The sequence below is a fragment of the Hibiscus syriacus genome, unplaced genomic scaffold (assembly GCF_006381635.1).
Source record: "Hibiscus syriacus cultivar Baekdansim isolate YM2019G1 unplaced genomic scaffold, ASM638163v2 tig00116970_pilon, whole genome shotgun sequence".
Taxonomy (NCBI): Eukaryota; Viridiplantae; Streptophyta; class Magnoliopsida; order Malvales; family Malvaceae; genus Hibiscus; species Hibiscus syriacus.
The window spans coordinates 1817893-1959845 of NW_024063494.1; the positions used below are offsets into that span (position 1 = coordinate 1817893).

The 141953-nt window shown below is 35.5% G+C and overlaps 6 protein-coding genes and 2 pseudogenes across 8 annotated transcripts; 3 read left to right on the forward strand and 5 right to left on the reverse strand.

Moving 5' to 3' along the window:
- Positions 1-49067: 49067 nt before the first annotated feature.
- On the forward strand, positions 49068-70770 carry LOC120191536 (UPF0481 protein At3g47200-like). Its single transcript, XM_039194475.1, has 3 exons — positions 49068-49073; positions 50065-50067; positions 69348-70770. Exon 3 carries the CDS (start codon positions 69361-69363, stop codon positions 70732-70734), a length of 1374 nt encoding a protein of 457 aa, XP_039050406.1. The 5' UTR covers positions 49068-49073; positions 50065-50067; positions 69348-69360; the 3' UTR covers positions 70735-70770.
- A 66-nt stretch (positions 70771-70836) lies between these two features.
- LOC120191537 (ubiquitin-conjugating enzyme E2 32-like) lies at positions 70837-72803 on the reverse strand. Of its 2 annotated transcripts, XM_039194476.1 has the most exons (5): positions 72647-72803; positions 72332-72463; positions 71979-72063; positions 71562-71725; positions 70837-71479 (listed from the first exon to the last, which is right to left on the reverse strand). In XM_039194476.1, the coding sequence occupies exons 1-5, from the start codon at positions 72755-72757 to the stop codon at positions 70991-70993; spliced, it is 981 nt and encodes a 326-aa protein (XP_039050407.1). In that variant the 5' UTR covers positions 72758-72803; the 3' UTR covers positions 70837-70990. The 2 variants fall into 2 exon arrangements, with proteins under 2 accessions (XP_039050407.1, XP_039050408.1); XM_039194477.1 differs by lacking the exon at positions 72332-72463 and having other exon boundaries at positions 72647-72788.
- Positions 72804-76000: 3197 nt separating this feature from the next.
- LOC120191538 (zinc finger CCHC domain-containing protein 10-like) lies at positions 76001-77691 on the reverse strand. The gene is made up of 2 exons (XM_039194478.1): positions 77622-77691; positions 76001-77003 (listed from the first exon to the last, which is right to left on the reverse strand). Exon 2 carries the CDS (start codon positions 77001-77003, stop codon positions 76227-76229), a length of 777 nt encoding a protein of 258 aa, XP_039050409.1. The 5' UTR covers positions 77622-77691; the 3' UTR covers positions 76001-76226.
- Positions 77692-78528: 837 nt separating this feature from the next.
- Positions 78529-80994, reverse strand: LOC120191539 (outer envelope pore protein 16-2, chloroplastic-like). Of its 2 annotated transcripts, none has more exons than XM_039194479.1 (6): positions 80671-80994; positions 80446-80578; positions 79526-79557; positions 79060-79093; positions 78912-78979; positions 78529-78754 (listed from the first exon to the last, which is right to left on the reverse strand). In XM_039194479.1, the coding sequence occupies exons 1-6, from the start codon at positions 80956-80958 to the stop codon at positions 78611-78613; spliced, it is 699 nt and encodes a 232-aa protein (XP_039050410.1). In that variant the 5' UTR covers positions 80959-80994; the 3' UTR covers positions 78529-78610. The 2 variants fall into 2 exon arrangements, with proteins under 2 accessions (XP_039050410.1, XP_039050411.1); XM_039194480.1 differs by having other exon boundaries at positions 78546-78746.
- Positions 80995-86558: 5564 nt separating this feature from the next.
- Positions 86559-87605, reverse strand: LOC120191616. Its single transcript, XM_039194533.1, has 2 exons — positions 87214-87605; positions 86559-86940 (listed from the first exon to the last, which is right to left on the reverse strand). Exons 1-2 carry the CDS (start codon positions 87603-87605, stop codon positions 86559-86561), a joined length of 774 nt encoding a protein of 257 aa, XP_039050464.1.
- A 5730-nt stretch (positions 87606-93335) lies between these two features.
- Positions 93336-94118, reverse strand: LOC120191617. Its single transcript, XM_039194534.1, has 4 exons — positions 94051-94118; positions 93803-93902; positions 93616-93699; positions 93336-93536 (listed from the first exon to the last, which is right to left on the reverse strand). Exons 1-4 carry the CDS (start codon positions 94101-94103, stop codon positions 93336-93338), a joined length of 438 nt encoding a protein of 145 aa, XP_039050465.1. The 5' UTR covers positions 94104-94118.
- Positions 94119-115082: 20964 nt separating this feature from the next.
- Positions 115083-119890, forward strand: LOC120191469 (annotated as a pseudogene).
- Positions 119891-136462: 16572 nt separating this feature from the next.
- On the forward strand, positions 136463-140703 carry LOC120191529 (annotated as a pseudogene).
- The last annotated feature ends 1250 nt before the right edge of the window (positions 140704-141953 follow it).

The following is a 141953-nucleotide window of genomic DNA, read 5'->3' on the forward strand; positions in this document are numbered from 1 at the left end:
GTGACAGAAGGAATTGTGTTGGGACACAAAATTTCTTTCCAATGAATCGAGGTTGGCAAAGCCAAGGTGGAAGTATTTGATAATCTGCCGCCACCTACCACTTTGAAGGGCATAAAAAGTTTCCTAGGAAATGCATAATTCTACAAGCGTTTAATCAAGGATTTTTCAAAGATTTCAAAGCCTTGATGTATTCTCCTGCAGAAAAATCAATTGTTCGTGTTCAATTAGGAATGTCACAACACATTCACGGACCTAAAGAAAAAACTTTCCTTGGCACCAATTGTTGTTCCACCTGACTAAGACGCCCCATTCAAATTGATGTGTGATGCAAGTGATTACGCAGTAGGGTTAGTGCTAGGGCAAAGAAAAGGTAAAATATTTCATGTCATCTATTATGCTACTTGTACCCTTAATAATGCACAACTTAATTATACCACCATAGAAAAAAGAATTGCTTTTCGTAGTATTTGCTTTTGATATGTTTAAGGCATACCTTATAAGAACTAAGGTCATTGTACATATTGATCACTCTGCCATTAAGTACCTAGTAAATAAAAAGGATGCAAAGGCTAGGCTTATTAGATGGATACTCTTGCTGTAAGAATTCGATCTAGAGGTGAAGGATAAGAAGGTACTGAAAACCAAGTAGTAGATCATTTGTCTATGCTAGAGAACAAAAATATTTTCCATGACATAAAGGATATTTAGGAGTATTTTCTTGATGAGAAAATTTTATTTGCCGCGGTAGTGTCGTGGTATGCTGACATAGTTAACTTTCTTGTTAGTGGTACTATGTCTCCAGATTTATCTAGCCAGGGCTGAAAAAAGTTTAGACATGATGTACGCCACTATTTTTGGGATGAACCACTCTTATTCAAGCAATGTGGTAATCAAATAATCTGGAGGTGTGTCCCCGAAGAAGAACACAAAGAGATTCTTTTTCATTGTCATACATCCTCGTGAGAAGGGCACTTTGGTTGGATGAAGACTACTACAAAATTCCTCTAATCTGGCTTCTACTGGCCCACCTTGTTCAAGGATGCACACAAATTCTATAAGTTATGTGGTTGTTGCCAACGCACTAGGAATATATCGAAGAGAAATAAGATGCCATGGCAAAATATTTTGGAGGTTGAACTCTTTGATGTATGGGGAATCGATTTTATGGGACCCTTCCTGTCATCCTTATGTGATATGTACATACTTTTGCCTATGAAATATGTATCCAAATAGGTCAAGGTCATGGAAATACCTCAAATGACTCTAAGACCGTGTTGAAGTTCTTGCACAAAAATATATTTACGCATTTTAGAGCACCACGAGCAATTATCAGCGATAAATGTACTCACTTTGACAATAAATTAATTGCCAATGTGCTGTAAAGGTACGGGGTGCGCCATAAAATTGCCACGACTTACCATCCCAAGATAATCAGGCAGACTGAGGTTTTCAATCGAGAGATCGTGCAGATCCTTATGAAGGTGGTCAACCCCAAATGAAAAGATTGGTCACCAAAGATCGATGGGCACTGTGGACGTATCGTATATCATTTAAAACACCACTCAGGATGTCTCCATTCAAGTTAGTATATGGGAAGGCATGTCACTTGCCCGTGGAACTAGAACACAAGGCATTCTGGGCTATCAAGAAACTTAATATGGATGTGTAACTTGCTGGATAAAGGTGATTGTTGGAGATAAACGAGATGGACGAATTCAGAGCTCAGGTGTACGAGAATGCTCTTCTTTACAAAGAAAAGACAAAAAAGTGGCATGACAGAAAAATTTTGCCTCGACAATTCTTTCCGGGCCAATAAGTACTCCCAGGCAAGCTAAAGTCCAGATAGTCAGGACCTTTCATAGTACATCAAGTACATAGTCACGGTGCAATTGAAATAAAAAACTTGGATGATGGGAAAAATTTTAAGGTGAATGGTCAAAGATTGAAGGCGTACAATGGAGCACCAATCCTGCGAGATAAATTAGCGTCGCTACTCAACAACGCCCAAGAGTTTGCTCCTCTTCCTTGAACAAATTTTGTTGCCTAGGCAACATAATTTGCATTCTATACATAAATAATTTTTCTTTATATTATTATGCACGAGTGTTTTATTTTTATTTTATTTTAATATTGTCTCTTTTGGTCTTTGTACACATGGCATCATAAGGCTAAAACTCATGCATGGAGGGAAGAAAAACCCTAATAAATTATTTGGGCGACACTTTTGAGAGGAAAAACTCTTTTCCCTTAATTATTTTATTCCTTTTTATCCCATCACAAATCTTTTGCATTAATTACTCTATCTTCCTTTTTCACTTTTTACTTATTTACCCTCAAAAAACTGCCCATTAACCCATTCTTTTCTAAAAAAACAACCTACTTTACTTTTCTCTTTCACCTACTTTCTTCATCATCTTTTTTTTCCTTTTATTTTTCATGTTTCCCCAAAAACCTCAATTATTTCCATCCAAAATCCTTGTTCTATCGATTAAACTTGTCATGGCTTGATCCAAGTCAACCTTTGGTGCTTCCACCACGTCCACCGCTGTAACAAGCTCCAGCGCTTTCAAAGTGCTAAGGCCGAGAACAAATTTAAGGTGTTTTAGAAATGTCGAGTCTACCTTTTGGGGCTGAGGTTATGGACATCATCCGATAACACAACTGAGAGAAATTTGCTAGCCACCCGAAAGTGGTGGGGTCAGTACTTGTCTAGGAGTTCTATGCGCATCTGGGAAACCCTTCCCAGCACTTTGTTTATGTTTGAGGGAAGTTAATCCAGTTCACTCCCTACATCATCAACCACTATTTTAAACTAGAAAAAGTTGAGAACCACCATAAGAAATTCATTACCGGAGCCGACTCTAAAACTTATAATGGTGTGTTGGTAGACTTATATTTTGGCTGGGCAAAACTTGAAGGGCCCTCAACTGGAAGTGTGTAGATCGTCGTGCTCTCAAGCCAATCACGAAGTTGTGGAACCATTTTTTAAAGGGCAAGCTGATGCCCACATCTCACAACACCACTGTATTGTTACAGCGATTATTGCTTCTCCATTCCATCATCTATAGATGATCGATTGATGTGGGTGAAATTATATTCGAACAGATCAATAAGTGCACCAAACGAGCGAAAGGTAACTTACTTTTTCCTAATCTAATTACGACTCTTTTCAGGAAGAAGAAGGTCCCCAAGGATCTATTCGAAGAGTTCATAAAATCCAATGAGGGTATCACCAAGAAGAATGTGCCTAAGCAAATGAATTTTGACGATAATGCTCCGAGTGAGGGATTTGAACGAGGTGCAAAATCCGTAGTCGCTGCAAGAATGTTGATTGTGGTCACCAATACTGAGAAAGAGAGAGTGGCTAAAATGCTTGGAATGCTATATGCAGACCTTCTTCAGTTATGTCAAGGCAAGAGATGCACAATTGAACGCCTTCTTCAAGGAACTGTTACCAGTTACCACTGAAGATCTACCACCTATTCCTGAGAAAATATTGTGCAAGTTAGTACCCACAAGTGGCAGCACATTTTTTGCCTAAGCACAAAACGTTCATCCCGATTCCTCAATCAATTTCACTACCTCACCACACATTCCTCTCCAATCCATGAAGAAGGCCAAGGCCAGACGGATACGTACCTCGGCTCGATCTCTTCCTCTTCAGAGCACACTCAAGAAATTCTATCTGAATTTTTCGAAGCCGAAGATTTTACCCCGACCACAATTTTTATTGAACCAGTTGATGAACAAGCCCCTGAACATCCCCTCGATTTGAACAATGAATTGGTTATTGCAACCGACGCTAGCCAACCCTTACACGCACATGTTGAGACCTCCCTAACCGAGGAGATACCACCACCAGACAACCCTCCCAAGGCCCGGCGTCACCTCAAGTGCTCAGTTGGTCGTATTGTTATGCCATATCCATCATAGCTCTCGTAAGAAGAAACAGGATCTGTCAGCCCTTGTTTTCTTAAAAGACGTCAAATCCAAGTGTCCAGCAGAACTACCCCACCACAATAAGGTACCATTTTACATTTGCATTTGTATCACTGATAACTCCATAAAAATACTCAATTTATAGTATTTTCAATTAAGTTATTGCTCATCTAAACAAAGAATGCATAACATTTTAGTTGCATTTAGGTTATATTTGTTTGTGGTGGATAAGTTTTGCTTTGGTAAAATTTATTTGGTTTGACTGATGCTGCTGAGGAGAAAGGGTCTGTGTGGATTGTGTATGTGCAGGAAATTTACTAAGGAAGAACATTTCTGTCATGACAATGTAATTTGTAAGGGCCAATGGAATAGAGAAGTTAAAGAACGTGAGGAGCAGATTTATCTCACCGAGGCAAGGTTTATCTGGAAAGTCTAAAGTGTATATGATGAAATCGCCTATGTCACATACCAGTTGTACGACTTCCTTCACGTGTAAGCAAGCCCTCAAGATTCTGACAACCGCCAGCCGTCTTTCCTTTTTAGTTTGGATAAGAAAATAAATGGTATTTAGGGAGTCTCCACTTATGCGAAACCCTAGGAGATTCCCCTATATAAATACCCAGTCATAGCTTCCAAGAGAAGGAGAAGAATATAGAAGAGCTTTACTGGAAATATGAGCGAGCAACTGCAGTGCTTCCCCATCTTTTACCAACCGACCTTCCTTGGTGTCCTCTATAACTAGACTGTAGCAGAGTAGCGGTTAGGTCACAAGAAAGGTTGATCGCCAAGACAGGCACGGTGTTGATCAGAATTATCACGATAGAGCTCCCGATTTTGGGAGTCGTTCTTCTTTTGTTCTTAATTTCTTTACATATTTGGGGTTGTATTAAAACGATGATACTTAGATGACTTTATGATAGCACCATGAACTGTCTTACTTGGTGTTAATCTTTGTTTTGCCTAAACAATTATTTTTTACTTTATGAATGATGAATTATGATTCTGCTCATGATTGTTTTGTTTAATGTTTGAATATTTTACCTTGACATTGTAAGAGCTTCGAGAGAGTGCCTGTGGTCTTGGTGAAACATGTCTTGGCAATGTAAGAGGGTCGAGAGATTGCCTTTTGCCTAGATATTGATTCTTAGATTCGAGAGGTTCTAACTTGTCTAGTTTAGAGATAAGGAGCAGGTTTCAATCGACTAAAAGGGATAGACGATAAGTAGGATATACAACGACTATAGTTTATGCTGAGAAGTATTGCTACAATGACAGTTTGACAAACCAAGGGTTGTAGTTAACGCTGAGGAGTATTGTCGTAGCAACCGTCTAATAATACCTATTAATCTTGTAGGGCATCTTAAGTAGGTCATAACAATTCATTCTAGACTTAGAATAATTGCTTGACAAAGCAAAAGATTAGCATGAGTTCTCTGTGATAAGTCTGAATATGCGAGGTTGTTTTGAGTATAGTTGAATCAACGCTTGTCCTTATTTTGTTTATAGTTTGCATATTTATTTTGTCTCGACCAAACTTTTCTGCAATCATATTTTATAGTGTTTTCTTGTTTTATTAATAATAGTTTCTTAGTTGACAAGATAGTAGGAATTAGTTTGTGACAACTAGTTCTGGTTGCAGTGAAGCTTAAAAACTTTCAACCAATCCCAGAGGAGACGATAACTCACTTACCCTATATTACTTGATTCGATTGGGTATACTTGTACATAATTGCTTGCCTTAGCATATACATTTACAAGCGATCAAGTTTTTGGCGTCGTTTCCGAGGATTGGCAACTGACGAAATTTTTATTTTTCGCTACAACAAGTTTTACTTGTCACCTTATATTTACTTAGTTTAACGTATTTTATTATTTTCTTTTATAGGTTTTTATTATTGCATGACCCTAAGATCTACTGGTAACCCATTAGAACCATTCAACCCTAAAATTGAACAATCATTCAAAATAAGATGACGTAATCAACAAACCAGAGAGTATACAAATTACATGTGGCATACAAAGTACATGTGGCAGCATGGGGAGAGAGTTCACGCATAAAATGAAGAGAAACCCTAGGGAAAGAAAAATTTGGGCGGCATATTTAGAGAGGGAAAGTATGTTTTCCTCCGCTTTACGTCCAATCAAATATTAAGCAATCAATACTAAATCTTTTCCCTTCTTGTTTGGACTGAATTTCCCTAAAGAAACCACCCATTAACTTTCTAGAAAAAACCACTCTCAACTTTATCTTCATCATCGTGCCTCACACTCTCTCTCTATTTCAAAAATTTTCCTTCAACATAAGTTTTTCCATCGCCGCTGCTTAACTCACTAAACCAGAAAAGTATCATGGCCAGGTTGAAGAAAAAACCATCCCCAATACCAAGCTTTGAGCATTTCTAGACAGCCGAATCTGAAGCGCGCTTCAAAAACCTCCAAAAATAGCAAGTGTATTTGGAAGTCGGTTTTGTTTTTCCATCCGAGAATGAAGAGCCATTCGGACCGGAGGTAATGGATGTGATTTGAAAGCACAATTGGGAGAAGTTTTCTTGCCACCCCAAAGTCGTAGTACCGACGATGGTCAAAGAGTTTTACGCAAATCTAGAAGACTCATCCCACCACACTGTGTATGTCAGAGGGAAAATCCTTTGATTTTCCCCTTCAGTGTTGAATAGATATTTCAATTTGGGAAAAATAGAGGATCATCATAAAAGATTTGTGGTTGAGGCAAACTAGGAAACTTACAACGGAGTACTCGAAGACCTTTGTTTCGGGTGGGTTAAGTTCGAGGAGAATGCGCCAACAAGGAAAAGGGTCGATCGCCAAGTCCTCAAGCTGGTTGTAAAATTATGGAATCATTTTCTCAAGGGTAAACTTATACCATCATCTCATAACACAATCATGCTCATGAAAAGACTGATGATTTTACAGTCGATCATATACGGGAGAAAGATCAATGTTGGAGAACTCATCTTCGAGAAAATCCATGAATGTGCTAAAAGAAACTGGGGTAATCTCTTATTTCCTAACTTGATCACTGCCTTGTGTAGAAAAAATAAGGTCCCCTAGAAACCCTTTAAGGATTTCATCAAATCCAATGAGGAAAACACCAAAAAGGAAGTACCAAAATTGATGAGTTTTGATGACAACGCCCCGCATGAACGTTTGGAGAGAGGAGCAAAATCTGTTGGCATAGCCAGAATGGAAGCAGGGGTCACGTACACGTGAGAGACGCGTGAGAAGATCAAGCACCTAGAGAATCACATAGAGATCTTCTTTAGGTACGTCAAGGCACGGGACGCACAACTCAACGTATTTTTCAAGGAGTTGCTCTGATCACAAACGATAATCTGTCGTTTTTTCCCAACGTCATTCTTAAGCACACTGCTGGCAGCAGCACATTTTAAGTCTCGACATTTAATGTTCCCCCATAGGTTCCTAAATACATTCTACAACTGGCCACTCATGTCTCACCTATTCCAGAGGAAAGCCACGACGACACAGATGAATTCCTTAGCTCCTCCTCATTCTCCACCTCTGAAAGCACTCAAGAGATTCCACCCAAATTCTTCATCGATGAAGGCTTCACTTCAGCTCTGATGCAACCCGAGCAAGCTCCCTTATAGTCCCCCATCCATCAAAAAATAACAGTCTCTGAAATAGCTCAAAGCCAAGCTCCAGTTCCTGCATAACCAACTCCTACTAAAGAACAACCAACACCAGCACAAGCCCTGAGCACTAAGAGACACATCAAGAGAACGGAAAGTCGTATCCTTTAGTTATCACCCTCAACGATAGCAGTAGTAGATTCAGGATCAGAGAGCCCCCCTCCTAAATGACATTGAACGAGGGCCTCCAGTCAAGCCACACCACTACAGTAAGATGACATTTTAAATTCTTTTATTTTAGCATTTGCATATAGATTCATGTAGTTTAGTTTCTCATACATTGGGGATAATGCATCCCTTAAGTTTGAGGGAGGTATTGTAACATAATTTGTTAAAAAGCAATAAATGGTATTTGGGTGAAAATGTTGGTTGTCATGACATAAGCATGTTAATTTTATTACTTCGAATGGATTAAGGATGCCCAATGATGAATGCATAATTTGATTGCCTAGGCCAGAATTATTGTTCAAGACTATCTTAAGAAGAGAACTAACCCTAGGTTTGATTCCTTGAATATTTACAAACACGATTGTAGGTTATCTATGCTTAAGGTAATCAGTAAAATTTGTAGGAAATAACTTTCTATTTTCTGAGACACCGAAACTATTTTAAGGTTAAGGTTGAACTCCTTAGTATTTAAAACTTGAAGAACAAAAGGAACACTCTTATATGCAATGGCATAATTATAAAACTCCATAAAAAAAACAAAGGGTTTTCGAGGCATATGATTGAATGAAAGTAGTCACATGATGACTCTACCCGACTAGCTTAGGGGTGGAAAGTATGCTCCCTTTCACCTAGAGTGTGGGAAGGTAGGTGTGATGAGCTGACTCCAAAAAAAAAAGGTTGATAAATAACTAGGAGTAGAAACTAAGCCTGACAAATAATTTGATGCCTTGACAAACCAGAAGCACTTACTTTTAAGTTTTCTAATTACTTTAATGCATAGATTGATTAAAATCACACATACACAATAGCAAGGAATCTTGACTATAGAATGTACTTGATTGATATGTCAGTCAAATATGTAGAGGCTAACCTTTTTACTGTGGGCTGAAATCTCAAACCACATGATTTTCTTAACACTGTTTTGCCATGATAATTTTAATTTTTTTTTCTAGCTATTGTACATTGCTTGAGGGCAAGCAATAGCATAAGTTTGCGGGTGTGATAACTCCATAAAAAAACTCAATTTATAGTCTTTTCACTTAAGTTATTGCTCGTCTAAACAAAGTATGCACAATATTTTAGTTGCATTTAGTTGCATTTAGGTTATATTTGTTCGTGGTGTATAAGTTTTTCTTCGATAAAATATATTTGGTTTGATTAATGCTGCTGAGGAGAAAGGGTCTGTGTGGATTGTGTATGTGTAGAAAATTTACTGAGGAAGAACATTTCAGTCGCGACAATGTAATTTGTAAGGGCCAATGGAATAGATAAGTCAAAGAACATAAGGAATAGATTTATCTCGTCGAGGCAAGGTTTATCTAGAAAGTCTGAAGCGGATATAATGAAATTGCCTATGTCACATACCAGCTATATGACTTCCTTCACGTGTAAGCAAGCCCTCAAGATTCTGACAATCGCCAGCCGCCTTTCCTTTTTAGTTTGGACAAGAAAATAACAGGTATTTAGGAAATCTCCACTTATGTGAAACCCTAGGAGATTTCCCTCTATAAATACCCAGCCATAGCCGCCAAGAGAAGTCAAGGAAGATAGAAGAGCTTTACTAGAAGTGTGAACGAGCAACTGCAGTGCTTCCCCACTGTTTATCAATCGACCTTCCTTGGTGTCCTCCATAGCCAGACTGTAGCAGAGCGGTGGTCAGGTCTCGAGAGAGGCTGATCGCTAAGACAGGCGTGGTGTTGATCAGAATTGTCACGACAGAGCCCCCGATTTTAGGAGTCGTTCTTCCTTTATTCTTAATTTCTTTATATATTTAGGGTTGTATTAAAATGATGATACTTGTATTACTTTGTGATATCACCATAAACTGTCTTACTTGGTATTAATATTTTTTTGCCTAAACAATTATTTTCTGCTTTATGAATGATGAATTATGATTCTGCTCATGACTGTTTTGTTAATTGTTTGAATATTTTACCTTGACACTGTAAGAGCTTCGAAAGAGTGCTTGGGGTCTTGGTGAAACATGTCTTGGCAATGTAAGAGTGTCGAGAGATTGCCTTTTGCCTAAATATTAATTCTTAGATTTGAGAGAACTAAGATAGATCTACGTGAACAATGGAATGAATCCCGGATGGTGATGTTCTAACTTGTCTACCTTAGAGATAAGGAGCAGGTTTCAATCAACTAAAAGGGATAGACGCTAAGTAGGATAGACAAAGACTATAGTTTACGCTGAGAGGTATTGCTACAACAATAGTCTAACAAACCAAGGGTTGTAGTTAACGATGAGGAGTATTGCCATAGCAACCATCTAAGAATACTCAGTAATCCTGTCGGCCAGCTTAAGTAGGTCATAACAATTCATTCTGGACTTAGAATAATTGTTTGACAAAGCAAAAGATTAGCATGAGTGCTCTGTGATAAGTCTGAATATGCAAGGTTGTTTTGAGTATATATGAATCAACGCTTGTCCTTATTTTATTTATAGTTTGCATATTTATTTTGTCTTGACCAAACTTTTCTGTAATCATATTTTATAGTGTTTTCTTGTTTTATTAATAATAGTTTCTTAGTTGACAAAATAGTAGGAATTAGTTTGTGACAACTAGTTCTGGTTGTAGTGAAGCTTAAAAACTTTCGACCAATCCCTGAGGAGACGATAAATCACTTACCCTATATTACTTTATTCGATTGTGTATACTTGCACATAATTTCTTGCCTTAACATGTACATTTACAAGCGATCAATCACATTTTATAGTAATTACTTTACCATTTTCATGCATTGAGGACAATGCATCCCTCAAGTTTGGGGGAGATGTTGTGTTTCACACTTAGTTACTTGCATTGATAATGATTGGTAGAAATAATTTTTCTCATGGAATGAGTTATGTTAGGATAGTTTTTTGGAATAAGTTGAGGATTCCCGATGATGAAAGCAAATTTTTATTGCCTAGGCCAGAAGTATTTTACATGATTATTGAATGATAGAACCGACCTTAGGACATGTTAACATAATTGTATGTTTTCTCTGCTTAAGGTACTTAGAAAATTTTAGGAAAGAACTTTTTGCACGATGTGGCATTAAATAATTAAAAATGTTAAGTTGAACTCTTTATTGTTTTGAATTGTGTTGAATTACAAATAAATGCTTTGGGCATAACTATAGAGGGACACTCCTCTATGCAATGGCATGACCAGGAAACTCCCTTAAATAAATGGTTGCCTCGACACATAAGTGAATGAAAGCAGTCATGTGATGACTTTACTTGACTAGCTCGGGGTAAAATGTATGCTCCCTTTCACCTAGAGTGTAGGACAGTAGGTGTGATAAGCTGACTACCCTCGAAGCAATGAAAAAAATAATATTTAAAGTTACATGTTGAATAAATAGGAGTGAAATTGTGCTTAATGAATAATTTGTTGCCTTGGCAAACTATAAGAACTTAATTAGGAGTTTTCTAATTTCGTTAAGCATAGACTAAAAACAATCACGCACACACACTGTCAAAGAGTCCTGATCTAGAGAAGGGTACTTGTCGTACTTGTCATCTTATTCAGTCTAGCATGTTGAGGCCAAACTTATTGTTGAGGGCTGACATTTTAAACCACTTGATTTTCCTAATTTATACTTTCCCGTGACACTTTATTTTTCTACTGCTTATTATCCATTGTTTGAGGACAAGCAATAGCTTAAGTTTTGGGGTGTGATAACTCCGTAAAAAGATTGTGTTTTGTTTCTTTTTACTTAGGTTATTGAGTGTCTAAAATCCATTGATTTATGATCGCTTGGAAATGTGTATGCTAAGGCAAGCAATTCTGTGCAAGTATACACAGTCAAATCAAGTAATAAAGGGTAAGTGAGTTATCATCTCCTCAGGGATTGGTCGGCTCTTTTAAGTTCCACCATAACTAGAACTAGTTGTCACAAGCTAATTCATGAAGACTTTTCAATCTAGAAATCTATTAGTAATAAAATAGAGCAAGAAAATATTATAAAGTATGGGTGTAAACAAGTTTGGTCGAGGAAAAATAAATATGCAAACTATCGAATTAAAATAAACAAGGCAAAGACAAGCGTTGATTCAAATATATTCAAAACAACCTCGCATATTCAGACTTTTCACAGAGCATTCATGCTAATATTTTGTTATGACAAGCAAGTATTCTAAGTCTAGAATGATTTGTTTTGATATGCTTAAGTTTCTCAACAGGATTACTGAGTATTCTTAGACGGTTGTTATGGAAATACTACTCAGCGTTAACTACAACCCTTGGTTTGTCAGACTGTTGTTGTAGTAATTCCTCTCAGCGTGAACTATAATTGTTGTCTATCCTACTCTAGCGTCTATCCCTTTTAGCCGATTGAAACCCTCTCCTTATCTCTAAGGTAGACATGTTAGAACATCACCATCCTAGATCTATTACATTGTTCACGTAGATCTATCTTAATTATCTCGAATCTAAAAATCAATATCTAGACAAGCGACAATCTCTCGAAGCTCTTACATTGTTAAGACGTGTTTCACCTAGACCCCAGGTAATCTTTCAAAGCTATTACAGTGTCAAGGCAAAATATTTAAACAATGAACAAAACAGACATAAGCAAAATCATAATTCATCATTCATAAAACAGAAAATAATTATTTCTGCAAAACAAAGAATAACACCAAGTAAAGAGTTTCATGGTGCTTTCAAAAAGTCAACCAAAGTATCATCGTTTTAATACAACCCCAAGAAAAGTAAAGAAATTAAGAACAATGGAAGAACGACTCCAAAAATTGGGGGATTCTCTGATCAACATCGAGCCTGCCCTGGTGGCCAACCTCTCTCAAGGCCTGACCGCCGCTCTCTTCTACAGTCTGGCTATGGAGGACATCAAGGATGGTCGGGTTGAAAAATAATGGGGAAACAGTGCAGTTGCTCACTCATGCTTCAGTTATAGCTCTTCTTATTTCCTTGACTCTTCTCTTTTTGGTCGCTTTGGATGGATATTTATAGAAGGAAATCTCCTAGGGTTTCGCGGAAGTGAAGATTCCCTATATACCCGTTATTTTCTTGTCCATGCTAAAAAAGGAAAGGCAGCTGGTTGTTATCAGAATCTTGATGGCTTACTTGCACATGAGGGTAGTCATACATCTGGCATGTGCCATAGGTAATTTTTCAAATCCGCTTGAGACTTGCAAGATAAATCTTGCCTTGGTGAGACAAATCTGCTCCTCATTATCTTTATCTTCTCTATTCCACTGGCCCTTGCGAAATACTTTATATCGACTGAAATGTTCTTACTTAGTTAATTTCATGCACATACACAATCCATACAAGCCCTTTCTCCTCGGTATCATCAGTTAAACCAAATAAATTTTGCCTAAGAAAAACTTATCCACCACAAGCAAATATAACCTAAATGCAACTAATATGTTGTGAACACTTTCTTTAGACGAGCAATAACTTAAGTAAAATGACTAAAAATAGAGTCTTTTTATGGAGTTATCACACCCCCAAACTTAAGTTATTACTTGTCCTCAAGTAATGGGAAAATAGCTAAAAAATTAAGATTGTCATGGCAAAGCAGTATTAAGAAAATCATGTGGTTTGAAATTTCATCCCTCAGCAAAAGTTGGCCTCAACATGTTTAACTGTCATATCAGTGAAGTACCTTCCCTAGTCAGGATTCCTTGCTAGTTTGTATGTGTGATTGTAATCAGTCTATGCATTAATGTAATTAGAAAACTTCAAGTAAGTGCTTCTGTTTTATCAAGGCATCAAATTATTTGTCAGGCTCAGTTTCTACTCCTATTTGTTTATCAATTTTTTTGGGAGTCAACCCATCACACCTACCCTCCCACACTCTAGGTGAAAGGAAGCATACCTTCTACCCCAAGCTAGTCAGGTAGAGTCATCCTGTGACTACTTTCATTCACTCATATGCCTTGGCAACCCTTAATTTTTATAGAGTTTTCTGGTTATGCCATTACATAGAGGAGTGTCCTTTTTATTCTTCAAGTTTTCAACATTAAGGAGTTTGACCTTAACCTTAAAATTATTCGATGTCTCAGCAAGCAGAGAGTTCTTTCCTCAAAATTTACTAATCACCTTAAACAGATATAGCCTACAATCGTGTTTATAATTTTTCAAAGAATCAAGTCCAAGGTTGGTTCTCTTCTTTCGACAGTCTTAAAGATAATTTTGGTCTAGGCGATTAGATTGTGCTTTCATCATCGGACATCCCTAATTTATTCCAAACAATAGACTTAATATACTTATATCATGACAACCAAAATTTTTAACTAATTATCCTCAATTGCTTTTTAACAAAGTGTGAGGCAATACCTCCCGCAAACTTGAGGGATGCATTATCCTCAATGCATGAAAAATTAAACTAAATATGACTAAATGAAAATGCAAATGTAAAAAATTATAAAAATACAAACTTACTGTGGTGGGGTAGCTTAACTGGACGTATGCGTCTGTATCATTTTGGAGGAGGGGGACTCTCAGATATCGTATCTTCTGCTGTAATCTATGATGGAGATGGTTGAAGAACATGGCCCACCATTCACTTAATGTGTTACTTAGTACTTGGGGCTCGTGCAGGTGTTTGTTGTTCTTCAGCTTGAGTAGGTTGTGCAGGAACTACCGGAGTCTAGCTTTGATTTGGTTCAGGATCTGGCGTTACATGATGGACGAGAGATTGTTCTGGTGCTTGCTCACATGCGGGTTGAGTGGGGACTGGAGTAAAATCTTCATCAACAAAGAATTCAGGTGGAATCTCCTGAGTGCTTTAAGAGGTATAGAATAAGGAGCCGATAAATTCCTCTATGTCGCTGTGGCCTTCTTCAGGTATGGGCGAGACATGTATAGCTAGTGGAGGAACATCTGTGAGGAATTGTGGTGGAGCATTTTGTGTTGAGGCATTGAATGTACTACCGCCAGCATTGTGTTTTAGGATAACATAGGGGAAGGGCGGCAGGTCTTCATTGGTGATTGGGAGCAGCTCTTTGAAAAGGCATTGAGTTGTGCATCCCTTGCCTTGACATAGCCAAAGAAGATCTACATGTGATTTTCTAGACGCTCAATCTTCTCACATGTTTCTCGTGTATTTGTGACCACTATTGCCATTCTAGCCATTCTAGCCATGGCAACAGATTTAGCTCCTCGTTCCAGACCCTCATGCGGGGCATTGTCATCGAAGCTCATTAGCTCTGACACTTTATTCTTAGTTATTCCCTCCTTTAACTTGATGAAGTCCTCGAATAGTTCTTCGGGGACTTTCTTCTTCCTGCACAGAGCAGTTATCAGGTTAGGAAATAAAAGATTACTTCGATTTCTTCTTACACAATCGTGGATTTTCTCGAAGATATGGCATTAGCTTACCCTTGAGGAAGTGATTCCATAACTTTACCATCTATTTAAGGGCTCGGTGGTCTACCTTCTTTCTTGTCGGTGTATTTCCCTCGAATTTGGCCCATCCGAAATAGAGGTCTTCAAGTACCCCACTGTAAGTTTCTTGATCCACCTCAGCCACGAACTTCTTGTGTTGACCTCCATTTTTCCCAACTTAAAATATCGATTGAGTAATGATGGGGAAAACCGAATGAGTTTTCCTCTCACATAAACGGTGTGTTGGGATGGGTCTTCAAGATGGGTGTAAAATTTATGAAGCATTACTGGTGCTACGGCCTTAGGATGCCGAGCAAATTTCTCCCATTTGTGCTTTTTAACCACACCCATCACTTCTGGATCGAATGATTCTTCATTTTCTGATGGAAAAATGAAACCAACATCCAATTATACTTGCCATTTTTTGAGGTTCTAAAATCGTGCTTCGAATTCAGCCATCTGGAAACTCTCAAATCCTAGTGTTGGGGCTAGATTTTTCTTTGATCATGACATGATACTTGTTGTTACAGGTTTTTTTCCATGGATGCGATGAAGGAGAAATATTGAAGGAAAATTGTTTTAATGAAAGAAATTGTGGGAATGATGGGGAAGATAAAGTGTAAGTTAGTTTTTCTAGAAAGATAATGGGTGGTTTAATCGGGGCAAATTGGTCAAAACATGAGGGAAAAAGATAACTTTCCCTCTTTACAATTACCGCCAAAACATTCTTTGCTCTAGGGTTTCTCTTCCTTTCATGCGTAAGTTCTCACCCCATGCTGCCACGTATACCTTGTATGCTAACAATAAATAAAAAGAATAAAAAAAGTGAAACAGATAACTAGTGCATAAAATAACTTAATTTATTTATATACAGAATTCAGATTTTTGTTGTCGAGGTAACGAAAATTGTTTAGGTAAGTAAAACAAACTCTTCGACATCGTGTGATGTTGATGCTGGTTTATCGCGCATGACTTGTGCTCCTTTGTATTCCTTTAGTCTCTGACCATTCACCTTAAAAATAGATCCATCATCTCGATTCTTGATTTTTATTGCTCCGTTACTATAGACTTAGTGTACGATGAATGGTCCTGACCATCTTGATTTTAGCTTGCCTAGAAATAATTTGAGTCGTGAATTATAGAGCAGCACTTGTTGTCCAGAATAAAGTTGCCTAGGTAAAATTTTTCTATCATGCCATCGTTTTGTTTTTTCTTTGTATAAACAGGAATTTTCATATGCGTGAGCTCTAAATTCTTCCATTTCGTTCAGTTCCAAGAGTCTTCTTTCTCCAGCAAGCTGAGCATCCATGTTAAATTTCTTGATGGCCCAATAAACTTTATGTTAAAGTTCCATAGGCAGGTGGCACTCCTTTAGACCAGTTTGAATGGGGACATTCCTAGCGGTGTCTTAAATGTTGTACGATAGGCCCATAATGCTTCATTTAACTTTGGCGACCAGTCCTTTCGGCTTGGGTTTACCACTTTCTCAAGGATCTATTTGATTTCCCAATTAGAAACTTCAACTTGTCCATTGGTCTGGGGATGATACGCCATGGATATCTGATGCCGCACTCCATATTTTTTCAGTGCCTTGGCATTTAATTTGTTGTCAAATTATGTGCCTTCATCACTGATGATAGCTCCTGGTGTGCCAAAACGTGTGAATATGTTCTTGTGCAAGAATTTTAGCATGTTCTTGGAATTATTCTTAAGTGTTGCGATTGCTTCCACCCATTTGGACATATAGTATACTACCAAGAGAATGTATAGATTGCCAAAAGATGTAGAAACGGGTCCCATTAAATCTTTTCCCCATACGTCAAAAATTTCAACCTCCAGAATGTTTTACCATGGCATCTCATGTCTCTTTGATATGCTCCTGTTTTTTGGCACCTATCACACGACTTTTAGAATTCGTGTACATCTTTTAACAAGGTTGGCCAATAAAAATCAGATTGAAAAATCTTCGTTGTTGTTCTCATTCCACCGAAATGTCCTCCATATGGTGATGAGTGGCAATGAAGCAGAATTTCTTTGTGTTCTTCTTCTGGGACACGTCTTCTGATTATTTGGTCGCCATATTGCTTGAATATTAACGGTTCATCCCATTAATAGTGTCGCACATCATGACTGAACTTTTTTTTGCCTTGGCTAGATAAATATGGAGGTACAATACCACTAACAAGAAAGTTGACTATGTCAGTATACCACGGCACAGTCCTGACAAATAAAATTTTCTCATCAGGGAAATCATCCTAGATGTCTTTCATGTCATGACAACTAATTTTGTTTTCTAGTCTAGACAAGTGATCTGCTACTTGGTTTTCCATAACCTTTCTATCCTTGACCTCTACATCGGACTCTTGTAGTAATAATATTCATCTGATTAGCCTAGGCTTTGTATCTTTTTTATTGATCAAATATTTAATGGCAGAGTGATCCGTATGCACAATTACTTTAGTCCCTATGAGATATGGCCTAAACTTATAGAATGCAAATACTACTGCAAGAAGTTCTTTTTTAGTTGTGGTATAGTTTACTTGTGTATCATTAAGAGTACGACTAGCATATTAGATAACATGAAAAAGATTACTTTTTTGTTACCCTAGTACTACCCCAACTCTATAATCACTAACATCGTACATGAGCTCGAAAGGTTCATTCAAGTATGGTGGAACAATGATTGGTGCTGATGAAAGTTTTTTCTTCAAATCTATAAAAGCATTTAAATAATCATCATTAAATACAAATGGTTGATTTTGTTGAAGCAAAAGACATAAAGGTTTTGAGATTTGAGAAAAATCTTTTATGAACCGCCTGTAGAAGCCTATATGTCCAAGAAAACTGCGCATGTATTTCACGTTGGTGGGGTGGAGGTAGGTTTTCAATTACTTCCACCTTAGCTCTATCAACTTCAATGTCTTGATAAGAAATTTTGTGTCCTAACACTATTCCCTCGGTTACCATAAAATGGTATTTTTTCCCAATTCAGGACTAGGTTAACTTCTTCACATCCTTTCAGTACTTTAGATAAATTATCGAGGCATCTATTGAAATCGTTACCTGAGACGGAAAATTCATCCATAAATATGTCCATGCAATCTTCCACCATGTCCAAAAAATGGCCATCATACATCTCTGAAAGGTTTCTGGAGTGTTACATAGCCCAAACGACATTCGTCTAAATGCATAGGTACCATATGGATATGTGAAAGTAGTATTCTCTTGATCCTCCGGTGCTATGGCTATTTGATTGTATCCTGAATATCCATTAAGGAAGCAGTAAAATATTTTACCTGCTAACCTATCTAGCATTTGGTCAATAAAATAAAGGGGAAAGTGGTAATTCTTTGTGGCTTTATTGAGCTTCCTATAGGCCATGCATATTCGCCACCTCGTGACTGTTCTGGTAGTTAATAGCTCATTATTTTTATTTTTTACCACGGTCACACCACCTTTCTTTGGCACGCACTGCGCCGAACTGACCCAGGAGCTATCGGATATTGGATAAATTACTCCTACATCCAGCCATTTTATGATTTCCTTCATGACTACCTTCTTCATGATCGGATTGAGTCTTCTTTGTGGTTCCACTGAATTACTATGACTGTCTTCTAAGTTGATCTTGCGCATGCATATAGTAGGGTTGATTCCCTTCAAGTCTATCATGGTCCACCCGAGAGCTTTTTTATGATGTGACAAAACATTTAACAAAATATTCTTCTATTCGGAGGTTAGACTTGAATAAATTATCACAGGTAAAGTCTCATTACTACCTAGATAGGTATATTTCAAATGTGATGGCAAAGTTTTAAGTTCCAATGTGGATGCATGATTTAATGATGATTTTGGGATTTTACTTCATCAAAATATAAGGGTTCAAATTTCATACCTGGTCTAGCATGAAGGAAACTAGATTGTTTCTCTTATTCTCCTTCACAATCTGCTTTGGTGTCTTTGGCAAGGAATTTGTTTAGTTTTTTATTCAAATAAATGTTGCCAAGACAATAGTTATCAGAATCCTCTTCTGAAAATTTTTCGCTTGGGCCATGATTGTCATATTCATGCTTCATAGATATCGAATAGTGGCACAAAATGTTGTATTCGTCGATTTGTAAAAATTCATCTTGACCGATAATTGCCTTTTCTTCTTCCTCCATTCAGTCCATGTCTCTAATGCATTGGCCTTCTTATGAATCGTCCACATATCTCATGGAGTTGAAGACATTGATTGTGATGCTTTTCTCTCTTACCCGTATCATGAACTCTCCCTTGTCACAATCTATTAAGATTCATCCAGTGGCAAAAAGGGTCGTCCAAGGATGATGGGTGCATTTTCATCGGCTTCACAGTCTAATATTAGGAAATCAACTGGAAATACGAATTTGTCCACCTTTACAATGACATCTTCTATTCTGCCCTCAGGATGCACATAAGACCGATCAGTTAACTGTAGGATAATTGTGGTTGGGCGAGCGTTATACCTTTCTAATTTTAAAAATATGGATTTTGGTATTAAATTACGCTCGACCCTAGGTTAACAAGAGCTCCTCCTATAAATACGTTACCAATTGAGCATGGTATCACAAAACTGCTATGGTTTTTTTTGTTTTGGTGGGAGTTTTCTTACTGCAGAGCAGAATCCTATTACCGCTAAAACATTTTCTACCATCATTTTCTTTGTGACAATGTCTTTTAGGAACTTAGCATAGGAAGGCATCTGCTCGATGGATTCAAGTAAAGGTACATTAATATACAACTGATATGGAACATCAAAAAATTTCTTGAATTGGATGTCATCATATGTCTCTTCAATCGTTAAGGAAATTGTGGTGGAGGTCTCACGTCATCTGCTATCGCTGCTGAGGAAATGCTAGTCTTGGCCATAAATTTCCCATTATCTGGTTGAAGATTTTTGGAGCCTTCATCCTTTTCTTTCTCTTCGAAAAATCCATCACATTCGACATCTTCAACTTAATCCTCTGGTTGTGTAATTCATTGGCTAGAATTTTTCAGTTGTTTTGCCCCAAACTTGTCATTCTGGTTAATCTGTGCCCCACTCCTTAGTGTAAGTACACTGCACTATTCCTTTCCATGATGTTTAGTGATTTTAGTATCACTAGGAAGACTTCCTTATGGGCGAGAATGTAATGCCATGACGATTTGGCCCACTTGGTTCTCCAATGCTCTCAAGGATGAATTATGGCTTTCAAAAGAGCAGCTTGACTTTACAATAAATTTCCTTGGTTTTTTATTGTTGATGAGTGCTCGTGCATTAGGGTCTTTATTGAAGCCATGAAATCTTTTATCGAGGCCATGAATTCCTGTAGTGAAGCTTCCAAAGAGTTAGAATTAGATTTGGTATTAGAGGAAGAAGTTGTACCTTTAGAGATTTTGCCAGGGCATCTGACGATATTGATTCTGAAAATATTGATGTTTCGAGTTACTCTACTATGGCCTATTATAATTTGTTGCCTGATTGTTATTATTGGTTCATTGGTTTCCCCATAAAAAATTCGGATGTTGTCACCATCCAGGATTGTATGTATTTGAGTATGGATTATTGTTGTTTCGATTGTAGTTGCCCACAAAATTGGTAGACTCTTGGTTTTCTGGACATTCACTCTCATGATGGTTGATATGAAAAATATGTATGCATTACTGGTTGCTTTGACTTCTCTCACCTCATTAGGACGCTGTAAATTTTTGAACATATTAGTTATGGTTGAAATTTGAGCAGCTACTGAATCCTTACCCTCAATTTCATATGCTCCAGATACTTTTCTACTGGTTCCCAGCCTTGTAGTCGGGAATTGATAGTCACTATTTACTATCCTATCGAGGATATCTAAGGCTTCCTCAGGTAATTTTTCAAGTAAAGTACCATTTACTGAGGCATCAAACATCATTCGAGTAGGTGCATTAACTCCATTGTAAAACATCATGACTTGAGTCCAGTCATGAAATCTATGGTTCACACACTCGTGAGGTAGACTTTTATACCTATCCCAACACTCGTACATTGACTCATCATAGCCTTGGCGAAAACTTGCAATATCATTGCGTAGATGTGTATTCATATTGTGTGGATTGTATCAAAGTAGGAAATTCTTGCATAAATTCGCCCAAGATTCCATTGAGGCTGAAGGAACTCCACTGAGCCAATCTCTCGTTCAATCGCGTAGGGAATAAGGGAAAAGTTTAAGCTTAAGTACATCCTCATGAGCCCAAGATTGCATAAATTCCCTCTTTGTTGTTGGAATGAATCGCACACTTCAAGAAAGGCACGGATATGTTATATAGCATCCTCATGAGGTGACCACTAAATTGACCAATGGAGTTTAGCATGTTAAACATCACTGGTTTACTCAAAATGGGTTACTTGTATTTCAGATGCCACGATGCCTGGATTGAGATCATCAAGAATGGGTTCAAGTGATTTTGTATTGCTCGTAGTCTTGTAACTTCTCTCTGAAAATTATTTACTGCTACATCAGGATCTGCCTGATCTCTCATATTGTTGTTGCCTTGAAATTGTAGTCAGTTCATATGCTCTCTAGCTCGTTGATTACGTCGCCTTTGTCTGAATAACTGTTCAATTTCAGGGTCGAATGGCTCTAATGGTTCACCAACAGATCTCAGGGTCATGCAAAGATAAAACCTATAAAAGAAAATAAAAAACGAGTTAAACTAAGTAAATAAAATGTGACAAGAAAATTTTATTATAGCGAAAAATAAAAATTATGTCAGTTGCCAATCCCCCGACAACGGCGCCAAAAACTTGATCGCTTGGAAATGTATATGCTAAGGCAAGCAATTATATGCAAGTATACACAGTCAAATCAAGTAATAAAGGGTAAGTGAGTTATCATCTCCTCAGGGATTGGTCGGCTCTTTTAAGTTCCACCACAACCAAAACTAGTTGTCACAAGCTAATTCCTGAAGTCTTTTCAAACTAGAAAACTATTAGTAATAAAATAAAGCAAGAAAATACTATAAAGTATGGGTGTAAACAACTTTGGTCGAGGCAAACTAAATATGTAAACTATCGAATTAAAATAAACAAGGCAAAGACAAACGTTGATTCAAATATTTTCAAAACAACCTCACATATTCAGACTTTTCACAGAGCATTCATGCTAGTCTTTTGTTATGACAAGAAATTATTCTAAGTCTATAATTATTTTTTATGATATGCTTAAGCAACCCGACAGGATTACTGAGTATTCTTAGACGATTGTTATGGCAATACTACTCAGCGTTAACTATAACCCTTGGTTTGTCAGACTTTTGTTGTAGCAATACCTCTCAGTGTGAACTATAATCATTGTCTATCCTACTCTAGTGTCTATCACTTTTAGTCGATTAAAACCCTCTCTTTATCTCTAAGGTAGACAGGTTAGAACATCACAATCCCAGATCCATTGTATTATTCACGTAGATATATCTTAATTCTCTCGAATCTAAAAATCAATATCTAGACAAACGGTAATCTCTCGAAGCTCTTACATTGCTAAGACGTGTTTCACCTAGACCCCAGGAAATCTCTCGAAGCTCTTACAGTGTCAAGACAAAATATTTAAACAATGAACAAAAAAGACATAAGTAAAATTATAATTCATCATTCTAAAAACAGAAATAATTGTTTCGACAAAATAAAGAATAACACCAATAAAGCAATTCATGGTGTTGTAAAAAAGTCAACCAAAATATCATCGTTTTAATACAACCCCAAACAAAGTAAAGAAATTAAGAACAAAGGAAGAACAACTCCCAAAACCGGGGGCTCTATCGTGACGTCTCTACTCAACACCGCACCTGCCCTGGCGGTCAACCTCTCTTGAGGCCTGACCGTCGCTCTACTACAATCTGGCTATGGAGGACACAAGGAAGGTCAGGTTGAAAAATGGAGAGGAAGCACTGCAGTTGCTCACTCACACTTCAGTTAAAGCTCTTCTTATTTCCTTGCCTCCTCTCTTTTTGGCGGTTGTGGCTGGATATTTATAGAAGGAAATATCCTAGGGTTTTGTGCAAGTAAAGATTCCCTAAATACCTGTTATTTTCTTGTCCATGCTAAAAAAGGAAAGGTGGTTGGTTGTTGTTAGAATCTTGAGGGCTTACTTGAACGTGAGGATAGTGGTACAGCTGGCATGTGACATAAGCAATTCGTCAAATCTGCTTCAGACTTGCAAGATAAATATTGCCTTGGCGAGGTAAATCTGCTCCTCGCTGTTTTTATCTTTTCTATTCCACTGGCCCTTATGAAATACTTTGTCGCAACTGAAATGTTCTTCCTTAGTTAATTTACTGGACATACACGATCCACACAAGCCCTTTCTCCTCGGCAGCATTAGTCAGACCAAATAAATTTTGCCTAAGCAAAACTTATCCGCCACTAGCAAATATAACCTAAATACAACTAATATGTTGTGAATATTTTGTTTAGATGAGCAATAACTTAAGTAAAAAGACTAGAAATAGAGTATTTTTATGGAGTTATCAATTTATCATTTTAGTTGTATTTAGTTGCATTTAGGACATATTTGCATGTGGTGGATAAGTTTTGCCAAGGCAAAGTTTATTTAAATAATCTGATGCTGTTGAGGAGAAAGGTTGTTTGTTGGCTATGATGATATAAGAAATGACTAAGGAATAATTCATTTGCCAAGACAAATTAATTTGCTAGGGCCTATGGAACATAAAAAACTACAGTGAGGAACAAATTTTCTTTCCAATACGACTTTTATCTTGCAAGTCTGACACAGTCCAAGTTGAAACTGTTGACACCACTTGGCCAGCTGTCCAATCGACCTCACATGCAATCATGCCCTCGTCAAGGAATTTGAGACCACTACCAGTTGTCATTTTATTCATGCAAAGGGTATAAAACCGAGGGTATTTAGGGAATTTCCAAAAGCACTAAACCCTATATATTCCCACTATAAATATCCCATTATAACTCTTCTTAAAGGGGAGAAGAATTGAAGAGAGAATATACCCTAAAAAGGAGGCTTGATTTAAGTGGTTATAGTAGTTCACTTTTTCTACCATCCCCACTCGACTGTCCTTGGTGCCTTCCATAGCTGGGCTTCACTAGAGCAGCGGCCAGGCCCTCGATTGAGGCTGGTCACCGGAGCAGTCTTGGTGGTGGTCCAAATGTCACGACAGAGCTCTGTTTTGAGAGTTTTTCTTCCTTTTGTTCTTTATTTCCATATCAATTAAGGTCTTGTACTTAAAGACTAAATTTTGGGATGATATTTACCACACCATAAAGTGTTTTATTTGGTGTTGGATGATACTTTATTTGATTGTTAATGAATGATGAAGTTTGTTTATGCTAAGTGTTTGTTCACAGTTTTAAACTTTTGTCTTGACATTGTAAGAGCTTTTAAGAGATTGTTTCGTGCTACGGAAAAACATTCCTAGACTCTGTAAGAGCTTTTGAGAGATTTCCATTTTTCTAAGAGTTGATACCTAACATCGAGAGAGTTATATTTCATCTACGTGAACAACGGAACTAATCTGGGATAGTGAGGTTCTAATCTACCTTAGAGATAAAAGAGAGTTTCATTCAACTAAAAATGATGAATTCTTAAGTAAGATAGGCTAAAAGTGTAATACCCCAAACATCGGGTCAGTGATTAAATGTAAGAATTTAAAATTTAGTGGTTTAAGTTGAATAAATTAGAAAGTTCAAGGACTAATTTTGAAAATTTTGATTAGGACTTGTTATCAAAGATAAGATATTGGAAGGGTTTTATGGTCTTTTTAAAGGAAAGGAAATTTATATTCCTTTTTAGAGATATAAAACACGTGGAGTAAGGAAAAATCTGGAACTCTGGATCATTTTCTCTTCTTCTTCTTCTTTCCGTAAACCTTCATTTTTTCAAGGTAAGTTGATTTCGAGTTGGTTGTTTCTTCAAATTTTGGTTTGGTTTTGAAGACTTAGGTGATATATTTAAGCTTAAGGAAAACTTTAGGTTGATTAAAACTAAGAGATGAGTGAATTAATGATGAATCTACAAAGTGGGTTTTTAAAGGAATTATTGATATGGTTTAGTATTTGGATTTCTAATGATAAATTTGACTTGTCAAGGACTTAATTAAGGAGTTAGAATGATTAGAAAGGATTTAGAACATGTTTGAATAAATGACATGATTTTTAGTTTTAAGAATTCCATATAGAAATTTGGATGTTATAAGGGGATTATTGGATATAAGTTGATTAGGATAAGTTTTAATGAGTTTGAGGAGTTGAATTGAGCTAAGAGTACGAAGTTTAGAAATTTTTGGGAAAAATTCAAAGTAAACTAAATGAAATCTAGGTAAGGGTATTGGTACTGGAAGAACAGTACCAATACTATAGTGTAAAATCGAAGGAAATAGGTTGAATTTGATGAACAGTATCGGTACTGATTGAATTAGTATCGATACTGAAGTGAGGCATCGATACCAAGAGTAAGGTATCGATACTATTATTAAGTATGAAATTCCAGAATGCCAAAATGGTATCGATACTGTTGGGGGTATCAGTACCATAGAAGAGAAGTACCGGTACTGTAGGAGGGGTAATGGTACTAATGCGTTGGAAATTTAAAGTGATAGTTTTAGTTTCGTCTTTATAAATGTTAATTTGGTTATACGTTAATGTAAAGTGGTATTGATTTTGGATATATTTACGTGTAGATTTGGATTAAAAATGTATCGATCAAAGTGACATACCAAAGTGATTTAGCTAAAGATAAAAAGGATTCGTTTAGAACTTACCTGAGGCAAATGTGAGTGTAACTCATTTATTTTATATTAGATTTGAGGGCGGCTTGCGATAAGCCAACCTCAAAGTTTTCGATCGAAAACCATTTTATTTCTTTTATGCCATATCTTTATAATGATTTATTCAAGTTATATTTCTAAAGCTATGTTTTGATTGTTATATGTACATGATTATGAACATGTGATATATGAATGTGCTTATATGAAAATAATCTATGTGCTCAGCCAAAAGTGATATACGTGAAAATGAACCATATATGAATGTACTTTATGAGAATAAGACACACTTTAAATAGTGAAATGAAAAAATAATAATGATAAAGCTAAAGCTCAAGGTATATATATGAAAATTAGAGGTATAGTTGGCATGCCAAAAGTCGATGGTTTTATGTGGTCTTTGGGGACAAACCTATGTGGTCCTTCGAGACAAATATGTGGCACTTTGGTGCAAATTATGTGAGTAATGGTGACTACATTAGTGCACAACCTCAATTTACTCAAATACCTAGAATTCTTACTAGTATGCATTGGGCTATTAAAAACAAAGTAATATAAACCAAACATTATATAAAGTATACATTCTTGTCATGAATGGTAAATTGAACTTCTTATGAAATGATTTCTTTGAGATGTGTAAGAAAAGCTTTTACCGTGTTTTATTATACTCGTACTAGCCTCACTAAGTCAATGACTTACCATGTGATTGTTTCACACGTAGGTTCGAAGAAAGCAGAGGGTTAGAGCTAGGTGTGGACAGCATACTCTCGCAAAAGATCAAATCAGAACAAATTAAAATGTAGGTTTCTTGTTATTTTATAAATTGTTGGCATGTGTTACAAGTTTTGAAATGTAATACTCTGATATGTTTTGTAATCATACACTTTTATATTTATGTAAATTATCGAACGATGTATTTTAATTTTGAATCTTTGATAGAAATTTTATTACAAGGGTTTCACCATTAAAATACACTTTAGAGTTTCAATTTTATATGCACTTCTCAAGAGTACATGTTTTTAAAAAGTTGATGTGACACCTCGGATTCGTAAGGGTTGGGTACGAGTTAGAGGTGTTACATTTATTGGTATCATAGCTATGATTTAACTGATTTTAAGTTCAAATTAAAGCAATTTTTGTTTTAAAAAGTATACATGTCAACAAAAAGTTAAATCTTTCTCATATGATAAGGTAATTAGTATGATGTCCTTCCTGAAAGAATAGTGATAACTCCGTAAAAAGACTCAATTTCTGGTCTTTTCACTTAAGTTATTGCTTATCTAAACAATGTATACACAACATTTTAATTGTTTTTAGTTGCATTTAGGTTATATTTTCTTGTGGTTGATGAGTTTTGCTTCGGTAAGATTTATTTGGTTTAACTGATGCAGCTGAGTAGAAAGGGTGTGTGTGGATTATGAATGTGCAGGAAACCTACAAAAGAAGAACATTTCAGTCATGACAACGTAATTTGCAAGGGCCATTGGAACAGAGAAGAATGTGAGGAGCATATTTATCTCATCGAGGCAATGTTTATCTGAAGAGTCTAAAGCGGATATGATGAAACCGCCTATGTCACATACCAGCTAGATAACCTGCTTCACGTGCAAGCAACCAATAAATATTCTGACAGCCGTCAGCCGCCTTTTCTTTTTAGACTGGACAAGATAGCAACGGTTATTTAAGGAATCTCCAATCATACGAAACCCTAGGAGATTCCTCCCTATAAATATCTAACTGTAGCTGCCAAAGAAAGGATGCAAGGAAGAAGAGAGAGGAGCTTTGCTAAAGGCGGGAACAACTACAGTGCTTTCTCATTTTTTACCCACCGACCTTCCTTGCTATCCTCCATAACCAGACTGTAGCAGAGCGGTGATCAGGTCTCGAGAGAGGCTGATCACCAAGGCAGGCGCGATGCTGATCAGAATTGTCATGATAGAGCCCCCAGTTTTGGGAGTCATTCTTCCTTTGTTCTTAAAGTCTTTACATGTTTGTGGTTGTATTTAACGTTAAATTTTTTATGACTTTTTGATAGCACCATGACTGCCTTACTTGGTGTTAATCTTTGTTTTGCTTAGATAATTATTTTTTTCTTTATGAATGATGAATTATACTTTTGCTCATAACTGTTTTGTTCATTGTTTTAATTTTTTACCTTGACATTGTAAGAGCATCGAGAGATCGCATGGGGTTTTTGTAAAACATGTCTTGGCAATGTAAGAGCATCGAGAGATCGCCTTTTGTCTAGATAATGATTCTTATATTCGAGAGAATTAAGATAGATCTATGTGAACAATGGAATGGATCCGAGATGGTGATGTTCTAACTTGTCTACCTTTGAGATAAGAAGCGGGTTTCAATCGACTAAAAGAGATAGACACTAGAGTAGGATAGATAACGCCTATAGTTCACGTTGAGAGGTATTACTACAACAATAGTCTGACAAACCAAGGGTTGTAGTTAACGCTGTGTAGTATTGCCATAGCAACCATCTAATAATACTTAGTAATCCTGTCGGGCAGCTTAAGCAAGTCATAATAATTCATTCTAGACTTATAATAATTGTTGTCAATGCAAAAGATTAGCATAGGTGCTCTGTGATTAGTCTGAATATGTGAGGTTGTTTGAATTATATTTAAATCAATATTTGTCTTTGTTTTGTTTTATTTTAATAGTCTGCATATTTATTTTGTCTTGACCAAACTTTTATGCAATCATACATTATAATATTTCCTTGTGTTATTAATATTAGTTTTTTATTTTGACAATATAGTAGGAATTAGTTTGTGACAACTAGTCCTAGTTGTGGTGAAGATAAATTTCTAGACTGATCCCTGAGGAGACGATAACTCACTTACCCTATATTACTTGATTTGTTTATGTATACTTGCATAGAATTGCTTGCCTTAACATATACATTTACAAGCGATCAATTTTTTGGTGCCGTATTCAGGGATTGGCAACTGACGAAATTTTTATTCGCCTTAACAAGTTTTTCTTGTCACCTTATATTTATCTAATCTAATGTAGTTTATTATTTTCTTTTTTAGGTTTTTATTATTACATGACCCTGAGATCTACTGGTAAACCTTTGGAACCATTCGACCCTAAAGTTAAATAATCATTCAAACAAAGACTACATGCCCAAAGAACCAGAGAACATTTAAACCAACTACAACTACAAGGCAACAACATGGGAGATCACGACGATCCCGATTCAACAATTAATCTTCAAGTTGCAAGACCAAGAGCAATACGAGATCATTTGAACCCAATTCTCGATAACCTCAATCCAGACATAGTGGCACCTGAGATACAAGCAACTCATTTTGAGCTTAAATCGGTGATGTTTAATACCCTTAATTCTATTGGCCAATTTGGTGGTACACCCAATGAGGATGCTAGATAGCATATTTTTGTTTTCCATAAAGTTTACGACTCATTTCGACAATAAGGAGTACATGAAGATGTGCTTAAACTAAAATTTTTCCCTTATTCCCTATGCGATAGAGAGAGAGCTTGGCTCAGTGGAGTTCCTTCTGGCTCAATGGAGTCATGGGTAGATTTATACAAGAGTTTCCTACTTCAATATAATTCGCCCAATATGAATACACAGCTTCGTAATGACATTGTAAGTTTTCGCCAAGAAGATGATGAATCAATGTACGAATGTTGTGATAGGTATAAAAGTCTACTTCACAAATGTGTCAACCATGGATTTCATTACTAGAATCAAGTAGTGATGTTTTACAACGGAGTTAATGCACCTACTGGAATGATGTTAGATGCCTTAGCAAATGGCACCTTACTTGACAAATCACCCGAGGAAGCCTTTGATATCCTCGACAGGATAGCAAATAATGATTATCAATTACCAAATACAAGATTAGGAACCGACAAAAAAGCATCTGGAGTATATAAATTAAAGGGTAAGGATTCGGTAGCTACTCAACTTTCAGCCATAACTAATATGTTAAAAAATTTGCAACGCCCTAATGAGGTAAGAAAAGTCAATGTGCCCAATAATGCATGCATATTTTGTCACGGCAACCATCATGAGAGTGAATGTCTGGAAAACCATGACTCAACCAATTTTGTGGGTAATTACAACTGGAGCAATAATAACCCCTATTCAAACACATACAATCCTGGTTGGAGACAACATCCAAACTTTTCATTGAGTAATCAAGGGAACAGTAACAATCAATCAGCAAATTACAGGCCACAGCAGAATAGTTCTGACCATCAACATTTTCAGAATCAGCATCATCAGCAGCCCTGAAAAATAATGAAGGTATAGCTTCATGGCCAATATTAATTCCTTGGAGTAATCATTGCAGGAATTTATGGCCTTGACAAAAGATTTCATGGCCTCAATAAAGACCTTGATGCACGAGCATTATGTAACAATTAAAAATCAAGGGAAATTACTACAAAGCCAAGCCACACTTTTACAAAGCCATAGTTCATCTCTAAGAGCATTGGAGAATCAAGTGGGAAAAATTGCTACGGCATTACATTCTCGCCCACAAGGAAATCTCCCTAGTGATACGGAGATCACTAAACATCATGCAAAGGAGCAATGCGGTGTACTTACACTAAGGAGTGGAACACATGTCAACCAAAATGACAAGTATGGGGGAGAACATCTAAACAGTCCTCGCCATGGCAAAACACAACCAGATGATCAAGCTAAAAATGAGGAACAAGATGAAAAGCCTGAAGAGAAGGTAAATGATGGAGGCTCAGAAAAACATCATCCAGATAATGAGAAATTCATAGCCAATGCCATAGATTCCTCAATACCAACAGCAGATAATGTGAGACCTCCACCACCATTCCCTGAATAATTGAAGAAGAATAATGATGACATTCAGTTCAAGAAATTTGTTGATGTTCTGTTCCAGTTGTATATCAATGTGCCCTTACTTGAAGCCATCGAGCAAATGTCTTCCTATGTCAAGTTTCTCAAGGATATCGTTACGAAGAAGAGGAATGTAGAACGTGTTACTACGACAACATAAATATGTTCTACAATAAGCAAACTCCCACCAAAACAAAAAGACCCTGGAAGCTTTATAATCCATGCTCAATTGGTAATGACTTTGTAGGACGAGCTCTTGTTGATTTGGGATCAAGTGTAAACTTCATACCAAAGTTCATATTTATGAAACTATGAGGGTATGACGCTTGACCAACCACAGTGATCATACAGCTAGTCGATCGGTCTTATGTGCGGCCCGAGGGAAGAATAGAAGACGTCATAGTAAAGGTGGAAATATTCGTATTTCCAGAAGATTTCCTCATCTTGGACTGTGAAGTTGATGAAAATGCACCTATCATTCTGGGATGACCCTTTTTAGCCACTAGAAGAATCCTAATAGATTGTGAAAAGAGAGAATTCACAATACGAGTAGGAGAGCAAAGTGTCACCATCAATGTATTCAATTCCATGAAATATATGGACGACTCAGAGGAATGCCAATGCATTAGAAAAATAGAGGAAAAGGCAATCCTTGGACACGGTGAATCTCTAAGACTATACGAATACAGTGCTTTGTACCATAACCCTACAACTGAGATGTACGAACAAGAAAACTTTGGCCCAAGCGAGTTATTTTCATAAGACGATTTTGGGAATTATGGCCCTGACAACAGAAATCTGAATAAAGCACACAATGGGTGTTCCAAAAATGACACCAATACAGGATACGAAGGAAAGAAAAAGGAACAATCGAGGCTTCTTCATAATAAATCAGGTATGAAATTTGAACCATTAGATTATGATGAAGTTAATTCTCCATAATCATCTTTACAACATGCAACGAAATTGGAGCTTAAAACTTTTCCATCACATTTGAAGTATGCATACCTAGGAATTAATGAAACTTTACCGGTAATAATCTCAGGCAATCTAACCTCCGGACAGGAGAATAGTTTGTTGAATGTTTTGTCACAACACAAAAAGGCTCTAGGATGGACAATGGCAGACTTGAAGGGAATTATCCCTGCCATATGCATGCATAAGATCAATTTAGAAGATAGTCATAGTACTTCGGTAGAATTCCAAAGAAGGCTCAATCCAATCATGAAGAAGGTAGTCATGAAGGAAATTATAAAATGGCTGGATGCGGGAGTGATTTATCATATATCTGATAGTTCATGGGTCAGTCTGGTGCAGTGTGTGCCAAATAAGGGTGGTGTGATTGTGGTTAAAAGCGAACATGACGAGCTCCTCACCACTAGAACAATCATGGGTTGGTGCATATGTATGGATTATAGGAAGCTTAATAAAGCAACAAAGAAAGACCATTTTCCCTTACCTTTTATCGACCAAATGCTAGATACGTTAGCGGGAAAAGCATTTTATTGCTTCCTCGATGGATACTCCAGATATAATCAAATAGTCATAGCACCTGATGATCAAGAGAAAACTACTTTCACATGCCCATATGGTACCTATACATTTAGATGAATACTGTTTGGGCTGTGTAACACTCCAGCTACCTTCCAAAGATACATGATGGTAATCTTTTCAGATATGATAGAAGAATGTATGAAAATATTTATGGATGACTTCTCCGTCTCAGGTGACGATTTCAACCGATGTCTCGATAATTTATCCAAGGTACTAAACGATGTGAAGAAGCCAACCTAGTATGAAATTAGGAGAAATACCATTTTATGGTAACCGACGGAATAGTATTGGGTTACAAAATTTCATGTCAATGCATCGAAGTCGATAAAGACAAGGTGGAAGTAATTGCAAACCTTTCCCCACCCACCAATGTGAGAGGTGTACGCAGCTTCCTTGGACATGCAGGCTTCTACAGGTGGTTCATAAAATATTTTTCTTAAATCTCTAAACCCTTGTGCCTTTTACTTCAGCAAAATCATCCATTTGAATTTACTAATGATTGTTTGATTGTCTTTACAGATTTGAAGAAGAAACTTTCGGTAGCACCAATTGTTATCCTACCAGACTAGAACGAACATTTTGATCTCATGTGCGATGCTAGTGACTATGCAGTCGGAGCAGTGCTAGGGAAACGAAGAAGTAAAATCTTTCATGTTATCTACTATGAGAGTCGTACTCTTAATGATGCACAAGTAAACTATACCACCACTGAAAAATAACTCTTAGCAGTAGTATTTGCATTTGATATGTGTAGGCCATATCTAATAGGAACTAGGGTAATTGTGCATACAGATCATTCTGCCATTAAATATTTGATCAATAAAAAAGATGCAAAGCCTAGGTTAATTAGACGGATATTATTACTACAAGAGTTCGATTTAGAGATCAAACACAGGAAAGGTACGGAAAATCAAGTAGCATACCATTTGTATAGACTAGATAAAAAATCTGATTGCCTTGACATAATAGAAATTCAAGAAGATTTCCCTAAAGATAAAATATTATTTATCATGGTTGAGTTGTGGTATGCTGACATAGTTAACTTTCTTATTAGTGGTATTGTCCCTCCTGATTTATCTAGCTAGGGCCGAAAGAAGTTTTGACATGATGTGCAACATTATTACTGGGATGAAATGTTTTTATTCAAGCAATGTGGAGACCAAATAATCCGAAGATGCATTCCAGAAGAAGAGCAGAAAGAAATTCTACTTCAATGTCACTCGTCACCGTATGGAGGGCATTTTGGTGGAATGAGAACAGCAGTGAAAGTAATTCAGTCTGGATTCTATTGGCCAAATTGTATAAGGATGCGTATGAATTCTATAAGTCGTGTGATATATGCCAACGAACAGGGAACATATCAAAACGACATGAGATGTCATGGTAAAATATTCTGGAGGTTGAACTTTTCGACGTATGGGGAATCGACTTCATGGGACCCTTTCCCGCATCCTTTGGAGATTTGTATATCCTCTTAGCAGTGGATTATGTATCCAAGTGGTTTGAAGTCGTTGCAACACCTAAGAATGATTGCAAGACAGTGTTGAAATTCTTGCACAAAAATATATTCACACATTTTGGAACACCACGAGCCATAATTATTGATGAGGGAACACATTTTGACAACAAATTAATTACCAAGGCATTGAAATTATATGGAGTACGACATAGGATCGCTATGGCATACCACCCTCAGACTAATGGACAAGCCAAAGTGTCTAACTGGGAAATCAAACAAATCCTTGAAAAGGTGGTCAACCTAAGTTGAAAGGACTGGTCGCCAAAGCTAGATAAAGCACTATGGGCTTATCGCACGAGATTTAAGACACCATTGGGAATGTCCCCGTTCAAACTGGTTTACAGAAAAGAATGCCATCTACCTATGGAACTTGAACATAAAGCTTACTAGGCCATCAAAAAGTTAAACATAGATGCTCAGCTTGCTGGAGAAAGAAGACTCTTGGAGCTAAACAAGATGGATGAATTCAGAGCACACGCATACGAGAATGCCCAGCTATACAAAGAGAAAACAAAACGATGGCATGACAGAAAAATATTGCCTAGGAAATTTTATTCTAGACAACAAGTATTGCTCTACAATTCATGTCTTAAGTTATTCCCAGGCAAGCTAAAATCACGATGGTCAGTACCGTTCATCGTGCATCAAGTTCATAACAATGGGGAAATAGAAATCAAGAACCATGATTATGGTTCCATCGTCAAGGTGAACGAGCAGAGGCTAAATGAGTATAAAGGAGCCCCATTCAAGCACGACAAACTGACATCAATGGAACATGATACCCAAGAGTTTTCCTTACTTGCTTGAACAAAAATCCATTGCCTAGGCAACAAAAATTTGAATTCTATACATAAATAAATTAATTTATTTTATGCTTTCATTATCTGTTTTGTTTTATTTTCTTTTCTTTATTTAATGTAGGCATGCAGAGTACACATGGTAGCGTGGGGAGATAGCTCACGCATGAAAAGAAAGGAAACCATGGGGAAAGAGGTTTAGGCGACAGAATTAAAGAGGGAAAGCAATCTTTTTCCCAACTTTACGTCTAATAAAATATCACACATTTAATGCCAAATATTTTCCCCTCGTGTAAGGACCAATTTACCCCTAAACCATCCATTACTTTCCAGAAAAAAAAAACCACCCAACTCATTCTTCTTCATCGTGCCTCCTTTCTCTCTACCAACTAAGAAAACATTATTTTCTTTCAACAAAATCTTCCACATCACCGCCGCCAACTTCACTGCACATAAAAAAGTTTCATGACCAGTTCAAAGTAAAACCCAGCCCTAACACCGAGCTTCGAACATTTTCAAACAGCCGAAGCCGAAGCACACTTCAAAATCCTCCAAAAATGACAACTGTATTTGAAAGATGGGTTCGTCTTTCCAACAGAGGATGAAGAGCCATTTTGACTGGAGGTCATGGATGTGATCAAAAAGCACAACTGGGAGAAGTTTGCTCGCCACCCCAAAGACGCAGCACCAGTAATGGCCAAGGATTCTACGCCCATCTTGAAGAGTCGTCCAACCACACGGTGTACGTCCGAGGGAAGCTCCTTTGATTCTCCCCTTCAGCACTCAACAGATACTTCAAGTTGGGGAAAGTGGAGGAGCATCATAAGAAATTTATGGTTGAGGCAGACCAGGAAACATGCAGTGGAGTTCTTGAAGATTTTTGCTTCGGATGGGCCAAGTTCGAAGGGAATACTCTAACGAGGAAGAGAGTCGATCACCGAGCCCTTAAGCCCTTCGTAAAAATGTGGAACCATTTTCTCAAGGGTAAACTTATGCCAACATCTCAGAACACAACTGTTCTCGTGAAAAGATTAATGTTTTTACACTCGATAATATACGGAAGGAAGATCGATGTTGGAGAACTCATCTTCGAACAAATCCATGAGAGCTCCAAAAGGAACCGTGGTAATATTTTGTTTCCTAACTTGATAACTGCTCTGTGCAGAAAAAATAAGGTACTCGAGGAGCCCTTTGAGGATTTCATTAAATCCAAGGAGGGTATTCCAAGGAAAAAGCACACGAGCTGATAAGTTTCGATGACAACGCCCCGCATGAAGGTCTGGAGAGGGGAGCAAAATCTGTTGTCGCGGCCAGAATGGCAGCAGTGGTCACGTATACGCGAGAAATGCGTGAGAAGATAAGCCGCTTATAGGATCACATGGAGATCTTCTTCGAGTACGTCAAGGCAAAGGACGCACAACTCAACGTCTTTCTCAAGGAGTTGCTCCCGATCATAACCGACAATCTACCATCATTCTCCAGCGTCATTCTTAAATATAATTCTAGCGACAGCACATTTAATGCCTCAACATCGAATGTCCCCCCAGAAGTACCCACAGATATGCCACCACTAGCCACCCATGTCTTACCTGTACCAGAGGAAGGCCATGACGACACTGAAGAGTTCCTCAGCTCCCCATCCTTCTCAACCTCCGAGAGCAGTCAAGAGACCCCACCTAACTTCTTCTCCAATGAAGATTTCACCCCATCCCCGAACCAACCCGAGCGAGGTCCCATACAGTCCCCTTTCCATCAAGCAATGCCAGTCCATGAAGCAGATTAAAGTCTAGCTCCAGTTCCTGCACAACCGACTCTTACTACCGAGCAACCAACTCCAGCACGAGCCTCGACCAGCAAGAAGTGAATCAATCAAACGGCAAGCTTTATCCTTCAGCCATCACCCTCAATGATAGCAACAGTAGACTCGGGATCATAGAGTCCCTCTCCTCCCAAACGATACCGAACGAGGGCATCCAGTCAAGCCACCCCACCATAGTAAGTTTACATTTTAGTTTTTTTTTTGTATTTGCATTTAGATTCATGAAGATTTAGTTCTCATGCATTGAGGACAATGCATCCCTCAAGTTTAGGGGAGGTATTGTTCTATATTTTTCCATACTTTGTTAAAAAAAAAATTGATGCTATTTGGTTGAAAATTTTGGTTATCATGAAATAAGCATGTTAGGTTTATTGTTTGGAATGGATTAGGGATGCCCGATGATGAATGCAAAATTTGATTGCCTAGGACAGAATTATTTTTAAGACTATTCAAGTAAAAGAACCAACCCTAGGCCTGATTCTTTAAAATTTATAAACACGATTGTAGGTTGTCCCTGCTTAAGGTAATCTGTGAAATTTTTAGGAAAGAACTTTCTACTTACTGAGACTTTAAAAATATTTTAAGGGTAAGGTGGAACTCCCTAGTGTTTAAAACTTGAAAAATAAAAGGGACACACCTCTATGCAAATGCATAAATAGAAAAACTCCATAAGAAATTAAGAGTTACCGAGGCATATGAGTGAATGAAAGTAGTCACAGGATGACTCTTCCCGACTAGCTTGGGGTGGAAGGTATGCTCCCTTTCACCTAGAGTGTGGGACGGTAGGTGTGATGAGTTGACTCCCCAATGAAAAAAAAAAGAGAAAAAAAAAGAAAAAAAAGTTGATAAATAACTAGGAGTATAAACTAAGCGTGACAAATAATTTGATGCATTGACAAACCAGAAGCACTTACTTTAAGTTTTCTAATTACCTTTATGCATAGACTGATTCCAATCACGCACACACAATAGCAAGGAATCCTGACTAGGGAATGGACTTGACTGATATGATTGTTGAACATCTTGAGGCCAACTATTTTTGCTGATGGTTGAAATCGCAAACCATATGATTTTCTTAACAATGCTTTGCCATGACAATTTTAATTTTGTTCTAGCTATTGTACATTGCTTGAGGACAAGTAATAGTTTAAGTTTAGGGTATGATAACTCCGTAAAAAACTCAATTTTTGGTATTTTCACTTAAGTTATTTCTCGTCTAAACAAAGTATGCACAGCATTTTAATTGCATTTAGTTGCATTTAAGTTATATTTGCTTATGGTTGATAAGTTTTGCTTCGACAAGATTTATTTGGTTTAACTGATGCTGCTGAGGAGAAAGGATGTGTGTGGATTGTGAATATGTAGGAAACCTACAGAGGAAGAACATTTCAGTCGCCACAATGTAATTTGCAAGGGCCAATGGAATAGATAAGAATGTGAGGAGCAGATTTATCTTTCCAAGGCAAGGTTTATCTGAAGAGTCTGAAGCAGATATAACGAAACCGCCTATGTCACATGCCAGCTGGATGACCTTCTTCACGTGCAAGCAAGCCTTAAATATTCTGATAGCTGACAGCCGCCTTTCTTTTTTAGGTTGGACAAGATAGAAACGGTTATTTAAGGAATCTTCAATCATGAGAAACCCTAGGAGATTACTCCCTATAAATATTCAGTCGTAGCTGCCAAAGAAAATAGGCAAGAAAGAAGAGAGAAGAGCTTTACTGAAGGCGGGAGCAAGCAACTGTAGTGCTTTCTCATCGTTTACCCACCGACCTTCCTTGGTGTCCTCCATAACCAGACTATAGTAGAGTGGTGATCAGGTCTCGAGAGAGGCTAATCACCAAGGCAGGCATGGCGCTGATCAGAATTGTCACAACAGAGCCCTCGATTTTGGGAGTCATTCTTCCTTTGTTCTTAAAGTCTTTACATGTTTGGGGTTGTATTAAATGTTGAATCTTGGATGACTTTTTGATAGCACCATGATTGTTTTACTTGGTGTTAATCTTTGTTTTGCTTAGACAATTATTTTCTGCTTTATGAATGATGAATTACGCTTTTGCTCAAGATTGTTTTGTTCATTGTTTGAATATTTTACCTTGACACTGTAAGAGCATCGAGAGATCACCTGTGGTTTTTGTAAAACATGTCTTGGCAATGTAAGAGCATCGAGAGATCGCCTTTTGTCTAGATAGTGATTCTTAGATTCTAGATCTATGTGAACAATGGAATGGATTCGGGATGGTGATGTTCTAACTTGTCTACCTTAGAGATAAGGAGAGAGTTTTAATCAACTAAAAGGGATAAACACTAGAGTAGGATAGAAAATGCCTATAGTTCACGCTAAGAGGTATTGCTACAACAATAGTCTGACAAACCAAGGGTTTTAGTTAACGCTGAGTATTTCCATAGCAACCGTCTATGAATACTTAGTAATCATGTCGGACAGCTTAAGCAAGTCATAATAATTCATTCTAGACTTAGAATAATTGTTGTCAATGCAAAAGATTAGCATAAGTGCTCTGTGATAGGTCTGAATATGTGAGGTTTTTTGAATTATATTTAAATCAACATTTGTATTTGTTTTGTTTTGTTTTAGTAGTATGCATATTTATTTTGTCTAGACCAAACTTTTCTGCAATCATACATTATAATATTTCCTTGTGTTATTAATATTAGTTTTTTGAGTTTGACAAGATAGTATGAATTAGTTTGTGACGTCTAGTTCTAGTTATGGTGAAGATAAATTTCTAGACCAATCCCTGATGAGACGATAACCCACCTACCCTATATTACATGATTCAATTGTGTATACTTACACAAAATTGCTTGCCTTAGCATATATATTTACAAGCGATCAAATAACAATTTGATCTTAATAGATGTCAGACTATGAAGGCTCCTGAAGTGAGGCGGGAGATAGAAATGAGGGTAGCAGTAATTCAACTGCCCCAAGTAGGCAAAGTGAAGAACAGGCGCCTCAGGGAGTGTTTGTACAAGATCAAGGGAACTTTTTCAAGATGTTGGATATGATCCTAACGCGTTTACAACCGTCTGTTACCTTAGCTTCTAAGATGAATGTGGCTAAAGAGATAAGAAATTTAGAAGCACCTGAATTTAGAGGAGAAGCTGAAGAAGGTCCCATTGTTGTTGATCTATGGCTAAATGACACTAAGATTATGCTAGATAGTCTCCATTGTTCTTAAATAGAGAAGATGGATGGGGTAGTTTCATTATTGAGAGGACAAGCAAGAATATGGTGTACTAATGTGACATGGTTGTTCTTTCTGAAAGAGTTTAAGAACAAGTACATCGGTGAACAGCTCCTTCGTCAGATGAAACAAGAATTTATGAGTTTGAAGCAAGGGAATCGCACTGTGTATGAGTACGAGTGCGAGTTCAACAAGCTGAGCAGATTTACAGCAGAGTTGGTCCCTACAGAGAAAGACTCCTTTGATTGGTTTGTTAAGGGTTTGTTCCCTCGATTGAAAGAGTTGTTGTTAGCATTGAACCTTTCTTCATTCTAAGAGGTAGTGAAACGAGCCAAAGCCTTGGAGCGAGCTCAAAATGAGAGATTTGTGGAGAAAAAGACCCAGTGGAATAAAATAGCTGGTGCCTCGTCAAGTGCATTACAATCGAAGAAAAATCAAGTTTGAATTTTCAACCTCATACTAGATCAGAGTCAGCTGCATCCTCAGGTAGAGGATTCAATCCTGGAAAAGCTAGACAGACTCAATCAGTGGAATTGAGATTGAAAAAGTCAAATCAATGTCAGTATATTGGTAAAAAACATAGTGGCATATATCGAAGAGTCTCTGGAGCATGTTTTAAGTGTGGTGAGATAGGACATTTTATTCAGGAGTACCCAATGATGATCGGAGAGCATGCAAAAACCAAGAGATCCGCTACTACACCTTTGAGAGGTAAAGGACGAGGTCAATGAAGGAATCAGTATAAGTCGACCACTCAACCTGAAGTGCGCTCTACTACTCGAGTGTATAACCTTAAGACTAGTGATGATCCTGAAATCATTACAGGTACTTTTCAGTTAGCTGGTAAACATGTTTTAGTTTTTATTGATCCGGGATCAAATTACTCTTACGTTAGTAGTAAACTGGTGAATGATTTGAGAATTCAGTTAGAACCTATTAGTAGTGTTGTGATTGTGACTAACCCATTAGGGCATAGTGTTCGGGTGAAAAATTTTGCTATGGTGTCTTATAAGGATTCAGAGAATTGAATTCCCTGCTAATCTAATAAAATTACCCTTTAACGAGTTCGATGTTATCTTGGGAATGGATTAGCTATATCATTATCATGTCAATGTTGATTGTCGACTAAAGCGAGTTGTTTTGAAAAGTCTCAATGGATCAAAACTCAGTGTGGTTAATGAGAGACTCAATCCCTTAGCTAATGTGATATCGGTAGTGTCAAGCTTTTATCACCAATGTGATCGATATTTGAACCAAGAAGAGAAGATTAGAAGACATTTTGACTGTCCGAGAGTTCCCAGAAGTATTTCCTGAGAAATTACAAGGATTACCTCCAGGATCAGTACCGATTTCGATGGCCCCTTACCGAATGTCCCCGAAAGAACTGAGTGAGCTAAAGACTCAGTTCCAAGAGCTTTTGGATAAAGGATTCATCAAACCCAGTGTATCACCTTGGGGTGTACCATTACTATTTGTAAACAAGAAAAATGGTTTGATGCATCTCTGCATTGATTATTGACAGCTCAATAAGGTGACCATAAATAATAAGTATCCTCTTCCAAGAATCGATGATTTTTTATCAGTTAAAGGGAGCTTCGGTATTTTCTAAGATCGATTTGCGTTATGGTTATCACCAGATGAAGATTAAAGATAAAGATATTTCAAAGACAGCTTTAGGAGGAGGTATGGTCATTATGAATTCGTAGTTATGCCATTTGGGTTAACTAATGCACCTATCGGGTTTATGGATCTTATGAATAGAGTGTTTCAGCCCTATCTCGATCAGTTTGTAGTCATCTTCATTGATGATATCTTGGTGTATTCAAAGACATATGAGGAGCATGACGCTCATTTGCATATGATTCTTCAAACACTACGAGACAAGAGACTTTATGCTAAACTGTCTAAGTGTGAGTTTTGGCTATTAGAAGTAACGTTTCTTAGACATGTGGTTTCTGCATGAGGGTTTCGGGTGGATCCTCATAAGGTAAAAGCTATATTAGATTGGGAAATTCCAAAGAATGTGTCAGAAGTTAGGAGTTTCCTAGGTCTTGCAGGTTATTATCGAAGGTTCGTTAAGAACTTCTCGATGGTAGTTTTCCCTTTGACCAAGTTGTTAAGAAAAGATGTGCCATTTGCTTGGACCCCTGAATGTCAAAATAGTTTTAAAGCATTGAAGAAAACTTTGACAGAAGCTCTAGTATTGGTCCAACCAAAATCTGGCAAGGATTATGTGGTTTTCAGTGACGTATCCCATAATGGCTTGAGATGTGTATTGATCCAAGAAGGTAAAGTGGTGGCATATGCATCGAGCCAATTGAAACCATACAAGAGAAAATATCCAATGCATGACTTGGAGTTGGCTGCAGTAGTGCTTGTTCTGAAGATATAGTGTCACTACTTATATGGTGAGTGTTACTACATCTACACGGATCATAAGTATTTGATTACTCAAAAAAAGCTAAACTTAAGACAGTGAAGATGGATTGAACTTCTCAAGGATTATGATGTGGTAATTGATTTCCACCCTGGGAAAGCAAATGTGGTAGCTAATGCTATGATTTGGAAGACGTTCTCAGCTTTGCGAGCCTTAGATGCGAGATTTTCATTAAGTGGAGATGGTATATTACTTGCGGAGTTAAAGATTAAGTTGGTGTTACTGGATTAAATTAAAGATGTACAAGATAAAGATGATAAGTATTTGAAAAGAATAGAGCAAGTGAAAATGAGGAAAATAAGGAATTTGTAGTAAAGCTCGATGGTAATTTGTATTATCGTGGAAGGCTTGTTATTCCAGATGATGAGGAGTTGAAAAATGACTTGTTTTCATAAGCTCATCATAGTCCATTGACTATGCACCCAGGCGAAAGCAAGATGTACATGGATCTTAAAAGTCGTTATTGGTGGCCAGAAATGAAAAGAATGATCACGGAATTTGTGTCTAAGTGTTTGACGTGTCAGCAGGTTAAAGCTGAACATCATGTTCCTTCGGGATTGCTACAACCAATCTCCATTCCTCAGTGAAAATGGGAAAATGTTATAATGGATTTTGTAACGGGGTTACCCTTAACTCTGAATAAAAGAGACTCAATATTGGTGATAGTTGATCGATTGACCAAGTCAGCACATTTCATTCCTGTCCGAGTTTATTTCTCTGTGGACAAGTATGTTGAATTGTACATCAAAAAGATTGTTTAACTTCATGATGTGCCTGCTTTGATAGTATCCGACCGAGATCCACGATTCACTTCAAGATTTTGGAAGACTTTACATGGAGCTTTAGGGACTCGATTGAACTTTAGTACAGCCTTTCACCCTCAAACAGATGGACAGTCTGAGTGAACTATCTAAATCCTGAAAGATATACTAAGGGCATGTGTTATCGAGTTCAAAGGATGTAACATCCAATTTCCCGTATACATTTTCGTAAACGAGTCTTAAATGTCACATCACTTTTTAAACTTTCCACTATTGAAAAACCAGTAAAAAAAATTTTTGTTCCAATCATAAAATAGTTTAATTTAATAAACTAAAACATTCATTTAATTAATATGTAAACATATCTTAAAGGTTCAAACATCTTTAATTTTTACATCATCATATGTCAAAATACTTTTCAGAGTATATTCCTAGGTCTATTACATACCAACTAAATACATCAAAAGTAGACATGGTTGTCATACAGTTACTGATAAGGCGACCCTTGATTTGTGATGTCAGATGCACTCTTTACTTTGCTCGTACTAATACCTACGCATGAAATCAACACACGCTAAGTAATCACTTAGTTAGGCATAATAACAATGAGGTCAATGTTCTTTTAAAACATACATATACCATAACTATTGTTCGTGTGTTGTGAGTACTATAAAATATACACAAATAATGTGCAAGTATACACAATCGCTCAAGTAATATAATGATGAGTGAGTATCGTCTCCACAGGGATTGGGTGAAATTACGAAAGTCTAACCAAAGCAACGCACTAAATTATCTAAGTATAGTTAGTCTTGATATATATATAAATGTCACGGTAATGGAAATGTGTATGCTGGTGGATGCGGATTGATGGTGTGATGGTGTAGCAAATGGAAATGCAGTGGCAATGATGGATGTTTAATATTGAGTATGGTGAAATGTCAAGGCAATGAAAAATGGTAAAGACATTAAATAAAAAGATAAATAAATAAAATAAGAAGAAAATAATCCTCACGTGACAAGCTTCCAATGAAATGAATGGTAAGGATTGGTCTAAGGTTGCTAAACTTATTTCTCAAGTATATTTAAGCTATCTTGTCTTTACTTACTCGACAGGGCTTTCCTAAGGTGTTCAAAAGAACCTAACAGAATAGGATGCCAAGGCATCTGCTCTCACTCAACGATGTTGGACAGCCTACCCTATTGATAAAGACACCCTTTTTAGTCGTTGAAATCCTAACCTAGTCTCTTCCGAGATCTAAGGGATTAAGTTATAATATTCCTATGCCGGTTCAAAGCCCCTTGAAATTACCATAACCCATTGCTTATGAGGATCTTATCTTGTGTTTCTTCCGAATACTTACAAGTATTTTTAGTTTAGGATTCTTCCGAATACCTAACCTTCATCTAAGAGATGGACATTTCCATGCCTCTTACAAGCCTAGATGGTGAAGCATTCATAAGCAAAGCAAATAAAGAACCAAAATAAACTTAAATATACCATTAAAAATAAAGTTTAAACAACCATTAAATCAACCACCACCAAATAAGTTAGTTCATGGTGGGGTTCGAAATATCCAAACACAAAGTCATGAAAATATTCGTTCCAACAACCCAAAAAAATAATATAAAAATAGCAGCAAAAAAATGAAGCGAGAAGAAGCCTTCGACGCGTCACCGGAGGTCTCCTCTCGGCCACCACGAACCACCTAGCTCGCTAGCTCCTTTCGGCGCCTAGCTTGCCACTCCTTGGAGCTTTATCAATGGAGGAATATCCCAAGGAAGAAGAAAGGAAAAGAGAAAATAAAAATGTGATTTTTCTGCTCTATGCGTGTGCTCTCTGTCCGTGTATCTCTCTCTCCCATGAGGTGTCATATATAATAAAAAATATCTAGGGGTAATGATGAGTTTGTTGGGTGCAAAATACCCCTCATACCCCTAGAATCACATGTTGTGCATGAACCTTATCCTCCAAGTGGCAGTGGTCCATTGGCAGCTCTGGCAGGCGGTTACAGCAGTCCTTCACGTGCAGAGACAGCTGTCCTGATACAAAAATATCTTTTTGTCTTTTTCTACGCCGAAAATGCCAAGGCATTTCAATCTGCTTTAGCAACGTGTGATGCCGCGGCATTACTTCCCAAAGAATCCTTTTTCTTGCTATTCTCTGCACACCATAGACAAACTGCACCTTTCCCTCAAACAGCACCATTAAGAAATAAAATAGCATAACCACCACAAATGCAACTATATACAACTACATGATCCTAAAATGACTAAAATGAGCTTTTAAACAAACAATAACTTAAGTGAAAAAAGCTTTAAAAGTAGCCTTTTTAGGAAGTTAACACACCCCCAAACTTAAGCTATTGCTTGTCCTCAAGCAATGGATAGCAGTTACATAAGCATAATGTCATGGCAAAGTTCGATAGTAAGACAGTAGGACAAAATTGAATTTCAACCCTCAGAACGATATGCTTCAACATGCTAGACTTATCAAGAATTCAAGTACTTTTCCCTAGGTCAAAATCCTTTGTGGTAGTGTGTGTGCGTGATTGTATCCAATCTATACTTAGCGAATTTAGACAATTTCTAATCAAGTCCCCTAGTTTTTTATCAAGGCGTTTACTTATCATTAAGCACATTTTTACTCCCTTTTCTTTGATTTTTTTTTTATGCTGTTACGAAGGGAGTCAGCTCATCACACCTACTCTCCCACACTCTAGATGAAAGGGAGCATACCTTCCATCCCCGAGCTAGTTAAGTAGAGTCATCCCGTGACTTCTTTCATTCACTCATATGCACAAGGCTTCCATTTATTAAATAAAGTTCCAGGAAATGCCACGGCAAAGAGGAGTGTCCCTCTACAGCTATGCTTAAGCATTTATTCACAGTTTCATTTCTAAGGGAGTTTGTTTTTGATTTTTCTTTTAAACACCATACTATATTTCAATGCCAAGACTAATTAAAGTTCCTTCATAAAAATTTCCTAAATTTTCTAAGTATAGAAAACATACAAATCGTGTAAATATTTTTCACAAAGCATCAAGCCCTAAAGTGAGTTCTATCATTCTCAACAGTCATTTACATTCAGATTCTAGCCTAACAAAATTATCATCATTGGGTATCCTCAAAACATTTCATCTAACTGTCTTACCATTTACTGATGCCATGGCATAATACTATGCTAATGCTATCATGCATATGACCTACCAAGAACAATACCTCCCCCAAACTTAAGGGAAGCATTGTCATCAATGCTTTAAAGAGAACTAAACTAACTATAAACTATATGTTATGCAATAAAATGCAACTAAATGAAAATGGATGCAAGAGAGGGTACCTCAATGTTTACGTGGTGGTGGTGCTTTGGAGGTGCTAGCAGCTCCTCATCGGGTGCGCTTTCGGATAGGTGCTGGGATGGACTCGGAAGAAGTGGAGTAATAGTGCGTAATGCGTCCAGCCGTGGTCTTAGTGCAGCGACCACTACGTTGTGCATGAGAAGGATTGGGTGCTGGGATGGGGCTGGGTGTTTTTTCGACAGGGACAGTGGATAGATATTCAGGAGTTTCGGAACGGTGTGTATCAGGAGTAGGATCATCAGCAGGAGGATCAGGTGCATCGTGCTCAGGCTCTGGAGATGCCTCGGCATTGAATGCCGGTAGAATTTCGTCTGGGAATCCAGGAAAATTCCGTTATCCGTGGGGAATGATTTCTTGAAAGAATGATTCCACCACAACATCTCTATGCTTCACATATCCAAAGAAGTTACGGATGTCACCGTGTAAAGCATGCATTTGAGCTTGAGTCTGCATCACAGCTTCCTCGAGAGCAAGTAACCTTGTCTCGGCATTCGATTCTGTAGCACCTACAGATTGCTCATGAACAGGGTCGTTAGACTTGGGATTTTCAATTCCCAACAACAGTGGAAGTCTAGCCCTAGTGATGCCCGATAATCCAGGTAAAATTTCATCAAAAGCATTTTCCTCAACCTTTTTCTTACGACATAAAGCGGTAATTAAATTAGGAAACACCAAAGCACTTGCCTTTTTACCCAAACAGTCGTGAACTTGCTGAACAATGATACGACCCATATCGATCAGACGGGATACCATTATAGAATGTAAAAGCAATAAGCGTGAAAGTGATACCGTAGTGTTGTGGGAGGTGGGCATGAGTTTATGCTTGAGGAAGTGATTCCATAATTTGGCACGCGGGTGAAGACGTTCCCGGTTGACCGAGTATCAGCTCGTCTGGCGACCATTCCACTCAGTGTTTTCGAAACAAAGGTCCTCCAAGACCCCATCGTATGTGTTGTTATCGGCTTCCTCTTCGAACGTGGCATGGTTATCCACAACATCCTGCAAATGAAAATAACGATTAATAGCAGTGGATGTAAAACGGATTTGCTTACCTCGAACGAAGATGGAGTGTTGATTGGGCTTGGAAATATTCGCATAGAACTCCTTAACTAATGAGGCGTTCACCGAACCAGGATGACAGGCAAACTTCTGCCACTTGAGTGGCGTCACGATGTCCATAACTTCGGGTCCAAAACCACCATCGGTTTCCTCGGTAAAATTAAATCCTAACTCAAAAAAGAGTTTTCGGTTCTTAAAGTTTTGGAACCGAGCCTTAGCCTCATCGTTCTCAAACTATTGCCAAGCGGTCGTGTCGGTTGGAGCCGGTCTTGAGCGCACCATTGTCAGTGTTTTTGAAGTAAGAAAAATGAAAAAGGAAGAAGCTTTTGAAAGCTTTAAAAAACTTGGATGTATTTCGGCTATGGAGAGAATAAGGGAAGAATATGAGTAAAAGAGAGAGAAAAAGTAAAAGTTAACATGAAAAAGAAAAAATGAATAAAGAAAGAGAAAAGAAAAAGTTAAAAATTTTTGGAGGGAAAAGGGGGTGATAAGACGGTTAAGAGAGAAATTAGTGGGTGGGGGTTGTGCGTGTATGGGGAAGGAAAAACTGCCAAAAAGCAATGATGATGATGGGACAAAAACTGTGGAAAGAGAAAAGTAAATGTCAGAAATTAAATTAAATAAAAAGAAACAAATCAAAAGAATATCTCTCCAATTAATGCTTTGTCCTTTCCTCCCTTTGGTAACCGTTCCTTGTACGGTTTACAGCAATGTGGTCCCTACAAATCAGATCAAAAATTAATTACAAAATAAAATAAAATAAAACTAAAGAAAAAAAAACTTTAATGTTAAATTTTATTTATGTACAGACACAAATTCAATGCCGAGGCATCGAATTTTGGTTCTCCTCTGAGCACGCTTCAGTATCGTGCAGCCGTAACACGTCCTTATTGTGCGGTGGTGGAATTCCATTGTAGGCTTTCAGACGCTGGCCATTGACCTTGAAGATCTTCCCATTGTCTATTCTCTTGATGTCAACAGCTCCATGGGGATAGACATAATGCACCTCAAATGGCCCTGACCATCGAGATTTTAGCTACCCAGGAAAGAGTTTAAGTCTGGAGTTGTAAAGCAAGACTTGTTGCCCCACATGAAAATGCCGTGGCATCAGTTTTTGGTCATGCCACTTCTTGGTTTTCTCCTTGTATATCCGAGCATTCTCATATGCTTGTGCTCTAAACTCTTCCATTTCATTAAGTTCTAATAATCTCTGCTCCCCAGCTAGTTGAGCATCGAAATTCAATCGCTTGATAGCCCAATAAGCTTTATGTTCAAGCTCAACCGGGAGATGACAAGCTTTACCATACACTAACTTGAAGGGTGACATCCCCAAAGGAGTTTTGAATGTTGTTCTGTACGCCCAAAGTTCTTCATCCAACTTTGGCGACCAATCCTTTCGCTTTGGGTTCACCACTTTCTCTAAAATCTGCTTGATCTCTCGATTAGATATCTCAGCTTGGCCATTTGTCTGCGGATGATATGTCGTGGCAATCTTGTGTCGAACTCCATATCTCAGCAATGCCTTGGCAATCAACTTGTTATCAAAATGGGTTCCTTCATCACTGATGATAGCACGAGGTACTCCAAACCGAGTGAAAATATACTTGTGCAAAAACTTGAGTACGGTCTTGGAGTCATTCCTTGATGTTGCTATTGCTTCCACCTACTTTGACACATAATCCACAGCAAGCGATATATATAATTTTCCTTCAGAAGATGGGAATGGTCCCATGAAGTCGATGCCCCACACATCAAACAGCTCTATCTCCAAAATATTTTGCAGCGGCATCTCATGTCGTTTGGAGATGTTTCCAGTCCGTTGGCATCGATCACATCCTTTGTAAAATGCTTGGGCATCTCTAAACAAAGTTGGCCAGTAAAAGCCTGATTGCAGGACCTTAGCAGCAGTCCTTGCTCCACCAAAATGGCCTCCACTTGGGGCCGAATGACAATGGTACAAATATCACTTGCTCCTCTTCAGGTACACATCGTCTAATGAGCTGATCGGCACAATGTTTTGAACAGATATGGCTCATCCCAAAAATAGTGCCTTGCATCGTGCTTGAACTTCTTTTTAGCCTGACTATTCAAATCAAAAGGCACAATTCCACTAACAAGAAAATTAACAAGGTCAGCGTACCACGGGATTGCCGCAGCATATAAAATTTTCTCATCAGGAAATTCCTCTTGGATATCTACAGTGTCATGGCATTCAGAATTGTTCTCTAGCCTAGATAAGTGATCAGCAACTTGATTTTCAGTTCCTTTTCTATCTACCACCTCTAAGTCAAATTCTTGCAAAAGTAAGATCCACCTAATAAGTCTAGGCTTGGCATCCTTTTTGTTCACTAAGTATTTTATAGCCGAATGATCAGTGTGAACAATAACTTTAGTGCCTATTAGGTAAGGTCTAAATTTATCAAAAGCAAATACTACGGCAAGTAATTCTTTCTCAGTGGTGGTGTAGTTCAATTGTGCTTCATTTAAAGTGCGGCTAGAGTAATAAATAACATGAAAGATTTCACCTCGGCGTTGCCCCAAAACAGCTCCTACGGCATAATCGCTTGCTTCACACATCAGCTCAAATGGTGATGTCCAGTTGGGAGGGACTACAATGGGTGCCGAGATCAGTTGTCGTTTCAGCTCAGTAAATACGCCGAGGCATAATTCGTCAAACACAAAGGGTTGGTTTTATTGAAGCAATGTGCACAAGGGCTTAGAAATCTTGGAGAAGTCTTTGATAAATCTTCTATAAAATCCAGCATGTCCAAGAAAACTTCTTATTCCCTTGACCGAAGTTGGTGGTGGCAATTTTTCAATCACTTCAATTTTCGCCTTGTCTACCTCAATACCCTTGTGTGAAATTTTGTGGCCTAATACAATGCCTTCAGTAACCATGAAGTGACATTTTTCCCAGTTTAAGACCAACTCAGCCTCCTCGTATCTCTTGAGAACTTTTGCTAAATTGCCGAGGCATCGTTCAAAGTCATCCCCACAAACAGAAAAGACATCCATGAAGATCTCTAGAAAATCCTCAACCATATCTGAAAATATAGCTTGCATACAGCGCTGAAACGTTGTCGGGGCATTACAGAGTCCAAAAGGCATCCTCCTAAAGGCAAAAGTGCCATAGGGACAAGTAAATGTAGTCTTCTCCTGGTCCTCTGGTGCGATGGCAATTTGATTGTACCCCGAGTACCCATCCAAAAAGCAATAGAATGCTTTACCGGCCAATCGATCCAACATTTGGTCGATGAAAGGTAGAGGAAAGTGGTCCTTCTTCGTAGCTTTGTTGAGTTTTCTATAGTCCATACATATCCTCCATCTGGTCACAGTGCGAGTGGGTAATAGCTCATTATCCTCATTCGTAACCACCATCGTGCCTCCTTTCTTCGGAATGCATTGGACAGGGCTCACCCATGAGCTATTGGAGATAGGGTAGATCACTCCAGCATCAAGCCATTTCAGAATTTCTTTCATCACCACTTGCTTCATAACAGGGTTGAGTCTTCTTTGTGGTTCAATTGAATTGCCGTGGTAATCTTCTAGCAGAATCTTGTGCATGCAGATTGTGGGACTAACGCCTTTCAAATCAGCCATAGTCCAACCAATTACTTTCTTATGCTGCATCAAAACACTTAACAAACTTTGCTTTTTGGTTAGTAGTAAGGTTAGCGGAAATAATCACCGGTAAAGTCTCATCGCTACCTAAGTAAACATATTTAAGATGCCCTGGCAAAGTCTTAAGCTCTAGATTGGGTGCATGCAATAATGAAGGCTTATGAGAAATGAATTCATCAAAATTCAGAGGTTCAAAATTCATACCTGATCTAACTTGTACTAAGCTAGATTGCTCCTCCAAAATTGGAAAGTCGTCGGACTCCACTAAGCTTTCATCATCCACCCAATATTCATTTTCTGCTAGCTGAATGAAGTTGTTCTGGCAAAGATGTTCAGTCTCTTCTTCAATCACTGAGTTTAATTCAGAAATGCCTTGGCATTCTTCAGTGTCATCAACATATTTGAGCGTTCTAAAAACATTGACAGTCACACACTGATCAGTCACTCTCATGGTGAGTTCACCTTTTTCACAGTCTATCAAGATACGTCCAGTGGCTAGGAAAGGTCTTCCCAGAATGATTGGGTGCCTTGGCATCAACTTCGCAGTCCAGAATTAAGAAATCGACTGGAAACACAAACTTGTCCACCCTTACTATGACATCCTCGACTCTCCCTTCAGGTTTAACATGGGATTTGTCGGCAAGTTGTAAAATAACTGAGGTGGGTCTTGCATCTCCTATGCCAAGCTTCAAGAATATCGATTTTGGCATTAAGTTGACACTTGAACCAAGATCACATAAAGCCTTTCCAAAGAAATTAGCTCCAATTGAACAAGGAATAATGAAGCTGCCCGGATCATTTCTCTTTGGCGGCAACTTACTCAATGAAGAACAAAATTATGTTGCCGTGGCAACAGTCTCTACTTTCCTCTTCTTGGTACAGATGTCCTTCAGAAATTTGGCATACATCGGCATCTGTTCAACAGCTTCCAAGAGAGGTATATTGATATGGAGCTGATCAAGAATGTCTACGAACTTCTTGAACTGAACTTCATCATTGTGCTTCTTCAATCTTTGTGGGAAGGGTGGGGGAGGTCTAGCTTCCTTAGCTGTAGGAATAGAATTTTCTTTTGCCTTGGCATCAGAATCTGGTACCTTGGCAGAATCCTCCTCCTTGTCCTTCTCAGAAACTCTATCATCTTGTAATTCAGCTTCAGTAGTGGGATTAGAATCATCATGATGTGGCCCACTATCCTTGACTTGTCGATTGATTTGTGTTCCACTCCTAAGAGTTAACACATTGCAGTGCTCTTTTCCAGGTCCTTTAGTGACTTCAGTATTGCTTGGAAAACGTCGTCCTTGCTGACGCTCTTGCAATGCCGTAGCAATCTGACCAACTTGACCTTCCAAAGCTCTCAGAGACGAGCTATGGCTTTGAAGTAAGGCGCCTTGACTATAAAGTAAAGCTCCTTGATTCTTAATTGAAGTAGAATGGTCTTGTTGCATTGTCTTCGTAGTAGATATGAATTCTTGAATTGTAGCTTCTAAGGAACTTATGCTCGCTGAAGATGAAGCTCCTTTGTTAGCATTATGCCATGGCATAGCATTTTGGTAACTTTGAGGCTCATTGTGATTCTGCTGCCTAGTAGGATGATTAGCATTGTGGGCTCCTTGATTTCCCCATGAGAAATTGGGATGCTGACGCTATCCAGCATTATAAGTGTTTGAGTAAGGATTGTTGCTGCCTCGATTGTAATTACCAACAAAGTTGATGGACTCATGGTTGGTTGGGCATTCACTCTCGTGATGATTGTCTTGACACAACAGACATGCCAGATTATTTGTTTTCACTTCCTTCACATCAGTGGAACATTGTAAGTTCTTTAACATATTAGTAATAGCGGAGAGTTGAGCGGACACCGAATCTTTGGCTTCTAACTCGAATGCTCCAGGTGCTCTTCTCCCACTCCCAAGTCTTGAGGAAGGAAATTGATAATCATTGTTAGCAATTCTGTCCAAGATAGCAAACGCCTCCGTAGGTGATTTGTCCAGCAATGTCCCATTTGCCGAGGCATCCAGTAACATCCTCGTGGGTGCATTGACTCCATTATAGAACATGACTACTTGAGTCCAATCATGAATACCATGATTTGAACACTTTCGAAGCAAACTCTTGTAATGATCCCAACACTCATACATGGATTCGTCGTCGCCTTGGTGAAAAGATGATATTTCATTCCTTAGCTGCGTATTCATGTTTAATGGGCTGTACCTCAATAAGAAACTCTTACAAAGATCGGCCCATGATTCTATCGAACCGGCTGGTACACCACTCAACCAAACTCTTGCTCGGTCATGCAATGAATATGGAAAAAGCTTTAATTTCAGAAAATCCTCATGCACTCCTTCTTGGTGGAAAGAATCACAAACTTCCAGAAAATTACGAATGTGATGCCTGGCATCTTCAGTTGGCATACCCCCAAACTGCCCAATGAAATTCAACATGTTGAACATGACTGGTTTCAGCTCGAAATATGCAGCTTGAATTTCGGGTGCCACAATCCCAGGATTCAGATCATCCAGCATCGATTTAAATGATCGAATAACACGAGGTCTGATAGCAGGTTCAGCATTGTTTAATGTCGCGGCATTCTGATTTCCGTCATCTTGACCAATGCCTTGGTTTCCAATCTGATACATATTTCCTTGAGCACGTCTTCTTCTTCTAAAGAGTCTTTCAATCTCAGGTTCTATCATTCCAAAGGCTCTTCAGAATTTCTTCTAGGCATACTAAATAAACCTGAAAATAAAACAAAAAATCAAGTAAACTATACAAAAAATAAAAATGCAAAACAGAATAAAATGCTCTGGATAAACTAAATAACTTCAGGCTACCAATCCCCGGCAACGGCGCCAAAAACTTGTTCGCGTGTTGTGAGTACTATAAAATATACGCAAATAATGTGCAAGTATACACAATCGCTCAAGTAATGATGAGTATCGTCTCCACAGGGATTGGGTGAAATTACGAAAGTCTAACCAAAGCAACGCACTAAATTATCTAAGTATAGTTAGTCTTGATATATACAAATGTCACGGTCATGGAAATGTCTATGCTGGTGGATGCGGATTGATTGTGTGATGGTGTAGCAAATGGAAATGTAGTGACAATGATGGATGTTTAATATTGAGTATGGTGAAATGTCAAGGCAATGAAAAATGGTAAAGACAGTAAATAAAAAGATAAATAAATAAAATAAGAAGAAAATAATCCTCACGTGACAAGCTTCCAATGAAATGAATGGTAAGGATTGGTCTAGGGTTGCTAACTTATTTCTCAAGTATATTAAGCTATCTTGTCTTTACTTACTCGACAGGCTTTCCTAAGGTGTTCAAAAGAACCTAACAGAATAGGATGCCAAGGCATCTGCTCTCACTCACGATGTTTAAAATAAGAAGAAAATAATCCTCACGTGACAAGCTTCCAATGAAATGAATGGTAAGGATTGGTCTAGGGTTGCTAAACTTATTTCTCAAGTATATTTAAGCTATCTTGTCTTTACTTACTCGACAGGGCTTTCCTAAGGTGTTCAAAAGAACCTAACAGAATAGGATGCCAAGGCATCTGCTCTCACTCAACGATGTTGGACAGCCTACCCTATTGATAAAGACACCCTTTTTAGTCGTTGAAATCCTAACCTAGTCTCTTCCGAGATCTAAGGGATTAAGTTATAATATTCCTATGCCGGTTCAAAGCCCCTTGAAAATACCATAACCCATTGCTTATAAGGATCTTATCTTGTGTTTATTCCGAATACTTACAAGTATTTTTAGTTTAGGATTCTTCCGAATACCTAACCTTCATCTAAGAGATGGACATTTCCATGCCTCTTACAAGCCTAGATGGTGAAGCATTCATAAGCAAAGCAAATAAAGAACCAAAATAAACTTAAATATACCATTAAAAATAAAGTTTAAACAACCATTAAATCAACCACCACCAAATAAGTTAGTTCATGGTGGGGTTCGAAATATCCAAACACAAAGTCATGAAAATATTCGTTCCAACAACCCAAAAAAATAATATAAAAATAGCAGCAAAAAGGGAAGCGAGAAGAAGCCTTCGACGCGCCACCGGAGGTCTCCTCTCGGCCACCACGAACCACCTAGCTCGCTAGCTACTTTCGTCGCCTAGCTTGACACTCCTTGGAGATTTATCAATGGAGGAATATCCCAAGGAAGAAGAAAGGAAAAGAGAAAATAAAAATGTGATTTTTCTGCTCTATGCGTGTGCTCTCTGTCCGTGTATCTCTCTCTGAGGTGTCATATAATAAAACAATATCTAGGGGTAATGATGATTTTGTTGGGTGCAAAATACCCCTCATACCCCTAGAATCACATGTTATGCATGAACCTTATCCTCCAAGTGGCAGTGGTCCATTGGCAGCTCTGGCAGGCGGTTACAGCAGTCCTTCACGTGCAGAGACAGTTGTCCAGTGCCAGCTGTCCTGATGCAGAAATATCTTTTTGTCTTTTTCTGCGCCAGAAATACCAAGGCATTTCAATCTGCTTTAGCAACGTGTGATGCCGCGGCATTACTTCCCAAAGAATCCTTTTTCTTGCTATTCCCTGCACACCATAGACAAACTGCACCTTTCCCTCAAACAGCACCATTAAGAAATAAAATAGCACAACCACCACAAATGCAACTATATGCAACTACATGATCCTAAAATGACTAAAATGAGCTTTTAAACAAACAATAACTTAAGTGAAAAAGGCTTTAAAAGTAGCCTTTTTAGGAAGTTAACATATCAAAATATAAATTGATATTTCAACTCATTATAAATTCAGTGGTTTTCATACACGTAGTGTCGATACGGTAATTCACAAACTCATTATGAATTACATATGGTGCAATCACAGTGCCAATACGGAAATTCATAAACTAATTATGAATTCTTTAGGTTGCACACATAGTGCCAATACGAAAATTCATAAACTTATTATGAATTTCTTAAGTTGCACACACAATGCCAATACGAAAATTCATAAACTAATTTTGAATTTCTTAGGTTGCACATATAGCCTTGTATGCCTCAATAGGATGCCTTACTGATGTCTGACTAATTGGTAACTTTATCTTTGCCCTTTTTCTTGCTAGACTCAGGAGCTTGATTTTGATCTACACAAACATCCATAATTGCACATACAATACAAATGTTAGTATACTTTCTAACATTTATACTTCTAATAATACTCAAAAGTACTATTATTTCCAAATTCTATTAAATTCCATCCTATCTTAACATTTCAGGTTGACTGGTACCGGTACCCCTCTTATGGTATCGATACTTCTATACTATTGTATTGATATTTCTATACTATGGTACTGATACTCCCTTTCAGTATTGATACCATTTCTGTATTCTGGAATCCATGGTATCGATACTTTTCTCTTAGTATCGATACCCACATCAGTATCGATACTAATTGCATTAGTATCGATATTGTTCATTGTATTTCTTCAAATTTAACCCTATAGTATCGGTACTATTCTTTCAGTACCGATACCCTTACCCAGATTTTCCATTTTTCAGCTTGATTTTTATCTTGATTTCATTTAAATCTTTTACTTTCACCTCCAACAATACCATTAAACTCACCATTACTTATCACAACTAACATTCCTATATTTAACTTCTTATAACACCCAAATTCTCTAAAGAACACACTAAACCAAGAATCATACTACTTTTTTATAAAGTGTTTTTAATCACATCCAAGGCTTCTATTCTCTTATTTACTTATTTGCAAGTCAAATATACTTGTAAACATCAATAAAAACTCATATTTCAACAATTCACTCAAAAGCCCATTTTCTTCAATCTCAAATAAAACATTTGTTTTTTAGTTTTAATCCTCTTTAACCCTTCTTTAAGCTTACACGTCACTTAAGGTTTCAAGAAAAAATTAGAAACGAAAGGAAAAACTAGCTAAATGAAGCCTTACCTTTGGCAATGGAGGAGAGCACGGGCAACGGGGGGAAAGAAGAGAATAAGAGAAGATAACTTAGTTGACTTTTTCAACTTTCCCCTTTTTCCCTCTCTTAAATAGCCTAATTAAAATGAATTTTAAATCTATTTCTCTCTAAAGGACCGAAATGTCCTTTTATTCTTCCATTCTTACTAATTAATTTTAAACCCAATTTCCTAATTCATTTTTGTTACTTTACCATTTATTCAAATTAAATATTCCAAATTTTAAATCCTTTCATTATGGTCATCAACCTGATATTTGGGGTATTACAAAGGATCTTGGTAGAAGTATTTGCCCCTTGTAGAATTTGCCTACAACAGTTATCATTCGAGCATTAAGATGGCTCCCTATGAAGCTTTATACGGGAGAAAGTGTTATACATCACTAAATTGGTACAAGATTAAGGATAGGGACGTTCTTGGTCCTGACTTGATCAAGGAGGTAGAAGAGAAAGTTCAAGTGATTCAGCATAATCTCAAAGTGGCAGCCGATAGACAGAAGTCATGTGTTGATTTAAAGAGAAAAGAGATTAAGTTTGAAGTTGGAGATAAAGTATTTTTTTGAAAGTTTCTCCTTGGAAGAAAGTGTTACATTTTGGCTGGAAAGGAAAACTTAGCCCTAGATTCATTGGCCTATACGAGATTGTTAAAAGAGTTGGACCGATGGCATATCGGTTAGTATTACCACTAGAGATGGAAAAGATCCACAATGTCTTTCATATGTCTATGCTTCGGATATATCGATCTGATCCTTCGCACATTATAACACCAGATAAAATAGAAGTTCAATCTGACCTGACCTACGAGGAAGAGCCAGTATAGATTTTAGCATATGAAATCAAGCAGGTAAGGAACAAGATGATTCCATTAGTTAAAGTTCTCTAGAGAAATCATAAGGTAGAAGAAGATATGTGGGAGTGTGAAGAAGACATGAGACAACAATATCCCCACCTATTTGTGCAGTGAAAATTTGAGGACGAATTTTTTAAGGGGGAGAATTGTAATACCCCAAACATAGAGTCAATAACGAAAATGTAAGAATTTAAAATTTAATGGTTTAATGGTTTAAGTTGAATAAATTGGAAAGTTCAATAACTAATTTTAAAAATTTTGATTAGGACTTGTTATCAAATATGAGATATTGGAAGGGCATTATGGTCTTTTTAAAGGAAAGGAATTTTATATTCCCTTTTTAGAGATATAAAACACGTGGAGTAAGGAAAAATCTAGAACTCTGGGTTATTTTTTATTCTTCTTCCTCTTGTCGTGAACCTTTATTTTTCCAAGGTAAGTTGATTTCGAGTTAGTTGTTTCTTCAAATTTTGGTTTGGTTTTGAAGACTTAGGTGATATATAAGCTTAAGGAAAGTTTTAGGTTGATTAAAACTAAGAGATGAGTGAATTAATAAGGGAATTGTTGATATGGTTTAGCATTTGGATTTCTAATGATAAATTTGACTTGTCAAGGATTTAATTAAGGAGTTAGAATGATTAGAAAGGATTTAGAACATGTTTGAATAAATGACATGATTTTTAGTTTTAAGAATTCCATAGAGAATTTTAGATGTTATAAGGGGATTATTGGATATAAGTTGATTAGGATAGGTGTTAATGAGTTTGAGGAGTTGAATGGAGAAAAGAGCAAGAAGTTTAGACAAATTTGGGGAAAATTCAAAGTGAACTAAATGAAATTTGGGCAAGGGTATCGGTACTGGAAGAATAATACTGATACTATAGTGTAAAATTTAAGGAAATAGATTGAATTTGATGAACAGTGTCAGTACTGATTGAATTAGTAACGATACTGAAGTGGGGCATCGATACAAAGAGTAAGGTATCGATACCATTATTAAGTATGAAATTCCAGAATGCCAAAATGGTATCGATACTGTTGGGGTATCGGTACCATAGAAGAAAAGTATTGGTACTGTAGGAGGGGTATCAATACTAATGCGTTGGAAATTTAAAGTGAGAGTTTTAGTTTCTTCTTTGTAAATGCTAATTTGGTTATACGTTAATGTAAAGTGGTATTGATTTTGGATATATTTACGTGTAGATTTGGATCAGAAGTGTATCGATCAAAGTGGCATACCAAATTGATTTAGCGAAAGATAAAAGGGATTCGTTTAGAACTTACATGAGGCAAATGTGAATGCAACTCATTTGTTTTATATTAGATTTGAGGACGGCTTGCCATAAGTCAACCTCATAGTTTTCGATCGAAAACTGTTTTATTTCTTTTATGTCATATCTTTATAATGCTTTATTCAAGTTATATTTCTAAAGCTATGTTTTGATTGTTATATGTACATGATTATGAACATGTGATATATGAATTTGCTTATACGAAAATGTTCTATATGAAAATAATCTATGTGCTCAATCAAAAGTGATTTACGTGAAAGTGAACCATGTGTGAATGTACTTTATGAGAATAAGACACACTTTAAATAGTGAAATGAAAAAAATAATAATAAAGCTAAAGCCCAAGGTATATATATGAGAATTAGAGGTATAGTTGACATGCCAAAAGTCGAGGGTTCTATTGTGTCCTTCAGGAAAAACTATGTGGTCCTTCGGGATAAACCTATATGGTCCTTCAGGATAAATATGTAGCACTTCGGTGCAAATTATGTGAGCAGTGGTGATTGCATTAGTGTACAACCTCAATGTACTCAAATACCTATAATTCTCACTAGTATGCATTGGGCTATTAAAAACAAAGTAATATAAACCAAACACTATATAAAGTATAAATTCTTGTCATGAATGGTAAATTGAACTTCTTATGAAATGATTTCTTTGAGATGAGTAAGAAAAGTTTTTACCATGTTTATTATACTCGTACTTGCCTCACTAAGTCAACGACTTAGTGTGTGATTGTTTAACACGTAGGTTCGAAGAAAGCTGAGGGTTAAAGCCAGGCGTGGACAACATACTCCCGCAAAAGATTATATCAGAACAAATTAAATTGTAGGTTTCTTGTTATTTTATAAATTGTTGGTATGTATTACAAGTTTTGAAATGTAATGCTCTAATCTATTTTGTAATCATACACTTTTATATTTATGTAAATTATCAAATGATGTATTTTCATTTTTAATTTTTAATAGAAATTTTATTATAAGGGTTTCAGTACTAAAATACAATTTAGAGTTTAAATTTTATATGCACTTCTCAAGAGTAAATGTTTTGAAAAGTTGATGTGACACCTCGAATTTGTATCCGGGTCAGGTACGGGTTAGGGGTGTTACAAAAAGCTACAGTTTACGCTGAAGGGTATTGTAATAGCAACAGTTTGATAAACCAAGGGTTGTAGTTCATGTTGAGTGGTATTGCCGTAGCAAAAGTTCTAGGAACACTCTTGTAAATCCTGTCGGGCAGCATAAGCATAGCAAACTAAATCATCCTAGATATAGAATAATATCTCACCATAGCAAAGCCAACCTAAGTGCTCCGTTAGAAGTCTGATTGTGTGAGGTTTTTCAGAATATATTACACTCAATATTTTTATTTGCTTTGACAACTTTTATTTGTTTACCTTTGCATATCTTTATTGCCTCGACCAAACTTTTCTGCTCACTTCACTTTATAATCTTTCTCGCCTTGACAATATTTTTCCATTTGTTCATATCATTTGTTATTGCTTGTTTTTCTTTTTAGACAAGAATCTTAGGACTAATTATTGACACTTAGTTCTAGTTGTAGCAAACATCAAAAAAATTCATCAATCCCTGTGGAGACGATAACTCACTCACTATTATATTACATACATTGATTGTGTATACTTGCACAGATTTGCGTGTCACAACACACACTTTTACACGCGATCAAAGAGAAATCTAAATTTAAAAAGTAAATTCAAAGATAAAGTAAACTAGACTAGGACTAAAGTACTATAAATCTAAGCCTAAGGGCTTAATCTAAAACCTAAATAAGCTATCAAGGACTAAATTACAAGGAAGAAAAATTAACAAAAAAAATGAAAGCAATTAAAATATATAAAAGGACTAAATTAAAATAAATCAGAATATAAAGTCAAAACAGTAGGAAATTAAAACTGGAAATTAATGGACTAAAATTTAAACATCAATAATTTAAAATAGAAATTAAAATAATAGAAAATTAAAAGGGAAAATGTAAATAATAGAAATTAACCAATCGAATAAAATTAAAAGATTGGTGGTTATATTTTAATATTTTACCCAGACCATAAATAATGCGAGTCATACCCCATGGTGGGTCGTCGCGAGATCGTAAATTAATTCGAACAAATTTTAGAAATTAAAGGTTAGTAAATTAGCGGTTTAAAGTTAGAATTTTACCTGGACCATAATAATGCGGATCATACCCCAGGCGGATCACCACAATGTCGTATTAAATGTTTAATATCAATATTTTAATATCATGAACCAAAATAAAATTAAAAATAAAAACAACGGCTACTTTTAAACAAACAGAATATCACAAATGGTGACTAAATTGAAAACAAACAAAAAAAGAATGTCAAATATAAAATAAATAAAAAGAACGAGACATTGGTGACCAAAATGGAAAAATGCACCTAAACTAAAGGGACATGTGTTCAAATATCCCCTAAACTATGGGTATAAAGCCCAATATTTTTTTGTTTTAACTCATTTCATAACCCTAATTCCAAAAAAAATCTCCCAATTTCTCTCCACTCTCCCCTCCGGCCACCACCTTAGACGGCCGAACACAACTAAACCGCCTTCAAACCAAATCGAAACGTTCGCCCTCTTCTCTAACTAGACCCATGTCTCGACCGAGAACCCAAAGGTCACTGCATTAAGGTAAACGTTTCTCCTCTTTTTACTCTGTTTCCGATTTTCAAACGACTGAGGAACAAAGAATGTTGAAAAAATACCTTTTGAAAAGTTTTTGTTTAAAGGGAAATCCCCCACTTTTACACTATTTTTTTTTAGAGAAAAATAAAATCCGAGAGCCCCTACAATCTTTTTTTCATGGGTTTTATATTAACCCATTTTTACAAAATTACAGTAGGCTGAAAATTGCAATTCTGATTTGTGTTGTTTGTTTTCTTGCATGTGCTTATGATCTGGTGCTAACTAGGGATGGCAAAAAATTCTGAACCCAACGGGGAAAACTGAAAACCGAATTAAACGGGGACGGGAAAATCTATTTATGCTAAACGGGGACGGGGACGGGTTTAGTTATCCCCGCCCCGATTACCCGGCCCGATACCCGGCCCAATAAATATTAAAAATAATTATTATATATATATATATATAATATTAATAAATTTAATTTAAATTAAAAATATATATATAATATTTATATATTTAATTTAAATATATATACTCGGCCCGATACCCGTTTAAATAACCGTTTATGCTAAACGGGAATACCCGTTTCCCCGCGATTTTCTCCGATTACCTGATGGGGATCTCCGTTTAAATCCCCGCAGTTTTTTAAGTGGGTACGGATTTTTTAAATGGGAATGAGGACAGAGGAACTAATACCCGGCCCGAACCCGACCCGAACCCGGCCCGTTGCCATCCCACTGCTAACGGGAACAATCGTGGCACGAGGAACCACCAGTTGTGTTGTTGTAGACATGGGACCATTGATGGGCTCCTTGTTATTGCTTGACGTGGAGGGAGGGACCACAAGGTGGCGGCACCAGCTTCACTTTCTTTGGCATTTAGGGTTAGCTCTAACCTTAAGTTATAAGTTGGGTCAAGCTTGTTGTTGGGCTAAAGTAATGGGTTGTGATGGATTTTGTGTAATGGGTATGGAAATTTGAGTTTTTTTTTTTTTTTTAAAGAATTGAGTTTCATTTGAATAATTTAGGTATGTAAGGTAAATTGATATTTGGACATTGGATTTTAATATTTTTTGGTTTTTTTTTTTTTTTGAAAAAGGATATAATTTAATTTAGGCTCAAATTTTTGGACTTTGGGTTTTAATAATAAATGTTACAATTTGGGCTTTAAATTCTCAAAATGAACAGATGGTTACTAAGGCTTAAAACCCATCATATGTTCAACATTCCTCAAAGCTCCCACTAATTAAATGCAAAAATTCCATGAGCTATTTTCATTTTCACTGCTAGTGCCGCTTGAATTAATTCGACATCAACACATAAACAACTTCAACTGGGCTTTGATCGCATTCAATCCAAATTGAATTGTTCAGATGAAATTAGATATTACAGAACGTTATTTAAATGATTTTACACTATATCAAACTAAATCAACTAATAAATTTACATGTACGTGACCACATTCAGATAATAATTCTATTATAAATCGCGTAATTGATGCTGATAAAAATGATACAGCATACTTATCGCATAAGTAATAAAGTGGGAGCCTTATTAAGACTTCAGATGTTGAACCCACAGAGAACAAAATTGTTTACAAATGAATTAGTAAAAATAACTTATTGTTGAAATAGCATGTTGTCGAAACAAAGATTTGAAGATATAATGCAATAAGAGAAAGATATGGTCATGCTACAACATTGTGTACAACACAGAGTTGGATATCAATTGGAGTAAGATGATAAAAGGGATTATTTGTCAAATCCATGTATTTAAATTTACTACAATGTATTTAACATTGATTACCATTAACGGATTAGAATGAATTAGCGTTAACTAAAGCAAACAATCAACTTAGTAATTATGCTAAACGCTTGGCAGCATATATCTCAACATGTATTTGCTTCTCACAATACCAAGGCCACAAAACTAGCATGCATATCATTAAGTTTATCTCTAAACAAATAAACAACATACTTAAACAATGAAATCTCTTTCACCATTTATAAGTGCAAAACACAATGTAGCAAATTGAAGAGATCTCTTGCTGACTGCCAATGCTACTCGACAAAGACTGTTCCTTAGATGCTTCAGCACTCCCCAACTAAGTAGCTTAAGTAGTCATGGAAAAAGGACAAGAAGTTTATATAGAGAAAAGAGAGTATGAAAATTTGATCTAGAAATAAGCCAAGGATGGTCTTATTTATAGGTAAGAAAGGTCAAATCCTCTCCTATGAAGGTTTTCCACGTTGCAGCAGCTGATAGGAGAGGATTACAATTGTATCCCATTCCAAAATGTTCTGCCCAACACGGTGAATCATCAATTGTTGTAGCATCCGCTCCAACGCTGCAACATTTTACACCTTTTTCAGCAGAAAACTAGAAATTAGCCCAAGTTAACCAAACTCTTAATAATGCAAAAAATACATGTAATTAAGACTAATCTAATCCTAAAATGCTTTTAAACATACTCAATTTCAAGCTAAATCTATGTATAAAGTGCTAAAATGATAACTCTTTTGGAGAGTTATCAATAAATAGTTATTTAAGCCTAATCTATCCAAACCCTTTTACACAATTATAGTCTTGTTTATGTACAAATTCAAAAAATAACAAATATGTCACTCAAGGATTAAAAGAACAAATCACTCAAATCAGTCTCTTAACAAATAAATATGTAAACTCTAAGTAAGATATAATGTTAAAAATCATCCTTAACGTTTATATGAATAATCATTATTTTTTTTAAATATGTTAGCTTTCAACATTTATGTTTTTATCAAAATAATTTATTGTTAAATAAAAATCATTAACAATTATTTAATTAAAGGTTTCATCTTTAAAATAGTCATTTTCACAAAAAATAAAACATTAAGGATTAAAAAGCTTCAAAAAGATAAAAAAAATTTGATGATTTAATCGAATGTTAAGAATGAATTTGACGTTATACGCTTTAAATTCTCTCTCAATATTCGAAATACTCCACAATAAAAAAAACAGTATTATGGGAGATTTTGTTTGCTCGTTTTAGAGGACCAAAATGCAATTCTTGCTAAATACAATTACTTGTACAGTACTTTACCTATAAAATAAAGACCGTTTGCAGGCATGCCCTAGTCCATTACACTAAGCCTTTTATTAACGTAGGGCTTCATGTTATCTAAGCCCATACCGAGTTTCTCACGATGGAATCAACAATGGTATATTAAGTTGGGGTGAGCCTTCAACTTAAGTCAAATTATTCGAGTTGATAAGTTTTATTTTATAACTAAAAGTTGATTTGAAATTTTTTAAGTCAAGTCAAGTTTAGAAAATTCGAATCGAGTTGAGTTGAATCGAATTTTTTAGTTTCTGTTTAAATTTATTTATAAACATTTATAATATGATGATATTATTTGATTCAAATTTAAATGATTTTTTATAACCATATATAATACATATATATTTGTTCATATTTTTTTATATGTGGTATACATATATCATACAGAGTCGAGGGACTCGACTTAATCTTGAAAATTAATCTACTAATTACTAAAAATTTTGAGTTATTCAAGTTATACTTTACAACTCGATTTGAACTATAAATTTTTTCGAATCGAGTTTATGAAACTACAACTCGAAGTAAATTCGAGTCGAACTTTTTTGAATCGAGCCAAAAGAATTAATTTTTTTAGTCGAATCGAGTTTTGCCCACCCTTAATATTAACAGTCACATTTAAGAAATTATAAAATTTTAATAAGAATAAAATTATAAAATTTTAGAGATATAAAATTAGATCACAAAGAAATTAAATTATATAATAATATGAGAATTTAAAATTTCTAAAAGATAGAATTGTACTTTATAATTTTGATATTATACTAAATAAATGAATTTATATTCATAATTTTCACGTAAAATCATAATGTTTCACCTGTCGGAAAAGTCGGAAGGATGCAGGTGTTTTTTTCGAAAAATTACCGATGATCGATATATTTATCGATCTAACATCGGTCATATTATATTTCCTGATCTAACACCTATAGCAGTAAAGCGCGCCCCCTGCCTTGAGCTATATGTTGATTTGGCGCCACGTGGGGTATGCGCGCCCCCTGTACCGCGCTATACGGTGACATGGGTTACACGTGTGTATAGCGCGCCCCCTGATCCGCGCTATACGCCACGTAGGGGTATAGCGCGGATCAGGGGCCGCGCAATACGCCACGTACCAGAATTATATTTAACGCGGTCTTTGGTCCGCGCTATACCTGGGTATGAATTATATTTAGCGCGGACCCTGGTCCGCGCTATACCTTTATCTGAATAATTACATATAGCGCGGTGCAGGTACCTCGCCTTATATTGTTATAAATACCCTCCTCCAACGAGTAATAATTCAGGCAATCTTCTTATATTTGATTTAGAAGTTCGTGTAATTTTTCGTTATAAGGTAATTTTGTTATAATTTTTTAATTATACTTATTGTTTATTATCATTATTTGAAAAAAAATATTATACTAATTATTTTCAATTAATTTTTATATTTGTAAAATTGAAAAGTGGGAGCATACGTCGAAATAGTTTTGCGGTGCAGGTAATAATATAATATTATATTATTTAAATTATTTACGTTGATGTGTAAAAAATTTATTGTATTATATTTTCGTTCATATATAATTTATTTAATCAGGTTTGTTTCAGTTATTTTTTTGCAGATATAATATTGTCGCACTTTTAAACTCAAATAATAGCGCGACTTTCAGCTATTGTTTATTATGATGGTGAAATTCGAGAAGATGAAACCGGCGTTGTTTTCGTATCAAATGAGCGTGTTAAAATATCATTCAAGAGAAACATAACTCTTGAGGAGCTGATAACGAAGATTTCGAGGAAGATTCATGTTGGAAGTAGTAGAAGAATTTCGTCGTTGCAGTACAGATTTCCAACATCATTGTTGTCATTAACTTATACAGCGTTCGAACTTTGGAACAATGAAGATGTTCAAATGATGGTTGAAGCTCAAAGTAATTATTCAGACGCCATTATTGAGATGTATGCACATTTTGTTCAAGTGCGTGTTGTTCGGGGTCAATCATTAAGCTCCCACTATGAGCTGGCTGAACAAGTTGATCAAGTTGACAGCCCGACTACAGTAATGTGTAATGATTTTAATGCCACAATGGGAGACATTCATCCGCAATTCAGGTAGGATCACCGCCCTCACATCATCAGTAGAATATGTCACCCATTCAAACTAAAACAAATAGTATATAATTTTTATCAAAATAATAATCTAATTATATAACTATAATCTTAAATCGATTTTTAAACATTAAAATTCATACATGTATGTCAACCTTCTGATCGATTGGCACCCTATTTTTTTCTAAATCATCAGGTTCTCCTGTGATTTTTCCTATCAGAAGACCACCTATTCAAGGAAAAAAATTTATTATACGATGTATAAAATTATTAATATACAAAATCAGATTTATAATTACCTCAGAAGTAGTGGAAATACGAATGTGTTCTTCACAACGGGACATAAAAAGGGCAATCGATACCATGCCTAAGACTGCAGCAGTAGGAGACATCCGCCGATAGCATTACGCCTTTAGTCAGTGGCTCCACACATCTTCCTGTACAGCAAAGCCAAAACTGCCGAGCCCTAACTGAATGATCCGACGAGACGAAAGTTGCTAAGATGTCGCAACCACATGCAGTGAACGAGGTTGCGCGATTTGTCCGGCATCAGCAACCCTCCTATCAACTACAATATGCATGGCCGTGCATACATCTTAACCTCATCCTCAGAGGCGTCTGCGCTCAACTCCTGAAAATTGACATCTAACCAATTTAACGGTATCCTACCTCCGATAAAACTTTCCGGGACACGTCCTAGATTTTCCCGGCACAAAGTAGTCTAAGAACCGGAAGCTATCCTTGATATCACATCTCCATCCACCGGAAGCTCCAGTGCATAGAAACATCCAAGCGTGATCGTGCACTCTCCGCACGGAAGATGGAATGTGTGGGTCTCCGGCCTCCACCGCTCTACTAAGGCAGAAATAAGGTCTGGTTCTATCTTACAGTGACCCTGATATCTACCTATATAATCAAATCCAGCCTCTACTAAATACGACAAGACACGGCTAGGTATCACTAACTTAAGATTCCTAATAAAATGATCTAATATACGGTCTTTCTCCTAAAAATAAATAATTACAAAAATTAATTCTTAATCTAATAATCATGCATTAAATAAATCAACTAATTATTACTAATAATTTAAATTAAATTAAAATGTTAAAATGTTACCGTATCAGCAAAGTGTCGAGATATATGATTTCCATCCAAGCGAAGTAAATTGTCTTCCATTATATATCTGTAAAAAAACTATATTAGTAAAATATTAAATAAAGTAAAATACTTAAATAAATTAAATACATAATATTAAAAATATTATAAAATATATCTTAAACAGAGAGAGTATTTGAGAGAAATTGAGAAAATTTGAGAGAATTTGGTGTGATAAAAGTGATTGATGATGGGGTATTTATAGGGAGGATTGGGGTGTGAACGGGTGGGTAATTAAAGGTATAGCGCGTCCCCTGTACCGCGCTATACCCCACGTGTCAGATAACCAGTATAGCCTGGCCACTGATCTGCGCTATACCCCTACGTGGCGTATAGCGCGGATTAGAGGGTGCTATACCCCATGTGGCGTCAAATCAACATATAGCGCGAGACAGGGGGTGCGCTTTACTACTACAGGTATTAGATCGGGAAATATAATCTGACCGGTGTTAGATCGGTAAATATACGATCAGTGATTTTTCGGGAAAAACGCCAAGGATGCATGAATTTAAGCTTAAGCAATTAGTTCAGTTTTTGTTTCCTTTTAAAAGCTGTAATAAGGAAGGCTGCATCTTCTTTGTATAGGAGTTTCCAGTCATCCCCAAACTATGATCATTATCTCAAATTGGTCCTTAAACTTTTAAATATTCTAATTTAATCTTAAATTATGAATCTTATTCTAAATTAGTCCTTAAACATTTAAATGTTCTAATTTATCCCAAACTATGACTCTCATTCTAAATTGGTCCTCAAACTTTTGAATGTTCAATTTCATCTCCAAATTCATCCAAATATGTAATTAGTTTAAAATATAGTTCAACCTAAATTTTATTTTTTTCAAATATATAATAAAATAACTTGGCCTAACAATTTTATTAAAAATGGATGATATTATATATATATATAATTTGGGATGAAATTGAAATGTACAAAAAGTTTGGGGACCAATTTATAATGAAAATCATATTTTGGGGATGAAACTGAAATGTTCAAAAGTTTAGAGACCAATTTAGAATATGAGTCATAACTGAAGGACGTGTGATATATATATATATTTGATATTTTTTATATTTTAAATATAAATAAAACATAACTACATTTAAATATATATATATCAATAATAATTTGAATTTTGGTATTTAGCAATCTTCCCAAGTCATCTTGGATTCGTTGAAGATGTGCCATTCTCTTCAGGTAAAACTAAGCTGACTTCTTTAGGTTTTCTCCTGCATTTTTTCTATTTTCAAATTGGATAGTTTTCTTTCTTTCTTTCTTTTTTTAATTTATATGTACATTTGTATATCATAACTTGTAATAAAATCTTGATTTGCTTGTTTAAGCTTGTTGTTACAGATGTCTACATCGGCGTCGGAACCGAAAGTCATCGCACGGCATGTCGCGATCGAAATCCCGCGACAGTCATATGATTATCTCGTGATTCCCCTCAAAGAAAAGATGGAAACCATGACAACCGCAAGCTGCACTTGTAGAGTCGACGAGAAATATCTCGAGTCCAATGGAAGACATTTCCTCCCCCAGAAGATCTCCATCGGTCTTTTCCATCATGGACGGAACGATTTGAAACACATGGAAGAACATAAATGGCGGTATCTGTATTCGCTCCTGAATCGGAGACCTCATCTCGAGGCTACATTGGACAAGTGTGTCAAGACCTTAAGAGAGCTAGAGCATAAGGCGAGGCTGTGCTATGAATGTCATGAAAAGATCGAGGTTTCGACTGATCGATTCGACAAAATTATGTTAGCCGATGCCGGTTTCTTGATCGAACTCTTCCTGAAGTATGTGGTAAAGGGTTTGAAACGCCGTGGCGATTACGTGTTCAACACATCAGGGTTGTTGTACGATTTGAGGTGTGACATGATGTTGCTGGAAAATCAGATCCCTTACTTCATCCTTCAACAAATGTTCGAAATCGTTCCGGTTCCAGACCATTGCAAATTGTCCTTGACCGAACTCGCATTTCGGTTCTTTAGGGATATGATCCCGGGAGATCACAGGCTTCATTTGACCAAATTTGGACAAGAAGGGAACCATTTACTCGATTTAATCCGACATTGTTTCCTCCCGACGATCCCGAGGATCAAAGTGAAAGACGAAGAAGTTAGAGGTTTGCCTTACAAGGCAGATAAGCTCAAAGCTGCTGGAGTTAAACTCAAGAAGGCATCAACAGAAGATTTACTAGACATAAAATTTGTCAAAGGAGTGCTCGAAATTCCGCCTGTTGAAGTCCACCAATATACTGAAACCCTACTCCAGAACCTCATCGCCTTCAAACAATCCAAGTCCGGAACCACTAAACACATTTCATCTTATGTTCTTTTCATGAAAACACTTCTCGAAGACGAAAAGGGCGTGAAATTGATTAAAAGAAAGCAGATTCTTACGAACTACGATGTGTCCGAAAATAAACAAGTTGGGACATTGTTTCATAGGCTTTGGGAAGAGATGAAAGTGATGGAGAATGTAAATGATGAGTTCTACTATGATGGGCTTTGTGAACAAGTGAAGGAGTACAAAAGGAGCAGTTGGCAGCCTCGGTTGAAGATGACATCACCGATCCGGCCCGGATATCTCCAAGAACCTCCGCCGTTGTCTCGTATTATGATTGTCGTTGTGGTTTTGTTCGGCATCCTTGTTCTTGTTGGTGCTCTGTTCTCTATAATCTCCTTTTTTCGACACAAGTTGAAAGGCGAAAAACGAACATGAGTGTGGTTTGATCCATTGGTTTTGTTTGAATCAATAGGAACACTGCAACATTTTTCAATTCAAATAAACAAAGTCTTTTGGAAAGAATTACGTTCATGAATGAATTATAAAATATACTTTTTATTAAATTGAAAAACATATAAGTGTATTAATCCTGCTTACATAAATTAATTACAAAAGCTCAATATACTTCAAATTGATCCCATCCTAATTTAAAAACAAACATATATTTTGATAGATTTCTCTGTTGGTGGAACTATGAACCACCCATGAAAACAGCACCATGACCACCCGATTTGATGAACCTCTTAAACAAAAGAACCAAAATTGCGATAGTAAGTCCGACAGCAGCCCATGTAAACAAGCGGTCAGCGACAGCAGATTGTTGAACCCTCATCTTTGGCCTTTGCAGTGGCTGGTTTCTTGGTGCCCCTGCAGGAATCTCTCTCACAACTCTTGTGTATGCGGGAAAGGGATAAGCGTTGCCAGGATCCACAGGTTGTTCTTCTACAACCCCGCCACCTACTTCTTCATTTGGGTGTTCAATCCCAGCATCCACGGGTTGTTCTTCGACAACCCTGTCACTTGCTTCTTGATTCGGGTGCTCGGCCTCAGCATCGACGGTAACAGAATCTTGCTGATGGGCCTTGGCTTCTCCTTCCCTTTCGATAGGGTGTTCATCTGAGGAAAGTGAAGGACTATGTTGAGGAACATGGGGAGTCTTGCTTAGCATATATTCATGTATCTGTAACATGAAAAAACTTCATTAGTAGAGGATCAAAATCATAGTATCAAGGTGTGTAATCAGTAACTTAAGCAAAACATACCTCATCAATAAGTTTCTGGCGTTCTGGATTCCCGAATTTAGGTGCTGCATCACGAGACTTGATGGCTAGGGCGAGCCGCTCTTCTTTTGTATATTCTAGAGAACCTAAAGCACCATTCGGGCTGGTGGGCATGAATGCAATCAGTGCCACTAGAGCAGTCCTCACTATCAACACCAACAACCAAATTAGCCAGGTTTTATCTGTACCGGATTCGGACACCCCATATCCGACTACTCTCACAAACGTCAAAGTAACATAGCTTAAAAAAGATATGAAACAGTACAAATATGTTAACACGTCAAATGGCAGTGGAATCAACAATACAACATATGAAAAGTTTTTCATTTTCCCGATCCAGGATAACAATTTATTTCAAAATTCGGATTGTGTTTTCCTTAGAGATCAAAAGGTACTCACCACTCCAAGATGGTTGCCAATGCTCCGGATGGTGATTTGATATGCTCAAGCAAATCTTAGTTTGGGTTTCGAATCGTCCATTTGGCTGAAAAATATGAGCAGATAAAAGAGCTTCTTAGAACATCAAATTAGACAATTTACCAAACAAATGAAATATTTACACCATGTTGTTTGGACTCTTCATTTTTCTTTAAGTACTCGTGTCTGACAGGTAAATTACCAAGATATAACCTCCAAGAATCCTCCAAATACATAAAAAAGTCTTAACTATGCTATACAATACTCAGATACATGCATATATATATATAAAAGCAAGCCTATACATGTGTGTGTGTGTAAAAGCAAGCCCTTACAGTAAGCAACGTAAAAGAAGGTGGCTTAAATGGATACTCAGCAGGCAATTGGATCCTTCCATGATAAATCCCTCCTTCAAATTCAGAATCCCTCGGACCCCTAATTGCGAATTGCCATTCAAATATATTCTCCTGAAAAGGAAAAAAAAAAACCAAATTCATCATCACAATCCTCAATACGCCTCTCAATTTCACAACACATCAAACATTTTTCCTAAAATTTTCAAATCAATCCCTGTCCCATTCAAAAATCCAAACCATCAACCTGGGAAAATTGTATAAAAAAATAACATAAAATTTTGATATTTGTTTTACCTCGAGAGGTAGGCTCATGAAATCATCAGACGGATTGGATTGCATCTCCTTAACCTCTTGTAAGATCCTCTTCACCGCCGGATTCTTGAGGTTATACTTGTCTTCATCCATATAACCACCGATCGTAAAAACGCCACCAGAGCCGCCGCCGCTACCACCACCTTATGTAAATACGTTGTTATCTTTGTCGAGTGTTTATATAAAAAGAGGAATCGAATTTGAGAAAGAACAAACGAAGCAGAAGAATTTAAGAGTTCGGGTTTTGAAATTTAGCGGTATACTTGACACGTCATTGGCTCAAGATTTGAACACGTGGCTGTTTTTCATTGGAAGAGAGATAATAGCTTCTGTTGTTACTTGAAGTGTGTGATTTTCGTATATTTAATTATCATAAATATAATATTATTTTTATAAATTAACAATTTATCTTATTTAATTAAAATAATTATGATTCACTAGATTGACACTAACAAAAATAATACGTTAATATATTATTAAATTTTATATAATAATAAAAATAATTTCATTAGATAAAGTCATAAAAATATTGAAATAGATTTTATATTGGTCTTAAATTAAATTTGTTATTTTATATTAATCACTATTTAATTAATTAAAATTATATAAAAATTAAAATTAAGTTTTTAGCATTATAAATAGATGTATTAACATTATATCATTCAAATAATATAAAAATATTAAAGAATTAACTTTCAATATTAGTCGACAAATATCATATCTATCATGAAAGAGATTCTATTTTCATTATTACTTTATATGTTAGGTTTTAATTATTTAAAATTTAACAATATTATTATTATTATTATTTTACATTTAATAATATTTTATATTTTTGAGTATTTTTTAATGAGATTCTAAGTTTACTTCAAGTATTTATATATTTTTATTAATAATATTTTATTTAAGTAAAAGAAAACATTAATGTGAATAGAAATTAATTTTAAAATAAAATGTAAATATCAAAAAATAAGGTCTTATATAAGATTATATAAAAAGATGTAATGGACAATTATTAAAATGATTTAGTAATTTTTAAATAATTTTAAATTATTGTACAAGTTTCCTGTCAATACTATACAAGACCCCTTTTAAAAAAAACAATTTCAATTTATCATTATAATTTATTTTTTTAATATAAATTTATTTGCGATAATCATTTGATGTTAATATATATATGTGTGTGTGAGATAGGGAGAAAGATACAAATTGTTTTTTTTTAATTTTAACATTTATTTTCTAATAAACTTAATACAAAAATAAGGGTTTAAATTATACTTCAAATTAATTTTTGGTGCTTAAAGAATTTTTTATTTAAAATAGGTGTTCAATATTTTCTATGTTACACTTTTAGGTGTATACCATTATACTTTTTGATTTTTTTATTTTTTAAATAAAAAAATTATATTAAAAAAGACTTTTTTTTTAAAAACCCAACACTCCGTGTCATCACCTCTCCCTCTCATCCCCCACCTCTGATGCTGAAGAGTTACCATTGGCTGAATTTTATTCGGAGCATAGCGAAGAACCCAATGGTGGCGGCCGTGTAACACACTAACAACTGAAACCGTTGAAATCATCGAAAAAACATCAAAGGAAAACCTAAAAATTCGACGATCCTTCATGCAGTTTCCAAGATGATTGACACAATTTTGCGGTGAGTAGAGGATTGATTTTTGGTCGCGACGGCGAGATGATTATAATAGTATCAACAATGACGATCATGAACTGATGGTGAAAATTTTTGGGGTTTTTTATAAAGAAAATTATAATATTAAGTGTTTTTTAAATAAAAAAGCGAAAAATATTTATATACATAACACTCGTAAGATAACAACCAAATTCAAAGACGGTTACTAAAGGTTTTCATGATTGGTTAAATGTACTCTTAAGTCTAAACAGTCAGTTAACCATTATAACGGTTATTAAATTTTGTTAACCCTAACCTAACCATTAAGAAATGATTAATCGCTAATGGTTAATAACAATTAACGGTTCAGTTATAGGGTAACATATGCCTATTACAATATTTTTCAAACATAACAAAACTTAAAATTTTATAAAATTTACGATGATAGAAACATGTATATTTGTAAAAAAATCTTATTTATTTGTAAATGTATTTTATTTTGTAGAAATATATATATTACGAGGTATATTCGTTTTTACAGTTTAAAATCTTATGTGTATATTTATATTTTATAATTTAAAATCATGTATTTATTCTATATATGTTTGATTTAATATGCTCCTATATAAGATAAACATGATAATTAAAAAACAAGAGGAATTGTTTTGATTTTGTTTCTAATTCTATTCTTTAAAAAATATAACTAATTAATTATAATATATTAACTTTTAACCAATAATTAACCATTTATCAAAATTTATTAACCGTAACTGTAACTGTTATCTAATATTTAGTGGTTCGATTAATTAACCTATAAAATATTGTGGTTACATCGGTTAACGGTAATGGATTAATTTGAACACCCCTAACGGTTACAATCCATGCACCTAAAAGTGCAATATTGGAAATGTTAACATCTATTTTTAACGAAAAATTATGTAAACACCAAAAATCAATTCAAGGTATAGTTTAGACACTTATTTTTATATTAAGTCTTTCTAATATTGTAATTATCTTTTGGATAAACTACATATTTAGTGCCTACACTATCAAATTTTATCCATTTTAGTACCTTAACTTTTAATTTTTTTTCAAAATCATATCTAGAGTTTAATTTTTGTTTCATTTTTAGTACCAAAATTAAAGTGTTACAAAAATTGAAAATTTAGGTACTAAAACACGTTTAGTACCTAAACCATACTTAAATTTTGAAGAAAAAAAAGGAAAACTAAGGTACTAAAACGGACAAAAACTAATTAAAATTTTAACAATGGAAACTAAAATGAAACAAAAAATAAATTTTAAGTATAATTTTAAAAAAATTGAAAATTTAAGTAGTAAAACAAAAACCCTTATCTTTTAATGTTTTATATATTTTAATTTATAAATATCTCGCATATTGAATTAAAATTAAATAAAATAATCTTATTTAGTGGTAGCTGGAAGAACTAAACATTTATCAATGACCACTTTCTGCAATTGAAAAACTCTTGGAAGAATCAAACACTTTTTAGAATAATCTAGTCTAGCCCTTGTTTTCCCGTCGGATTGCCCCCTGATGCTCCGGCGGTCCAAATCCTTCATTCCCTCGTTTCATGGATCTGTCCTCCACCTTCGTTGTCGATTTCTATCGGTGTGTATCTCTCCGACATGAATACAATAAAATCATGAATGCAAATAAATTGGTTTATATGCAATGATAGTCGGAAACTCGAAAAACCCGGTGCACATATTCAAGCTACAATCTTTTCATGAAAGGAATCAACGAACAACTCCGCTAATTCACAACTACTAGGAACTATTGTCATTTATAAGCATCACAAGTAAATGGAAAAGGAATTATAACATCTACCAAACTTATTTCAGAGGGCTTGATTACCGGCATGTAGAGTCCGACATTGAACAGGCAAGATGTGTACTGAAATCTCTTCTTCATCGCCTTTTACCATGCCTTCGGCTCTTCCTCCGATGGCTCTTATCATCGAAATCAGAATCTGAACGGGAGTCTGAATCAGAAGACTCGGAAGATGAACTGTACCTTCTACGCCTCACCTTCTTCTTCTGCTTCCTCCTCCTCTGCCTCTTCCTCTCTTCCTCAGACTCGGATGATGAACTGTCATCTGTGCTACTATCTGCTGAGGAAGAATCCGATCCCGTAACAGACGAGGCACCGCTATCAGTCTCAAAAACTGAAGCCTCACTATCAGAACCGGACCCAGAATCTCTTCGATGCTTCCTCTTGCTTTTCTTAGATCTACTCCCTTCATTTTCATCCTTGACGTCTGAGTTGTCCAAATCATAAGAGATCGAAAGCTTCATCCTCAGTTTCGGGTTCTTAAGCTGCTGCGTACGTGAGGGCCGTGAAATGTAGACTCGTTCGTTCTTGCATTCATACGACCAATGCCCAGCTTGGAAACACTTTTGGCACTGTGAAGCGCCCATCGTAGTAGTCATCGTCATCTTGTCTTTCCTTTCACCAATTCGCACCGCCTTTTCGGTACTCATCAAATACATCTGCCGCTTCGCTTCCCTTTTCTCCTGCCATCTGCTCGGCCCCTCTTCCTTTTGCCCATAGGCATTGACATTTCGGGCTGCAGCTGCCGCCGCCCTTTCAGCTTGAGCACGACTAAGACCCTTTGCGGCAGTCAAGGCTGCAGCTTTGATTCTGTCAGCCGCTGCCTGGGTTTTTTCTTCTTTCTTACTCGACATCTTTTCGAATACACAATAACAAAAATAAAACTAGGTTAGACAAACATATAGATTATTCAACCTAAATCTCCAGCACCCTGCATTCAAATTCCCAGTTTCTTCATTCTAAAACATATATTTTTTAATTAAATTACTCGAAAGAAATCCAATTTACAAAAAAAATTCACTATGCTTTTACACAGAATAGATAGCCAATCTTGAAGAAAATACAATTCAGTTCAATTCAATCCAAATCCTTCCTTCTAAAACAAGTAGTACTAAACAAATCAATACAAAAACCCTATTTTTATCATAATCACAATATTTAACAATGAAACGAAAAATAAAAATTTCGCTAACAACGAAATCAAACAGATCAAGATATATAATTAGGGCATAAAAATTAATTTTACCGAATCTATCAATTAACAACCAAGAAATCATAAGAAAAGCTGATTTTTCTCTTCAGAACAACGAAATGTAAACACCAAAAGGAGGGATTAGAGTTTCAGAACAGCAGCAAACCCCAACCCCAAAACACGATGATTGAAAAAATTTCTACGTTCATAGTCTATTAAACCCTAAATTGAACATATTTTGGGGAGAAATTCATATATCAAGAAGGGAATCAACGCTTACCAGTAGTACTTCGCGTGGGAGAAGATGCAAATAAAAAAAGAGAGAAATTTTATAATTTGGCTATTTATTTTTTACTCTCACCATAAATATATACGAGAGGTGGGCATTTCGTCTTTTTCTCTTGTAATTTGGATTTGGTAAACTATATTTTAGACAGATTATAATAAATAGATCATATTTCCAAATAAAATTTTTATTTAATTATTTAATTAAATATTGTTACAAACACATTATTTTACCAAAATTAAATTTTATGTAATATGATATAATAATAATTTTAATTTTAAAATCTTGTATAAAAAACTATAAATTTATCTTTTAAAATTTAAAATTTTTGTCAATTTAATATTTATTCTTATCTTATATTACTTATTCTTTGTCCTATAAATATTATGTTATTTTTTATTAATTAAAATTATTTTACTATCTCATATGGTATTACTTTTTATCAAAAAAAATATTATATTTATTATTATATATGAGATATTAGATAAAAGATGGACAAAGTCTTTTTTAGGAAATTTATTTTTTATTATAAGTTTAAGATATCCTCTTTTATGTTTTTCCAACCATATAATTGATTAATATTTTTGTAAGTAAATTTCAAATTTTATTCAATCCGATAAATTCACTTGATTTAATAAATATCACAAAAAGGAAACCAATAGTTTTTTAAATAAAAAAATATTAAATTAATTAAATTATTTTTTTAACAATTTTTATCTAGAGTAACGAAGAAGGGGAATTACATGCCACAAATTTAAATGTCACAAAATTGGAAATATAGTTTATCCTTTAAATTTCTTATATATTTTTGCTTTTAAATATTTTTGTTTTGTAAAATTAGAAAATAAATATATTAAAAATCATATTAGGAAAATAAGAAAAGCACTAAACAATTACATGCCACAAAATTGGTCTTTCTGTCTTAAGCTGCGAAAACAAGACAGTCAGTTTCATATTATACCGTCTTATTAAGACGGAGGGTTTCAAAATATTCCGGTCAGGAGATTCGCCGCTGTGGAGATGGCGGCTCCAGTGATGGCACATTGCAACAGCTGCTCATGGGAACCATTCTCGCATGTGAGTGCCACTGTCATCCCCGTAAGTGCCTCCGCAACGGCACTGTTTTTGTGCACCAAAAATCGATATCCAACATCATACAATTCGATCGGTGTTTCGGCGATTTGTTGACCAAATGAAATCGATTTTTCGGTTCAAGTCTATGATCCAGGCTGAAGCCAGGATACAGAAATGTATCTTGGTTAACAAGAAAGAAGTCAAACTTACCCAATCGTGCGTGCCTCGAGCCTCTTGTAGGCCATACGTAATACCGGAATATAAGCCGGCAGCCAGCCCTGTATAAGATCAATTAATGCTTCATGATTATGTCAAACGGAGCAACCGACTACCGGACTGTCAAGAAGGAAAAACTTACCCCATTCTAGAGATTCTTTCCCAGTGCTCTTCACCTGTTGTATACAATTGTTACAAGTAACAAAGTCGTCAATCAATACATACACACACAATAGTAGAATGAAACATGTATTTGGTTACGGGCATGAACATAAAACTGCACCCGGAAGAGAATGTGAAGGTATTATACTCCAAAAGGGGTATTCGATCGTATTCGGCTATGAACATGATGAGTAGTAAAATATATGAGAAAGAGAAAAAGCATACTCAATCATGTTCGAATATGAACACGAGTAGTGAAGTAGAGTGATCCGTTGAATGCTTGAAAAAGGGTATACTCGTACCGGACACATACTTGTACGTAAAACTTGAGTGGAATCGAGTAAACAATACAGAGAATAAAGACCGATGCTATGATTTAGAGCAAAACATATAGATGATTTTAGAGAGGCATGCAGCATATGACACCAGGGGAATGAAGAGCATACCATTGCTTCGAGGGATTTCTTATTGGTTTCACCTGCAATCAACATATATATAAGCAATAATAATTGAAACTTTCACTAGAAATTGAAATAGCAATCGACGGTGACTGAGCCAAAGTTATGGCGGGAAGGGTCATGCCCCCCAAAATTTTATGTTTAATTATTTTTAGATAACTGTTAATTTTAAATTACTCAAACAGTCTTCTAATCTCTAAGTCCAATTGCTTTGTTAGGTCCTCTTAGATTTGAGAATAGACAAATTAAATCTTGAATTTCCAATTTTGGAGGTCAATTTTGCTTTTTAGATCCTAAACTAGATGTAGTTAAACTCTAACTCTCACCATCTTTCTTTACATTATGTCCCTATCTAGGGAGGGAGAGATAAAGAGTCGACGGATACTCCTTGAAAATTTAAAATTATCATATATTTTTTTTAATGTATTTTCTATTAAAAATATATTTTCACCTTAAATTTTATAATTTTGGTTTATCCCCTTAACATAAACATCTATTGGTCACTATATTATATTGTATCCAGGAACGAAGATACATGCACAGTTAGATAGACTTTTACCCCTCCTAAATTTTTCTATATAACAATATTTCAAGTACCTGTCAATTTAAACTTAAATAAAATTATATTATTGTCCCTCTCTTTTTTTTTGGAATTAAATACTCTCTTTTATAATAAATACTTATTATTTTAAAATTAGATAATTTGCTCCTCTTAATATCTGATTCTCCTAACTTCGTCCTTGTCCCTATTAATAACAAAACCGAATATGTCTAATCAGAACATGACACATTAATTTTAAATTTCAAATTAATTTTAATAAATAGACTATAATCCTCCTATTATTATTATTCCGATTAAACAAATAGATAAAAGAAATGATCATGAGCGAGTAAGCATTTGATGATACCTCTTAGATGAGGGAAGGGATGCTTCTTATCGTTCTTAGCACCAGAAGCATCGAGATCAGAGGAAGTAGTTGACCAATTTCCTTCAAGAGTTAGACGACAACCCTCTCTGGCAACAGCCTTGATTGCACCAATCTGCAAACTCAAATCAACCCACCAACAACAAACATCATACTTTTCATTGGGGCTTTTCTTCAAACAAAAAGAAGACATAAACAAACACGTACGCTTGCAGCTTTGAGAAAGCTGTCAGCAACGCGGTTGAGGAGAGGGTGACCGAGATCGCAGAATCCGCCATTGTCGAAGCTACGCAGTTCGTCAAGCAAAGACCTTGTCTCCAAGTTGCCGCCCATTGCTTTGGTCTGATAATAACAATAAGAAGTTGGTAAAGGCTGATGAGTAAAGAAGGAAGTAGAGGGGTAGGGTTTGAGGGAGGAGAACAGAAGAGGTAGAAGAACACGTGTTGGTAAGAGCTTCCATGTCTGGTGCATGTATCCTGATTCGTGGCATTCCATGCTTCTATGTTTTCACCACCTATTATCAGTGGCGGATGAGGATCATGTACATATTCACCTTAAAATTTAATTTTTTTTATTTAATAATTTTTTTATTAAAAATATTTATCTTGAAATTTTATTATATCTATTCTGTATAAAAAAATTATGTTATTAATATATGCATGTTCATCTAAATATTATTTCTAAATTTATCACTAACTATTATAGTTGATTAAAGATGAGGATTTAATTCATTTTTTAATACAACTAGACAAAGTTAAACAGATATTTCGATTAGATGCGAATGGAATTAAACTTTAAAATATAATTATTCAATTATTGTTTTAGTTGAATGAACTAATCTGATTTAATATTATTGTAAAATATTAAACAGACAAGATTTAAAATTAAATTGTTTTAAATTAAAACTAAAATATATAAATACATAAATTTTAAAATTATTATTATATCAAATTATATCGAATGTTTTTTCAATGAAAAAAGGGGCAAATTTCACTCCTCAATTCTATCAGTTTTTTTCATCAAAGAGCATTTTTTAAGAATAGATTTAAAGAAACAAAACAAAATATTTGAGAAAACGGGGAATGTTTTTACAAATGCAGCTTTCAAGGGCAGCTCACAGCATCCGAAACTGCATTGCAGAACTTACTTGGCCGTGGAATGATATTGAGTACATTTCTTCTAGCCTTCCGGTGGCAGCACTATACACGATCGTCCCCCCTGACAATTTCTCACTTCCTCCGAATCCGTGTCCACTTTGGTAGTCCCCAAAGGACTGCTTTAGTCAACAAACACATCCTTGAGTCGAATAAAACAAACAAGTTGAACAAGTCTCCTTGCCACCACTCATGATCCATTTACGGCCATTTAGGTGACGATTTTGGCGGTATCAACGAGGAGTCCTCTCCACTTATTTGCCTATTTTCTGAGGGGATAAGCAGGCGATCTGAACAGTTTCTAGGAGGATCTTTATCTTTATGGTTGTCCTCTTCTGAACTATTGTCATCAGAATCTCCTGGACTGCTCAATTCCTTCTCTAAATGATTTTCCTCACCTGAGCCTTCGTTTACCTCAGCTGATCGGGTAGATAAATGCACAACATTTGCAGTTTTCTTACCAGACAACACAGCTTGGCTTAATGTTGGGAATTAAACGAGTAATTTTCTTATGATCAGATTAGTGAGAATGTGAAATAAAAGCGCAAAAATAATTCCTGAAATTGATAATGGAGTTCGGCCAATTATGCCCACATCTCCAGATTGCTGCAGATCTTTTACTAAAGATAGAAAATTTACAGGTGTTTACAAAACACTCACAACTCACAAGAAAACTCTCTAAACTCTTTAGTATTGGGAGAAAGCAATGATTTTGAAGCTAAATGGGTTAGGGTATTTATAGTTGAAGCTTAAGGACTAATCTTGTAAATACTCTAAAGTGCATGAACTAAAGTTGAAATTTTCCATGCCAAAAAAATCAACAAAATCAACCATAAAATTCGATGCCCCCTTTGTTGAAAACCATTCGACGATGCCCCCTTTTGACTTTCACTTTCAACAATCTCCTACTTGAAAACTGATTTTAATCTTTCTTCACACCTCGATCAATGCAACAACATTTCTGGTCTTGTTACTCCAGCATGCCAACTGAAGCTGAACACAACTTCAGTTTTCCCGTAGTCACCGTCTTTGTTAACATGTCTGCCGGATTTTGACTGATCTTTTCAAGTTTCAAAATCCCATCTTCCAAAAGAGATTGGATAAAATGATATCGCAATTGTATGTGCTTCGTCCTGGAATGAAAAGACGGATTCTTCGCTAGATGGATAGCACTTTGACTGTCGCAATACAAGACAATGTTTTCTTGTTTCTTGCCTAACTCTTCCAAGAAACTTTGGAGTCAGACCTTCTCCTTGTTGGCTTCCGTAACAGCGATATATTCTACTTCAGTTGTGGAGAGAGCAAATATCTTCTTTAGTTGAGAAACCCAACTCACTGTAGTACCTCCTAAAGTATAGACATACCCTGTAGTGCTTTTTTTGATGTCAACGTCTACATAGCCTGTCAATATTATATTTCCACCTTTGAAATAAAGTATTTTGTTTGTGGTACCCCGCAGATATCTGAGGATCCATTTGACTACTTCACAATGTACCTTGCCCGGATTATTCATGTACCTACTAACAACTCCCACTGCTTGAGCAATATCTGGTCTAGTACAAACCATGACATACATCAGACTTCTAATTGTTGAGGCATATGATACCTTCACCATGTGTGCACGTTCTTCCTCCGTCTTTGGTGACTGTTCTTTGGAGAGTCTAAAATGAACACCTAAAGGTGTACTTACTGGTTTAGCATCTTGCATGTTAAACTTGGAGAGTACTTTGTTGATGTACTCAGTCTGTGATAACATCAAAGTCCCTGACTTTGTGTCTCTCTTCATTCTCATCCCAATAATCTGCTTTGCAACGCCCAAATCTTTCATTGCAAACTGCTTCAACAATTTTTTCTTCAAGTTTATAATCTCTTGCATGTCTGAGCCTACAACGAGCATGTCATCAACGCACAACAATAAAATAATGAAGTTGTTGTCGAACTTCTTGATATAGCAACAATGATCTGCTTGGCATCTGGTAAAACCACTACTACCCATGAAGCTATCAAACTTCTTGTACCACTGTCTAGGAGCTTGTTTTAAACCATGCAAGCTCTTCTTCAACCTGCATACCAGGTTTTTCTTGTCTGCCTCTATGAAGCCTTCTGCCTGCCTCATATAGATTTCTTCCTCCAAATCACCATGAAGGAAAGTTGTCTTTACATCTAACTGCTCAAGATGTTGATTCTCTGCAGCTACAATTTTCAACACCAATATGATTGTAGACAGCTTCACGACTGGAGAGAAAATTTCATTGTAGTCAATACCTTCTTTTGCTGAAAACCTTTGACAACCAATCTTGCTTTGTAGAGTTTTCTCCCATCGTGCTCTTCTTTGATCCTGTAAACCCACTTGTTTTGGAGCGCTTTCTTGTCTAGTGGTAATTCAGCTAATTCTCACGTCTGATTTGACATAAGCGAGTCCATCTCATCTTTCATAGAAGACTCTCACTTGACTGAATCCTCCACCTGTATTGCTTCATCATAGCACTCTGGTTCACCATTGTCAGTCAGCAACAAGTAGTACAAAGAGGGCAAATAACGCTGGGTTGGTTTAGGAATTCTAGAGGAGCGTCTCAGTTCTGGTGTGTCTGGTTCTTCTTGAACTTCTTCAGGACTGATCTGAACATCATATCCAGAAATATACTCAAACTCAACAAATTCCTTTGTTTCAGCTTTGGTATTGGAGCTACTTGATTCTATGGTTGACCTGTCTTTTTACATTACATTCTCATTGAAAATGGCATCTCTGTTTTTGATGATCTTCCGATTTTCATAGTCCAAAACCAGTAACCGAACTCATCACCACCATAACCAACAAAGACACATTTGTTGGATTTGGCATCAAGTTTACTTCTTTCAGCAGAAGTTATGTATACATAAGAAATACAACTAAACACTCTTAAGTGTGAAAGGTTTATTTCTTTCTTGCTCCAAAATTCCTCTGGTATTCCACCATCCAAGGGAACTGAGGGCCTACGGTTGATCAAGTAAGCTTCAGTGTTGATAGCTTCAGCCCATAGCAATTTGGGCAAGCCGACAAGTATCCTCATATTTTTGGCATATTCATTCAGAGTTTTTTTCATGCGCTCTGCTACGTCATTCTGTTTACTGCCATGGGAACTGTTGTCTCTATCTTGTTCCCATTGTTTGCGCAGAAATCTCTGAATCTACTATTTCTGTACTCTCCTCTATTATCAAACCTCAACCGCTTGACTTTCAAACCAGTCTCATTTTCCACCATGGCCTTCCATTTTCTGAAGGTATCAAAGACTTCTGATTTCTTCTTCAGAAAATAAACCCACACTTTCCTTGTAGAATCATCGATGAAGGTGACATAATATAGTGAGCCTGCAAGAGATGGAACTGGAGATGGTCTCAATACATCAGTATGAACCAACTCTAACTTTTCAGCCTTGGTGTCTTGTCAATCTTTACAAAACTGACTTTCTTTTGTTTGTCAAATATGCAATCCTCACATAGTTCGACATCTATATTCTTTAGATCCGACAGCTTCCCTTTTGAAAAAAAGTGTCTTCATCCCTTTTTCGCTCATAGGGCCAACCCTTTGGTGCCATAGGTTTGATTTTCCATCAACATCTGCTACTGTAATGATATTCTAAGTTTGAGGTTACATAGAGAGTGTCAGTCTTCTTACCACGAGCAATGACGAGTGCTCCTTTGGTAATCTTCCATTCACAACCTAAAAAGGTTGTACTCTATCCTTCTCCATCAAGTTGTCCTACTGAAATGAAATTTCTTTTGAGACCAGGAATATGTCTCACTTATTTCAGTTTCCAAGTGGTCTGGTTTGGCAACTTTAATCGGATGTCTCATTTTCCGACGATCTTCAAGGTTTCATCATCAGCTAGATGAACCTTCCCAAAGTCACCACTGACATAGTTCTCCATGATTTCTTGGCATGGGGTGGAGTGGAAAAATGCCCCTGAATCTAAGATCCATGATTCAATCGGACTGTTGACGCTTAGAATTATGGGAGCTTAAAAACCATTAACTTCATACTTTAAGAGATAGAGAGAGAAGATGAGGGAGAAAAGCATTATGAGTAAACATGTCCAATGTTTTTGAAAAGAAAAAAGGCTCAAAACTACAGCAAGCAACAAAAATAAACCGAAACAGAATGCAATCAAGAGAACTCGATAATTCATTATAACATTGAGGATTATGGGAAGAGTAGAAAGCTCCACAGCTGGCAACTCCCTCAACTCGCTATTTACTGCGTGAAATATCTCATCTGCAGTAATCATATATGAGACAAACATTATGTCATTATCCATGATTGTATTTCAAAATTGCTCAAATGGTAAATTTAATAAGAAAATCTAATATAAAATTCACATAGATGTCTGGGGAAAAAACAATTTTCTGTGAATCAGAGGTTGAAGACGCAAGTAACTCAAGAAATAAAGCACATTTAATTCATGTCTTCCTACTTCTAAGGCAGAAGTCAAATAAATTATTAGATTAACCAAAATAACTGCTAATAAATTTAAAGTTAGTTTTTGCCTGGAATTGAAGTCTCTTTTGGGGGGAAAACCAGTAAGAAAGTTAAACCATTTATAAGGATGCAATGTTTGATTAAATTAAGGAGTAAGAATTAATAATTAATTTCAATCAGATTTCAAAAGTACTTACTGTTTTTTTATAGGAATAGTAGGTCTCATTAAAAACCTCCTTCTTAGTAGTCCTTTACCATGAGGTTAGAACCGACTAGCGAAAGGAGGAAAAGAGTACCAGAATATATTGATTATAAATAAATTACATAAGAATTAAACCACTCCTTGTATATACATAAAATTAACCACACTCTAATAACCCCCTTGGAATAAAACATCCGAACTCAGTACAACAAAGTGAACCATTATCCAATCCCCTCCTTTGCAAGCAAATCTGCCTCGCAATTGCAGCTTCTCGGAATCCACCTCACAATGACCTCATTCTCAAAACAGTAGCCGCAATATCCTTAACAACGTTTAAAAGAAAAGGTGGAACCGACTCCTGATAATTCAACCAATCCACGGCTAACTTGCAATCACTTTCAATAATGAGCCTTCCCTTCATTACCCATTCTGATGACACAAAGATGTCTAATCCTCTTTTGATAGCTTTCAACTCTACTAAAATGATAGGAGTAGGACCTATTTTTTCTGAAAATGAAAAAAGCTTAATCCGATTCCTATCTCTTAGAATTCCCCCAATTCCAACTAACATCCCAACACTACTCACAGCACCATCCATGTTAAACTTAAAAACATCGACTGGAGGAGGACTCCAGCTAACCACAGGCTGTTCAAATCCATAGAAGCTAAAATTTTATCAACCAATGAAGGATCCCCAATTAAAGAATCCACTTGAATAGAGAGTAGAGGATACTTAGCTAGGAACCATTTCGCTAACCATACCCTAACTGTGAAAAACAGTAAGGATGTCCATCTTACCTCTTTCAAAAATAATTTCATTTCTCGTCTTCCAAATTGACCAAAAAACAGCCCCCGGAATAAACTTCTACATATCTGAATAAGGCCTCAAAACAGACTATGAATTTAGAAGTGAAGAAGGATCAGTAGGTAAGGCTAACCTGAAACCCCAATAGCTTATAATTATATTCCATAACACCCATGAAAACTGGCAGGAAATAAACAGGTGCTGAACTGATTCTTCAGCTTGATTGCAAAAGGGGCATTGAATGTCCTCCCCTATAGGAATTCCCATTTTCTTCAATTCCACTCTAATCGCTAATTTATTGAGTGATACTTGCCAAAGGAAAACCTCTACTCTAGGAGGAACCAGTCCCTGCCAAACACATTTACTCCAAATGAAAGGATCCTCATCAACTGAGGAGATTGATGTCGTGCAAGCTTTTACAGAATACAACCCCTCACCCACGCCATCCCAAAGCAAACAATCCTCCAAATATTCATTTAATTTGATATCATTGAGCTTACCCAATAATCCAACCAGTTGAACCATTTCTCAATCACATAGGTTCCTCCTAGTCTTAAAATTCCACTCCCATCCATTCGAATCAAAGCTACCAAAATCAGCAACCTTACCCCCCTTGGTTTGATGAAAGAGCAAAAATCCTAGGAAAAAGAACTTTCAAAGGAAAATCCCCCAGCCATGTATCATCCCAGAAGGAAATCAATTTGCCATTCCCAACTTGTAGCCTCGCATGAGATCTAATGCATCCTCCAATGAAATCATCCTTCGTGTAGCTCACAATACCTCTCCAAATCCAAGAGTCCTTGTGAGAAAGGAATTTATTTACATCCATAGAAATACAACTAACATTATGTTTAGAGCATAATAAATTCTTCCACAAGGATTCTTTCTCATTTGCAAACTTCCAAACCCACTTTCCCAACAAAGCTCTATTAGTAAGCTTCAAGTCAGCAACTCCTAGGTCACCTGCTCTTTTTGGTTTACAGATCTTATTCCAACTCACCCAATGCATTTTTCTTCTTCTCTTCCCCTCCACCCCCATAAAAAGTTCTCCATCAAAGAGTTCAATTTTTGACAAATCTTAGATGGAATCTTGAAAATGGAAAGATAAAATATAGGTAAGGAGGATAATACCGACTTTATAAGCACCAATCTACCGACCATAAACAAAGAGGAAGCTTTCCATCCGCCAATTTCTTATCGAAGTTGACGATGACCAGCTCCTACAATTTCTCACAATTTTTTTAGCCCCTAACGGAAGGCCTAAATAAACCGTCAGAAAGAAACCAATAGAGCAGCTAATGTCCTTAGCCCAATTACCAATGATGTCCTCCTCCACATTAATACCATAAAGTTTGCTTTTAACTAAATTAAGATGAAGCCCCGTCATAAAACTAAAAATCGTCAACACTCGTCTAACATTTTTAATTTGAGTGATGGAGGCTCGACAAAAAAAATTAAGTCGTCAACAAACTGAAGATGAGTCTAATTGAAACAGTTTTGACTCTTTCCAAAAGAAAATCCTTAGAATAAGCCCGAATCCACATCTTTAGCTAACATCATATGAAGAAGTTCACCAACCACGTTAAACAAAATAGGAGAAAGACTACATTCTTGTCGCAAACCTTTTGCAATATGAAACTCTTTTATAGGAGACTATTCAATAAAACAGATATTGAGGTTGTGGAAATACACTGATCAATCCAAGAACACCACTTTTCTTCGAAGCCCATCTCCTTCATAAGCCTTAACAAAATCTGTCAATCCACAGTGTCATATGCTCTGCTAAAATCCACTTTAAAAACAACCCCCTACAGTCCTTGTTTCCTCCAGTAATCGATGCTTCATTGGCTAAACAAGCACAATCCAACAATTGCCTCCCCGGAATGAAAACAAACTGTGTAGGGCTAACAATATCTTTAACACAAGATATAAGTCTTTTTGAAAGAACTTTAGAGAGAATCTTATACAAGCTGCCCACTAGACTAATAGGTCTATAATCTTCAATACTCTCAGGATTACCTTTCTTTAGAATCAAGGTAATAAAAGCGTGATTAACCCCATGAACCCACTACTTTCCATTGTAGAAATCTGAAGAAAATAAACTCGATAATCTTCACCTTTAAAAACTTCCAGTACTTTTGTAAAAACCCATGGTGAAACCATCCGACCCAGGAGCTTTTGCACTTTCAGAAGATGAAATTGCTTGCCACACTTCTTGCTCTGTAAACACCTCCTCTAGAAAATCACTTTGAGCTTGAGATAACTGTTTAAAATCAAAATTCAGGCCCTCAACTTCCAGTGTTGTTTTTTCATTGTAGGCATTCTTGAAAAAATTAAACACACTGTCTTTTATCTGTTCTGGATCCGAGATTAATATGCCTTTAAAATTGATAGAATAAATAGTGTTGATTATGTTCCTTTTCATAGCAATAAGGTGAAAAAAACCTTGTATTCCTGTCACCATCTTTATTCCACCTATTTCTGGATTTTTGAAACCAAATCTTCTCCTCGATCCTTAGTAGCCTCCATAATTCCATTTTAAATTCAGTCAATTGATCCCGTTCCCATGCAAACAAATTTTCACCTTGACACTTTAAGTCCAAACTGTTAATTTTAATTTCCAGCAACGAAATGGACTCTGCCAGCCCTAAATGGCTACTTCCAGACCAGTTCTTGATTTTATTTTTAGCTTTTTGCAGTATTCTGAAGATTCCACCACTATTTTTCTTCCTTTTATCTACTACCAGAGATTCTACAACTAAGTCATCGAAACCTTGTTCTTCTAAAAGAAAGTTAAAGAACCTAAAAGGTTTAGGGCCCTAATTTGTAGACTTATCCTCCAACAAAACTGGATTATGATCTAAAATAGATTTTGGTAAAAGAAACTGCGAAATGTTAGGGAAATTCTTAAAGAATCTTGCACAAATTAGAAACTGGTCTAGTCTCACCCATGTTGAATATTCTATATTGTTGCACCAAGTGAAAGAACCTCCTAACACAGGCAAGTTAATAAGTTTGGCATGTTGCACAAAATACTGAAAATATCGATAGTATGCCAATTTTGTGATTTCCCAATCTTTTCTTCTGGATCAAGATACGCGTTGAAATCTCCCCCTAAACAAACTGGTAAATTTATAGCACTAACATAGTTTAGAAACTCCTCATAAAAATCCTCCTTCTCAGCTTCAACTGGAGGCCCATAAACATTAATAACTACAAACTCCATCGGACCATTCTTAAATTTTTCCCACTAATTCCAAAAACCTACTATGAACATCTGATCTGTGACTTGAACCACATTCTCATTCCACAAATAAATCAAACCCCCCGATGAACCCTGTGCTAGAGAGACCTGCACCCCCTTTAACAAGTTACCCCATATTCTTCTTAAAATCGACCCATGGCATCGTTCCAACTTGGATTCTTGAATGAACAGAAAAAATTGGTTTCAACTTCTTGACAAGCCTTGCTACAGCTACACACTTTTCACTCCTCCCGAGACCCCTAATGTTCCACGAAATAATACTTAATTTATTCATAAACAAGAAATACCCCCTACACACAACATATACAGTCCAACCATCATCCTCCCCTTACTACATCTGACTCTTTTTCAAGACTTAATAATTTTTCAATAAAAGCCTCATTCCCTTCCTTAAATGAAATTCCTAACATCTCACAGACTTCTCATGTATCCAATGCTTCCTTCATCAATTATGAAAAAGAGGATGATGAAATAGTCGAATTATTAACCAGTTCAAGAGCTTCAAAAATTAAGACTCTCCTCTTCCTTATGTTTTCATTTCCTTTCCCTGAAGCAGTCACATTAGTTGCTTCCACACTCTCGACGATATCACTACTAATGACAGGGACCATAGATGTATTCTGGAAATCGACAGAATAATTGAAGTCCTTATCTTATCCACTTCCAATAATAGTTCTAGAAAATTGATAACTTCTTCTAAAATCATAAATGTTCTGCTTAATCCTCGTAGTAGCCAGTGGGCGAAAGTCATCATCTTCAATAGCAGAACACAACCATATTCTTCTATCTCTTGACCTCCTATAGACTCGAGCAAAGCGTCCTCTTCCCCTTCTACCATCAGGGGCACTTCTAATAGACAAACATGTAGAACCATGAAGTCCCTGATTCAACCGCTTTAAAAATTTTGCTTCACTGTTATCCGCTTGCATCAGAGTTCCTTCTACTAGCTTACCAAGAACAATGCCGTCATCTTCCTGACCCCCTTCTATTTCTTCTTCTAATGGTAAATTCTTTCTTCTGCAATAAATTCAGACAGATTCTGAACCTTATTTTGATTTACTGACCTGGCCCAATTCAACTTCACAGCAGGGCCAGCTGGGATAATTTTAGTAACAGGAGAATAAGACTCCCAATTAGAATCAAAATGGGTCGGAAGACTCTGGTCCACAGCCTCTCGCAGCCCAAGGCCTGCATAATCCCCACTGGGATTTAATTCAAATTCAAATTTGTCTGACACCCCATTAGTATTGGGCAAAGAGTCAGACTTCTTTTTCAGATACTGTTCCCCACCTTCTTCTGACATCCCCCTATATTGACTATTCTGAAGCCACGTGTCAACCTTTGACCAGAATCCTTCTGCTGAGTTCTCACTATTGTCTTCTTCCTTCTCTGTGTTTCCACCATCTTCCCCCTTTGACACATCGTCACTGCAGCTGCCATATGAACAATTCTGCCTCATGACTTCTAAAGCTTCAGAGATAGATTTAGAGCTGGATCCCACATTAATTTTATCTTTAAACGATCTTCCATAAGATCCTACAATAACATATTCTTGTACATCAAAAGGGCTTGCAACCCTTAACAACAATCTGGCCGAAGAGAGGTCATCTCTATTTCTTGTTTCCTCCATTATACTAACAACCTTTCCCCAATTACCTCCAAGCTTCTCCAGAAAAGGTACGCTCTAACTAAGAAGCGGTAAACCAACCAACTCGACCAAGCAATAGGCCAAAGGGACTCCATCTTCACTCAACAAAGGATCTACCCAATCAAACCAGCAGTGGAATTTCTCTCTAAGACTTGACCACACCTTTAAAAACTCTTCATTTGTATTGAACATAATAATACTGGCATTCCTAACATATCCCCACCTTATTATCTTAACCTGAAAACCCTCCTTTGCCAAAGCTCTCACCAGGGTTTCAAATAGCGTTTTCGGTCGCGTCGCGTTTATCGCGTTTGCGGGTATAGCGGATGCCATCGCGGTCACTGTGGATGTCGCGGTCGTGATTTTTTTAAAATTTCACACAACTTATCCTAAAACATAATAATTATAATTATAATTATAAGAAAACATTTTTAATGAATTTTAGAATGCTTCAATTTCAATAAAATTTGAAATTTGTATATACATAAAGTTTTTTTTAAATAATGTATTATTGAAATTGAATTACTATTTAATTACATTAGTTTAACATGATAATAAAATGTAATGAAATATGAAAAATGAATGTTGAAATGTTGAATGGAATTTGAATAAACTTAAAGAACAAAAAATAACTAAATTAAATAGAATTAAAATAAAAGTATAAAATTTAAATTGTAGAAATTTAGATTACTGAAATTAGGATTAAATTAAAAAAATTAAAGTTTACATTCTAAAATTAGGATTAAATTATAAATTTTAAAAGGTGGGAGGATGACAAATTAATATATCCCTTGAAAATATATTTTATAATTTATTAAAAAAAGTGAAATGGGAGTGGGACGGCCCACTTTATATTTTCCTTGAATTGAAAAACAGTTCATGTATTTCAATTAAAAAAAAGAAAGAAAATTCAGAAGCTTTGCCTTTATCCTCTCCAACTCCCGTCTCCCAACTCTCAAAAACTCCTTCGAGCGTAGATCATATTCAACAGTGGTGGTCAACGTGCGATGATAAACACAGTTTTTTTAAGTTTTTTTGCGGTAACGGTAGAATAATGCTATTAACGTCCTGTTATCGACGTTATACACCGTTACCCGTTAAATTGCGGGCACGACGGACTGTTATCGATGTGAATCCGTTACCCACCGTTAAAATCGTCAATATCGGTTTCAGACAACGGCACAACCGCAAAATAACGGCCGCTATAACGTTTGCGTTCCGCTGTTTGAAACCCTGGCTCTCACCACCATATCAGGCTGTAAGGGATCTTTAATAGCCCCTGTTAAGGAGTTTTTCGCCCAGCAAAAATCTTCTGATAGGATGTGCATATCCCATACATTTCTCACTCCATTTGCTTTCTTCTGGCCTCCCTATTCACCATTCGTTGTTGATCCAAACTCCTACTGTTAGCCACACTCACAACCTCCTTGTACGTTCTGCCATCTCTCAAACTTAGTGATTTCTCCAAATCAGCCTGTTCTCTACCATTAGCCTCACTATCTGGCTTAAATGCATATTTCTTTGCAATTTGCAAATATGGTCCCTGCAATAGAATGCAAACACTCAACAAGGAATAAACCAAAAATCATGATACAATCCATAAACAATTAAGTAATACTTACCATAAGTAAGAGCATCCCGTATTCTCTTGAAACTAAGTGCCAATTCTGTAGAATATTCCGAGTCTCTCCATGATATGATTGTATCTGAAGATAAATGCATATATAATTCAACCAAACTGAAATATTCAAAAATGACAATGATCCAGTTAAGAGCAGCATGTTTGCTATCATCAAAGCCAGAAAATACCCTCTTGCTTTCTGTAAATGTCATCAGGGCTGATGCGGTGTAAAAGCAAAGTCTCATTGTCTTCTTCATCAAAAACAAATAAAGTAGGTTCTTTTGATCTCTGAATTATAGCATATATGCATTCATTTAAAAGCAAGAACACATTGTCATAAAAATAGGTTATTTTCAAAAATAAATCCAGTAAATCCAGACTGGAAGAACAAAACTATAGAAACGATGAAAAAGAAAGAAAAAGATTTTAACCAAACCTCCGAATAATCAACAGTGACGTGGCCAGTTCCTTGATCATCCCATTTACCATCCTCACTCAAACGATAGACCTTCACTCGCTGAATTCATATATAAACAACGTGAGCAAGATATGGTGTTAGTCGACCCACACAATGACAATATCATTAAAATAATGCAGTCACATTAACATGAAGATAGACCTTGAGCAGTTATTCGTCCGTTGTCAAACTGACAACAAATAATAACTTATATGACCCCTCCCCCGTGACTCCGTCTTAAGCAAATTTCCCAGGTAATTATTTTCCTACCATAACATTTGGATATCTGTATGCTTCTGCTTGAACACATGATGTTTCTATCGATGATGCAACTGTTTTTGCATTCAAGATTAGGTATGCAACTGTTTTTGCATTAAGATTAGGTAAGTCACCCACGGAACAACACGCTCATCATAACTCAGAAATCTCTAGCAACTGTAATTTAGATCGTACTTCCAATACCTCTTTGGGAATATGTGCAAGGTATGTAAACAACAACTATTTGAAGTAAAATAAGAAAGGTTCGCTAAATATACCTTATCCATTGCTTGACAAATAAAACACACACTTGTCCACATTCTGAACATATATATTAAACACTAGAATCGCAAAAAGACTACCATGAAAAAGCACAAATATGCTAACTTAAAACCAAATTCTCTAATTGCCCAATAACAGAATTGGCTGGTATCCCACTTAAAGCCAAATTCGCTTCACCAAACACTTCAAAGTTCAAGCCAAAACCAAAGTCATATTTAACAAATAACACTTCGGGACAAGAGTAAAAAGAAAAGGAAATGAAAGGAACCTCAAACTACGAAGCCAAAAATAAAGTTATATTAATTGAAAGAAAGCAGCTTCACTTACTCTGCAAAGAATACCTAGCTTATCTTTGGAAGTGAACTAAAAAAAAGGCCGATCATATGGCTCCAAACAAAGCTTCTATAAAATGGTGAGAGATTGAGCTGACCTGCATTGAATTGGAGTTCCCTTGAGATTTTTCTTGAGCACCCATTGCAGCTTTCTCTCGCTCTCTGATTCCAAAAACTTATCGAATCCGATATAACCACGAGAGTAGAAGTTGAAAGGGAAAAAAAACTAAAAAACGAAGTTAAAATTGAGAGATTGGGGAAACCCAAAAGAAAATACTTATAATTTAACGTAAGATTGGTCACATTTGTTTAAATGTTACATTTTTTATTAAATTCAAAAAATATAATAATTTGTTATTTTATTTTTATTTAATTAAGATATTATTATTATTATTTATATTTATATTTAATTAAGATACGATTACTTATTTATTAACTTTTAAATATTTAATTGTTAAAATTCTAACTGTCATTAATGAAGAAAATGAAAAAATTAAATAAAAATAATCACGTCTTAATTAAATAAAAATAATTAAATATTATATTTTCCAAATTTAATAAAAAATATACAAAATAAAAATAAAAATGATCAATCATGTAATTGATCGAGCAATTAATATTCTATTAATATAGGCTAAGCTTCCGTTCTATGCTATATTCACGCGCTTTATTTCCTCCATCAAATCAAAAACGCATTAAAGATTCCTTCAAAACGTGTTTTAGAATACCCAATCATTAGTCAACACATCTAAAGTAGCACAAATAATTTAAGTAAATTATACTTACAACTACCTAACTATTATCTCTTTTCATTTTAATTATTAATCTTTTAATTTTATATAGTACAACATTTTTTTATATATATTATTGTTGTTAATAACATCAAAGAAATGTTTAAATGTTACTGAAAGAACCCTAAGAGTCAAAGTAAAAATAGAAGTATCTTAATCAGTAGATCAAATCACATATTTTTAATATAGGTAACAATATCTTTTTATATTCTTAAGTTTTGTTAATAAAGGTAATAATTGCATCAAAAAGATTCAACACAAATAACTTGGTGTTTAACTTGTGTCCGACCTGAATCCAAGATAAGAATTCAATACAAATTACATGATGTTTTATTTTGGGATAAATCATTTTATTACCTAAAAGAATCAGAAAAAAACTGCTACAATCAACCGAAATAACAATCAACCAGAGTACAAAACTCAAACTCTAAATTTTCTCCCTACAGCCAAAACATAGACAAAACATCCTTTTTAAGCAATATCCATTTATTACAAAGAGTAACATAAACACTATCAATTCTATTAATATTTTTACCTCTCAATTTAATGCAAACTATTTCCTTTATAGCACTTATCATAGCAGCAGCATCTCTAGAGTAGTCCCTAAAAAATTTTGCAATTCCGCTCCTACCACAAAGTGTAAATATGAGCACACCATGCATGCTTCAAAATAGTGGTGAGCAAAGACTTACATTTCCAAGTGCCATTGTCCATGCAATCTCAACCTCCCAAAGCAATAGTCTTCTCGCAAACCACAAAGTTTCAACACATCCTCCCAATTTGCATTAGCTTAAGGGCATTCAAGGAGCAAGTGATCCCTTGTCTCCAGAGCACCATTACATAGAATACAATTGCCTTCAATATTTAACCCCATATGTTATAGCATGTCTCTTGTGGGAAGTCTGTCCAATAAAGTCATCATTATACTTAGGGATGTGAAAAAGAAATCAAATCAGTTTCTGCCAAGGAACTTTAGCACCCTTCACCCGAATCTCATCCCAAATCTCACCTGCCTTCAAAGCACCACACATAAAATAAGAAAGTCTTAGACTTCAATTTAAGGATACATCTTAAGCACCAACTAGCATTAACTCTAACCTCATAAGCCAAAAGTCTATATCCTTCAACAATAACTCTTGAGCCAAACAACCCATAATGAGCTCTCACCTGCAAGGATATTTCTGATTAGTTGCATCATAACGCCATATTCCAAGTTTTAATATCCTTGACACCTCAATTACATGATGTTTGACCCGCACTCTATCCCTCCAGTTTTTTATTTATTATAATGCACCCTTTTCTTATTTGATTGTTATTTTAACCTTATTAATTTTTTATTTCATTCAATTTAGTCCTATTACATAGATTAGTTCACACTTGGTAGAAATAAGTTATTTTTTAAATGATTTAGTCGTTATATGTAAATTATTTATTTATTAAGTTATTTTTGGGTATTATTCATATTTATTATTTATAATTGTTAATCATTAATCATATATGTTATTACTAATATCTTATTTTGTGTTTATTAAAAAATAAAATAATGTGTATGGGGAGATGGCATGGAATCTCAGTATGAGGAATATAATAGTAAAGACGGATAATAAGGAGACCTTCAAGCTACTAATGCAAGGCAAGTCAATGGAGAAAATATCTCCAATGGTGCCACATTTTGTTAATTTAATTCAATGAAATTGGTAGTCACGATATGATAATATACGGAGGGCTCAAAATGCAGTTGCAGATGGTTGGTTGAAGATGACGTGGTCTCTCCCCTCTGGTTTTCACACGTTCCCGAAGCTGCCTGAACAAGTGGGCGCTTTATTAGAAAATGATCAGACCGATTGAAGTTGCTAATTCAGTCACTGAGCATTAAAAAAACGTTTTGGTGTCTAAATATTTTTTTTTGTTAAAACTAGATGTTTAACGGTTTTCAGTTATATTTTTAAGTTTCAACGTTATATTTTTTAATTTTTTAAAATTTTAATAATAAAAATAATATTTTAATTTTCAAAAAAATTATTTATAAAAAAACTCAAAATTTTAATGAAATTATAAAAAATTATAAAAAAACTAAAATATCTCATTTTAATCCATCACCGACCACCATCGTCACCGAACACTAGGGTTTTGATCAAAATTGCATGGTGATTAGAATGGTGGTGGCGGTCTGATTTATGAACGCCAGGATCAATCAAAATCGACGTAAAACAACGATGATGACTTAAAATTCGACGAACCTTTGAACGTTTCTCTATGAAAACGGTGATAGTTTAAAACAAAAGGCCAACATGAGTTTGATAGAGGGTTGACATCTATCGAAATGTTTCTCTGCCCGACGACGGAGAGTGCAAATAGTAAATCTCAAGGGGTGTAACAAGTCTCGAAAAAGTAAGTGTTTATTCTCCTGAATCAGAAGAAACACCAAGTTGCAGAGTCGCCACCAACATGAGTTTGATCGTCACCGCTGTCCGCCACCGCCGGTCACCACCCACGGTGGCCAGAAATTACCAATTTACACCAAAATATAGATAAGAACCCCTCTACCCAAATCCAGCCTCTAATCTTCCTAAAAGCCTTTAGATTGTCCTAGATCTAAAAAATACCGAAGGCTTTACCTTCGATTTCACGGTGGTTCTGACGATGTTGAAGCTTCAGCGGTTGGGTAAACTTCTCAGACTCTTCTTTTACTTTTTTCGCCGCTATTTTGTGTGTGTGTTTGGATGCTTTTTGCTCTTGTTTCTTGTCTTGTCCTCTTGCAGGTTAGGGCTATTTATAGTCCTCGATCGCTGTTCATAATGATGGCTATATTCGGTGAGTTTCCGGTGACTCACCCTAGAGTGATGTGTTGTGCGGTTCTCGTTGATCTTCTGGAGCCTTCGGGAGAGATATGGAGAGGCAGTGAGGGCGTGGAATCGTCTGGTTGGAGCAGCTAGAGGCGGTGGCCGGAATAGGCCCTAGGGTGGTAATGATACCCTAGGGTTCCTGCTGGTTACACTGGTGACCATTGGATTTTCTCTGATCGAACGGTGGAGAGCTTTGGCAGCTGGAGCATCTAGTGGAAACCTTAGCTGCTGATGGGTCTTCTCGCGGGCCTGCTGAAATTGGGCCTAAATCAATTGTAAACCAAATCTGATCCTAACCTAAGTTGGGTTATAATCAGACTACAACTGAGCTTGTATCTTGGGCCTATGTGCATTGCTTTGTAACCGAGCCTTCGAGCTTTGTAAATAATAATATATATATATATATATATATATATATATATATATATATATATATATATATATATATATATATCACACTCGGACGAAAACTACTGTCGACAGCTGCCCCTCTTTGCTTATTTTTGTGTAAACAGAATAAAGCAAAGATAAAAAGACAAAAAGTTTTCGTCGAGTGAACTTCTTGCTTTGCTGGGAATTCATTCCACTATTCTTTCGTGGAGAGCGAATTTCAATCTAATCTTGCTCCTGCTTCACTACTCTTTAGTGAATGCTGAGGATGACTTGCAAATGATTTACTTCACTACTCTTCTGTAAAGGCTGAATTTACATGACTTGAACAGAATCTGTTTCACTACTCTTTCGTGAAAACTGAGAATGATTGATTTGATAGGAATCTAATTTCACTACTCTTCCGTGAAGGTCAAACTCGCAATTAGATTACTTCACTATTTTTCATGAAGGTTTCATACTTTGCTGAAAAATTCATTCCACTACTCTTCCGTGAAGATTTCATTTGACTTGAATCAACACCCTTGAGCATGTCATGATTATGCAAATGCAAACATAATTATTAATATATATATTCGGGGGGAAACTAGTTAGTAAGAAAGAATCATATCCTAGCCTCATTTTTTCTAGTTGCCTAACCGCATGATTTCTAGTTCACATGCATTTGTTCAGATATAAAATAATACTAAATAAATAAAAGACTCAACATGCTTTTCCTTGTGTGCCAACCTTTCAAGATTCATTTGGGTTAGGTTCCATCTAGATTCAAGTTCTAGGTTTACTATATGCTGAGTTATGGCTCTAAGGTAAAAAAGGTCATCAAATTGTCCTTTGTTGGTGCCCTATTGGACTGCCAAGCCCTCAATCTTGGTTCATTACAGACTTACGAATCAAGTTCAATTCGAAGGAACACACTTCCTTATGTCCATACGAAGGTGAAAACCACACAGGAACATAAGGTGTGAGCTCAAAGAATGATCTCCTATCCCATACGAGGTGAAAACCATACGAGGGAGTAGTTTCTCATTCACTTAGACAAGATAAGAGCGGAGTTTTAGCTCATGTCATGAATGCAGTGCACAATGGGTGAGGAAAAACATAAAAAGAAATAAAACAATATATACCCTATATTATTCTATTCTAATGGCACAAAATTAAATATGTACACATAAAAAAAATAAAAAGTTAGTAAAATAATAAAAATAATTAAAACAAATTTATTATTTACTGCAAAGACAAATAATTAATAAATTGGTGGCTAGACTCTCTTTTAAAATCCCCAGTAGAGTCGCCAAGCTGTCGAAACATCTCTCTGCCCGGCGATAGAGAGTGCAAATAGTACACCTCAAGGGGTGTAACTAGTCTCGAAAAAGTAAGTGTTTATTCTCCCTGAATCAGATAAAATGCCAAGTTGTAGAGTCGCCGCCAATCTTTTAATTCGGTGAGATTGGTCACCAAAATATCATATTATTCTAATAATATTCTTAAGAATAATATTAAAATAATACCACTCGGGTCTACTTACCAGAAAAATGAGTTCGGGAGTCGGTTACACATGGGGAAGGATTAGCACCCCCATAACTCTCAAAATTGGTACCGATATTTATTAATTAGTGTATTTGCAATAAATTATAAATTTGTATTCTAAATTTGAATTTAAAAATATCTTAATATAAATAATTACTAAATAATATTAATCTTATTATAATATAAAACATTATATTATATTGATTAAATTATAAATTATTTATGATTAATCCTAAAGTATAAATACTAGTAATAATTAATCATATAATAATAATTAATGATTAAAACATAAAATTGTAATATTATTAACCTAATTCGAAACAATATTAAAATTATGTATTAATAATGTTATTTACCCTATATATATATATATATATATAATGCGAGACTATAATATAAATTATTAAATTTTTAAGACTAAATATGTAATTTTACATATAATATATATGTATATACAATCAAGGACTAAAATATAAATATATAAAATACGAAAACCAAATTAAAGCACGTGAAACCGATTTCGGGACCAAATCGTAAAGCTTACAGAACCAGAGGGACCACACGTGTAGTTTGCCCATGCAAAAATTACAAAGATACCCTCCCCTAAAACGACATCGTACGAGAGAGGGTATAAATGCCTAAAAATCGACCCTAAGGCCTTTATCTTTCTCATTTCTCTCTTTTCCCTCTCTCTCTAAAAAGAGAGCAGGGTGAGATGCTCTGACATCTCTCTAAAAGCCATCGTCGGAGGGAGGCCAGTTGCCGATCGACAGCCGATTGATGTCGCTATCCGTCACCGTCGGCCACCACCCACGGTGGCCGAAAATTACCAATTTACACCAAAATGTATATCAGAACCCCCTCTACCCAAATTCGGCCTCTAATCTTCCTAAAAGCCTTTAGATTGTCCTAGATATAAAAAATATCGAAGGCTTTACCTTCGATTTCACGGTGGTTCTGACGATGTTTAAGCTTCGGCGGTTGGGTAAGCTTTCCAGACTCTTCTTTTTACTTTTTTCGTCGCTGTTGTTGTGTGTGTTTGGATGCTTGCTGCTCTTGTTTATTGTCTTGCCTTCTTGTAGGTTAGGGTTATTTATAGTCCTCGATCTCCATTCATAATGATGGCTCTATCCGGTGAGTCACCGGACCTACGGTGGTGACTCACCCTAGAGTGATGTGTTGTGCGGTTCTCGTTGATCTTCTGGAGCCTTCGGGAGAGATCTAGAGAGGCGGTGAGGGCGTGGAATCGTCTAGTTGGAGTGTAACGCCCCCAACCCGTACCCGACTCGGATACGAGTCCGAGGTGCCACATTACCTTTTTAAAACACCTTTCTTACAAAATAACAAACATTTGAACTTATATTAAGAAAATACGATAATATATATATAGGTTTATACAAAGTTTACAAAATACTCAGAGCATACACAACTTAACATTCTATTACATGCCAACATTATTTACATAACAAAATGGCATACTATTAAGTTCCTTCTGATCTGATAGTTGCAGGAGTAATGTTGTTCAGCTGCTTAACCTCGATCGTCTACTTTATCAGATCCTACGTATGAAACACTCATACGCTAAGTCATCGACTTAGTGAGGCAATACAATAATAACAATAAAATATAACGAAAATGCCAAAATGAGATGGATTGCAATGATAATATATATGTAAACAATGCAATAATCATAACCATGTTTCTTACACATAGACTTATCAAATTCACATTCATAAGTTCACATTATTAAGTTCACTAGCCCATGATACCATACTGAGAACCTAAGGTATGTGAGTACTGTGAGGTTGTGCACTATGCTGTCACCACAGCTCGTATAATTGCACCGAAGTGCCACGTATAATTGTACTAGAGTGCCGCGTCGAATTGCACCGTAGTGCCATATAATAATGTCCATAAGGACCACATAGAATTCCTTAAGAATCATATACATATACTAGGGATCAAGTATGTGTCTCACAAGACTTCACACATGTTCCAAAGAATATATATATATATATCCCGAAGGACCACGTAGACCCTCTACCCTTGGCATGCCAACTATACCTATAGTTCTCATCTACATAACATGGGCTTTACAGTTCACATAGTTGTATCACGTAGACATATTATTTTCATACCTTTATCACATAGACATATCATTTCCATACCTTTATCACATAACTCATATAACTTTTCCTGCATGTTCATGTCACATAATGCATATGGTATAAACTCATATCATGTTTCATAATATGGAATGTAATCATGTATCAAAATATTAAATCTAGACTTATCACAAGTCTAGAACTGATTATAATACTATATTCATGTTATGCATATGCACTCACCTAGATCTCTTTGTCTTTCCTTCGATCGATCCTACTTGTCGATTGTTCCAGAACTCGTTTAGGCTCGATATATACATAGTAATTCATTGATACTTATCAATATACTAATTAGTATATTCCAAACTATCATTTCTTAGGCTAAAAGAAAAGTCATTTTCATCTTTTAATAGAGGTATGCATCGATGCACTACACCATGTATCGATGCATCCCTTAACGGGTGCATCGATGCACTATCTATGCATCGGTGCATAAATCCCATTTGATGTTTGTATTTAATAGGGTGCATCGATGCACTACTTGTGCATCGATACACTAATGACATTCGATGTTTTTATTTTAAATGAGTGCATCGATATACCTTGAACGATTTCTGGGATTTATCCTTGATGCATTGGTGCACATTGAATGTGCATCGATGCACATAGCCTAGAAATGTCATTTTAGCCTGAAAATCTCTTCATAATCCTCTCAACACTTTATAATTCACCTCTTTTTACATCCTTAACTCTTATACACTTACTTAAACTAATTAATACACATTTAATACCTCATAAACTTAAAAATTCAATCTTCCATATAGAATTCAAGAATCTCACTCAATTTCCAACATGTTCTAATTTTAATTCTAACACTTCCTATTCCTTAATTAGCTTGATGACAAGTCAAATCCCACTTCTAATTCTTATTATGAACTCTATTCCAATATTTCACTTTTCTACTTCCTTTCTTTAATCCTTCCTAACTCCATCACCTTTTGATTTTAAGATAACCTAAGCTTTCCTTAAGCTTAGTTATCATCTAATGATCAATAAGAAACCTTAAATTCATCAAGAATTTGAATAACAAGAAAACTCACCTTTAACTTTGTCTTCACGGTGAAGAAGAAGAAAGAAGAAGAAGAGAAATCTGGAAACTTTGGTCTTTCTCACTAGCTTCCACGTGGTTATAAATATCATCAACTAAAATTTAATTATTTTCATTGTCAAAAAACTCATTTGCCCCTTTAATTCCACCTTCTTTGCTAATTGATCCTACACCAAACATTTCAATCAATTCTTTAAACTTTTCAATTTATCTAATTTGGTCACTGAATTTTTTTAATCTCACAATTTAATCACTAAGCCGGTATGGAGGATGTTACATGGAGCAACTGGAGGCGGTGGCCGGAATAGGCCCTAGGGTGGCAATGATACCCTAGGGTTCCTGCTGGTTACACTAGTTGTAATACCCCTAACCCGTACCCGACCCGGATACGAGTCTGAGGTGTCACATTGACGTTTCAAAACATTTACTTGTACAAAATAATGAATAATTTTAAACATTTTGTACATACAACTGAATAATTTACATAAATTATCTCAAAACAGTTTATAAAACTTATTAGCGCATAAACGGTTTAAAGCTTTAGTTACATGCCAACACTATTTAATATAAGAAAGAGAACCTACTATAAAATATCTTCTGATCTGATCTCGAATAAAGCTATGCTATCTCAGATGTTTATCCTTGCTCTTCCGACTTCTTTGATCCTACGTGTGAAACAATCACACGCTAAGTCTTTGACTTAGGGAGGCATATAAATAATATAATATAAACTATAAAACATTTCATATAACAAATCATATGCATTACATACAGGTTATTTATACTATCTATTTTATTAACTCATGTATTAGCCCATATATACTTTGATATCTTTTGTAGGCCCATGAAAATTACTGAGAACTCAAGGTATGTGAGTAATATGAGGTTGTGCACACATATGTTGTCACCATAACTCATATAAACCATGTCCCGAAGGACCTATCATCCCGAAAGATGTCATCTGTGACCCGAATGACCTATCATCACGAAGGATGTAATCTGTGTCCCGAAGAACCTATCATATGTCTCGTAGGACATATGTAACCCTCGAATCTTGGCATGCTAACTATACCACTAGCTCTCATATCACATAACATGGACTTTATCACTTATAGCTGTTCAACTCACTTGTATCATATAAACATGTGATTTCATAACTTATTATTATTGCTCTTATGATATATTATTTCTTTTCTTCTGTCACATACCATATGTATGTGTAAACATCTATCTCATATCATATAACATGTATCACATATAATAACATATACTCATGCACACATAATAATCACATTGATCACCAATCAAATAATATTTTAGGAGTCACTTCTTACCATAGTAACTTCATCACTGGCTCATCGCAAGCCAATGTTTGTTCGATAATATAAGTACAAATTAAATTGCACTCACCTTGACACTTTATATATCCAAAAGATGTTTTTCACTATAATCCACAACAACCCTTTTATATTTGACTTGTCTTAGTCACAAATCTATCACGATCTATACAAATAACAATTTCATAACAATACATATGTTAGTATTGTACTAACATAAACACTTCTCCAAAACAAATCCATAATATACTTGAAACACGTTTTCTATCAAAATACTTAAACTTAATAATTTCTTTTCATATTGGCACTAACTTTTCCAATTTATATAAAATGGTCATTCACCATTCTATCACTTAAATTCTTAATACCAAAATTCCAGCATTGAAATTATTACCATTCAAATGCTTTTACAAAAGTATAATTACATTTAAGTACCCCAACTATATGAATGTTGTACTTAAATCATCAATCTTTTCAAACTTCCAAAATAGTCATATTTCACATCTAAACACTCATTTCAATTTCAAAACAACATTTTCCAGTGCAGTACATCAACTATTAAACAATCATACAACTATTTCCAACTTTTTCCAAAATTACAAATTGGTATCTCAACTTTTTGAAAATTACAAAATGATCCCTAAATTTTTCTAAAGCTTTTAAAATACTTTCTACATCATTTCCAGACCTTATATAATTTTCCATATTTTTTTCTCATCCTTTAAGACCAAAGCCTAATGATTTAAAGATCAAAAACTAGGTTTTCCATGATTTTGCTCGATTTTGATTCGATTCAAGCATGAAATCAACTTTCAATCAACCTTATAACATCTTTACAATCAAATTTCTAATCAACTCTCATCAGAACACAAAGTTCTCCAACTTATAATTTGGCCAAATTTTGAAGAATTAATTCTAGGAAGATTGAACATGTTATAACCATAAATCAAGCTTGAATATGAATCTACAACCTCAAAAACATCAAGATTCATCATCAATTTCATTAATCCTATCATAAACATAAACCCTTAGATTTGGGATCTTTGAAATCCATTAAGATTAGAAAGAAATATTAGTACCAAATGATAGCGTTTTTCGCGTAAATCACTCTAGTTCACGACATAACTCAAATTCCAAAGAAATTAACTCAAAAATTGAAAAGAAATATTTTTCCTTACCTTGGAAGAGTTCACGTGAAGACGCTGGAGAAGATGATGAAGCTTTGATAATTCATCATCTTATTTTAATATTTAATGAATTAAAAATTCATTAAATACTAAATTACTAATTTACCCTTGAAATTAAAATATCCATACTAATTTACCCTTAATAAACTTGATATTTACATTAATACCAAGCTACAATAACCTTATCATATTCCAATAGTCAAAGATGGGAAAAATATTTTGCCACTTTACCATTTTGCCCTTGCAATTTTCAAAAATTACAATTCAGTCACTTTAATCAAACAATCCAAATTAACCATGGAAATAAAACCTTAAATATTATTTTCCAACATTTAAAAATGTGAAAATAATATATTTATTTTCTAATTTTCGTGACCCATTTGTAACTTTTTAAAATTACATTTTAGTCCCTAAACTTTTCAAAGTTTATACTTTGGTCACCAAACTTTACCAAATTTACAACATGATACCTCACTAAATCCATTTATGGAATAAAATTGTTTTTGGTAAAATTTCCACTTAATTCCTTAAACTTTTTCCAACTTTTCTAAATTACACACAAAGTTTCAAAATCTTACAATTTGATCACTAACCTGATTTTTGGGATGTTACAAATCTTCTCCCCTTAAGAAAATTCGTCCTCGAATTTTCACTGCAAAAAGAAATGGGGGTATTTGACTCCTCATGTCCTCTTCACGTTACCATGTTGCTTCCTCTACCTTGTGATTCCTCCATAATACTTTAACAAATGGAATAGCCTTATTCTTTAGTTGTTTCATCTCGTGAGCTAATATTTGGACCAGTTATTCCTCATAAGTCAAGTCAGGCTGAACTTCTGTCTCTTCTGGTACAACAACATGAGAAGGATCATATATATATCTTCGAAGCATCGAAACATGGAAAACGTCATGGATCTTCTCCATTTCAGGTGGTAAAGCTAATTGGTATGCCACTGGTCCCACTTTTTTAACAACCTCATAAGGTATAATAAACCGGGGACTAAGTTTTCCTTTCCGACCAAAACGTAGCACTTTATTCCAATGAGAAACTTTCAGGAATACTTTATCTCTAACTTGAAATTCAATTTCTTTTCTTTTTAGATCATCATACGATTTTTGTCTATCAGAGGCCACTTTGAGATTATGTTGAATCTCCCGAACTTTCTCTTCTACATCTTGAATCAAATCCGGACCAACAACACTCCGATCTTTGAGTTCATACCAGTTTAGTGGAGTACGACATTTCTTACGTATAAAGCCTCATATGGAGCCATCCTAATGCTGGACTGATAGCTATTATTGTAAGAGAATTCCGCAAGTGGCAAATATTTCTCCCAAGATCCTTTGAACTCAATTACACATGCTCTCAGCATATCTTCAAAAATTTGAATAGTTCTCTCAGACTGTCTATCTGTCTGAGGATGAAAGGTTGTACTGAAATTCAATCGAGTTACTAGCGCTCCATATAAAGATTTCCAAAATCTCGATGTAAATCGAGGATCTCTGTCAGAAACTATCGAAATATGAATACCATGCAATCGAACAATATCTCTAATATATAGTTCATTATACTTTCCCTTAGAAAAATCAGCTCGAACAGGAATGAAATATGCTGACTTGGCCAATCGATCAACTATCACCCAAATTGAATCTCTTTTATTTGGAGTTAGAGGTAACCCCGTCACAAAGTCCATCGTCATATTCTCTCATTTCCACTGAGGAATAGAGATTGGTTGCAACAATCCTGAAGGAACTTGATGTTCAGCTTTAACTTGCTGACACGTCAAACATTTGGATACAAATTCCGTAACGTCTCTTTTCATTACCGTCCACCAATATCGACTCTTGAGATCTATATACATATTGTTCCCACCTGGATGCATAGTCAACGGACTACAATGGGCTTCCGTTAACAAATCCTTTTTCAATTCCTCATTCTCAAGAATCACAAGTCTCCCTTTATAATACAAATTTCCATCAGGCTTAACCTCAACATCTTTACTTTCTTTACTTTTTACTTGCTCCATTTTCTTCGAACATTTTTCATCTTTGCCCTACAACTCTTTGATTTGATCCATCAACATGGACTTAATCTTTAATTCTGCACATAGAGCTCCATCTCCCTTCAATGACAATTTTGCATCTAAAGCTCTTAAAGTTGCAAACGTTTTCCAACTTAAAGCATCCGCTACCAAGTTTACTTTTCCAGGGTGAAAATCAATTACCATATCATAGTCTTTTAAAAACTCTACCCATCTCCTTTGTCTTAAGTTAAAAATCTTTCTGGGTCATCAAATACTTCAAGCTCTTATGATCGGTATATAAATAGCAACGTTCGCCATATAAGTAGTGACGCCAAATCTTTAGAGCAAACACTGCTGCAGCTAACTCTAGATTGTGTGTTGGATAGTTCTTCTCATGTGGTTTCAACTGTCTCGACGCATAAGCCACCACCTTGCCCTCTTGCATCAACACACATCCCAAACCATTATGAGACGCGTCGCTATAAACCACGTAGTTCTTGCCAGATTCAGGTTGAACCAATACTGGAGCTTCTGTCAAAATTTTCTTCAACGTTTCGAAACTTTCTTGACATTCAAAAGTCCAAACAAATGCCACATCTTTCCTCATCAAATTAGTCAAAGGTAAAGATATCATTGAAAAGTTATTAACAAATCTTCGATAATAACCCGCAAAACCCAGAAAACTCCGCACTTCAGACACATTCTTTGGAATTTCCCATTCTAGAATGGCTTTTATCTTTTGGGGATCAACTCCAATTCCCTATACAGAAATCACATGCCCAAGAAATGCTACTTCATTTAACCAAAAATCTTATTTAGACAATTTGGCATATAGCTTCTTATCTCTTAGAGTTTGCAAAACCACCTCAAATGTGCATTATGTTCTTCATTGGACTTTGAATACACCAATATATCATCAATGAAAACGACTACGAACTGATCCAAATAAGGTTGAAATATTCTATTCATCAGATCCATAAATGCAGCAGGTGTATTCGTTACCCCAAATGGCATAACAACGAACTCATAATGGTCATACCTCGTTCTAAATACGGTCTTTAGAATATCTTTCTCCGAAACCTTCAATTGATGATAACCAGAGCGCAAATCGATCTTAGAAAAGACCGAAGCTCCCTTTAACTGATCAAACAAATATCAATTCTAGGGAGAGGATACTTGTTCTTGATAGTCACCTTATTGAGCTACCTATAATCAATGCAGAGACTCATGAAACCATCTTTTTTCTTAACAAATAACACTAGAGCTCCCCAAGGTGATACACTTGGTCTGATGAATCCTTTATCAACCAATTCATGTAACTGAATCTTTAACTCTTGCAACTCTTTTGGAGCCATTCTGTATGGTGCCATTGCAATAGGTGTTATTCCAAGCATTATCTCAATCTGAAATTCCACCTCTCTATCTGGAGGTAGACCTGGCAACTCTGCAGAAAAACATCTGGAAACTCTCTGACTATGGGAATTTCTTCAATCTCTTTCTCATTGGTTCTAATATCCAACACATTAGCAATGAAACCCTGACATCCCTGCAATAATAATTTCTTTGATGACATCACTGATATTACGTTTGCCAATGGATTTCATCTTTCACTGAACACTATAACATCTACTCTATCGGGACTGATTAATGTTACCCTCTTCAGTCTACAATCAACATTAGCATAATAGCAATATAGCCAATCCATTCCCAATATCACTTCGAATTCGTCAAAGGGTAATTCCATCAGATTAACAGGGAATTCGATTCCTTGAATCTTTATGGGACACCCTTGTCATAATCTATTTACCCGAGCACTGTGCCCTAATGGATTTGTTACTATCACATCATTACTAGTGGCTTCTAATTGAATTCTCAGTTCTCTCACCAATTTACTACAAATATATGAATATATGGACCCCGGATCAATCAATATCATAACACATTTATCATATAGTAGAAAGGTACCTGCAATTATCTCAGGATCATCACGTTCTTCATTGGTCTTGAGGTTATACACCCGAGCAACAGAGCGTACTTCTTGTTGAGTAGAAGATTCAGGCTGACTTCTTCCTCTACATCTACCCCTTCCTCTCTTAGACATCGAAACAGATCGCTTCGACTGTGAAGGCTCTACAGACCTCACTGGACAATCTCTCATAAAATGTCTCGTTTCCCCACATCGAAAACAAGCTCGACTCTTACTCTACATATACCACTATGATATCTTCCACAAGTCTGACGTTGTCTCACTTGACCCGATTTTCTCTTCCAACACCAGACCCTACTGATTGAGTTTTTCTAGCTCTCATTTGATTTGATCCTCTAGCGGAAGATGTCATTGATTCAGACCTCACCTAAGAACAAAAACCAAAATCTCTACCTCTCTTTGGTTGTGTAAAACTTGATGAAGCCCCAGTTCTTTTAGACAGTTGGGCTCTCTGATCCCCAAACCTTTCATTCTGAACTCTTTCTAGAGCTTTAGCACGATTGACAATCTCTTGGAACAAGGACAAATTCAGCACAATCAACATTTCTTTCAACCTCGGGCGCAAGCCTTCAACAAACCATTCACAAGTATCTTTTTCTGTTGGAATAAGCTCAGCAACAAAATGACTCAACTTATTAAACTCACACTCATATTCATATACGGTATGATTCAACTGCTTCAGACTCATAAACTCTTGCTTCACTTGCCTTATAAACTGATCTCCAATATACTTGTGCTTAAACTCTTCTAAAAACAAGGACTATGTCACTTGATCACTGGTCATCCTCAAGGTAACATTTGTCCACCAGATTCTTGCTTGTCCACGAAGCAAAGAGACCACTCCATCTAACTTCTCCACATCAAACAGTGGAGTCCATCTAACATAATCTTCACATCATTAAGCCAAAGGTCCGCAGCAACAGGATCTTCCTCGGCTTCACCTTTGAATTCAGGAGCTCCTAGTCCTTTCAATTCTTTCGTAATATTTATTCTTTGAGTTGAGGAAACATGAGGTTGAAAACGCATCAGGACAACGTCCAACGTCCTAAATAACACATCTTGATCTTTTGCAGCCACTCCCGGAGTTGTCTGTTCTTCATCTTACCTGGACAGGGCCGGTAAATTGCTACTTCCCTCATGTCTATCATCTCCCGCTTCACTTGGGGAACTCTCATGATCAGACATCTAACAAAACATAACCATAAAACTCTATTAGAAGACAACATACTTATTACTCTTATCATATCAAAAAAAAATTTCTATTGGCATGTAAACTTTTTAAAACATTTCTGACTTCATTTTATGCCTAGAATCGACTAAACCATAGCTCTGATGCCATTAAATGTAATACCCCCAACCCGTACCCGACCCGGATACGAGTTTGATGTGTCACATTGACGTTTCAATACATTTACTTGTACAAAATAGTGAATAATTTTAAACATTTTGTACATACAACTGAATAATTTACATAAATTATCTCAAAACGGTTTATAAAACTTATTAGCGCATAAACGGTTTAAAGCTTTAGTTACATGCCAACACTATTTAATATAAAAAAGAGAACCTACTATAAAATATCTTCTGATCTGATCTCGAATAAAGCTATGCTGTCTCATATGTTTATCCTTGCTCTTCCGACTTCTTTGATCCTACGTGTGAAACAATCACATGCTAAGTCTTTGACTTAGGGAGGCATATAAATAATATAATATAAACTATAAAACATTTCATATAACAAAGCATATGCATTACATACAGGTTATTTATACTATCTATTTTATTAACTCATGTATTAGCCCATATATACTTTTGATATATTTTGTAGGCCCATGAACATTACTGAGAACTCAAGGTATGTGAGTACTATGAGGTTGTGTACACATATGTTGTCACCACAGCTCGTATAAACCATGTCCCGAAGGACCTATCATCCCGAAAGATGTAATTGTGTCCCGAAGAACCTATCATATGTCTCGTAGGACATATGTAACCCTCGACTCTTGGCATGCTAACTATACCACTAGCTCTCATATCACATAACATGGGCATTATCACTTATAGCAGTTCAACTCACTTGTATCATATAAACATGTAATTTCATAACTTATTATTATTGCTCTTATGATCACATATTTATTTTCTTTTGTCACATACCACATGTATGTGTAAACATCTATCTCATATCATATAACATGTATCACATATAATAACATATACTCATGCACACATAATAATCACATCGATCACCAATCAAATAATATTTTAGGAGTCAATTCTTACTATAGTAACTCCATCACTGGCTCATCGCAAGCCAATGTTTGTTCGATAATATAAGTACAAATTAAATTGCACTCACCTTGACACTTTATATATCAAAAGATGTTCTTCACTATAATCCACAACAACCCTTTTATATTTGACTTGTCTTAGTCACAAATCTATCACGGTCTGTACAAATCACAATTTCATAACAATGCATATGTTAGTATTGTACTAACATAAACACTTCTCCAAAACAAATCCATAATATACTTGAAACACGTTTTCTATCAAAATACTTAACACTTAATAATTCCTTTTAATATTGGCACTAACTTTTCCAATTTATATAAAATGGTCATTCACCATTCTATCACTTAGATTCTTAATACCAAAATTCCAGCATTGAAATTATTACCATTCAAATGCTTTTACAAAAGTATAATTACATTTAAGTACCCCAACTATGTGAATGTTGTACTTAAATCATCAATCTTTTCAAACTTCCAAAATAGTCATATTTCACATCTAAACACTCATTTCAATTTCAAAACAACATTTTCTAGTGTAGTACATCATCTATTAAACAATTATACAACTATTTCCAACTTTTTCCAAAATTACAAATTGGTCTCTCAACTTTTTGAAAATTACAAAATGATCCCTGAATTTTCTAAAGCTTGTAAAATACTTTCTACATCATTTCCAGACCTTATATAATTTTTCCATAATTTTTCTCATCCTTTAAGACCAAAGCCTAATGATTTAAAGATCAAAAACTAGGTTTTCCATGATTTTGCTCAATTTTGATTCGATTCAAGCATGAAATCAACTTTCAATCAACCTTATAACATCTTTACAATCAGATTTCTAATCAACTCTCATCAGATCACAAAGTTCTCCAACTTATAATTTGGCCAAATTTTGAAGAATTAATTCTAGGAAGATTGAACATGTTATAACCATAAATCAAGCTTGAATATGAATCTACAACCTCAAAATCATCAAGATTCATCATCAATTTCATGAATCCTATCATGAACATAAACCCTTAGATTTGGGATCTTTGAAATCCATTAAGATTAGAAAGAAATATTAGTACCAAATGATAGCGTTTTTCGCGTAGATCACTCTAGTTTACGACATAACTCGAATTCCAAAGAAATTAACTCAAAAATTGAAAAGAAATATTTTTCCTTACCTTGGAAGAGTTCACGTGAAGATGCTGGAGAAGATGATGAAGCTTTGATAATTCATCATCTTATTTTAATATTTAATGAATTAAAAATTCATTAAATACTGAATTACTAATTTACCCTTGAAATTAAAATATCCATACTAATTTACCCTTAATAAACTTGATATTTACATTATACCAAGCTACAGTAACCTTATCATATTCCAATAGTCAAAGATGGACAAAATATTTTCCCACTTTACCATTTTGCCCTTGTAATTTCCAAAATTTACAATTCAGTCACTTTAATCAAACAATCCAAATTAACCATGGAATTAAAACCTTAAATATTATTTTCCAACATTTAAAAATGTGAAAATAATATATTTATTTTCTAATTTTCGTGACCCATTTGTAACTTTTTAAAATTACATTTTTAGTCTTTGAACTTTTCAAAGTTTATACTTTGATCACCAAACTTTACCAAATTTACAACATGATACCTCACTAAATCCATTTATGGAATAAAATTGTTTTTGGTAAAATTTCCACTTAATTCCTTAAACTTTTTCCAACTTTTCTAAATTACACGCAAAGTTTCAAAATCTTGCAATTTGATCACTAACCTGATTTTTGGGATGTTTTTGATCGAACGATGGAGAGCTTCTGGCGGCTGGAGTATCTGGTGGAAACCCTAGCTGCTAATGGGTCTTCTCGCGGTCCTACTGGAATTGGGACAATTGTAAACCAAATATGTTCCTAACCCAAGTTGGGATGTAACCGGGCCTACAACTGAGCTTGTATCTTGGGCCTATGTGTCTTGCTTTGTAATCGGGCCTTCGGGCTTTGTAAATAATAATATTAATAATATATAATATTATTATTATATATATAATAACGTATATAAAATAAACATCACTCGAACAAAAACTATTGTCGGCAACGTCAATGTTGATGAAGGTGGCGATGACAGTCATGGTTGGGTAGGTCGACGACTATAGAAAGAGAAGAGGAGAAAAGAAGGGAGAAGATGAGTGGACACAAGATAAGTTGTTTTTTTAATAATAAAAAATATTTTTATTTTTTAAATAAATTTTAAAAATTACACGTGTCACTTAACTACCATTATAATTTAAACACTTAAAAAAATTCCGATGAAAAATTAAAATACCTATTTTTAATTAAAAAAATCTTTTAAACATTAAAACGTTCTTTTAAGCATACTTTAATCACATAAAAAAATTACTAAATGCTTTTGACAGCTTTAAGCCTAGGGGGAGAAAAAGAAAAGGAAATGGTTGTTTACCAGCCCTGACTTTGATAACTCCGCCTCCTTATTCCACTCCTAACGGACTTATCAAAGCAAAACACATTTCTCACTGTCTCTATATCTCCTCAGGTCTCTCTCTCCCTTTCTTTCTCATTTTCCTCGCTGCCAAACATCCGAAAATATTGAAAATGCATTCCATTTGCTCTCAAGCTACCACAGTTCCTAGATCAAGTTTCGCCTTCGATTCTCATTCTCCTGCTTTACCTATCTCCAAGCCGATCAATCTCCGTTTCTGCGGACTCAGAAAGGAAGCCTTCGGGTTCTCCGGTTTGACTCACTCGTGTTCCAGCCGAGTTCGGTTCACGAGCCGCGGACATTCCAAGAGAATCTCTGCTTCAGCTGAAAACAACGGAACTCCTCCGAAATCTTTTGATTATGATTTGATTATCATCGGCGCTGGCGTCGGTGGCCATGGAGCTGCGTTGCATGCCGTTGAGAAGGTGCTTCGATTTTGATCCTTGTTTTTTTTTTCTCCCACTTAATTTTGATGTTATTTACCATTTTAGTTGAAACTCGCTAAGCTCCTTTCTCATTGTCCTTTTTTCGTTGTTTTCTAGAAGTTCTTAAGAAATGCATTTGACTTCCTAGATGATTATTGATAATCAAACTCATTTGAGCTCGACTTGCTTATTATATTTTATGTAAAGTAGTTTACAATTACTAATAATTGGCTTACTAGCTTTATGTGAAGATCAACGATGCAGTTGATCTTGATTCTTACTAGCAATTTTTACCGTTCGTGCTTTCAATTCTTACTAATCATTGGCTTCCCAGCTTTCAGTTAGTAATCAAACTCATTTTGGCGATTTTTACTAGCAATTAATACTTGCCTGGAGACCGATTTCATTTGAATGTGAATACTAAATATTGTGGAGTAATTTACCGTTCGTGCTCCATGTGTTGATTTATTAATTTTTCTGCTTTGTTATTTGCAGGGTTTGAAAACTGCTATTATCGAAGGAGATGTGGTGGGAGGAACGTGTGTGAACAGAGGTTGTGTTCCTTCGAAAGCTCTCCTGGCTGTGAGTGGTAAGATGCGTGAACTTCAGAGTGAGCATCACATGAAGGCTTTGGGTTTGCAGGTAATAGGATTAATTGTTATGGTTGGTTATTTGAGAACTTAAGCTATGGTTCACAACGTCAGTTATAAAATGAATCAGCATTTGCATTTTAACTTCGTTTCTAATTTCATTATGTGTTCATGGTGTGAGTGTATGACTAATATGTATTTCTGCTGCCGACCAACAAGCCATAATATGATGAACTGTGGTTTCTGGACCATTTTTTACATTCTATAATAACCTCTTATCATTTCCTTTTCTGTTGTTCTTTATGTTACACATGGTAGGTTTCTGCTGCTGGATATGACAGACAGGGAGTTGCAGACCATGCAAATAACCTTGCTTCGAAAATTCGAAGCAATTTGACTAACTCAATGAAGGCACTGGGAGTAGACATATTGACTGGTGTCGGTACTATTGTGGTAAAGCCTAATATATATCCTGTAACAAAGTGTATCTTTTCAGCTTTCTATATTCTCAAATATCCTTACATTTTTTATGTGCACACAGGGTCCTCAAAAGGTGAAATATGGGAAGGTTGGTTTTCCTGATAACATAGTAACTGCAAAAGATATTATCATTGCCACTGGCTCCGTCCCTTTTGTTCCCAAGGGCATTGAGGTCGATGGTATGATATTGTTTTCTTTTTCTTTAATCTGTCGTTGTGGTCTTACATTTTAATTAAATGTTTGGTCAAGAGTAATCTGTGTGTTTAAGACTGCACTGGCACTTGATAGCGTTTTGCTAGCCACGATACTTTTATTTTTTGCCTTCATCTCCTTTTACCCTTTTCTCTCTTGCTGGGGCAATTTGCATGAGATTTATGGATGGTCATATGTTATGTAACAAGGACATATACATCAGATTAATCATGTAAAATGTGGATATAAAGTTAGGATAGCACTTCCTAGCTGTTCGAGAGCAGTCAAATCAATGGAAATTTGCATCACGTGATCTAGTTTGAAAAAAAACAAAATCTCATCCTTCTTTTATATATATTTATGGGAATGTACCACATAGATTGATCTTATTAAGCAAACAACTGGGAGTTAACAACCAGCCCGAGAATAACTTTTGGAGTTTACCATTTATAGGAGGATGCAAGTCACATTGCTGTAATCTTCTGTTTTATTATTATTCTAGAGTGTTTTCTAATCAAGTAATAACTTGCAGGGAAGACTGTTATTACTAGTGACCATGCCCTGAAATTGGAGTCTGTTCCTGATTGGATTGCGATTGTAGGAAGTGGCTATATTGGTCTTGAATTCAGTGATGTATACACTGCACTTGGCAGTGAGGTGAGATCTTGTTCTTTTGGTTTTTGTTTTTCAAATATATGTGTGTGTTTTAATGAAATGAATGTAGAAATCTTGCTTTGAGGATTAAAGAACTGCAAATTTACCTTATGCTTCATATTATAACTATAAGTTTCTACACCATCTGTTTCACCTGAAATCTATATGTACTTCAGAGTTCAGACCAAGGTTATATTGAAGTTGTGCTTCTCTACTCTAGGATTAATCTATGCTATCATTTAAGCTGCAAAGCTGAAAGGATCTCTGCTCTTTGGGTGATTGCCATTGTGGACAAAATAACCGTGAACCAGTTTAGACCATAGAAAGCGTGTCCATATATGGATATAATATTATCTTCAATCCATCCCGTGCATGAATAAATTACTACAAGGACAGAAATCAGTCACCGAATTTGCTATCTGCTGATTACAGTAGTTACTGGCTTTTTTATGTTTTATCCTAATTCCTAAGTTAGAACACAAGTGAACATCCTTAATATTTTTATTCCTAGGCAACAAAGTTCATATAACAGGTTTATGCAGGTCACATTTATTGAAGCTCTAGATCAGCTTATGCCTGGATTTGATCCTGAGATTGGTAAGCTGGCCCAAAGGGTGCTGATCAACCCTAGGAAAATTGATTATCATACAGGAGTGTTTGCAACGAAGGTAATCTATTGTTTAGATTTGTTTGCACTTTGCATGGCTGCATGATAAATTTGTTATCAAGTTTCCTTGGTTTTATTTATAGATCACCCCTGCAAAGGATGGGAAACCAGTGACTATTGAGCTTATTGATGCCAAGACTAAGGAACCCAAAGACACCTTGGAGGTATGTATGTGTGTTATGTTCTTTTTTATGGAAATTCTCGGAATCTGCCTACTCTGTTTTAGTAATTATGACGGCATATTTCCTTTGTGGACAATGCCATCATGTACAAATATTGCTGGCTTAATCTTCTCCTGTGTTGCTTTTCTATTTGTGAGTGGCCACTCAGCTTGGCCTTGGTCAGTGGTCAAGTAACTTTTTCTTTTCTTCTTCTGCTTCAGGTAGATGCAGCCTTAATTGCAACCGGAAGGGAATTGACGCAAGTGGAAATCTGGTTAGCTGTAAACTGTGTTCTGGCTATATATTTTCCCACGACTTTCAAGATTCAACCAGCAATGATCTTATGTTTGAATTTTAGGTTCCTCACTTGTATTGCATCGGTGATGCAAACGGGAAAATGATGCTTGCTCATGCAGCAAGTGCACAAGGAATTTCAGGTAAGTTCCAACTACTTCATTCTTAGCTAATTCATAATCGATATTTCCATTTAGATCCATCTCATCTTTGTCTTAAAACTATCTTAATGCAGTGGTTGAACAAGTGACCGGAAGAGATCACGTGCTTAATCACCTTAGCATCCCAGCTGCCTGCTTCACTCACCCCGAAATAAGTATGGTAGGATTAACAGAGGTGATCATCAAACACTCTTGTTTTGGATTTATTATCAAGTTAAAATTGCTGGATAAATGTGTCACGCAGCCTATAAATTTTGACAATGCTTTTAATTTCACAGCCCCAAGCAAGGGAGAAAGCCGAGAAGGAAGGATTTGAAGTAAGTGTTGCCAAAACAAGTTTCAAGGCTAACACGAAGGCACTGGCAGAGAATGAAGGGGAGGGACTTGCTAAGGTTATTTCTCGTCGCACTTGTCTCGATCAATAAACACTAGGATATTAGAGAATGAAAATGACTTGTTTTCTTTTTGTCCATGAGGTTCTCCGTCTACGGTAGAAAAGTGAAACCCTTAAATGATTACTATCGAAACACTTACAATCTCCCATATGGTGCTTAACTTCATAAACTATAGTCCTAAGGGGTTTAGATTTACGAAGAACTGGTTTCCCCGCATCCTTCTGTTTTCATTTTTTATTTTATCTTTTAAACATCATATTGTCATCAGTTTCTAAGTTAAACCTATGTTATCTCCATGCAGTTGATATACAGACCCGACAACGGGGAGATACTCGGGGTTCATATATTTGGCTTGCATGCAGCAGACCTCATCCACGAGGCATCAAATGCCATAGCTTTAGGGACATGTATCCAGGTCCGTCTTCCGTGTCAAAACCAAATCATTTATGATCCACATTTCTTCCTCGAACTCTGTTTATTAACTAGATTCGATCATGCAGGACATAAAATTTGCCGTCCACGCACATCCAACACTTTCCGAAGTTCTCGACGAACTATTTAAATCAGCCAAAGTGAGTTTCCGATTTCCATTGCCATTTTAAGATCATGTTCTCAAACTTATGGCAAATTCTCTTTTCCCCTTCTAAACCAGGTTAAAGCCGCTGCATCGAATCATAGTCCAGTATGTGAACCGGTTACAGTCTAAATCCTTATCGACATTTTAAGATTAAAAAAGAGAAAAAAAGGTATATATTATATATTTTTTAAGAACTCTGCTTGTATTATGGACTGTCAAGAAACATCTTGGATGAATTTACGTATAAATTAATGATCGTCATGCCTGAAGCCTTTCACAATTTAGTGTCGTTTTCAAAAGCAAATGTGGATATAGCTGTGCTGATAAGTTTTTGTTTTCATCCTAGTCAGGGTTCAGTACTTTTTATTTAGGGTAAAGTAAACTAAAGCTCATTGAACTATGCTCAAATGATCGATTTGATTATTAAATTTTCTAAAATTATAAAATAGTATTATTATATGTTTTGAACTGTTATAAAACAGTCATTACAATGAATATTAAATCGTAAAAGTTTGATAAATTTAATTATCATTTTGTAATATTCTAATTTAATGATTATCTTGTAACTGTTTAAGAAATTTAATGATAAATTTATGTTACATTGTTTTTCTGTTCCTTCACGAAGGAGACCAAAAGAAAAGCTTAGGGACCAATTTAACACAAAAACGATTACTAATTTGATCTAAATTGCTAAGTTCAGAGTATGATTTGTGTTTTGTCTCCGCATTCCCCGTTTCGATCTTCAGAAATAATGTTAACTCGTTCTAAATTCGTCTCAAAATTTATGATGTAAATCTGATCTTATATCGATCTAATTTAAACTAGAGGTGTGCAAAAAGATCATTGATCTATTGATTCGATCCGAAAATTTGGATTTCCGATCTGTTTGTTTATTTTCAAATAATTCAGATTGGATATCTGAAAAATTTTGGATAATCAGATTGGATGCTGATCAGATCAATTTCAGATTATTCAAAAATCCCAAAAAAATTGGCTTTTAAAATTTAAATACCCATTAGTCCAATAAATGAGTAACACACTAACTCATTAAAGCTCTAACCCAATAAAAATTAAGATATTTAATTATTTATTGTGTGTGAGTAATTAAATATATATATATATATAATATGGTAGAGGTATCGAATAAGTTACATTAAGTCATAAAATTAAAATTTAAAATTATCTTTTTTCAAATTAAATTTTATATTCGGATCCGTTATCCGGATATTCGATCTGATATCCGATTTTTTCGGATCAGATACAATTAGTATTTTAGATATCTTAATTTTTTAGATATCCGAATTTTCAGATCGGATCAGATCTAATATCCAAATTTATAGACCCCTAATCTAAACAGAAATTTTAAATAATTTTATCAAATAAAAAACTCATTAGATTTATATATTTTACTCATTCCTAGCAAAAATGCTTTTGGGTCGCTCTGGAGCAAATGTACATGTAATAATTATATATAGTATAGATAATCAAGTTTCTAATTTTGGGTTTATAGTATGTCCCACACGAGATATATTGAGACTGGCATTAAAAGCTCCTTGGAACAGGGTTAACGAACTTTCCTATTGGCCTCTTGTTACCCAGAAGTACGAGCCGACTAAGATTACAAAAGGAATGTTAGATCAGAATAATTGATTCAATTAAAAATCAGTAATATATGTAGACATTATTTTCGTTCGAATAAATTCAATTTCTTATTTAATTTTAAGATTCGGTTCAAAATTATATCAGACTATCAAATTTATCAAACAATTCAAATAAAACTCGGATCTAACCAATTAAGTCAATAACTTTTAAATTAAATTGGAAACAACGTAAGATAGGGTTTTGGTGGAAATTAAGTCGACAAGAAGAGGGTACCATTTCTGTACGTCACTTAATTGTAAATTTAAGTGGATGAATGTTCCATCTAAATTCTACAAGTTTCCAAACTAGTGTTTAAATTTTATATTGGTCTTTAAATTTCAAAATATTTCAATTTTATCCTTAAATCGCTAATTTATATCAATAATGTCAATTCGTTGGTCTAATCGTAGATTCAGATGTTAAATATAAGTTGGGATCGTATATGAAATCGTAGATTCAGATGTTAAATATAAGTTGGGATCGTATATGAAACTTATCTAATATACGTGAAACAATTTACACCGCATGAATGTTTTGGATCTGACGTGGTTTAAATATGCAAACTGTTCATGTAATTGGTACATACATGTCTACAATTCGATCCACGTGTTTTAAATATGCTCGTCGTATTTTAACACCTAAACTAATGGCTAGACCGATGAAAGAAACAATTTGATGCAAATCGATGCTTTGAGAGCTCAATTAGAACATACTGAAACCGGGGGATCCATTTATAATTTGAGTCATAGTTTAATGACTTCTAATGCAATTAAAATTTGTACAAAATTTTCAAGAGCAGTTGGAGACCCAATTTTGAACTAATTTTTCCAACATTGGGTGTCGTTTTAAAACCCAATTATTCAAACCCCACAATATCCATTTAAGTGTCAATTTTATAGATGCTTTTGGATATTTGTTTTATTCAGATTTAGATCAGGGATCTAATCGATTAACTTTTAGTTCGATTAGCATCACTGTAACCATGCACTTGTAATAGGGACAGACTCGGGATAAAACTTTAGGGGTTAATTTAAATAGGAATAAAACTAGTTAGGATTAAATTTGATTAATTATTAAATTGAAAGGGACCTAAAAAGTATTTCAACTGGAAAAAAAAGTAGGTCAAGGTTTAATTTGTCTAGACTCAAAATTAAGTGGAGCCTAAAGAGAAATTGTACCAAAGATGATTGGCTAGGATCATTTATAACAGCCGACAGCTCGATAAAAGTAATAACTATTTTGTAATCATTCGATAAATTTAATGACCATTTTATAATTTTTTAAAGCTAAATGACCAAAACAATCATTTTATCATAATTCAATGATCTCTTGTATATTTTACCCAAAACTTATTTAAAATATATGTTTCTTATATGATAATTTATTAAACTAGATGTGTCTTGATCGTAACATTTGCGAATGGTTATAAAATTGGGTTTGCCCTTGCCACTACAATATTTGATCTAGATTAATCGATCAATAGATCGAATACCGGTGGTTATAAAGAAAATAGATGTGTCTTGAAGTCTTGGTGATTGGTTTTGTTTTAAAATCTTACGGCAATAACATTAGGAATATTTGTACATGAACTAAGATTTCAAATTCAATTTTGATTAATACAATGAATATGAACTTTCTTACAACTTTAAAGTTCAACAAATTCTACAAACATGCACAAATGTAAATGTTTGGTTATAATTTTCAAATTTGGTGGGGTTTTATGCAAGTTTTCTTGTAGAAATTGCCCCATTGTCTCACATATTCAACAATCCAAAAGGTCACTAGTGTTTAACAAAATATATGTATGACTAGGGATGGTAACAAAATTTGGTGGGGTTTTATGCAAGTTTTCTTGTAGAAATTGCCCCATTGTCTCACATATTCAACAATCCAAAAGGTCACTAGTGTTTAACAAAATATATGTATGACTAAGGATGATAACAAGTCGGATTAGTTACATTTTTTTACGACTCGAGAATTATACCTTTCATGTAATATTTGATTGGGGTTTAGGGAAGTTTTATTGACCTAGGGTAAAAGCTTGACTCGACTTGAATATAAAAATTTATATTTTTATTCATTAAAATAAGAATTCAATTGAAAAATATAAATGGTTGAGTGTTATAGATATTATCCTTAATATATATAAAGTGTAATTTTACTATTATTTTTAAGTTAGGTCACGTATTTTTCACCCCATACCGACTCGATCTCATCATTAAAAAAATCAAATTTGATCCGAGCTCAAATTCAAAAGAAGAAGGAAAAAAACTAAACCGTATACGGTCGAATTAGAATTTATTAAATTTGGGTCAATTTTATATCACTTAATAGATTCATATATATTCGAATTTCAACATCTGTAATCTAAATCGATGATGTTGATAGAAAGTCATGTCTGTTATATTCAACTGTGAAGGGATCATCCCTCATGACTAAATGGTACAATACCTTTTTAACCCCTACAATTTAATCATTTTAAGCCCTTTGTTGATTGAATTTTTTCACTCTGGTCCCTATCCAATATCAATCGAGAAAATAACCTCAGTGACCAAAATGCCTTATAATATACGATTTTAACCAACTTTTTTTGGATTTGCCAAAATGACCAACTAAATCGCAATGCGATCGATAATTCGCAACGCGATCTCCGGTATCGCAAATCAGTTTCCAGATTCTCAACGCGATTCTGACTATCGCATTGCGATTTTCCAAATTCACGTTGCGCTTTTCCGACTATCGCAATACGAATATGTAAATCGCAATGCGAATATGTAAATCGCAATGCGATTCTGACTATCGCAACGAGATTCTGACTATCGCAACGCGATTCTGACTGTCGCAACACTGAATTTTAAATTCGCAATAGGTTTTAGTTTCACAACACAAATGTTTTGGGTATATAACTACGCAGCAGAAGCAACTCATAACCTAAATCCCTAAATCGCAACTCATTCAATCTCTATCTATCACTCTCTCCGGCGACATCCGTTCCTATATCCAACGACATCATTCCCCATCCGGCAACAGGTTTTAGTTTCGCAGCTCGTTTGTTTAGTAAATTAATTTACAATAATGAAATCATCTAATGTTGATCATGTTTGGATAGATTTGTGTTTTGGAGGGTCATAGGAGAATGTTCATGGTGTTTTACAATATATGCTTTTACCCATGAATCTTCAACTAAAACTATCATTAAAAAAGTTAACTTATGAAACTCTAATGTTACGTGTTGCAAATAAATTGAATTTAGAGCCCTTAAGTGGATTTAGGCTATCTTATCAGAGAAATGTAAAGTTTATTTGTTAACCGACAATGAAGATGTTGAACGATTCATTGCTTACATTAGTGTTTTGCAAGATGATGTTACATTTTATGTTGTTGAACCTAGAAGTAGTGAAGTTGGGTCAGTAGCGGGTAGTAATCAACTAAGTTTTTCAACCCCAGTTTATGGTGCTCAAAATTTAATGGTTCCACCACAATTTCAGCACCAAGCAAATTTTGTTTCACCACATTTCCAATACCAAACACAATCTCAAAACCCACAACCTTTCCATAATCCAAATCCCAATCAACTTTCAGCACCAAATTCTGATTTTCGTATTAACCAGTTAGACGATGATGAGCCAACAGAAAAAATTGTGAGTACTAGTCGATATTCGAAATTTGATCTTGGTCAATACCCGGACTTTGATCTTGGTCAATACTCAGATTTTGATGATGTTTCAGAAGAAGAAACAGACCTTGCGTGTAATGATTTTGATATTGGTCAATACCCGAATTTTGATGATGAAACAGCCGCTGCCGAGGAAGATGTTGTTGATGATAATGAGGAGGAAGTTACGACTGTGAATGAACATGTTGAACATCCATTTTGTAATTAATATAACCCTGAAGAAGAAAAAGAAGAAGAAGAAATCCCCGAAGAAAAGTCCCCAAAGAAAATGCCACGGGAGTATAACTGGAATATGCCAGAATTACTTCAGATACCGGAAGAAGAGTTGGTAAAAATAGCAGTTGATTGTTACACAAAAATTATTCGTATCAAGAAAGATGATTGTTTTGATACAAAGGATGACTTGAAGATAGCTTTGTATATGAAATGTGTGGAAGATGTCTATCAACTAAAAGTTAACAAATCAAACAAAGATCGTTTCGAAACAAGGTGTATGATTGAAAAAAATTGTACGTGGCGTATGATTGCAAAGAGGATAAAAGATTTCAAAATGTTTCAAGTTAGGACTTTTATTGATAAACATACATGTTCAAGAACCCAAGTTTTTCCTCACCATAGACAGGCAAACAAAAAGGTGTTGGGTGGTTTTCTGGCTGAGTTAATGTTTTTTAATGGCAGGGTATATCGGGGACATGAAATTATGACTGACATGAATGCTCGGTTCAAGATTAGTATCTCATATTCTCAAGCTTGGAGAGCCAAATCTTATGCCTTGGAATTGTTGAGGGGGTCACCAGAAGCATCGTTTGCCCAACTTTCAGCTTATTGTCACAATTTAAAGCTGAAAAATCTTGGTTCGGTAACTCATATCAAAACAGATAGAGATGGACGCTTTGAGTTGCTGTTTATCGTCATTGGTGCTGCGGTTAGTAAATCAATATAATTTTGTTGACTCATTTTTGTTAGTTACATGCATTTCACATTTAAATGATTATATTTCTTGTGTATATGATTTTGTAGATTTGTTCGTTTATTACTTGCATGTGCCCAGTTATTATAGTTGACGGAGCACATTTAAAAGGTCGATACCTTGGAGTAAACTTATTAGCAGTAGCCATGGATGCTAACAATGGGATATTTCCAATAGCTTACGGGGTTGGCAAATCTGAAACCTCTGATTCATGGACATGGTTTATGGGGCATCTTAGGGATTGCATAGGTCCTATTAGCAATCTGACAATCATATCCGATAGGGAAAACTCAATTGACAACGCTGTTAGAAGGTGTTTCCAGATGATTTCATGGACTTTGTGGTGTTCATTATATAGAAATCTAAAATCAAGGTCTGCTGGTATAAAAAATCACAAATGGACATACTGGAAGGCTGTAAAAGCTTATTGGGAAGTGGATTTTAATAAGCATATAAATTGTTTAAGACGTGTTTTGCCTGAGTGTGCTCAAACACTAGAAGATGTCGAGTTTGAAAGATGGTCAAGAGTACATCAACTTGGAGCAAGATATGGTTTCATAACGTCTAATAGTGCAGAATCAATCAACGCTCTAAGTCGTCATTCCCGAAAATTACCCATTACTATGTTAATGGAGTTTTTTCGAGCCTCTATTCAACAGTGGTACTACAAGAAAAGAAACCATGCAGGTATTATTTCTTTAAATTCGTAACTTATCATATATTTTACTAAGTATTATTTATTTAAATTTACAGGAACATTGGAACATCGTGTTACACCATGGACTGAGAAAAAGATAACGAAACGTGTTGTGAAGTCAACGTCATGGAGAGTTGAACCATGTTCAAACACTTTGTTTGAAGTACTGAATAATAACTTAAATGGGCTTGTCGATCTAAATGCAAAGACGTGTAGTTGTATGAAAAGGAAAACATCTGGTTATCCGTGTGGGAATGTTATAAAAGTTGCTCTTCATCTAAACCAAGATGATTCAAGCACATACGCTATGGATTTCTACACTACAGAAGTATATCGACAGACTTATGCCGAGATTATCTACCCTATTCCACATCCTTCTGAGTAGGACATAACAGATGACTTACAAACAGTTTTGCCACCAGCCATGGACAGAAGGCTACCTGGCCGACCAAAAAGTCACGATCGTATACCGTCTAAGGGTGAAGAGAAGAAGAGATCGACATGTAGTCGGTGCAAGGAAAGTGGTCATACAGGTTGACATGTGGATCACCAGTGCCATCACAATCATCTTTTCCTCTACCAAACTATGGATCCTCATCAAAATCTAAAGCTCATATGATGTCAAGAAAAAGGCAATCAAAATCGCAATCAAAATCACAACCGGCTTCACCTTTTGGGACTATTAACTTAAGTGATTTTTAAATGCAAACGTTGTATTATGTGTAAACTTTTAACATTTTCAGTTAGACATGTATTAGTAACTTGAGTTTGAACATTGCTATGATCTGTTCAGTTGTTATCACTTATTACACATTCATTTTAATATCGCAACGCGAATTTGACTATTATGTGTATTTTATGTGTACACTTTTAACATTTTCAGTTAGGCATGTATTAGTAACTTGAGTTTGAACATTGCTATGATATATTCAGTTGTTATCACTTATTACACATTCATTTGAATATCGCAACGCGAATTTGACTATCGCAACGCGAATTTAACTATCTCAATGCGAATTTGATTATCGCAACTCAAAAAGCGCAACGCGAATTTGACTATCGCAACACGAATATGACTATCGCAACGCAAAAATCGCAACGCGAATTTGTCTATCGCAACGCGAATTTGATTATCGCAACGGCTATTTGACTATCGCAACGAGAAAATCGCAACGCGAATTTGACTATCGCAACGCGAATTTGAGTATCGCAACGCGAATTTGATTATCGCAACGGGTATTTGACTATCGCAACGAGAAAATCGCAAAGCGTATTAGACTATCGCAATGCGAATTGACTTTCGTGTTGCGATTTTTTCTTTCGCATTGCGATTTTGAGTTTAGCGTTGCGAAAGTGTACCTCCAACAGGTCTTTTTCCTTCAATATGATGCAGATTGAAATCAACAAATCAACTTTTACATTTCAATCAATTAAACAAGCACAAATACGAATTATTTACACATCAATATTAAACAAATCAACTTTTACAAATTAATTTTTATAAATCAATTAAACAAGCAAAAAATGATAATAATTCTTATTTTCCTCATCAATTAAACAAATCAGACTTTTAAGAATCAATTAAACAATCAAAAAAAGTATACCCCAGACAGTTGTTTATGCACCATACATCAATTGCACGCAGCTCACTTTAGGATTAACCTGCAGAAACCAAACATTTGCTCAAATAACACTTTCTACACATCTAAAACCAACAAACATCAAATTATTATTGAATTTTAGGTACTTAACAACACTTGCATTTGACTTACAAATTGTTTATGGACACTTTCATAACGCGGATGCACGTAGGCAGCGTCTCGCATATATTGCTCTAGCCATAAAATGCCAAAACCACAAGCCTACTACACCTCTATCTCTATCGGTGGGAGGTAGAAACTGTGTACTTCTTGTCGTCAAACGCTCCAACCAATGCATACGAGAGGACCACAATCCCCTCTGGCTTCCGGCGTTTGTTGTGGCGCGGTCTCGTCTCTGATAACTGTAACATTGAACTTCTTTGGCTTCTTGTTTCCAGAATAAGTTAAATAATTAATCGTATCCAAGAATTTAGCCAAATGAGAGCTCCATCCCTTAATAATATCTCTCAAATCAGACAATGATATGTAATTTATCATGCTGTCATATACTATTGTCTTCAGGGATGGGAGCTGAAGCTCGACGAGAAGCCAATGAGTACGTTCCAAAACAGGGATAAACACCTGCAATCATAAGTAATAATTCAAATTGCGCACTTATTTATGAACACCTTTAAAATATTTTAAAAAAAATACTACCTTATAGACCTCCCACCATGTAGGATAAAGTTTAGCTTGTTCATTAGCCAACACATATGATTTCTGTCGTTGATTCTTCAAGTGAACTACGTGAAAAGACGTCGGCATAATTGTATATCGCATTTTTTTTTCTTCAATTTCCTTACTATTAGAAGACGTGACACCCATGCATCAATATGCTGTTTTACAAAAAAGACATATATTAGTGAATTACATAAATTTTAAAAAAATTAATCAAAATGAAATATAAGAAGAAATATAAGACTTACCCCCATCGAAATAGACATTGTCTTCAACCCCTAATAACACACCCCACCAAGACCGTTCAATCAACAAATGCATATCATCGTTGAGTTTGTATATGTCAGCGTAACACCCTTGGCTCCGCTCATGTAGATAAAAATCAACTGCGGTCTTAGCCCAAATGGTATTATCCAGAATTGTTTCCGGTAGTTGTTTCCTCTCCACTTCATCTGCCGGAATGGTACTGGCCGGTAACTTATACGAAAGCCAACAGTCATCCATCATGTCCGGCACGTGAGGGGGTTTCTCAATAATTCGATATATTACGCCGTGTGAATCGGGCTCTAGAATGTTGGAGGGATCTCTTCAACGATGATAGTGGCCTCTTGAACGGTGGGAGGGGACTCTTGAGGGATGATAGGGGCCTCTTGAACGATAGGGGAGGCCTCTTGAACGATGATAGGTGAGTCGGGCTTTTTCTTACGGATTTTTCGCACTATTGGGGTGAACGAAGACGTAATGGCACGTGTACACCGTCTGATGCGTGAACTCCATCTTGCAAGAAAAACCTGACGTAGAGCATCCACCTTAGCAGGCCGCTAAAAATAAATTAATACATAAATCAGTAAATAAACAGACATGATATTAAACAGTGAAAACAAAGACAAATATATTTCAAACTTGCACGGTATTCACCTAAGTCATTATTCTATCATTGTTCACAAAATGCATCAGATAACATTCCAGAAGTAATCACTTATATAACCATTTAAAAGGACAACATATAGGTTTAGTGCAGGTTCAATGACAACATAAAGTAGTAGTTTATTCTTGAAACTTAAATTTTCAACATTGTGAAGTTAGTATTTGTCTTTGTCTTTTGGTTGAAGTAATGCAATTCATTCAAGTTTCAATTTGCAGAAGAAAAATAGAATCTGAAACTTAAAATCGCAACACGAATGACTATCGCAACGCGAAAATGACTATCGCAACACGAATTTGACTATCGCAACGAGAGAATCGCAATGCGATTTTCATTTCGCAATGCGATTCTTTCGTTGCGATAGTCAAATTCGCGTTGCGAAAGTAAACCATTCTTCTTCTGCAAATTGAAACTTGAATTGATTGCATTACTTCAACCAAAAGACAACCAAAAACAAATACTAACTTCACAGGGTTAAAGAATAAACAGTTTAGCAGTATTGGAAGCAACCGAATGAATTTACTAAGCAATCTAAGTGAAATGGTTAATCTAAGTGAAATGGTTAATCTAAGTGAAATTACAAGTAAATTTATCATCAAGTTAAATATGAAAAATATTAAACTTACCTCATTGCGTAGAGTATGAACCTCATTCTGCAATGATGCTACCATCTCACGTAGAGCGGCTACCTCACCACGTAAAGTAGACACCTCAACACGCCATGCACCATTGTCATCGTGTAAAGTACCGACCTCCTCACGCAAGGCATTGACCTCATCAAGTAACTCCCCTAACTCATCCCGTGGAGGTGGAGGTGGAGAACAGTGAGATAAACGTCGTGGCATCTTTGCCGGTAGCCTATCATGAGGTGATGGTAGAGAAGAGGCTCGATGATGTGACAGAATAGGTGATGGCTCTCGTTGTGGAGGTGTATAGTCGAGTCGATCAGGTGATGGCTCTCGAAGTGGAGGCTGCTCATCATCCGTGCCATCAAAAAAATGCTTACTAACTTGCCACCAATCAGTGGCAAGCTCAGCTTCCGTGGGTGTCAGCCTCTGTAATGGAGTGTTGGCCTCCTAACAATATAAAAGCTCAAACAAAGTTAAACGTGTACTAGTAATAACTTGTTTATAAACATATGGTAGTATTTTTGTTAACTTACATTATTTATTGTCGTATACGGTAGTAAATCTTCCCGTTGCTGTAAGGTATGTTTCCTCTTCCAGGAAATGTCCCTAGGAATATCATTAGAAGTTTTTAATGCATATGTCTACATGGAGGGAAAGGCCTCAAATATCCAAATCTACAAACAATATAATAACAAACATTAGTAATTGTTAAATAATTAATTATAATTTTGGAAATATTATATAAAAATTCTTACCTTAAAGGCCCAAATAAAGCCTGACAAAGTGTATTTGGAACCATCGCCACGCAAACTTTTTCGATCATCAAAGGCAGACGACAACTTATTCCATGTAGCTTTCCATAGATACGAACCCCACGGAAACAGGTTCTATGCATTTAGGTCCTCTACCAATTTAATTAGATCATTAGGAATAGGTTGTCTGGCCTCTCTGCCTAAAAAGCTTGCATGCGAAAGTATTAGAATGCATACTCGGACAACATCGACGTCATCCATCCGAGTAAAACCATCTTTCTTATTCAATAATCTCGTCAAGTTTTCCACGTATAAATTCGGCTTCTCCATTGACAGCTCAGGAAAAACTCGGGATAACCATGATAGGCGGGTAATATGTCTAGTGTACCGACCTATATCATCGTGTCCGAAGCGTAGACCGGTGATTAAGTAAAACTCCTCCCGCCCAAAACACGTATACGCCGGTGGAAAATCAAACCATATCTCTTCATCACGACGTTGTATAGTCTCTAGTAGATCGCTAGTCATGGTTTGAAGAAACAGATGGGTCAACATAGCATCTCCACCCGGATGTTGTACTTTCAGCCATGGCCCGAAGCAAGTATCCTCAAATATTTTTCTTTGTGCAGGTGAAAGCTTCGACGCAATTGTTTTGGCCAGGCTTAATTTATTTCTTAAGGTCAATTGAGCCGAATAAAAGTTCTACAAAAACAATAAACATACCAAGTTAGATATACCAAAAACTACACTGTGAAGATATACCAAGAACAATAAACATTAAGAGTAGTAGTTTATTCTTCAAACTTAAATTTGCAACACTGTGAATTTAGTATTTGTCTTTGTTTTTTTGTTGAAGTAATGCAATTCATTCAAGTTTCAATTTGCAGAAGAAAATATTTTCTGAAACTTAAAATCGCAACACGAAAAATGAAAATCGTAACACGAAAATGACTATCGCAACGCGAATTTGACTATCGCAACGTGAAATGAAAATCGCAACGCGAAACTAAAATTGCATTGCGATTCTGTCGTTGCGATTTTCATTTCGCGTTGCGATTCTCGGTTTCAAATACTAAAATTGAAACTTGAATAGATTGCATTACTTCAACCAAAAGACAAAACAAAGACAAATACTAAATTCACAGGGTTTAAATACTAAACAGTTTAGCAGTATTGGCAGCAATCGAATGAATTTAATAAGCAATCTAATTGAAATGGTTAATCTATTATTGAAATTACCAGTAAACTTATCATCAATTTCAATATGAAAAACCTAATAATAATGCAAAAATTTCAAAATAAAAATAATTAAAAAAACTAACCCTCGGTGGTTGATTTGGTTGATTTTCCATTTCTGACCGTGAATGATTGTGAGGGTGGCTTTGAGAGATGGAGATAGACGGATTTCGCAGGAGATGGGGACGGATGTCGCCTTAGAGAGTGAGAGATGGAGATGGAACTGAGTTGTGATTTAAGGTTTTAGGTTATGAGTTGCGATTACGGGATATACTATGGACGGTTCAGTGTTCCGATATATTAATATTCGTGTTTGGAATTTGAAAAAAAAATACGCTATGCGATAATAATGGCGCTTTGAAAATCGCATTGTGATAGTCAGCATCGCGTTGCGACAGTCAGAATCGCGTTGCGATAGTCAGAATCTCGTTGCGATAGTCAGAATCGCATTACGATAGTCATAATCGCATTGCGATTTACATATTCGCATTGCGATAGTCGGAAAATCGCAACGCGAATTTGGAAAATCGCAATGCGATAGTCAGAATCGCGTTGCGAATCTGGAAACTGATTTGCGATACCGGAGGTCGCGTTGCGAATTATCGATCGCATTGCGATTTAGTTGGTCATTTTGGCAAATTCAAAAAAATGGTTAAAATCGTATATTATAAGGCATTTTTGGTCACTGAGGTTATTTTCTCATATCAATAATTGAACTTAATTCACTTTAAGATAGAACATGTGAGTGAGGTAGGTGTAGGTTCTGTAATTGGTATTATGTCTTTTTCATAACCACCTAGTAATTTGATAAATATATATATCCTTTTGGAATGAAGCTTCTTCCATTTCCTTTATTATTAATTATTAAATTTGATTTTATTATTTTATCATCTTCTATATTATATGTACACATAAAAAATAATTATTTGATGAACTTATGATAAAAATTTTAATTTTATAATTTTCACACTTTAATAAGGATGATAATGAGTTGAGATCATCAGATTTACGTTCAATCCAACTTGAATTTAGGAAGAATTAATTCGACTCATATCTGATTTAAATATTTAAAGATAAAAATTTATATTCGACCTAGCTCAGCATAACTATAAAAATTATTATTTTTATTTAGAAAATAAGGATGTATTTGAAAAATATAAAAAGAAAGTATTATAAAAATTATTCCTATATATACAAAGCAAAATTATAATATTATCTCAGATCAGTTCGATCGAAGATTTTTTTATCTTAAGCCCGAACACACCCCCATCGTTCAAAAAATCTGACCAAATTCAACCCTATTTTTCACAATCAAACCTCACCTAAACAGTGGCCAAACTTGGTGATAGAGCTTGTGAGACAATTTGAAATTTTAAAAAATTCAGATGTTTAAATTATAATTTTAAATTTTTTGAAGGGTTCAGTTTATATTTTTTTTTCAAAAAAAATTAGGTATTGAAATTTTGAGAGGTTTAATGAAAATTTTATAAAAAACCTATGGGAGAGATTTAATTAAGAATGTTAAAAAAAATTAAAAATTAATATGAATTTTTAAATTTTTGTGTCAACCCTATTTTTCACAACCAAACCTCACCTAAACAGTGGCAAAACTTGGTAATAGAGTTTGTGAGACAATTTGAAATTTTAAAAAATTCAGATGTTTAAATTATAATTTTAAATTTTTTGAAGGGTTCAGTTTATATTTTTTTCAAAAAAAATTAGGTATTGAAATTTTGAGAGGTTTAATGAAAATTTAAAAAAAAACCTATGGGAGAGATTTAATTAAGAATGTTAAAAAAATTAAAAATTAATATGAATTTTAAAAATTTTGTGGGAGCCAAATTAAATATTTAAAATATTTAAAAATCTAAACTATAATTTTTTTAATTTTTTGGGACCATGACCCCCAAGTCTTCATTATCTTCTGCCACTGCACCAAAATATGAACTTAAATAAATCCGTAGAATTCGAGTAAAATAACCATCCTTATATCTCATTGTCATGATCAATTAAAAAGTCATTAATTACATTAATTACCCCTCTAACCCTAACATATAATAGACCAATCCAAATACAATTGCACGAAATTTTTCTTTAGATCCTTCTGTAAAAGTCAGAGATTTTTTTTATTTTTTTAAAATAAGTCAGAGATTTTTAATACACGAAATGTTGTTAATAGTTTTAATTATACGCTAATGTCATTTTCATATCCAATTTTAGATAAATTGTATGCGTTTTAGATTTAAAAAATAGTTTTGTATATCTATATATAGCTTCTTCCACTAGCTTTCAAATAAAAATTGTAAATATACACTATAAAGGGTTGAGAATATAATTAAAAATTAATAAAAAAATGTTTTCAGTCCCTCTCTCATAAAGCATCTTTTTTTATTTTACCCTATGCTAAAAATATATAACAAACTCCTATAATGCACAAGGAATTAATAATCAAAATATATTTAGATTTTTTTGGTATAATTACTTATTAATATTAATATGGATCATGTGCTGCAGAGATAAAGACGACCTTCCCAATCTAATTTTTTCCATTCGTAAACATCAGGATACGAACCTCTGACCTTACTTAAGGGATGGAGTGTTTCATCCCATTAAACCGACTGGTTGTTGATCAAATATATTTATTTAAATTAACATAAATTTAGATACTCTATATGTGATAGAATATTAATAACGATAAATGAATTTGAATAAAATCTACATATACAGAGACAAAACTAGGATTATCTATTGAAAGAGTTAATTGTTTAAGTTTCAAATAATAGATACTTATTATGTATTTAATTTAAAAAATTATAATGAGAAAACTCTAGTTTTACTTAAGTTTAAATTAATAGGGACCTAAAATATTATTAGACCAAAAATTTTAAGAGGGCAAAAATCCCCGCTCTCCATGGACCTTCAATCTTGCATATATGAAATGACTTAAACTATAATAAAAAAGAACTTATACATAATTTACATGTGAATGAACTCGAACATAAATTTTTAAAATTCTCAAAATCTTCAAAATTAAATAAAATTTTAATACAACTTATAAAATATTCAGACCTTGATTTCTGAATAAAATTATATTGCGTGTTTAAATACGTTTGAACATATATAAAAAAAATTAAAAAATCAATTAAAAGACTTGAAAAAAATAAATACGAATAAATCTAATTATATCGATAAATGAACTACGAAAGTAGATTACGCATACCTATTTCTATAAATGACCTTATATTTTAATGACCTCAATAAACATGAAAGTAAAACCCATACACTTCCATTAAATGTGCGGTTAACGTGACTGAGATCAGAAAAGAAAGATTCTTTGGTCCGTGACCACACTATAATTTTAACTTTCCTTTTCTAAATTTGTATAATTATGATCTTAGTCCCTCTACTTTAATTTGATATGATTTAATCCTTTCACTTTTGTAGTGTTATCGATAGGTCTAATTAGATAACAACATTAGTTGATGTTGCTAAAGCAATGACTTGATTCCCTCTACAAATATAGAGTCACGTGAAAATTCAATCGATTATATTTAATCAATTATAAATTTATACGTCAGTCAAATACTTAAGATTTTTTTATGAAGACGAAAAATTGCCTTAACGATAGTGTCAGAAATTTGAACTAGTACCAACATTATAATAGTTGAGAGGGTCAAATTATATTAAATTAAAGTATAGGGACTGAGTCTTAAATGTTATCATAATAAAGGGACTAAAATCAAAATTAAACCTTTAATAACTTTTTTTCCCCTTTTAAAGCCGCAGTAGCTCTGGAAAATAGTCTTAATTTTAGGTATGGTATGCATAAATCGGTCATGAATAAAATACATTTTAAAAATTTAAAAATTATAAAATATTTATTATTAACAAAATAGTGTTTTATTAAAGATTAATTATAAATTTATATTAATATTTCTTTCCCACTATATACATAACGGCTTTAAGCCATCACACACCAAAACAAGCTTCTCAAGTTTCAAACATGTCTAAAAGACTAACACTTCTCCAACTTCTTCTCCTTGTTATCCTCTCCATTTCTTCGACGGAGTCTCTGCGACCGCCGTTTGCATGCGACCCGAGAAATGGCATGACGAGGGGTTTGCGGTTCTGTCGGACGAATTTGCCGATTCACGTGAGGGTTAGGGACTTGTTGGGGAGGTTGACGTTGCAGGAGAAGACCAGATTTTTGGTTAACAATGCGATAGCCGTGCCGAGGCTCGGGATTCAGGGGTACGAGTGGTGGTCCGAGGCTCTTCATGGGGTGTCCAATTTCGGTCCGGGGACCAAGTTCGGCGGTTCATTCCCGGGTGCTACTAGTTTCCCTCAAGATCACCACCGCAGCTTCGTTCAACGAATCACTCTGGGAGCAAATCGGGCGGGTAAAATTTTACACTTATTTAAAACCGTTAAATATCATTTTATTTGTAAAAATAATACGAATGAATTGAATTAAATTCTATTTCGTCACCACCTTTCACTTTTTAGACCATGCTGGGAAGTGGTTTATTTTATTAAATGAAAAAAAGAACATATTACCAAAACAAGGGTCACCCACCCCATGCCACTTTGTTAGTTTAATTCTTTAACTCATGTGCCCATAACTTTGGATAAAAATAGAATGAAGACAATATAAAATTAACTTCATCTCATTCATATTTTAATTTCAAAAATTATGCTTTTGAGAAATTTTTTGTAATTTATTATAGGTTTAATGATCACTTTTGTCCATGTAGTAGACCAAATTTATTATTTTTGCTCATAAATATTTTCGCATCAATTTAGTCTTCAAATTTGTTTAATTGAATCATTTTATAACTTAACCCTAACTTAAAACACTAACCAATAGTAAATATTTTAAACATTGATGCAATTGAGCAACTTAGGGTTAAATTGATGTGAAATACCATAAGAGCGAAAATGATAAATTGTGTCTACTACAGGGGGAAAGTGACACTTAAACCTTTATTATAAATTTATATTTATTACGTTAATTTTATTTAAAATATTCGATTAATAAATTAAATATCAATAATTATATAAAATTTAATAATTATTCCTGAATTGGTAAGCTTTCATTTTCCTATTTTACTAACTTTATTCATATCTATTTTCTCTATAAATTGGAGTACAATCTAAAGAAAGAAAGTTTTCAAAACCAACATTTATAACATCAAAAAATAGTAAAATAATGGGTGGAAAATAAATTACTATTATCATTAATTGCAAAAAATAGTGAAATTAGCTTAGCTAGTAACTAGCATTGTACAAAGTAGAAACTAATATAACGGTGGGGGGATTGAAAGTGACTTCAAAGGGTTGGTGTAGTATTTTTGGAGACCAACTTGCAAACGAATTAATTTGCGTATGCATCTTACCTTTCCCTAATTTCAACAAAAAATAATAATAATAATAATAATAATAAATAGAAGTTTTATAATTAATAAATATATTTTGAAAATTCAGATTTAATTCGTTTACATACTCATTCTTATTATTTACTTGAGAAAAATGTACTTAAGCTCACTCGAATTTATATTCTCTTGAAATCTTTATTAAATCGGAGTTCGAAATAACTTTAATAGATCTCTTCATCATTTGAGTCTAGAAACGAGTTCGGAAAAAAAAATTCCGAACCAAGCTTACATTGATTCAAATAGATTTAGGGTTTATTAATTCGTGGAATATAAACTTTGATATTTAGAATTAGACTGTAACTAAATAAAATTAAATTAACAATGATAATTTCATGTTAATAATATTACATTGTACTATTGGGATGGTTGCAGGTGGCTTCCGATGAAGCAAGAGCAATGTACAATGGAGGAATGGCTGGTTTGACATATTGGAGTCCCAACGTGAACATATTTCGTGACCCGCGATGGGGTCGAGGCCAAGAAACTCCCGGCGAAGACCCGGTTCTTGCCGGTAAATATGCCGCCAGCTATGTCCGGGGCCTCCAGAGTGCTGTCGGGAACCACCTAAAAGTCGCCGCCTGTTGCAAACACTACACTGCTTATGATCTCGATAATTGGAAGGGCGTGGACCGATACCATTTCAATGCCAGGGTAATCTGAGTTCAAATCCCACACTTGAATTTGAGTTCGAATCGAAATTTGAATATCAATATTTGCGACGCTTTATGCAGGTTAGTAAACAAGACCTGGTGGATACATATGATGTGCCATTCAAAGCTTGTGTGGTGGAAGGAAAAGTTGCTAGTGTGATGTGTTCTTACAATCAAGTGAATGGCAAGCCCACTTGTGCCGATCCGGACATACTCAAGGGCACGATTCGAGGCCAATGGCACCTCAATGGGTTCGTTCCGATCAACTTAACCGAAAAAAATCTTTGTTTGAGGCATTTAAGTTTGTTTATCTGATGTTTTGTTTCATTATTTTTGTGTTGTTTCCATTAGGTATATTGTATCAGATTGTGATTCAGTTGGTGTAATGTATGACACTCAGCATTTCACTGCTACACCAGAAGAGTATGCTGCAGCTACTATCAAAGCAGGTCAGACCCACCTTCAAAATACCGGGATTATATCCAACCCGACTCGTTATTCGATTTTTTACGGTCTTGGATATTCGGTTTGCAGGTTTGGATTTGGATTGCGGGCCATTCTTGGCAGTCTATACGGACCAGGCAATAAGGAGGGGCTTGTTAGCTGAGGCTGATGTTGACATGGCTCTAGCCAACACCATGACAGTCCAAATGAGGCTCGGCATGTTTGACGGCGAGCCATCGGCTCAACCGTACGGACACTTGGGTCCGAAACATGTGTGCACTCTGGCTCATAAACAACTTGCTCTCGAGGCTGCTCGACAGGGCATAGTTTTGCTAAAGAACTCTGGGCCTTTGCCGTTGTCCACTTCGCATCATCAGACCATCGCGGTTATTGGACCCAATTCTGATGTCACTGAAACAATGATAGGAAACTATGCAGGTAAACTGCTCGTGCTCTTAGTCTATATTACTCGGATTCGAGTACAAGTATCGGGTATAAGAACATGTTTGATGCAGGAGTGGCATGCGGTTACACGAGTCCCTTGCAAGGCATTTCGAGATATGCTAGGACTATTCATCAGGCAGGCTGTTCAAATGTTGCTTGTAAAGCAAACAATCTCTTCGGAGCTGCGGAGGCTGCTGCTCGCCAGGCCAATGGGACGGTGCTTGTAATGGGGCTCGACCAATCAATGGAAGCAGAATTTAGGGACAGGGAAGGGCTGCTCTTGCCAGGACACCAACAAGAGCTGGTTTCCAGGGTGGCTCGAGCCTCCAGGGGCCCTACAGTTTTGGTTTTGACGTCAGGTGGCCCGATCGACGTCTCGTTTGCCAAGAACGACCGTCGAATAAGCGCCATTTTATGGGCTGGTTATCCTGGTCAAGCTGGAGGAGCAGCAATTGCAGATGTTTTATTTGGAACAACAAATCCAGGTAACTTGATCAAGATTTATTCAATTTGGTTCACTTGTTCGATGTCGAGTTTTTCGAACTTTTTCCAAGCTAATTCGATGGTATTGCACAGGGGGAAAGCTGCCAATGACATGGTATCCGCAATCTTACATAGCTAAAGTGCCGATGACGAACATGGGAATGCGACCATCCAGAGGCTATCCCGGAAGAACCTACCGATTCTACAAAGGACCGGTTGTGTTTCCGTTCGGTCATGGCCTGAGCTATACACACTTCAAACAATCTTTAGCCATTGCTCCAACTGAGCTCCCAGTGCTTATTAACACTAATCTCTTTGCCACCAAAAACTACTCAACAGTATCAAGCAATGCCATCAGGGTGGAACATGCCAAATGCGACTCACTCTCATTACCTCTCCACATCGATGTCGAAAACACCGGCAATATGGATGCAACTCACACTTTACTCATTTTCTCCGAACCACCTGCCACCATAAAATGGTCCCCGGACAAGCAATTGATAGGTTTTCGCAAAGTTCATGTCTCCGCCAGATCGGTACAACAAGTCCATATCGACATTCATGCATGCGAGCACCTTAGCATTATCGATGAATTCGGGATTCGATGGATTCCGATGGGTGCACATAGTTTACATATTGGAGATCTGAAGCATTCTATTTCTCTCCAAGCAAAATTGGAGGGCACTAAGAATTAGATAACTTTAGGAGATTGTAGGGCACCATAGCCCTAAACTAAGGCAATTATTATTGCTACTTCATATAGTGAGAGTTCCACTGCATTTCCAAAGGGGGAAAAGTGGTCAAATTGTAGTTCTTAGGCATTGAGTCTTCAATCTATAATTGTTTTTTTTAAATGCAAAGATTGATTGAAATAGGCTTTGGTCCAATGATGCTTATAGTCCTTGCACTCTTCACAAATTTGAAATTTAATCTATTTACTTTTAATCAATTGAGTCCATGTATATTCTTATTTGGTATTCGAATTCGATTGATAACACTATCAATTTTTTTTTGTTAAAATCGATTATTTGATATTTTAAAAAATAAAAAATGCAACAACGTTGTCAATATTACATGTGGAAGGTTATATAAACAAATAAAAATATTGAATCTAACGTTATAAAATAATATAATCAATAATCGAAGCGTTTGAGGTTGCATTAATATTGGAAAACAAAGAAATAAAAAATAATAATTTGGTTTTTTTTTGAATAATCTCAAAGTGTTTTTGATTAATTTCATCTCAAAAGTTAATATATGAAGGTGAATTAAAATTAAATAAAAATATTTAACATGTATTTACATATTATATTACAGAATAAAAAGGAAAAAAATAACTCTTATTTATTGTATTTAAAAAAATAAAGAGACTAAATTTGAAATGTGTGAAAAATACAAGGGTTGAGATGAGGATTGGACATAAAAGTGGTTATGCAAGGCAACCAAATTCTATGGGCATTTGTCAATGTCCATAGGATACCCTTTATGCTAAAGGTTTGGACCCCATATGCGTGCCCTCCAGCTAATTAATTGCCTTTGGAATTCTCACAAAATATTATTGACAATTTGGTTCATTGTCCCCCACTTTGGAAAAAAATGGTACATGTTTTAATATTTTTAGTCGATTATTCTCATTTCTTTTATTTTGGTCCTTAATGACGCCTGTTGGGTGCTATGACTTAAGTCTAACGCATATACACGCATTGAATGATGAGCTTCATCTTGTTTGTGATAAGTCGTGGAGACTAGTGATATTTGAGACTGATTCAGTACTGGTTGTCAATAAGCTGAATAGAACTGAGGAGTGAGGACTCATCGACGCTTGCCTTTCATCTCTGAGAGGTTTGGGAGATTTTTAGTCTAAATAGAGTATATTGTTTACTTTGTAAATAGGGATTGTAAAGCAAGGAGTGGACAGCCCACTTTTTCTCACATGGAATTATGGGAAAGGAAGGTAGTCCGTTCATCGTATGCCATCGTGCAAAAGCTGAGGATAAAGGTTTTATTTTGTTCCTAATCCCTGTACTCC

What these genes read in the sequence shown, in the direction of transcription:
- LOC120191536 (XM_039194475.1), top strand. Translation starts at nt 69,361, where the DNA reads ATGTCTACATCGGCGTCGGAACCGAAAGTCATCGCACGGCATGTCGCG.
- LOC120191537 (XM_039194476.1), bottom strand. Translation starts at nt 72,757, where the DNA reads ATGGATGAAGACAAGTATAACCTCAAGAATCCGGCGGTGAAGAGGATC. An exon ending in TCATGAGCCTACCTCTCGAG is followed by an intron (nt 72,464 to 72,646) that starts GTAAAACAAATA and finishes TTTCCTTTTCAG; the next exon opens with GAGAATATATTTGAATGGCA. An exon ending in GCCAGAAACTTATTGATGAG is followed by an intron (nt 71,480 to 71,561) that starts GTATGTTTTGCT and finishes TTCATGTTACAG; the next exon opens with ATACATGAATATATGCTAAG.
- LOC120191538 (XM_039194478.1), bottom strand. Translation starts at nt 77,003, where the DNA reads ATGTCGAGTAAGAAAGAAGAAAAAACCCAGGCAGCGGCTGACAGAATC.
- LOC120191539 (XM_039194479.1), bottom strand. Translation starts at nt 80,958, where the DNA reads ATGGAATGCCACGAATCAGGATACATGCACCAGACATGGAAGCTCTTA. An exon ending in GCTTTCTCAAAGCTGCAAGC is followed by an intron (nt 80,579 to 80,670) that starts GTACGTGTTTGT and finishes TTGAGTTTGCAG; the next exon opens with ATTGGTGCAATCAAGGCTGT. An exon ending in AGAAATCCCTCGAAGCAATG is followed by an intron (nt 79,094 to 79,525) that starts GTATGCTCTTCA and finishes TGTATACAACAG; the next exon opens with GTGAAGAGCACTGGGAAAGA.
- LOC120191616 (XM_039194533.1), bottom strand. Translation starts at nt 87,605, where the DNA reads ATGGTTCAACTGGTTGGATTATTGGGTAAGCTCAATGATATCAAATTA. An exon ending in ATAAGCTATTGGGGTTTCAG is followed by an intron (nt 86,941 to 87,213) that starts GTTAGCCTTACC and finishes ATAAAATTTTAG; the next exon opens with CTTCTATGGATTTGAACAGC.
- LOC120191617 (XM_039194534.1), bottom strand. Translation starts at nt 94,103, where the DNA reads ATGGTAAATGGGATGATCAAGGAACTGGCCACGTCACTGTTGATTATT. An exon ending in TCACTGTTGATTATTCGGAG is followed by an intron (nt 93,903 to 94,050) that starts GTTTGGTTAAAA and finishes GCTATAATTCAG; the next exon opens with AGATCAAAAGAACCTACTTT. An exon ending in CATTTACAGAAAGCAAGAGG is followed by an intron (nt 93,700 to 93,802) that starts GTATTTTCTGGC and finishes ATTTATCTTCAG; the next exon opens with ATACAATCATATCATGGAGA.